The sequence below is a fragment of the Acartia tonsa genome, chromosome 1, assembly GCF_053477335.1.
Source record: "Acartia tonsa isolate MP-2025a chromosome 1, ASM5347733v1, whole genome shotgun sequence".
NCBI lineage: Eukaryota > Metazoa > Arthropoda > Copepoda > Calanoida > Acartiidae > Acartia > Acartia tonsa.
In genome coordinates this window covers 45,822,604-45,950,502 of record NC_137260.1, presented here as the reverse complement: position 1 = coordinate 45,950,502, position 127,899 = coordinate 45,822,604, and the positions used below count along the sequence as shown (strand labels likewise).

The following is a 127,899-nucleotide window of genomic DNA, read 5'->3' as shown; positions in this document are numbered from 1 at the left end:
AGAGTTGTGAGAGTTGCCTTTTCCTTTTGCAACTATTAACTTCATATCAAATGTATAACATATCACATTTTTGCTGGAGCTTTTAAGAAAATGCCAAAATATAATAACTGCAACAATTTTAAAAAAGTAAGAATTTAGAAGGTAAAAATTTTTCTAAAAGGAAAGAGTTAAAATTTAAAAAGCATTAACAGGAAAAACAGGGCTCGGAAGACACAGTACTCAGCCGCGCAGCTTTAAAATGCCCAACAGTCAGCTACTCGCTTCGTAAACCACCAAATAACCCTAATTTTCATCCGCGCGTCTGCTAGAGCCACCAAACGCCTCACTGTCAGCTTATTCAACCACCGAATTTTCAAACCGCTGCTGCTTTTACCTTGTATTCTTTATTTTCTGTAATCAGTTTTGTTATTAAAATTGTAATAGATCATAAGAAACATGCATATTATGCATTTTTGTTTTCCCCATCCCCCGTCAATTTTTCTATCTTTTAAAAATCCCAAATGAAAAATAACCTTTAAAAATCCCAAATGAAAAAAAAACCTTTTAAACATTAAGGTTTTTATTAAAAAAGGTAACAAACTCATTTGTAATTTACTTGCATTATATTTGGATAATTCTTTATGTAACAAAACTTTTTTAGACTAGATTAAAATAAAACCTTTTTTAACTTTTGAAAATATGAAATAAAATTTATATATTTTATTTTTAATTTCATCTCAATTTTGAAATGTTAGGTTAATATATTTCCTGATATGTGATATAAACAATGCAATGAGAGCTCCCCCCATGAATTAAGTGAGAATTTTTGTATTTGAAAATTGCAGATTCCTGTTTGCAAAATGATTCAGATTGGTTGCTGGTGCATTTATGGTGTCAGGGAAATGTAATTGGACGTAAAATCATTTGATAATGATGATAGTTTGACAAAAAATTAATCTTTCCCAATAGCAATCCTCTATTGATAAATTTAATCTAATTTCTAGAAAGTTTGGAAATATTGTTTTAAGTTAAACCTTTCTATCCAACAAATTCAGGCGACTAATAACAGAACGAGTTTAGAGAAAAAATATTTGAATATTAAACTACTATTATAATAAAAAAAAAATTTTGCTTATACGTATTACGTAAACATAACTGTCTAATTAAATTGAAACATGGTGTAAATATAAGTATGTAAATATTTCAGACAATTTAACTATCTCAGACAACTAAAATGCTAAAAATGTATTACTATACATGTAAATGTCTTTATCCCTGGAGATTGAACATGCAAATTATACTTTTCATATCTAGCACTAACTTCTGCCCTTATTTCTGGTGTTTATTTACAACCGTGAAAACATATGACTAAAAACTAAGAAATTTAACAGTCTTTTCTCGTATTCATTCGAAACCGATTAATATCTGGTGGATTAGAACCGGTTTTCATCCATACGAGAAATTATGTCTTGCATCGTATTAAATCCAGTTTTTTTTACGAATATAAAACTTTAAAAAACTAGTTATTTAGCCCCGAAATGCCGAAGGCGAAAAGGCTTTTATTATACAATGCGAGAAATAACTTAACCTTAAGTATTTTAGCAATATATTTCTTCTTCCAAAGAGTATTTTTTGCATCATTTAATTGTCAAAAGTGCTTTCAAATGATCTGCAATTTCTCTCCTGCCGAATATGGACTACAGACGCACTTTTTGGGGTGGTAAATCATAAGAGTAGATTATTTTTTGCAAAGAATACTATTTAATTCGTTCATAGGTTGGGACATTGATTTAATGATCTGAAAAAAGAGGTCCTTTTGCGGAACAAAACAATACCGGCCATGTATTACAACCCAATGTTGTCTTAAACTTTGCTTATAGAGGAAGGTTTACATCTAGAATGTCACTTATCACCCAACCCCTAGCCCCCACCAGTTTTTATTTATTTTCAGCACCATTATAGTTTGTGTAAAATCTGTAGTCAATTTTCTGTAACAAAAGTGATAAAAAAAAGAGCTTTATAAGAATGTTTTATTTGTATTTTAAACAATTAAAGCTATAAATTCCACAAAATCATAAGCCAAATAGATTTAATTCTCAAGATTTTATGTATTTTATCACAACTGAAACAATTATATTTCGTAATTAATTGATTTAATTAAAATTGTGATTTATTGATTTCTAGTTAAATCAATATAATTGAAAAGTCATTAGTTTTAAATTGTGCTTTGATTTAAACAAATCATTTCATTTATTTTGTTTTTTTAGATATAATATTTTTAAATGTAATAACAAAAAAGTAATTTAGTATTTAGTTATTAATTTTTAAATTTTAGGATTTTTTAGAAAAAAAATACTTTAAAAAATGTAATGGCAAATTTTTAAAACAATATTTGAGAAAAAGTGTTATTGTTACAGAAGTGAAGCTTATTCATAGTTTTATGTTAGGGTAGGTCGTATATCTGTTATTCTGAACCTTTTCTCCAGTGAGCATTTGCTACACATAAACATACTCACTCAAATAAAGAGTTATTATCCAAGACACAATTTGAGGACAATAATAGTTATTTCTCGTATCGTATTATAAACGGCTTTCCGCGGATATAGAATGTACAATTATAAGATTAGAACTAGTTTTTTTAGCCCCGTGGTGCCGAAGGCACCGGCTAAAAAAACTAGTTTTAATCTTATGATTGTACATTTCTATATTCGTAGAAAACTGGATATAATACGATGCTAGACATAGTTTTTTCGTATTTATGAGAACCGGTTCCTATCCACCGGATTCAAATGAATACGAGAAAATTTATTACTGTTTAAGATTTACTTAAGATGAACTTTCTTTCCAATAGTGTAGTCAGATTGTTCCTTCAATGTGTTTCTATTGGCTTTATTTAAAGATTGTCCATTTAGACTTTGTAAAAAGGTCTTGTTTTTTATATGGCTGTAATGAAAATAACCTAACCCACAGAGTGTACGTATTGATGAATTATAAATGCAGCTAATGTGCACCAATTTGGTCGGATACATTTAGTTTCGTCATCTGTACAGCATGTATAATACAACTTCTACAATTATATTCTTCTTTAATCATTTTTAGGGGGAGCGAATTTGTTTTCCAAATCCCTGAATCAATTACCTTATAAATTACCTAATACAGGCGAGGCTGGTGCCCATGACACTCTATCGTCAGGTACTTCAGGTAAAACAGCCCAGGATCCCCTAAGACCAGAAGATGCGCTACATGTTGAGCCACAGCAGGATGGTCTGGCTGTTAGCCCTAGCTGGTAAACACTGATGAACCTTGTAAAAATTTGTGTCATTCTGTTGACATTCAATTACAATGGTTTATTTTGGCTATCTTAGTCAACATGGCATTAAAAAAATATGATTACTTTAGGACTTTTTGAAAGGTAAAGAATCTTTTAAGCTAATTAGAAAGTTTCATACAGGTCTTGCATCCTAATTTATAAATATGCATTCCAGAACAATGGTGCAATTAATTTGATACTTATTGTTCAGCATATTCTCATTTAACCTTTATGTAGCACAAACAAAGTTAATTATGGAGTAGCTTCGCTACAAACAGGTATCATAAATCTTTAGTTTTGATGGTCAAAATACAATAACTTTGAAACTAATTTGATTCTGAAGTCTTGGAAAGGATTTCGCACATTCAAGCTGTATACAAATCTGATAAATATTTCTAAGTTGTCATAGCTTTATAAATGCAGGTATCTAAAGGGATAAGACAATGGCCATGATATATTGATGGACATTCCAAATGATGATGCATAAACGTACCCCTTCACAATTAGTAATTGAAACGTTTGGACATTCAACTTATTTAACCAACCAATCAAATTTAATAAAAGTTTTTAAGCCAACCTATAAGAAAACGTTATTATAAAATTTTGGGTACTAGTGAAATAAACAGCTCCTTGTCCCCTCCCTCCCTGTTTGAAATGTATACAGCTAAGCTCACAGAGAAAAATTTTGTGAATCCAGGGCGTTACCCATGCACTGCAAGGAAAAAATTTTAATTGGATCCGCTTCAAAGATTTCATAATGAATTGCCTTTTTTCTTATTATTAACTGCACAGTTTCGCTATTATACCATTATAAAGATATGCATTTTATTATGTTATGTTCTTAAATAATTTTAATTAGATAATACATTAACTTCTTAAGAGCGAACTTACAAAAAATGTGGGGCGTTGGTATGTAGCTATATTTTAATGTTTTATAAGCGACGATTTTCTATTATTAGGGTCGGTTCGTCCGTCCGAGACGGTTTGCTTTTTTCATTAACTTAAACATGTTAGAATTGTCCTATCAATTTCAAACTTTAGAAAGCGTAACAACTCTATAATCATTACCAGAATGTCCGTACGTCCATTTTAAATATGTTGATTTTTTTGCTTTTTTTAACAAATTTTTGTGTGATCTTATTATTCGATTGATCAGATTTTTGGTATACTGATTCCTGGGACAACAAAATACAATAGTATAAGAGAAGCAACTCTATAATAGAGTCCTAAAAATGTAAGTGTGTCCATATGTAAGTATGTCCTGTATCAAGTAGTTTTCCAACAAATTTACTTACAATTGTTTCAACTCCTATACATTTATATTCTGATTATTCAGTTTTGACACTATACAAGTGTTAATTTCCGTTTGTCCTACCGTTTCAATGCTTCGCTTTTATGGATGTTGTCATCCTTGTTAGGTTTTAAATTCATGATTCATGAAAAGTAAATTAAGATTAGAAAATGTTTTATGAGAATATATTTTCAAATGACAATAATAGTTTCGAATTGATAGATGATTGTTTTGAAATATTTAACATGATGTGATAAATGGATTTTTGATCCCTTTCATAAATTTATCTTCTTTACAACCCACTCTAAATTGTTAAAGCAATCTCCATCTCTCTTTTCATTTGAATTGTTATGAAGAGAGGGGTAAGTTTCTGGTAAAATCCGTAAAGGTTATGTGTTATGAGTAAAAAACAGTAGTAGAACGATAAAAATTTATGTTAACTTTTTTTATAAAAAAATTTGTCTATAGTTCTTTTCAATAAGAAAAACACATATTTAGTGAATATTATCGTTCTACTACTATTTTTAAGCCTTAAAACACACACCTTTACGGATTCTACCAGAAACCTACCCCTCTCTTTTTACTTATTTCTATTTTTTGTTTTTTTAGGTTTTTTGTTCTTTTATTATTTCTATGTCTATTTTTTTTCAATTTCTTATCTACTTACTCTCCATACCAGCGGCAACGCTCTCTAGGAGCACTTGAGGGAATAGGGGAGGGTTGATCATCCATTTTAAACTTAAGTTTTAAGAATAGAAGTGAGGAAAACAATTTTCTGGGATGATTGCTCCTTGGAGAGTAGAGGTACGCTCCTTTAAAATAGTCATAAACCTTCCAGGATCTAAGAGCAGCTTTACTGTAAATAAGAACCATATTGAGGATGGTACAGATAGACAGACACACTGACATCTTGATACTTTTATGCAAGGATAAACTTTATTTTCATTCTTGCCAACTTTCTCCCTTCAACTCCTTTCTTCTTCCCATGTTTATGACAAAGTTTGAAGCAAATGATCTGTGTGTGCCACCCCCTTCCTTTATTAATGTCCTTTATCTTGTCAATTATTATAATTTTCAATATCCTTGCAGATTTGAAAGGTACCCATTTGATTGCAATTATTTTGTGAATTGGTTCCTTTTATTTCCGCATTGCATTACTAAATGTCGAAATGTCTGTCTATCCGTCTGAGATGTGATTTTCTCTGCTCCTATTCAAGATAGAAAACTTAAATATCATATCTGGTGTTCAAAGTTGAAAGAATATTGATGATTTATCCTTTTTTAAGTCCTGTTTTATTTTATAAAAGACAAATCTAGTTCAAAGTTGTAAATTCATGGTGAAAACTAATAAATTTCTTAAATATTTTAAACTATTTCAAAGCCGGGTGGCTGTAATAAACCCTGTATAGATATTATCCAACTTTCTAACTGTGTTATCAAAATATATCCTTAGGGCCAACAGTCTGTCTGTTGATGATTAGTAACAGTATGTAGACAGGGAGAATTACTTACAGATTTTGATTAAGAGGAATCACGTTATACAGTTAGGGAGTTGAATCCATTTGTATAGAAGCAGAAATATAATCTATGATTATGGTTTGGACCCTCTAAAACTGTAATCTACCTTTCCACTTTCCCATCTCTTGGTGAAGATATCTTCAACGCCGATACGATTTTTGAAATGTAAGATTCTACTTTCCCTTCTCTTGGTAAAGATATCTTCAACGCCGATACGATTTTTGAAATGTAAGATTCCACTTTCCCCTCTCTTGGTAAAGATATCTTCAACGCCGATACGATTTTTGAAATTTAAGATTCCACTTTTGCCTCTCTTGGTGAAGATATCTTCAACAAGAGAGACAAAAGTGGAATCTTATATTTCAAAAATCGTATCGGCGTTGAAGATATCTTCACCAAGAGAGGGGAAAGTGGAAGGGTAGATTACAGTTTTAGAGGGTCCAAACCATAATCATAGATTATATTTCTGCTTCTATAAAAATGGATTCAACTCCCTAACTGTTATAATAACAAATTTATTCTTTACTTATTTTGAAAAAAATACATGATGTGATTTATCCTGTATCTTGATTTTTTGAATATCTATACCCAGGACGACATGGTACAATTTTAAAAATGCAATATAATATAATCAAGTATCCTGTAATTGAGCAATATTACACCATTTATATAAAAAAGATTTTGTTATGAGTTCTTGACTATATTATTATATGGTTTTTGTCTGTATGTCCGACTGTCTGAATTATTGAGCATTTCTTTTGTAGATGTTGTTATACTTGTTTGAGGATTAGTTCCTTATTAGTTTTAATCATTGAGGCAAACTTTTTGCGAGATTTTAACTTACAGACAATTATCATTTATGATTATTCTCAATTAAATATGACTTTCATCAGAATCAAATAATTTTCTCTTTCTACTTCCCTCCTCTCTCTCTCTCAATCTTCTTTCCTTTCTTTTTTTTTATCTCTCACTCTCCATTTATCTATCTATCTATCTTACTTTCTTTCTTTTTCGCTCTCTATCTTACTTCCTTTCTTTTTCTCTCTCTCCCTCCCCCCCCTCTCTCTCTCTCTTACTTCCTTTTTTTTCTCTCTCTTTCTCTATCTCACTCACTTCCTTTCTTTTTCTCTCCCCCCCCCCCCCATATCTCTCATTCTCTCGCATTAACTATGTGAAATTATTCTTGAATTGTTTGTATTTGGTCATTTGTGTCCTTTGTGCTATTTTAATTAATGTAATTAACTTTATTGACTTTTATGTCTTCTTTCATTTGTTAAAGAGAAAATTTCTCCTTCCTTTATTGTTTGTTCTTATTAAGCAATTATGCAGTTGGGAGGTTGAAATAATTCTAAACTATTATAATAGATATAGAAGATCTAGATGCAAACTCTCAGAATCTATCAATTAGTTATAGAGAAAGTTTCTTCTTCCTTTATTGTTAGTTCTTATTAAGCAATTGTGCAGTTGGGAGGTTGAAATAATTCTAAACTATTATAATAGATATAGAAGATCTAGATGCAAAATCTCAGAATCTATCAATTAGTTATAGAGTAAATGTCTTCTTCCTTTAATGTTTGTTCTCATAAAGCAATTATGAAGTTAGGTGGTTGAAATAATTCTAAACTATTATAATAGATATAGAAGATCTAGATGCAAACTCTCAGAATCTATCAATTAGTTATAGAGAAAATGTCTTCTTCCTTTAATGTTTGTTCTCATAAAGCAATTATGAAGTTAGGTGGTTGAAAATAATTCTAAACTCTTGACAATAGGTATAAAAGATCTAGATACATTCTCTCTAGATAAGGCGACAGAAAATGAAAATAGCGAAGAAAAAATTAAACTTTGTTATTTATAATACAGAGTAGTTTGATGTCTGTCCGTCCGTCTGAAGCTTGAGGGTGGTTGGGGTTGTCCCAAAACAAAAATTCCACCTCTATTTTTTTATAATTGTTTTCGCATATGCTGGGTAGGTAATAGAAGATTAAGATGTAATGACTTATACTCACATCATTTTTTTAGGAACGTACATAATTTTTTTATTACCTCTTGGGGCAGAGTCCCTAGAGGCTAGGGGTGAAGCCGCTAGTTGGTTAATGGGTGTACAGATGCTAGAAATCATTTTAATAGAAGAAAAATACTATCAATCTCCCAAAAGTTATTCTTTCATAAACTGTACACAATATAACTGTTTTTGTGAACATCCAACAATAGGTAGGACAAATACAGAAAGGAAAGCATAATATTCTAAATACTTATCCTAATATTTAGTTTTCTATTACAACTTTAATGGCAGAATTTTACAAAATTGAAATAGGGTTTTTTATCGTTAACAGCCCATAATCTAGCGATTGATTTAAAACTTGATTAAAGCGTCAAGGGGCAGGGTTTGAATCTGGGCTTTAAATGTTTCATATCTCAAGAAATCCAGGGAGGGAGGGGACATTTGACTGTAAATAATAATGGTACCCAGAGGTGTATAAATACGCTTAATTGGGTACATTTTTAAATTCTTGATTGATGGGTTGAAAATACAGTGTCAAAACTTTTCAATTAATATTTTTAATCTACAGATGGTGTAATTTTATTTAGTAATTTTAAAAAATGTATAACAATTTATCCTCCACTAGCGGCTACGCCCCTAGAGGCCTCTAGTAGCACTTTAAATGTTTGGAGTTTAAAAAAATAATACGATACTTTGCAATGTTGCGAAGGAGTCTATATTAAATGTCTACGATACTTTACAATGTCACGTAGGAGTCTCTATTCGAGAAGAAAACATTTCGATTTATTGTGATTTCTCTTTGGAGGGTGGTGGTATCCTCCCCCAAAATAGTTATAAACCTTCCTGGACCTATGAGAAGGTACCCTGTTAAGGAGAACCCGATCGGTTCAGCGGTTAGCGAGATCCTTCGGTACAAACATACAGACAAACACACAGACACACACACAGACAAACATCCTGTTACTTTATTATAAGAATTGTCATATCCCTTAATATTCCTGAAAGAATCATATGCATACTTTTTCAACGTTAGATTTTTCCAATTTTTCAAATTTTATTACTATTTGAGTAACTAGCGGCTCTGCCCCTATCATCTAAGGGCTCTATATTCGAATTTATATGGAAGTGTTTGAAAATAGCCTAAAACTATACCCATACTTATTTATCACAATAAAATAGCCTAAAACCATCTCAGGACATATAGGAAGCTTTACTGAAAGGAGAACCATATCAGTTCATCGGTTAGCATGATCCTTCGTTACAGACAAAAAAAACTTACATAGGATTTGAAGAAAAAGTTCTAAAACGAAGTGAATATTAAGTTTATTTTCAATAATTCTTAATAACTAATGAACATACTTTATAAGGATCTTTGATTAGAATTAGGCTCTTTTAGTCTGGATTCTTTTATAAATACGAATTTACAGTTCTGATGAAAATCAATAAGTTTTGTAATGAGTAAAGTTCAAACTAACGTATTCACAGGGATAAAAGGATTAATACCATCAAGAAAATAACAATATATTTTAGTGGAATAGATAACAACCTAAATAATAACCCTACCGAGGGCATTATACATACAAAATACAACCTAACCCATTTAACAAATAGGCGCTTTCCAACAAAGTAGCGATTGGATAACCTCCTTTTTTAAAAATTTAATATATGACGGGAAGTATTTTTTTCTGTGTATTAACCATGTGTGGCTCTCTAGTACCAAACGTATCCTGATCTACCCTGACCATAAAAATTTAACCCCACTTCTTTATTTTCAATTTATCCTAAAAAATAAAGGGAGAAGGCTTTAAACTTTATTAAATGGCAAGACAGATAGCCTTTCCCCTGTCCTTGCGCATACGAACTTTATATTGTGAACATTTGGAATGAGATTGTAGTTTTACAAATTACTTGTTTTTTGTGTTTTGTGGGATCATCTTAACCTTGTTTTACTTTAGACCTTAATTAGGTCCAGGGATTAGAGATGTGAGATCCAAGCATGATGGAAACTACTCTAATTATTCCTATCGCCTTACCATATTCAGTCCGCATATATTTATCCCAAAATTACGTAAATACAAGATGCTCATTATATAATTACTGTTAAGCCTTGATTATAGAGAAGCTTTGCTTATAACTTTATACTTAATGGTTGTAGGAATCATTATTGAAAATTTAAGTGAATAATAGGATTTGATTTATATTTTGAAAAGGCCAAAAATCATAGTGTTAACATGGACATACGGACCATCTAGTAATAATTAGATTGTTACTATGCATTTTAATTTATAATTAACTGTTACAGGAACCATAATGCCACGTTGAAATCAAAAGAACAATTTCTAACATTCCTAAATTAACTAAATGGTCGAACCAAAAAATATAGTACAACTTCGCTTTTTAGAAAGTTAATAAATGAACTTATTGAATGATAATATATGAATGCCACACTTTATTAATAAACTGATAAAGATAAGATAGTTTAACAAGACAACTATAAATAAATATAAACTTTAGGAGTAGCTTTGTTACTAGATAAACTTGAATTTTGGTTTTAAGAAAATAAAACATTTGTTAGAAGGATTCCAAGTCATTTTATTAGAGAAACAATTCAAATTTCTTAATGAGTTTATGTTATATTTATGCGACACAATGTGATGCATGCACAGATATTGAAAGATAGTATGTTCAGGCAGGGATCTAATGGGATAAGACAATGGCCGATGAAAACCCAATGTTAATACACACAATTACCCTTTCTGTAGATTACAATTGGTGGCTGAAACGTTTGGATACTCAACTTAATAAGCTAACCAATCAAAATCCTTCAAAAGTCCCCAAAGTTGTTAAGCCAACGAATAAGAAAACTTTATGGACTAGTGTAATAAACAGAACATTGTCCTCTATCTCTCTCTCTCTGATGTTCAGGCCTATTATATCAGCCATGAGTACCATTTATTACAGCCTTATTGTAGATGTATAAATATAAGGGGGGGGGGGTTTTAATGCAACCATCTCGTAATCAATGTATAAATGGCACTTAAAATTCGAATTTTGATCTGAAATTGTGCATGAGTAATCCTTGGTAGGTCTATTTTCCCTAAATTGAAAAAAAAAGTTGAAAAAGTAACGGCTAACGGCTCAGCCGTTTAGCCGTTTTTTGGCTATTTTTAGGGCAAATCTTCATAAATTACGTAGAAATCAACTTTTTGAAACATATTTTTGCTTTAAATGATGTAAAATGATACAAAAAAAACATTTTTTAGATTTCTAGTACCAGCAATTTCCGGCTAGAACCGTTTGAAAACGTTTTGGATCGGAAAAGAGCATTATGTGGAGAGAGGTTTCGTGATGGATTTCGCTTGAAAATACCCAACAAATGTCTAAACGGATGAGCCGCCAGCCGTTAGCCGCTACTTTTCCAACTTTTTGTTCGATTTAGGGAAAATAGAATTACCAAGGATTACTCATGCAAAATTTCAGATCCAAATTCGAATTCTAAGTGCCATTTATACATTGATTACGAGATGGTTGCATTAAACCCCCCCCCCCCCTTTAACAGTTGAATGTCGATATTATTTCAGCTTTGAACACTTTATATTAAAAGTATTAAATAGTTGATAAAAACAATTTAAATTTCATACGATAAAACGACATAGGTTTGAAATGGGACACAAAGACACTGTGGATAGTGAGCTTTGCTAACAATGACATTAGATATAATGAAAGTGTTCTCAATATTCAAATCATTAATAATAAATAATTATAACCTACAATAATATATTAGTGCCTTCAGCATTTTATAAATGATCCTTTAGCGTTTATTTTTCAATAATATTAAACATATATTGAATATGTCGTTATTTGATTTTTCCATAACGGTACTTTTTATTAATATTTGATTGTTTTATAATATTAAGATTGAATAATAGATATTTTTTATTTTTAGAATTTTAATCAGTGAATCACGCAACCTAACAACATTACAGAGGGTTAAAAATACACATGATACCATATTTGATAGATTTATGGGGTCAAAAAGATGGTATGTATATTATTAATATTTTTAAATTCTTGAGGATACTTACTAGCGAATAGCCACACAGATTAGGTTTGCAAATAAGTAGAAACTGCAAATCTAGCCAAAGTTTATTATTAATAGCCAAGACCAAATAATGCCAAAAAAAACTCATGCAAACTTGCAAAAAGATCCTGTTTAAGGGTATTTTCTTTAGCTATGTTTTTATTCTTATATCTTGGCTGTTCCAGAATTTTTAGCTAGGTTTTGGTTGTTCTATTGAATTAGGATAAGCTGTCAGCTATTTGAAAGTAAACAGCGTTCATATACATCTCTCCGTATCCATACTTATGATCCAGGTTATCTGACGTTCAAATCCAAGTTGATGAAAAGCTTCACTTTTAACTTATCTTTGTGTAATTTGTTAATTATTTTAATAAAATCATCATATATTGATTTAAAATATGCAAATTTAATGGGTTACAGAATTTGGTGCATTGCCTTAATTTGCCTGTACAACCCAAACCCATATCTTTTAAATTTAACTTGGGGGGGGGGGGAGGGGGTAGTTTTATCTATATCTAAAGTAACCATCCTTTGAAGAGTGCACTCACCCTTTGGAGTTCTTAAAACGGTACCCGATATAACCTAACCTAACCCAATGTAATAAACAAGCAAACGAAAATTACTATCATATTATTTTTTTTAAAGTAGGAGGTGCTTTATGTGCTCCACTGGGCACTTTGAGGGATATTGTCGAGATTTTTTAATTGAATAATTTTGCAATTTGAAATTCAAAGGACATTAAATAATTCAAAATTAGGATCATGGAAAGAAAACGAAGTTTCCGGTTTCGTCGTTTTTTCACAGTAGCCTTTCTCCTATTTCTAGCCCCTGCGGGGGGCTCTAGCCCTGCGGGGCAATCATTAACATTTACTTAACCTAACCTAACCTAAAGTAACCCTTCAAAAGCTACTGTGAAAATACGATGAAACCGGCAACTTCGTTTTCTTTCCATGATCCCAAAATTAAATTTTTAGATTAGTTACAGATAGTATTGTACGTTTGTATGTTAGAAAAATTTGCACTAAAAAATGCAAAAAAAAGTATTAGTAAAAGGTATCAAAAGCTTGTGTATTTTCTTTTGATAATAAATATTAGTCATATTTTTTATTAAGTTAATATAGGTTTTACTAAATGTTAATGTTAATGCTTGACTTATCATCAAAGCAAAATCAATAGTGCTTTCATCAAAACTTAACTTTTTAAAAATCCATTCAAAGCGCAAAGAATGCAAATTTTATTGGTATCAGGGCTCATCAGCCGCAGCCTCAGTCACAGAACCAACAGGAAAAATATCTGTTGCCCTCAATCATTGGAAGATTCATCCCCTAAAAGCCGTAGCCGCATAAGCTAACGGTTTTTTTAGATGCTCTACCCGCTGTAATTTTCATTAAAACAGCTTAGACAAAATTTAAATACCATCATTTGGGAAATCTGGGTAGCTTGGAGGAAGAATCAGCTGCACTCAGACACAGCCTCAGCCATCAAATTTAACACAGCTACCACCTACCGCAGCCATCAGCTGCAGTCACACAAAGACAAACATAGCGGCTGCTGACCCTTAATGATGATCATGCAGCTAACCTCAACTGCAGCCAGCCATAGTCACCATCAGCTGTAGCCACACAAATCCAAACACAGAGACTGCTGACCCTTAATGATTATCAAACAGCTACCCTCAACCGCTTCCAGCCACAGTCATCTTCAGCTGTAGCCACACAAAGCCAAAAACACAGCGGCTGCTAACCCTATATGATAATCATCCTATTGGTTAATTACGCATTTTTTGTTGAAATATAAATTTGACTTTTACATGAAACATTGATATGCTTACTGAGTTTTATGGTTCAAATAAATATACACTAAATACGAATTTTCAGACGAAAATGGTATTGATAATTAAAATAATAAATACTGAAGGAAAACATTTTAGGGGGAGGGAGTTATTAAAATAAAATTTATTTAGACCCCCATATTACAAATTTTCACTTTTTACCTAAAAGTGTTCAATAAGGTTTGTCTATAGAAATATCTTCTTTTACAGTGCAGTGTAGAAGAACACTTATGCTGCAGCTTCGTCGCAATACCTTATTATGATAGAAAGACCTAACTTGTAGATTAATTTCAGTAATAAAAAAACAGAATTTAATTGTGTAATAAGATATAATTAATTTTTGATAATAATACAAAATAAAAAGGGCAGTGCTCTATTACAAATAAAAATTAACAACAATAATAAATTAATAAATATCTATAATAGCGTTTTCAACTATGAAATATCAACGGGGTTGCCACCTCCAAAGTTCTAAAAAGCTCCACTGTTCTTTAAATTCTTGGACTGCAGTTCCGTTCATTAAACCTCTCTTTTCCAATTGCTCGTATGTTTTAACCATTAACTGCAATCTAAAAAAAACATTCCTAATTTTCTATAATTCAAATTTTATTGCTTTTAGTAATTAAAGATAAGCAACTTGATTGTTTTACCTTTGTATAATTGTTCCAGCATTTCTGAACATTATACTTTCAAATCCAGGGTTTTGACCTAAAACAAAACAAAAAAATTTCCTTTAGACTTACATTGTACTTAATTATTTTTTACCAAAGGATCCATCAAACTATCTATATGTACTATGTAAATATATTTCTAGTTTATATGTACTATGTAATATATTTCTTTTTAGGATGTTTCTAGTTTGGGGGTTATCCTCTTAGAATTTTATTTTAATTTTGAAAATTTTAGTACGCTATCCCCCCCCCCAAAAAAAAAAAAAGAATATGAAACCTGGCCGCTTTTGGCGCTTTTTTAGGTTAAAGGCTAGAGGGACGAGCGCCCGCGGCAAGGCAGGCTATAGGCCGAGCGCTGTTACAACTTACCTAGAGTATCGAAAATAAAAACTATTTGCTGGCAGCCCTGTATCCATTTCTGAACCTTGATTTCACTGACAGAGATACCTGATACATAGTGTACACTAAACAAGGAGCATTATAAGCGCAGCATTAAAAAGGAATTTTTAAAATATAGCAAAGACTTTTTAGAGATATGTTATAATGACAGTCATTTAATTATACCGCTTTGAAGAATACGATTTGTATTTTTTTTAAATGTTATAAGATCTCTAACAATAATAGAGCCATGAACTTTTTTAGTGTAAATTACAAATTAATTTTAATGTTTAAAAGTACAAATAAATCATGTTAAGTGTAACTTTCCTCTTGACATGGTGAGGAAAATATCAGTCTCTAAATTCTCGTAAAGTGCTTTGGCTCTACTCTGAAATTTTTTTATTGTTAGACATCTTTTTTAATATTAGTGCCAAATAATATGATAATAGTTGGATAATTATAAAATTTTATTATATCTACAAAATCAATATCTTTACTATTTTTCTTTGTCTTTTTATATATATTCTGTTTATTTAGATCTGACAATTTGCAAGTGTTAATGTTCGCTTGTCGTACTGTTTCAGACCTTAACTTTATATATGTTTTCATCCTTGTTTGCTAAATACTATTTTATTTATTCCTCCTAATATGCTTATAAAAATTAGTTTACCTTGCTAATACCAGGATCTATGACATCCAATACTTCTCTATAGATTTGGCTCAGCCTTAGCTTCTTTTCCATGAGGCTGACCGGATACTCCTCGCTTTGTTTGTCAGCTGCCCGACACAGAATGGGTAACAGCCACTTACAAATCTGAAGGAAAAACAAGATTAGTTTTCATGAAAACTTACGCCAAATCATCTTATCTAAAATAAGTTTTTTTGATAAAGATAGAAGCAAATAATTGAATAGGTTGATTGGCCAGTAATTTTGTAGAGGACATATTTATTTGAAGCTTCTCTACAATTAAAATGAGTATCGTCCGTTTGTCGTGTTCCGCAGCTAGCGCTTATCACGCTAGAATTCCATGTTTGTAATACAAACTTTAGAATTTCCATTACTATGTCTATGTCTCTTGATTATGAAAAACAATGCTTACTCATTTATAAAAATCTAACATTTTTCATTTCCTTAAATTCTAGTATTATGGCACTTGAAACTTGAAAATTTAAAGTGAATTACATGACAAAATGTGTATCATCAATCAAGATACACTTTATAAGATTAAATTTTTATATGCAATTCATTTTTCATAATACACACATAAAAATACAGTAATATACAGTATAATAGGGTAGTAGTAAGATCTCTTAAACGGCTGCAACAATAAATCCACAATTTTTAGACTTAGTCCTGGGTAATTATTTAGCACTTGAATGGAAGCACTTCAACCCTTTTATAAGTACTAGCGGATACGCCCCTAGAAGCCTCTAGTGGCACTTTAAATGTTTATTTTTTTGGTTCAAGTCTCTACGATACCTATCTTTTTTGCAATCAAGTCTCTACGATACATCTTTATGTTGCGTAGAAGTCTTCAGGCGTAAAAAAAATTTCCCATTTTTTGTGATTTCTCTCGGGAGGGTGGTGGTATCCTCCCCCCCAAACAGTTATAAACATTCCCAGGACCTATGAGAAGCTACCCTGTTAAGGAGAACCCGATCGGTTTAGCGGTTAGCGAGATCCTTCGGTACAAAAAAAAAACAGACAGACAGATATCGTTGTATAAAAAAAATCCTGCCCAAATTGTATTCGTGGGGTGACGCTCTAGAGGCAAGCGGATAAAAAACGAAATAAATTTTTAAAAACCTAACAGTATAATAAAATATATACATATATGTTACACCAACAATCATCTTTAATTCATTTGAAGAAAACAACAAAGATCAAAATCGGATGGAAATATCAAAATTGTAGAAAAGTTTCGTACTTCGTACCTCAATAATAGCAGCATGGTGACTATGAACAATCTTCTCTGTTTCTTCCAAAATATTCAACCATGACTCCATGCTATACCTGAAGATTTATTTTTCATTTGGGCCGCAAAGGTTTCGTGATTTTTATGTGCAAAATTATTCCAAACGTTGCTTTTCCAGAATTAAGTTTGGTCCTTCCATCCATTTGAAACAAAAAAGCTAATAGAATTTGTTACAGATAGCGTAGCAATATTGTAATTCTATATTTTTAAAGTCTGTATGTCCTTTTCAAAAATTTAAATTTTTTGATCTAGTTAACCTTTTAATGGCTATTCTAAGAACGATTAGACACATTATCAATACAACATAATTGTATACTAATAATTATGATACAAAAAAATATATTATTAAGTTATAGCATAAATTTTACATAATGGTAAAGTTACATCACAAAACATTTATTTAACATAATACTTCTGAAGAAATTTTATAAAGTTTTATTTGCCTTTGGCTAAATTTCAGTTTGCACAATAAGTTAAGATAAACATTTTAGTATTTAACCATTATGTTTATTCTAAATGTTTTTTTTCACATTTGAGATTCATATTCATAGGGTAAAGTCTTTTTCTTTTTAAATAGTGGGAAACAAACGAGGACGACCAAGCTTTTTAAAAGGGGTACTATATCTTATATGACGGGTAGGGGGCAAATAACCTTGAATAGGGGGACTCTCATTAATATTATGGCATACGAAATGTCAAAAATTTACATGAATGGTAAAACAGTTTTCATATGTTGTGAAAATATAGGAAAGCAACACTTCAACCCCAACCCTCCCCAAACCCCAGACAAAAAATACTCTTTAGGTGGTGAAATTATTCACAACACGTTTCGAAGATGCCACTGGCACTTCAATTTTAAGGTAAACGGTAAAGGAAGCTTTTTTTAGTGCCTATAAAAAAGTTATTTAATTTGTCCCCATTTTTATTGGCACTATAAACACGTAACCCAATTTGCATGGAAATAATTCTTAATAAACTTCATGCACCCCCAGGTAAAATGTGCAGTGCACACGTCTGGTAAAATGTAAAACAAATGTAATTCTAAAACTTAAGATCGGTTGTTGTCTATAACCAAAATAATACATTAATCTTCTTTTGTCTTGGCTTGAAAAAAGTAAGTACTTCTTGTCTGTAGAATTTAAAATGTTTAAAATGTTCACCTGTCTTTAAGTGAGATTTGTTTAATTTTGTTGAAAAGGCCAGAAATTCTTTCTCGAACACTTTCATAACTCTCACTGGATAATCAATTTAATAATTAGATTGTTGGTTATCCTTATTAAAATATTACAAAATAGCGACTGCGGCCATAGCAACTAGGGGCCTTGTATTAAAAGGAAAGGGCGGAAAAGTAACCTGAAAACATCCCAAAACTTAAATGTGAAAAAGCTTAAAACCATCCCGGGACCAATTTGAAGCTTCTCGAATGTGAATGGAGAACTCAATCGGTTCAGTAGTTATTAAAATCTTAAGCTACAGGCAAAAAAAACTTGCTACTTTTTATAGTAGAATAAGAAGGATATCCAACAATATGTGATATTATTAGGTAGAGGGAGTAGGGTCTTTGGACGTAAATTTAAAATCTGTACAGTTTAACATAAACTCTCCCGGGAATGGAGGCCACCTTGATTTCAGTTAAAAGGGGAAGGGGGGTTAAAAAAATGATTCAAAGTGCTTTGTACTCCAATGTGTATATTCCATTTCATATGATAGTCATTATTCTTTTTACTATACTTTACAATAATAATACAAGGAAATCAACAAATTTTTAGCTTTTTACCTTTTATTACAAGCTGAGCAACTCCAATCAGATTGTGTATTATTAGTGTCCGCCATTCGGAGCTCAGGTTTTGTACACTGTGTACATCGGATAGTGTTAAATTCTGTTCCCAGTTCATCTGCACTCTTACATCTAGAAAATTTAAAATAATCCTTTTAAATCTTTTAAAATTTAAGGATGCCAAAGGTTTCCGGCAGTGCTTCCTCTTGTAATTACAGTCAAAGCTGTATTTTAGCCACCGTTGAGGCCAGTCACCATAAAGTAACAACTTTTGAGCTTTGAATTTGAGGTTGAATACATTATAAAAACAAAAGTAGCAAAATAAATCAATCTGTAGTCCCCCCTCCCTATTTTAAAAAAAAGATGTTAATTTAAAACACAATCACAGCTCAAAAGCAAGTAGGTGGCTCACGAGCTTAAAAGTACTTTATCTTTCACTTGCGGCTGCAGCCCTAGCCTTATAGAGGTCGTATTTTTGGTAAATGTGTGCTTGGTCATTTTTCAAAAAACCATCCCATGACATATACTAATCCTGCCTAAAAAACACAACCTAACCTAGTTTCAGAGATCCTTTGCTTCAGACAAAAACATTACCACATTATAGAAAAGTTACATTGTTTTACCTTTCACAAAGACAGGTAAAGTACCAACCATCCTCAAACTTCTTACGCCTAAAACAAAAACAATCGAAATAAGAAAAAATAACACATTCTTTTATTACTAGGTATACAATAGACGTACATACCAACGTAAAATACAGACAGACAAACCACCACACCAGATTTGTAGAGTATATATATTTTGTTATAATAAAAAGACTAAATATTGCATCAACAAACATGGTGGTCTCATTTAGTTTCATTGCAAGCACAGATTCCAGTAGAATTGCACAAACAATGAATTTAAAATTCAAATAGATAATTCACTAGGCTTATTAATTGATATGAATGCTATAGGGCTTGCCAAGCTTAACTAACTAAGATTATAAACCTTATTTATTCTTTTATAAAAGTAATAGGATCTCTTTCTGTCTACCTTTCTGTAGCGAAGGATCTCGCTAACCGCTGAACCTATATCGTTCTCATTTAAAGTGTAGCTTCTCATAGTCCAGGTTTATAACTTTTAGTGGGAGGGTTCCACCCCTTCCCAAAAGAAATCGCAAAAAAAACATGTTCTACAACCGCCCCCTAGCGGTCATTTAGATTTTTTTTGTTAACAGCTGATCTAAACATTGATTTAACATTTAACGTTCCGCTAGCAGCATCTAGGGTGTAACCGCTAGTAAAGCAATAAACTATGTTAATTGGTCCAAAGCCATCACTAGGATGTGCAGTTACGTGGCTGCCATGCTGTTTGGGGGTAATTCCAAGCACACAGTAAACAACATATTGTGAGCTCAATTTGTCTTTCATGTTACAAATACTTTCCAGTTTATATCAGGCATAACATCCTTATGCCATTCCTGTAGCAGTTAGGTAAAACTTAGAAAGCATGTAGCAATTCTGTAGTTCATACTTTGTTCCTTTTAATATGTTGTCTTTTTTTAAAACAATTTTTCGCTTTTTGATATAATTAGCTTTTTTCCTACCTTTATTAAATATTAAACGAAGCATCTCTATAATCAAGTATTCAAATGTAAGTATGCCCATATTACTACTGTGCGTTTTAAAATTCTTTTTTAAAATAAACAGAAAGAAACAATAGCTTTTATCCTATTTCTAGCCACTGCAAAGGGGCTCTAGCCCTGCGGGGCAACCATTAACATTTATCTAACCTTTCCTAAAATAACCTTCCAAAAGCTACTGTGAAAATACGACAAAATCCCACTACTTTGTTTTCTTTCTATGATTCAGAAATCATTATATTTGTTAAAACCGCATTAATTGAACATATTAATTTTTACCTAACCAACCATATAGTAGCAGAGAATAGGTACAATACAATAGTAGAGGATACTAAATCAAAGATAAGTTTCTTGTGTTTTTCAGCAATAAATCTTGGGATGCAATTTTTCTGATATTTGGACAAGCTGTGGAAATATTTCTGCTCAGAGAAATACTTTTTTATTAACTTATTTCAACTTTAGCTTGTGCTATTCTTCTGTTAAAGTAGAAAATGTGCATTTTATGGTAAATAAAAGGTTTTTTACACTGATTTTTAAAATTTAACATAAACGATATAAACAACTAAAACTACAGTTTGGCGTTATTTGCTGGGAGGTAAGGGACATTGGGCTGTTTATTACACTAGTTCCCCAAGTCTTATAATTACGTTTTCTTATTCGTTTACCTAACAACCTTGGGGACTTTTATTGAAGTTTGATTGGTTCGTTCATTTTGTTGGGTATCCTAACTAGTAATTGTAATCTACAGAAAGGGCAATTTTTGTGTATCATCATTTGGATGTGCATTTTTTATCATTTTTTGAAATGAAGAAGATAATTTTCTCACCGCCTGATAAAAAAAACAAGGCTTCTAGAGAATATTTACAGCAAAATAGTTAAAGACTTATATTCTTTTTTTTATATAAAATAAAACTTTTTTACAACTGAGTGAACACTTTTGAAGAAATGCAATGAAAAAGGTGAAGAATGGTTTTTCTAATACTTTTATTCTTCCACTCCATTAATTTTGGGTAATACAAAGAATCATCCAAAATGCACTTCTGCAAGTAAAGGTTTCACAATGCTCAAATAATCTTTCAAATTTGTGATATCCCTTCTACTCCTTCTGTAGATTACATTTAGTGGTTGCAATGTTTGAACACTCAAAATTCAACAAAAGTCCATAAAGTTGTTTATGAAAACGTTATTATTAAACTTTTGGGGACTAAAAACAGCCCAATGTCATCTTCCTATCTTGTTTGTCAAGTTTTATTAACCTATAAAAATGTAAATATATTTCAATTTATAATAAAACATTTTTCATTGACCTATTCATGTATGCTATGCTTATCTGTATAAGTCGTTTCTCCCAAGTATAAGTATATAAATATCTACATAAAAGGGGAAATTGATTTATTTGCCTGCAGCCAGTTTAATACAGCCATAGAATATAAAATTACAGGGTGTCTGTTTCAATTAAGAACATATTTTTTCAGTAAAATGTATTTGTTTTATATTTTCAAAAAAAACACTTAATCATATATCTGTAAAATTTCAATTCCATTTATGGCAGCTGCGCCCCTAGATTTTATGTTTTTTGAACTACGTCTATTCTTCTCTTCCAAAAGAATTTTTAAAATTTTCATTTTGTAATATTTTGTAATTTTGTCATAATTCTACTTCTTGCTTCAAATGCGAAATTTTTTTGAGAAAATTTGTTAGCTTCATACTAGCGGCTACGCCCCAAAATGACTCTAGGGGTCATTCATCTTGGGAAAGTGATGTAACCCTCCTCCAAAATAGTTGTAAACCTTCCCAGAACCTATGAGAAGCTACCATGTAAAGGAAAACCTTATCAGATCAGCGGTACACAGACAGACACACAGAGATCCTGTTATTTCGTTATAAAGATAAAGAAAAAAGTTAAAAATAGAAAAGAAATAAGTCTTGGTTAAATTTATGTCTAGGCTAGCTTTAAAAATTTACACAATACATATTCATTAAATAAATTCGAGGTGTATGGACGGTTTCCCGTAAACTGCCTATTCGAGCAATAAATCCTCCCCCCCCCCCCCTTTATTTTAAACATATTGAAAAAAAACAAAGTGCAAAATTTTAAATAAAGTTTTAACGCAAATTCTTTAGTAATAAAATAGATTCCAAATAATAAGGTCCAAAACTATTTTTGGCATAATTAAAAATACGGCTACATTCAATACAGAAATGCCACAATTTTAGATAATTTATTGATTTGGACTGAACAACCAAAATTTGGAAAAGAAATCGATCATTTTTTTAACAACCTATGACTATTCTTTAAGAGGTCTCAAATTATGCCATAATGACTTTAAAGGAACATTGAAATTGTAAAATAGGATATAAATCTTCATTTTAAGCTTTGCCTTTCTCTTTATATCTCTTTGTTCTTATATAAGATGGAAATATATTAAATGAGGCAAGCGTACACTTTGTAGAGTACATAAAATTTTCATTTATACAGGAATCTAAAGGTATAAGACAATGGCCGATAAATTGATGAACATCCCCAATGATGGTAAACTTATTATCCCTTCTGTATATTACAATTTGTAGTTGAAAAGTTTAGACAATCAAAGTAATAAACCAACAAATCAAAATTCAATAAAAGTCCGCAAGGTTATTAATATTCAGGCAACAATTAGCAAAAAGCCATTCTAAAACTTTGGGGACTAGTGTAATAAACATCCCAAAGTCCCCTACCTCCCTCCCTAATATGCATGGCTTTATTACAAGCCAAAATACTATATAATCGTGGTATGGGGTGGTACGTCCAAATGAGGATCAGAACATAATCTGAAAAATATTCTTTTCTTATAATTATATCATTCTAGTAATTTTTAATTATTATAATGATTTTCAGTATGGCTAAGAACGGTTGTAATCCGGCGGATTTTACTGGGTTACGAAGCCAAGAGTTTGAAATAGATTTGGACATTAAAGTAATATATATAGAGTGATAAATAGCTATAAAACCATTTTCTTTTTTTAAAGACCCCTGACGCTGCAGAAGGTTGTTTATCGATAGAAATTTTGCTTTCTCACTTAGCTGCTAGAAAGCTCATAAGCTGTCATTGGAATAAGATTTGAAGGAACTTCACTAATTAATCAAAACCACCGTATATTTTGGTATAAGGATTTGGGGGACCTTTATTATTAATTAAAGTCATGTGACCTAATGTACAAGAGTTAAAACAATTAAATCAAAAGATTTTAGTGTAAAACTATTTGTAAATAAGAGTATAAGAATAAGATATTGTTATCAACGACAAAATATAAATGTTTTGCCTAATTTTTGTAAAAATTTGGAGCATATTTATCATTTAAAATCAATGCTATCTTTTCAAAAGTGTTTTGATTGTGTTTTGTAAGCAAAACCTGTTTTTTATTATTTGTACTGTGTAATTTTATTTGAATATTTAATTCAAAGATAGCAATTTAAAAAAAAAATAACCTAAGATGAATGTCGGAATTTTCTTATTAAACATAATAATGTATATATAATTAGAATAGTAAGACCTTGAAAATAAGCAAAAAATTATTATATGATAATTATCAGTAAATCTAACAGAAATTAGGCGTAATTATTGAAAAGCTAGCTTCAAAAAATAATAATACATTTTTTATTCAAATACTATAGTACATTCTAACAAGGATGATGATATCAAGTTTAGCAACATTTAACAAATATGTCTTTCAAAAAACAGTTGATTTATTGCATGAAATATTGAAAATGTATATAGCAATTTACAGATTTTTATGATTTTCAGGAATTTAAAATAATTACATTCATTTGGTAACTGTAAAAGCAGAGTATAGCATGTATAGTGTCATAAATGAGCTACAATTTGAAATAATTTACATATATTTATTAGGATATAATATCCTTTTATAAAAAAACAAATACAATTGATTTTAATTACAAGTTCATTGAATAAAAATTCGGACTTTCTGATGGATAGACAAAGTGAATTATAGAGTAGCTTCGCTACTAAATATGACATATACACAGACATGCGCTCTGGTTCAGTTCACATTGCTATGGACAGTTAAACTATTTAGGAAAGTTGTAAGGAAGAAAGTTATCTATCTAGTACTAAGATAAAGATTTAAAAGCCTCCTAAAAAAGAAATATATTTTTAAAAACAAATTAAATCTATAGTGCTGTTAACTTGAACTTTAATATTGTTATTATAAAAAATGGAAATAATGTATACTTTCCGAAATAATTGTACTCAAGACAGCTTGTAATGAAATTACTATCCAGATGTTTACGATTTTATAATTTTTTGACAACGCCAAAATTGTTTTTTTTTTACTTTATTAATTTTAAGATATATGCATTATCTATAAAGGACAAACACAAATACATAATAAATTTTATAGTTAGGGTATTGTTTCTAAAAATGAAAAACCCTGTATAAAACTCGCCATTTTAGAGTCTAAGCTGTCAAATTTCTTGAGCAATGGGATTGTGTTGGTAGGTCTTTGCGATAGTTCTATATAGTCATGTACCCTTGCTCCCTCTATTTTCTAACTTTATTATTTGGACTACGATGTCCTTGAATTTTTCCTTTATAAGATTTTATCTTTATGGTATAAGACAGCAAAATTATACTCTAAAAATACAAATTGTGTATTATGTTTGCAAAGTATAAATAAACATCTTTTTATACTGTTTTCTAAGTTTGAACATGTTTTGCTTTTACTTTACTAAATAAGCTTACTATAACTTTACTCTTTTTTTAATTTAATTTGAAATCAAACTAGCAACAAAGCCCCTAGCCTCTTTGGACTCCATGCTTTTTATCTAATTTCAGATTTAAAAATTTTGGAGGGAAGGGGTAACTTTTTTGGGGGCCAATTTTAATTTTAAGTTAAGATCCAGAATTTTAAAAATACGCAAAAACAGTTACTCTTTAAGGTCATAGAGAGATCCCTTTTTCTAATTTTCTTCTAGGATAATTTTTGTATTACCTTGCTCACAATCCAGAATACTTGACCCCAAGCAAAGTTAGTGGAAATGGATTTTATTAATCTATTCACTATTTCCTGTCGCAAGGAAAACAACTTTGCTCAAGTTGTAGATTGTATTTTACATACTTATGTTTATCTTTTCTATCTTTTTTTAATGACTGTAAGTGGAAATGGATAGACCCAATGAGATTGATGATTTATACGATTAGCATAAAAGGTAAACAAAAATTTTAAAAAAAAATACATAAAAAAGGTAAAACTAAATTTTGATGATATTAAATATTATAAAATTAATCATCTTCGATATGACCCTCTGTTATAGATTTGGATCTAATGAAATTTTCAAATTTTACCTAAACAAGGAGCATTCTGTTGGGGCAGCGTAGCTGGTAATCACTTCGGTTCCCGCCTCTATGTCAACAGTAGCTGTACAAATAAATTATGACTAGCAACTTTGAACTACAACTCTGATTATTACCTATAGAAACGTTTCAAACAAACCATTGCCTGGTAGTCCTAACTACCAATTGTAATGAGTTCTCTTCTACTCTTACTCCAAATGTTGTTAATCTGACATAGGAGCAGTTGTTATAATTTTAAGATTCTTTAATTATGATACGGTTAGGGCCCAGATTCGAACACATACATCCCCTGATGAGCGGATGCTCTACTTCATACAGTTTGACTTTACCGGTCCATTGGAAAATAAATGTTTTCTTAAAATAATATCTTGGAGGAAGGAAAGCTGTATTATTTAAGTTTTATTGAATTATTATACAGCTTGACTTAAACATAGCATAAAATAATAATGTAACGTTTTTGGCATTAGATTTATTGAAGGAAAGAAATTTTTTATAATATAGGTTTTTTTACCTATACCAATAAATGTAATAGTTTAGATATATAATCCATACAACTACCTGGATCTAATGTTTAAGAACTTTTTTCGTCGTCTAGCAAATTGCTTTTTGCTCTTTGGAAGCTACTTTTTTTGTGTTAATATTTAACATTTAAAGAACCCATAGAAAGTTGGCACTGGGTCCAAGGGGTGAGGACATACAGTTATTAAACCCCTTCCTCCTCTATTGTGTTACTTTAATTATTTACCTATGCATGTGTTTGTATATGGTGGCTCAGTGTTCCAAATATGCCTGAAATAATAATAATTTTAAATTTGATTTTTGGTAGTATATGCTGGTTATAATAAAAATTGAACGGTCAATTTAAGCCACAAACGAGATTTAATCGGCTGTTAATAAAGATACAAATCTAAAGTTTGCTAATTATTGCTAATTAAATTGGTTATGAAATGGTGATTCCTAAAACGAGTTCGCAGATTTTAATAAGCGAAGCATCGGTATAATAGTATATTAGTACGTTTGTAAGTCCATATTAATTAATCTGTTTTTAATAAATTTTGACTTCTAAGTAATACGTTTCATAAATATTGAATATGATGTAATTCTGCGTTTCTTAATATTCGCTTGTCTTAATTTAATTTCTTTGAAACAAAAGTCACTTTACCTTGAGTTAGCTACACAACCATGAGAGAGTAAGCTAGCTGTTGGATAACAACCTCTGTAACCACAACTAGTAATATAATTATAGTTAGCTACACAACCATGGGAGTGTAAGCTAGTAGTTTGATAACAACCTCTGTAACCACAACTAGTAATATAATTATAGTTAGCTACACAACCATGGGAGAGTATACTAGTAGTTGGATAACAACCTCTGTAACCACAACTAGTAATATAATTATAGTTAGCTATACAAATATAGGAGAGTATACTAGTAGTTGGATAACAACCTCTGTAACCACAACTAGTAATATAATTATAGTTGGCTACACAACCATGGGAGAATATACTAGTAGTTGGATAACAACCTCTGTAACCACAACTAGTAATATAATTATAGTTAGCTACACAACCATGGGAGAATATACTAGTAGTTGGATAACACCCTCTGTAACCACAACTAGTAATATAATTATAGTTAGCTACACAACCAAGGGAGAGTATACTAGTAGTTGGATAACAACCTCTGTAACCACAACTAGTAATATAATTATAGTTAGCTACACAACCATGGGAGAGTATACTAGTAGTTGGATAACAACCTCTGTAACCACAACTAGTAATATAATTATAGTTAGCTATACAACCATGGGAGAGTAAGCTAGCTGTTGGATAACAACCTCTGTAACCACAACTAGTAATATAATTATAGTTAGCTACACAACCATGGGAGAGTATACTAGTAGTTGGATAACAACCTCTGTAACCACAACTAGTAATATAATTATAGTTAGCTACACAACCATGGGAGAGTATACTAAAAGTTGGATAACAACCTCTGTAACCACAACTAGTAATATAATTATAGTTAGCTATACAAATATAGGAGAGTATACTAGTAGTTGGATAACAACCTCTGTAACCACAGCTAGTAATAGAATTATAGTTAGCTACACAACCATGGGAGAGTAAGCTAGAAGTTGGATGACAACCTCTGTAACCACAACTAGTAATATAATTATAGTTAGATAGATGCTAGTAGTTTGTTAAAACGATAAAAACAAAGATGCTGGTTTACTGGAAGGAAATATTTTTTAACAATTTTTATTGAAATGCAAAATTTATATTTAGTTTATCAAAAACTTCGATAATCATTTTATTTCATGTATACAAACCAATATTCTATTTGAAAAAAAAGTCATTGAAATTCCATATGAAACCCGTTGCTATAATGTATATGAAATGCAAATCAGATTTTTCGGATCAAGTCAATATAGAAGAAAAACATTTTCAATAATGTTCTTGGCCAAACGGCTGTCAACGCAGCTTAAGATTGCACATATCTAGAATTGATTCAAAGGATTTTGGCGAAAAATCACATTTTAGCGTCTTTTTTTCTTTTCTTTTTTTTGTAGAATCGGCTCAAGTGAAGTACGATCTTATGCTGCGAGGCCAACCGTTTGACCATAAGCAACTATTGAGTATTTTAAGTGTTTCAGACTTGGTACAACTTTTCTATCCAGTTTTAAATCAAATATTTTCATTTCCTTAAAGTTCATTCAACTCCGCAATCAAACGTGTAAGAAACAAGATTTTCTTGGTGTTGTAATTTCTTTAGGCAAGGTTATTTTTTTCCAAAGGAAGAGCAGCAATGACAACAAGACATGAAAGTTTTAGTTGAAATAAAAAAGTGAATGTAATAAAATTGAAAATAAAAGTGGCGGATAAAGCATTCCATGAACAGTCCAACCGCCAACTTTACTTTTACTAGATAAAACCAAAATTTCTGACGACTATCTAAAATTTAAGAAGTTCTTGTTTGTATGTGTTGTTAGAATGCAAATTCTGATATGAGTATTGAGTATCTGGCAATTCTTCGATATATAATCTAAAGGCGTGCATTTACCTGACAAAACTGTGTACTTCGTAGCTGTTTACTTCTAACACACCAATTGCCCGTCTCAACTAAAATATGAAAATAAAAAGTTAGAGATTAAGAATTTTGTTCATAACCAATAAGTAATGAAATAATATATGATAATGAATTATGTTTTGATTCAAAATTGGACTGATTAATTATGAATTGAGAAGGCAATCGAATCAAACCAGTGTCGTGGAGACAGACGTACTTTAAAGTCTAATTATAGAGTAGGAACGCTACACAAACCAATAATAAACCCAATGTTTATAAGATGGTTAATATTATGTATTGTAATTAATCAAACAGTTATCAATGAATAATTATATATTAAGTAGATTATAACCAATATAATCTAAACCCCAAGTAAGTAGACTAATGAGCCCTATCCAAAGGCTACTGACGAGGATTTACCTACAAGTCAGCAGCAATAACCCCTCTGCGAACACCTAGTTCAAGCTAAGGTAGGAGACCTTACCAGTATTCAAGATCAAACAAAGACTGACTCGCTAAAACAGCTTAAATTGATAGGTGTGCCCTCTAGAAGCTGTGGCTAGCTGTAGCCAGCATTATAAATCTAAACATAAATGCTGACTACTGTATTTAATAGATTATAGCTCCTCTTTAACTCATATGTTACACCAGGGAGGAAGGGAATAATGTACAAAGTTGAGTTTCTAAACGTCCCAACCAACAGATTTAATCTACATAAGAGGTAATTTTGTCTATCATCATTAGGGTTGAACATCAATTTATCATCCATTGTCTTATCCCTTATAATCCCTGCTACAATCACTCTCAAACAATAAAAAATACAAGCAAAAAAAGCCGACAACTTTATTCATTCAACAAACATTTATTTAACTATACAGCAACTCTGCTAATAAAACTTAAAATCCCGGATTTTATCAAGATATTAAACAATGGTCTCAAAATTAAAATATAATTTTTTTGTTATGTCTGCTGTATTATTTATAGTTTTAAAGATTAATATTTGTTTATAAAAATAAAAATATTTTTTGTTGAGCTGAAATCTAAATAAAGATTATATAAAAATACACTTATTTCAAAGGAATATAGAAAAACAAATCCTATAATTAAGAATGAAAGAAATAGCTTTATCCGGTTCACCTATTTATAAAGTTTACAAATAAAAATTGGCATCCTTGAAATCTAATATGGAAATTAAAGCTAACCTCTTGCTCAGTAAACTTTTCTATATCTCTGGCCTTGCAGTTATCCAGTATATGCTGTACTACAGTTCTTTCTGTTGTCTTCCAGTCTTCTCCTGAAATATATGTTTATAATTATCAAGTATATGCTGTACTACAGTTCTTTCTGTTGTCTTCCAGTCTTCTCCTGAAATATATGTTTATAATTATCAAGTATATTCTGTACTACAGTTCTTTCTGTAGTCTTCCAGTCTTCTCCTGAAATATATGTTTATAGTTATCAAGTATATGTTGTACTACAGTTCTTTCTGTTGTCTTCCAGTCTTCTCCTGAAATATATGTTTATAATTAACAAGTATATTTTGTACTACAGTTCTTTCTGTAGTCTTCCAGTCTTCTCCTGAAATATATGTTTATAGTTATCAAGTATATGTTGTACAGTTCTTTCTGTTGTGTTCCAGTCTTCTCCTGAAATATATGTTTATAATTATCAAGTATATTCTGTACTACAGTTCTTTCTGTAGTCTTCCGGTCTTCTCCTAAAATATATGTTTATAATTATCCAGTATATGTTGTACTACAGTTCTTTCTGTTGTCTTCCAGTCTTCTCCTGAAATATATGTTTATAATTATCAAGTATATTATGTACTACAGTTCTTTTTGTAGTCTTCCAGTCTTCTCCTGAAATATATGTTTATAATTATCATGTATATTCTGTACTACAGTTCTTTCTGTTGTCTTCCAGTCTTCTCCTGAAATATATGTTTATAATTATCAAGTATATTCTGTACTACAGTTCTTTCTGTAGTCTTCCAGTCTTCTACTGAAATATATGTTTATAATTATCAAGTATATTATGTACTACAGTTCTTTCTGTTGTCTTCCAGTCTTCTTCTGAAATATATGTTTATAATTATCAAGTATATGTTGTACTACAGTTTTTTCTGTTGTCTTCCAGTCTTCTCCTGAAATATATGTTTATAATTATCAAGTATATGCGGCACCACAGTTCTTTCTGTTGTCTTCTAGTCTTCTCCTGAAATATATGTTTATAATTTTCAAGTATATGTTGTACTACAGTTCTTTCTGTTGTCTTCTAGTCTTCTCCTGAAATATATGTTTATAATTATCAAGTATATGTTGTACTACAGTTCTTTCTGTTGTCTTCCAGTCTTCTCCTGAAATATATGTTTATAATTATCAAGTATATGCTGTACTACAGTTCTTTCTGTAGTCTTCCAGTCTTCTTCTGAAATATATGTTTATAATTATCAAGTATATGCTGTACTACAGTTCTTTCTGTAGTCTTCCAGTCTTCTCCTGAAATATATGTTTATAATTATCAAGTATATTCTGTACTACAGTTCTTTCTGTAGTCTTCCAGTCTTCTCCTGAAATATATGTTTATAATTATCAAGTATATGCTGCACTACTGTTCTTTCTGTAGTCTTCCAGTCTTCTCCTGAAATATATGTTTATAATTATCAAGTATATGCTGCACTACTGTTCTTTCTGTAGTCTTCCAGTCTTCTCCTGAAATATATGTTTATAATTATCAAGTATATGCGGCACCACAGTTCTTTCTGTAGTCTTCTAGTCTCCTTCTGAAATATATGTTTATAATTATCAAGTATATGCTGTACTACAGTTCTTTCTGTTGTCTTCCAGTCTTCTCCTGAAATATATGTTTATAATTATCAAGTATATTCTGTACTACAGTTCTTTCTGTAGTCTTCCAGTCTTCTCCTGAAATATATGTTTATAATTATCAAGTATATGCTGCACTACTGTTCTTTCTGTAGTCTTCCAGTCTTCTCCTGAAATATATGTTTATAATTATCAAGTATATGCTGCACTACTGTTCTTTCTGTAGTCTTCCAGTGTTCTCCTGAAATATATGTTTATAATTATCAAGTATATGCTGCACTACTGTTCTTTCTGTAGTCTTCCAGTCTTCTCCTGAAATATATGTTTATAATTATCAAGTATATGCGGCACCACAGTTCTTTCTGTAGTCTTCTAGTCTCCTTCTGAAACATATGTTTATAATTATCAAGTATATGTTGTACTACAGTTCTTTCTGTAGTCTTCCAGTCTTCTCCTGAAATATATGTTTATAATTATCCAGTATATGTTGTACTACAGTTCTTTCTGTAGTCTTCCAGTCTTCTCCTGAAATATAACCCCCTATAGTCTTTCAGCTTTCAGAATCAGTAGCTTGATATATTTGTCATATAACTCCAAAATATAGTTTACGTTTAAATGAAATTGTAATAAATTTAATTGTAAATCTAACAAAATCTAACCAAAAAAATCAATTCTTAAATATAGTATACATTATAAAATTTAACTTTTATCGCGTCGTAATAAATTTAGTTAACAAAGGCCAAGTAATAAGGAAAATAAAATATTTCTATCTCAGATAAAAGTAATAAAAAGAAAATTGAAAAAGAAATAGTTAGAATGAATACAAAAACTGTTCCTCTAGTTGAAATAGTTATAAGAATTAGATATTTCTATTATGAATTTTAAAATCATGATAAGATACATCCGCAGTATCAGTCAGTCGCTTTCAGAAAAGAGAGGCGTTGTAGCTGCCAATTTTGCGGCTAAACGTGAATCTGCCGAGCAATCTGTTTGCATATAAGTAAAGATAAAAATTAATGATTATACACCACAACCCTACAGTTTTCCAGGATCTAGAGGGATAAGCTAAACTGATGTATTTCCCCGATGCTGATACACAAAGTTAACCCTTAAATAACAAATGACACTAAACTTAATTAACCAACAAATCAAAATTCATTAAAAGTTGCCAACGAATCAGAAAACGTAATTATAAAACTTTGGGGACTGGTGTAATATAGATCACCATGACCCCTCTCTCCCTGGGTTTCCCTGAAACGGCGGTAGGAGAACTTACAACCGTACCCCACATAACCAACGTGCAGCTAAAACTCTCAAAGCTTACTCAACCTAACCTAACCTAACATAATTTTGTTTCAATTAACGTTACTTGCCAAGTCTTTCCTTTAACCTTTTTTGTCTACTTGTTCAATCTTTTTTTAATTTTATAAATTACTTTTATGTCTTTTATTTGATTAAATATTTTCTGATTTGTCTAATATGTTTTGAAATTAAAAGAAATATACCTTTACATCTCTCCTCCTCATGGTCCATGAGGGCTCTGACAAGGTCATATTTTTCTGGATCTGACCGGCTTAGCAGTACAAGCCTAAAAATAATAAGATCAAACTAAAGTTTGGAATATCTATCTATTAAGATAAGGTTGTGTTAAACCTTTTTACTTAAGTGGAGAAATAATTCTCGCTTGCTATGTTTTGAGTTCATCTTACAATGTAATGGTATTTGGAAATAAATTTTAGCAATTGAAACAAGTTCTTTTTATTATTAAGATTATTGAATGTATTAAAATATGAAAATACTATACCTGAGGGGTAATATGCAGTGGTAAGCTTCTGTTGGCTCGTCTTCCTAAAAACATAAAAAAAAAATATCGGACATATTAACTTATTTACTAAGTATATTTGCGATAACTTTTATTTAATAGATTCTTCCAATTTTTAACATTTACAAAAGGGCCTGATTTATTGCTTCAAGATCCATGACATGATCTATATAGGAAATAAATGTCTATAAATGAGCTCAAATTTTCCAAGGATAATCGTTTAAAGCTCATAGTGCTCCCATAATCCATAATAAACTCTCATTGCCCAGAACGATAAGACCCATTATTTACTTTATTAAAAATAAATTCATTTTTTTCATTTCATGTTGCTATTTACATTATATTGATGTATTTAATTTCTAATCATAAAAAAGAAAAACAAAATTTATAATATAGTAAATTTAAGAAAACTTTGTTTTAAAAGAATTCGATTGTGGCGACACTTCCTATGTGTTCAAATATTGAAACTAAAATTTTAATCATATTAACCCTTTGGTGATGGTAATGTGAAAAAAAAAAATTGAAAAAATCTTTTTAAAATCATTTAAATTATTAAATATTTACTTCTTTCTTTTAGATAGTAATGGCGGGGGCGGAAAATTAATTTATTGAGAAATAGATATATACTTATAGAACACTAGCCAATAGCGAGATATAGACGAGCCAACTCTAGTTCTTTATAGAAATGAATATTTAATAAATGAAACCATTAAACTTTTCTCAGTCTAAATTCTACAAAAATGTTTCTGCTGGTTTTATCAACGTAAATCAGGTAATGTTAGTGTGATATTATTTTTTATATTTTTTACCTTAAAAACTGGAGGACTTCCTCTAGCCAATATTCTACACTCATCCTTGTGAATAGTGTTTAGTTCACAATCTAATTTAATCATTTAAACATTAATTGTTAATTTTTAGTAGCGATGCAATTAAACATCGGGATATGATGAGCCAAGAAGTACAGTTACAAAAGTTAGTATTTCTTGTCCCTACATGGCCATGCGCCAAGTTTCTTCCTCTATCTATGTTTGGTCGTATATAAACTTTTTTTTAGATATTATATATACTTAGAATTTAAATAAAAAGTTCAATATCATAATTTAATTTAAATTGCTTTAATTGTATTATATTGTTTTTATATTTCATTAACATATTTCTTATTTTTTTTAGATATAATTGAAAAACCATGCTTTCCTTTTATGAAAGAGTTTTATAGGACTGAAAATGTAACATTTGTTAAAGTGTTATAACTTAGCTAGCGGCTTCGCCCCTAGCCTCTTGGGGCTTTGCCCCAAGAGGTGATCAAAATAAAATTAGGCGAAATTCGTAAAAGGACCAAGGAAATCTTCTGCATAAAAAAAGGACCAAGGAAATATTTTGCATAAAAAAAATGACCAAGGAAATCTTCTGCAAAAAAAAGAACCAAGGAAATCTTCTGGAAAAAAAAATTGGGGGGGGGGGGGGAATTTTCATTTTTGGGGGGGTTGGGGGTGTCCCAAACCCCACAAAGAAAATAGCTTAAAACCACCACAGGACTGATAGGTATATACCCTGAAGAGTAGAATCCAATCGGTTCAGTGGTTACCGAGATCTTAAGCTTCAGACGGACGGACAGACGGACGTACAGACAGACAGACAGACATCAAGCTACTTTGTATTATAGATAAGCAGAATATCAAACTGTAGTAAAGTCTAAACAAAATTTTGAATAAATGTATTGCAATATTGCGTAATGTTTAAGGGTATACCTTTTTTAAAAATACATTATCATAGATATGCTTGCTTAAAAAAATTAACCTTGATGTACTAGGAATCATTGTTCCAAAATTCAGATAAATAAGATAGTTATATTTTGCTGCCAAATAGTGAGAAATTAACATATTGACTTTCTGGTAATAATTTTAAATTGTACCCAATTGTTGTAGGAAGCATGATAAAAAATTCTAAATCGATAGGACAATTCGAACATGCCTAAATGAACGATAATAAGGATAAATAAATTTGTTTAAAAATAATTTCCTGGTCCACAGAGGGGATAGGAACATCTGGAGCACAGATAATCTGCAGGTTGGGGCAGGGAACTGTAACAGGACAGACAGATTGCACTGCCTGTTTGGTTGGGACCTGATAATATAGAAATAACATCAATATTATATTATTTTATTTACGATACATTTACTAGCAAAATAAATAAGAGAAATTCAACAATGGGAGGTTTCGTGATTTTTTAAGATATTAAAATAGTTATGAAACTAATGTCAAGATAAATATCTTTCGCTGGATACAACAAATGATCCTAGCTGAAAATACTTGTATCGTATCATTTGATGGAAATTGTTTAAAAAACGGATATTTTTTAACTTTTTCCTTGGACATTGCAATGTAATTGTGGTTTTCAAAAAAAATTATTGAAAAAAAATTTAGTTGTGATTCATATATCTTCCATGCTAAAACCATTTAATAAAATTTTACCTACAACTACAGGTTCTTCCATAAATAAGGTTTCTCCAGCTTTCACTCTCCTGCGACACAAAATGTAAGATTGGAGTATTTAATTAGATTCAAATTTGTACAGATATTTCTGTATTTTGTTAAAAACTAATCTACACAATAGCAAATTATAATTAGGGCAAGCCAAAATAAAAAGTAAAACGATGCCTGTCTGTCCGTCTGTCCATCTTAATTAAGCTTAAGTACTAAATTTTGTACCTGGATGTTACCATACAGCGACCAACATCAGGCTGTTCAATGACCAGCCAGGGAAAACATGGACCTGAGCCTCTCTTGTGTAGGTATAGATGACCTAACAATTATATATTTACAATGTACATATTATTGTTCAATGTAAAGCCAGGAAAAACATGGACCTGAGCCTCTTTTGTGTAGGTATAGATGACCTAATAATCATATATTTACAATTTACATAATATTGTTCAATGTAAAGTCAGGGAAAATATGGAACTGGCCCTCTCTTGTGTAGGTATAGATGACCTAATGATTATATATTATACATACTATTGTCTAATGAACAGCCAGGGAAAACATGAACCTGAGCCTCTCTTGTGTAGGTATAGATGACCTAATAATTATATATATACAATGTACATATTATTGTTCAATGTAAAGCCAGGGAAAACATGGACCTGAGCCTCTCTTGTGTAGGTATAGATGTCTTAATAATTATACATATTATGGTTCAATGACCAGCCAGGGAAAACATGGACCTGAGCCTCTCTTGTGTAGATATAGATGTCCTAATAATTAAATATTATTGTTCAATGACCAGACAGGGAAAACATAGACCTGAGCCTCTCTTGTGTAGGTATAGATGTCCTAATAATTATATATTGTACATATTATTGTCTAATGAACAGCCAGGGAAAACATGGACCTAATCCTCTCTTGTGTAGGTATAGATGTCCCAATAATTATGCATATTATGGTTCAATGAACAGCCAGGGAAAACATGGACCTGAGCCTCTTTCGTGTAGGTATAGATGTCCTAATAATTAAATATTATTATTCAATGAACAGCCAGGAAAACATGGACCTGACCCTCTCTTGTGTAGGTATAAATATCCTACAAGATGTAGTATACCTGGCGAACAAGCAACAACTTTTCCATTGCAACCCTCACACTCCAACAAACCAGCATCTCCACAAAAGAAACAACTGAAAATAATAGTCTTTTCAGAATAAATTTTAAATATGAACCAAAGTTAAATGATATCTTTGGTACAAAAAAACAGACAAGTAGACATTATGTTGTATTGGTGTTCTTTAATACAAACTTTGAATGACTCACAAAAGATAAGTTTGTTATTATTCTAAAGACAAAGAAACTAAAAATGAATTAAATTTGACATAATAATTTTTAAAACTTACCAAATTGAAGGACAACAAGATTAAATGATGAGAATGATATAATTTGATTAAATCTTTTGTTCGGAATCTTTTATTGGCCAACCTTCAAACTTTTATTTAACAATTTGATTCAATTAAAATCTGCTGCTTTTCAGTTTCATAAAGGATAGAGAATATATGATGTAAAAGTTTAAAATGAAATTTAATAAATAACCTCTTTTCCACCATCACTCTTAACTTAAATCACCGCAAAGGATAAGAAAATAACTGCTTTGAAATTGGCGAACATCGTGAACTTTTACATAGGCATATATATGTGTGGGTGTGTGCATGTGTGTGTGTGTGTGTGTGTGTGTGTGTGTGTGTGCAAGTGTGCTTGTGTATGTGTGTGTGTGTGTGTGTTCGTGCATAATAAGATGCATTGTTGAGTAAGCCCAATTCAACTACCCGAAATAAAAATTACTTTTCTCTTTTTTGATGAAGTAGATAAATTGAAAATAAAGGGATTGAGTTTTCGTTTTTTATAACTTTAGGTTAGGTTATATTGGGTACCCGCAATGTTAGACCAAGATAAGTATTGGCCCTGAAGGCCCCCCCCCTCCCCCTCCCTCAGGAATAAGGAAAAATTGGGAGTGGGTTATTTTTTCGATGGGCGTTTTCGTTTGGGGGTGGAGATGTCCTCCCCTAAAATAGTGTAATCCTTCCATGTACCTGTACAGAATTCATATTGGTTCAGCGTTTATTGAAATCCTTCGCTACAGACAAAAAAAGCTTACTACTTTGTATAAAAGGAAAAAGAATATTATTTTTCGGTAAAAAGTCATAAATTTGCTATAGACTAAAACGAATATTAATTGTAAATTTTTATAAATAATAAAATTAAAATTCCTATTTTGTTAGGGCTCCGTAGTACTCTATTCTAAAGCGGTCAGCCTGTTAAATAATTTTTTTTCACTTAATTCAAATAATCGCAAATATAAAATTTTAGATAATTATTTTTATAAAATACTTAAAATGAAAAAATGAAAAAAATAATTATAAGTAAAATATAAGATTACAATTAAAGCTAGCTTCCGGGAAATTAAGAGATTTGAAAAAATCCCCTAAACGTTTGTTTCTATTAGACAACGGACTACAGAAGGAAAGCTTTGAAATGTTAAAGAAAGTCAAATATAATAGTGTTGCTTAATAAGCATAGGGAGGGAGGGAACATTGAACTGTAAATTATACTGGTACCCAAACTTTTATAAACATGTCCAAATCTTTTGATTTAAAAACTTTGAGTACTTTTATTAAATCTATTAAGTAGTAGCGAAGCTTTTTAAGATTCTAAGCAAAACATATGGGCACACAATTAGAAGTGGGAGAGGGGACAATGGGCTGCTTTATTATACTAGTTCAAAAATTTTTATAATAACGTTTTCTTATTCGTTGGCTTAAAAACATTTGGGACATTAGTGAATTTTGATTGGTGGATTCATTAAGTGTTCAAACGTGTAAACCACTAATTTTAATCTACAGAAGGAAGGGGTAATTTTGTGTAATATCATTGGGGATGTAAATCAATTTATCGGCTATTGTCTTATCCCTTTAGATCCATACTAAATGAGACAGCTGAAGAAGTATGACATAGAAAACAAAAATTTTAAAAGGGAAAGAAAATAAAGAGAAAAAAGAAAGAGGAAAAAAATTAATGCTTTCACTTAGACCAATAAAAAAACCATTGAATCCCCTTATGATTTTCTTGCCACTGTGGAGGCTATAATATCGCGGAACCCTATTCATACGGGTTAACATCCCTGGAGGGCTCCTAATACCCTTACTTACCTAACCTAATTCAAAAAATTTATTTTGAAACTGGTTTATTTTGTGGTACATATGAAATATGAGGGAAACCGCCAAACAATTCATTATTATTTTACAAACAATTATGTTGTGTTTTTGTTCCAATTTAATAATATTTAGGGCAAGCATGCACCTTACTTCAATGAATAACAAATGATAGACCTTATATTCATTTGGCCTACTATAATTTCAGTGTTTTTCCATATTGCTGGCACAATCACATTAGTTTTGATAACATTTTGCAAACAACAATGAAAACATTGAATATTTTGATTGGATGGAACTTTATCTTATAACAAGCAGATATACTCCTGAAGCCCTCTATGTACACCTGACGGGGTGAAGGCTAAGTTGACCCATTACTTTTTAAGGGAGGGTATTTTCTTTCTGTTTATAGGGTTGGCGAGATTCTTCGCTACAGACAGACAGATACATTACATAATAGACAACCTGTTACTTTTATGTCTAAATAATAAGCCATTTTTATGACGTCACATGGCTGATTTTTCTGACACTTTGTAAAGTTACTTATTTATTGATTTTAACAAAATCACAAAGAATCCTAAGAAAAAACTTTTTATAAGTCCACTTAATAGACATACCGATTACCTTCTTGGTTATAATTATAATTACTACATGAAATTTTGCCTACCTTTTGGAAAATAAGTACATTAATATAGAAATTTCGGGTATAGTCCCTTCCGTAACATCGCACCTTATGAAGCGACTCTTCGTATTTTTCACAGTAGCTTTTCTCCTATTTCTAGCCCCTGCGGGGCCAATTACCTAATCCTTTGGGGCAATCATCTAACCCAATATAACCTAACCTAAAATAACCTATAAAAAGCCATTTTAAAAAAAACGACAAATCGCCCCTTATGGGGCGATGTTACGAAAGGGACTATTCCCGAAATTTCTTTATATTTTCATGTTATTATATCTGATGTTATCACTCCGACCAACTTGGTCTTTTTGTGTTTAGTCAATATATGGGAATATTTGGAGGAATTCAATAATAACCTACTTTTTATTCCCTATGTAATAAGAAAATGGTACCAAATAACTTCCAAAGTAAGCTATATAATCATTTATTAAAATCAACCCTTTTAATCCTTAAAATTTTCATTTTAATATCCGCTGCAAGCGGTCTATAATACAATGCTATAAATGACCTTACTGAATTTATTTGGTTTATCACATACTAACGGTTTCACCCCTAGGGGTTTTGCCCTAAGAGGTGATCAAAAAAAAAAAATTTGGCAAAATTCGTAAAAGGACCAAGGAAATCTTCAGCAAAAAATGTTTTTTTGTTTTTGGAGGGATTGGAGGTGTCCCACCCCCCCCCCCCCCCTAAAGAAAATAGCCTAAAACCACCACAGGACCAGTAGATATACTCCCCGAAGAGTAGAATCCGATTGGTTCAGTGGTTACCGAGTGGTTACAGACAGACGGACGGACAGACATCATTCTACTTTGTATTTTAGATAATGTAAATAGATGAAAAATAGCATCATATGTTAATAATATAATATTTCTCGATGAAAGATTTATATCCTTTAAATTTTTTTAACTAAAAACTATTTAAAATTTCGTATAGCTTTTTAGAATCTAATGACTAAGGGGAAGAAAACGAAAAGGGAAAGTAAACAAGGGTAGAAATTGTTTATTGTGCAAGGGAAGTTTTTATTCAATGGGGAAAAGGTAAAGAAAAAGAAAAGTATTAAGAAACAAAAGGGGAAGGCATTACAAAGTATGAAGAAGGGATTATAAATATCTTCAGTCTGTGATTTAGTTCTGTGTATATTGTGGCTTTCAAATAATTTTAGAATTAACTTGTTGTGAATGTGGTTGTTCTTGTTTAGATAAACTATGGTGAGTTCATAATACATTCTAGTGAATTAGAGTAATATTAAAAAGTGCTCTGGTTTTTAATTATTAGCGGCTTCGACACTATACCGGTCTGTAGTGGCATTTTAAGGGGGCGGGGAATTTACCCTCTTTCAAATTGATTTTTAAAATAGTAATAATAGTAATAATTTTTAAAAATCGTGACGGGCATAATTTTTCAAGGGCTGATTTCTCATGGAAGGGTAAAGGTACCCTCCTCCCAAATAGTTTTAAACCTTTCTTAGACCTATAAGAAGCTTCAATGTAAAGGAGAACCATTTCAGTGAAGCAGTATATGATATCTTAACGTGTACACATATAGACAGAATAGCGGCCTTGCCTGTTAGATTTTGGGATTCTCCTCTATCCCAAAGGGTATAAAGGAACATAAAAAGCCTAAAACCATTCCTAAAATTCTAATTTCATAAAAATGAGGGATGAGAACAGGAGGAGTGGAAAGAAAACACCTTTAAAAAAAAGAGATTGGTTAATCCCTTTTACATGCTGATTTTTTAAGCGACTTTCTTTACGTGCTGTGAAGCATCCATGAAAAAGAGAATTCAGCCAATTCCGTGATCATAATGAAAGACAAAAAACGTACAACTTTATATAAAGAATTGCGGAATTAAGAATAGCATTAAACTTTATTAATATTCTTTTCTAGCCAACGTGTTCAACAGCGAAGCTTCCCTCAAAGTATCAGTGTACCAGATCTTTCTTTTATAGAAGAAATAGACCACAATCTTGCAAATATGATACGTACAGGTTAATTATTTATTTAGGGGTTTCCATTCAGCCAAAAGTGCACTTCAAAACAAACTTTGGGAATGGTGTATATTTTCATAGGCTATGGTATATCTCTCCACAGTACCTAAAACTATCTTTTAGTAGCGAAGCTACTCTATAATTCACTTTGTCCGGCAGTCCGTCCCTCCGTAACGCTATGGGGGAAACGTGATTTTCTCGGCTCCTATACAAGATAGACAGCTGGAATTTTTAGTAAAGATTCCTATGAAAATATGCCCATCTAATCTATACATTGTTTTGTCCATCTGTCTGTTACTTGGGGTGTAGATCGATTCCTAGAATTTCAAGTTTTCGTGATTTTTTCAAATCCTTTGAAAGATAGAGGGCTGAAAATTTCAGAGATTAATTGATTTTAGATTTTACTTATTTTCACGAAGTTCGATAAGATTTGTCTATTAATTGGGGTGCTAGATCGATTCTTAGTTTTTTAGGTTTTTCTTGATTTTATCGATTCCTATACAGGATTGACGGCTGAAATTATCAGGGATTGAATATGCTCCTGTTTTACACATTTTCATCAAGTTTCATTAAGATTTGTCTATTAATTGGGGTGCTAGATCGATTCCTATATTTTTAAGTTTTCGTGTTTTCAAAGGTTTCCTGTTTTACCTATTTTACCATGTTAAATGTTTATTGTATGACACTGCTCTAAAGTAAACTTTTTCTCAATATATTTTCGTAATTTTTGAGCTTCGCTACTTATGGATGTTGTCATCCTTGTTATTTCATTAAGGGGGGAGGAAAGGGGGTCACTCAGTCGTTTCAAGGAATGATTATTTAATATTTGAAATTTTAAACATTTTCACTTTTTATAATAATACAAAAAATATCAATAATAATTGGCGTCTAATAATTTATTTTGGTTTGACTTTAAAATGGTGTTTAATTTTACAACATTTATTTATATTTATTATATTAAAAGCGAAGCTTTTCTTTAATTATTGTCTCTTAATTGGTCAGTAAAGGTTACTTCAATTACAATATCAAGCATGAAATAATCATCTAATCGCTATAAAACTTATATTTTTGTAGGTTGCGAGCTCGTACCAGTATTGTTGATGAAACCTTATTTGGAGATCCACTCAGTAAACGGCTTATCGAAAGGAACTACAATGTTTTGGATCAGTGGCGTGCACAGAGTTTTGTCTAAGGCGTGCGAGGAGTGTGTGTGGAGGGGGGGGGAATAGCTTTAGTGGGGGGTTATTTTATCGTGAAAACAAAATAATCTATATGCTTAAGAAAGTTGGAGGTATTAGTGGATAGAAACCCATGTCACGTGGGATGTATTCACCCTTCTTAATTTTTCCAGTGGAGTGTAAAAACCCCTTATAAACTCCAACTATAAATCATTGTCCAATTGAAGATAATCGAGATGAATTTATTCTTGACAAATCTTTAAAAATGTTGTTGTAAACTACTAGGAGTCGAAGTATGGAAACCATCACTACCAATATGGCACAAAACAAGTAAGTAAAGTTTTTTTTTTTTTTTAAACTCGTTGATTGGTTGTCCGTAAAGACTTGTCAAAGGCCAAATAATGTACTATTTTTTAATTGAAAACCTTTTATACCATAATATTTTTTTTAGTAGGTCAAATGGACAGTTGGATCAGCCGCATGGATTCAATCCTGCCACCTCTAAACAATACACCAACAATTCAAGGTAAACTTCCAATTGCACAACAGAGAAGCAGTTTATCAATAATACCTAATAAAAATGACCAGGCCAGTATACATGGTAATTGACCAATAGTAAAATGTATATTGGCCTATCATTGGTCATTTGTATTGTATGACGTCATTTTTATTAGGCACTATATGCTGCTTCACAAAAAAATTAACCCACGCAACAGAAACCTTTTGATAATATTACAGACTTTGTCAGTATGGTTTCATTTTGTTAAAGATAATCTTTATTTGATCCAGTTTATTTTCTTATGTAACATCCATAACCCCCGGTACAAGCCCCGCCACATGCAAAATTAACTCTGATGAATTGAGCCATACTGATGAGCCCTAAAAGGTCGAAACACTGTGTCTATGGATAAATTATATATCTTGTATTTTATACATATTGTCATCCTCTTCAACAATTATAGCTTGATAATGTTAAGGCCAAGAACAGCCCTGGCCACCATGCGAGTAGCCAGAGATGCAGAGTTTCTAACTCCACGTGGAGCCGCAGGTGTCGCTAGTGAGGAGAGGTACCAGCAGACTGTCCGGGGGCCACCAGCTGACCTGGCAGGCTCGCTAGTCATTTCCTCGTTTGAATTTAGGTAAACATATCCTTTTTTCTTATATGCGGCTGAGCACTAAGACGTCTCTAAGGGCAAAGGTAGAGAGGTTAGGGGAGGGGAGAAAAATTGTCAACCAAACAACATCTTGTTATGATTAATCACCAAAATAAGTATAGAAATATTAATGTTATCCTAAACCTTAACTCACAAAAAATAAGAAAACAAATATGTTGTTTTTTATAAACTAAACAACAATGTTAATTTTTATTATAGATACATATAACAAATTCTTAGATCAATAAAATACGTCTTTTGTTTACTTTTAGTGTATTTGTATGTCAAATAGTTTCAAAACAATTTTCATTTCGGGGGATTTTCTGAAGCCGAGATTTTGGCTTATATTTGATCGATAAATCAAACTTGTTGTGTTGTATATTTACAATATTTACGTGTTGTTCGGAGCTTTCACTCAAAAAAATTTTGAGCCACCGTAACCCCCTCCCCCCTCCTTAATTCTGATTTTTATCAATACTAATCCTAGGAGGACCTATTTCCACCGGGCACAATCTCCGCGAGGCTTTTTTAACCTTTACCTAACCTAGCCTAGCATACGTTTTTTTCTCATAGGTTCTTTTGTGATCCATATGCGTTTTGAGGAAAATTTTCTTTTTAAAATTAAATCAATAATTCCAAATTTTATAAAAAAAAATATATATATATTTTTAACCAGGACGAACGTATTCGAATAAACAAAAAATGAATATATATACTACAGCGATCTCATTGTTCATAACTTTCCTTTGTCAATCTTTTTTTTTACTAATCTTCCAAAATTTAAGAATAAAACAAATTTCATACAAAAAATAAAATCTCTTATTTCAGAAAAATCAGAGATGCTGCAAAGGAAATGACAAAGGTAAGTTTATTCAAATAATTCAAACAAAGGCTTTTTTCCTGACAGATCGTAACAACTGCCTCAAAATTGAATCATACATACTTTTTGCAAATGTTTTACATCCTTACAAATACTGGCAACTGCTTTCTAAATTAAAATATAGATTTATTAAACATTACAAAATCTTATTTAAACAAGGATGACAACTTCCATAAAAAACGAAGCGCTGAAACGGTAGGACAAACGGACATTAACACTTGTATAGTGTCAGAACTGAATAATCAGAATATAAATGTATAAGAGTCGATGCAAAATTGTAAGTAAATTTGTTTAAAAACTACTTCATACAGAATAATGTCTATGGACATGCTTACGTTTTTAGGAGTTAATTATAGAGTTGCTTTGCTTATAATATTGTACTTTGTTGTCCCAGGAATCAATATACCAAAAATTAGATCAATCGGATAATTAGATCATATAAAAATTTGTTGTTAAAAAAGTAAAAAAATCAACATGTTTAAAATGAACGTACGGACATTTTGGTAATGATTATAGAGTTGCTACGCTTTCTAAATCGTACCTAACCACTGCAGGAAGCACCATACAAAGTTTGAAATCGATAGGGCAATTCTAACATGCCTAAATTAACGAAGAAAGCTATTTGTTACGGACGGACGGACGGACCCTAATTATAGAAAAGCCTCGTTTTTAAAAAATATACTGAGCAAATGGAACTTAAAGTGGTCATAAATCTAAAACTATGGGAAATATAAAATCACGACAGAAAGAGTAACTGACCAAGTGGTCATAAATCTAAAACTATGGGAAATATAAAATCACGACAGAAAGAGTAACTGACCAAGTGGTCATAAATCTAAAACTATGGGAAATATAAAATCACGACAGAAAGAGTAACTGACCAAGTGGTCATAAATCTAAAACTATGGGAAATATAAAATCACGACAGAAAGAGTAACTGACCAAGTGGTCATAAATCTAAAACTATGGGAAATATAAAATCACGACAGAAAGAGTAACTGACCAAGTGGTCATAAATCTAAAACTATGGGAAATATAAAATCACGACAGAAAGAGTAACTGACCAAGTGGTCATAAATCTAAAACTATGGGAAATATAAAATCACGACAGAAAGAGTAACTGACCAAGTGGTCATAAATCTAAAACTATGGGAAATATAAAATCACGACAGAAAGAGTAACTGACCGAGTGGTCATAAATCTAAAACTATAGGAAATATAAAATCACGACAGAAAGAGTAACTGACCAAGTGGTCATAAATCTAAAACTATGGGAAATATAAAATCACGACAGAAAGAGTAACTGACCAAGTGGTCATAAATCTAAAACTATGGGAAATATAAAATCACGACAGAAAGAGTAACTGACCAAGTGGTCATAAATCTAAAACTATGGGAAATATAAAATCACGACAGAAAGAGTAACTGACCGAGTGGTCATAAATCTAAAACTATAGGAAATATAAAATCACGAAAGACAGAGTAACTGACCAAGTAAATTATATGCTGGATGCTCACTAGTATTGGGAATCTTCATGCTAAAATATCTTGACTAGCAGCCGAGAAAGTTACTTTTTCGCTAAACGTAGCTCACTAACGGACAGATGGATATTACAAATCAAATAGTAGCAGCGTAGCAAAAAAATATTGGATAATTAATAAGTTAATGATTGAATGCAGGAAGAGCGGGACCTTTTATTGGGTGTAGCTGGTGATTCAACCAAAAGAAATCCATCTCCCTGGGCCACTAGAAGGCAAATAGAATTACCAGATAGAATACAAACCCCTCCTCAGGTAATTATTTGGATAAAAGTATTAAGTTTAGTTGTATAACCCAGACTACTACCTGGCCCCTTTCATGGAGACCTTTTTCGTCTGCTAGAAAACTGATTTCTGCTCTTTTGAAACGACTTGGCTGTGTTAATGTTTACAAACACTTATTTATTTCCCTTGTTGGCTATACATTATTCCTGAAAATATGTTACTTTGAAACTAAAAGATTAATATTTTATTCAAATACATTTTGTTTCAGTAATATTTCTTATGTAAACTTTTCTTTCTGGAAATACATATTTAAACATATTTGAAACTTAAAGTAAGAAAAAGTAAAGTAAAAAAATTCAAAAGATAATTTTTTAAGATCATATTTTATGATTTTATCTTATTTAGCATTTATGTTATCAGGATCGGACCCCATCGCCCAAAGATGGAGCTGCCCTTGAACGTGCTGCTAGACTCAGGTTTGAAAATAATTTTTAACTTGTAGCCAAAGAAGTCTAAGCTTTTTTGGAGAGCGGGTAGGGCGAATTTTTTTTACCTTAAGAGATTAAATTAAATTAACATGAGGGTGGTAATTTCCTAATTTATTTGGTTGAAAAATCCAAAAATTACCTGTTTTGAAGTGCATAAAATTTGTGAGTAGTATAAAAAGTTTAGGGGTATGGGGTACAAAATCTCCCCCCCCCCAAAAAAAAAAAGATAAAAAAAAATTTTCAATGTTAGAAGATAATGGGCAAAATTCTATAAAATTTCCTAGGCTTGCCTAGGAGTTTCCTATACCGTACTAATTCCTTTATAATTATGTCAGGTTAAGGAAATCCTTTGGTTTTTTCTTTTGAGTAGCTTTTGGTATTTACAACATCCCACCCCTCCCCCTCCCCAAAGAAATATATTAAAAAATAATTAAAAGCTTGCTTTTAATTATGGCCGCTAAATTAAAAATGTAAGGTTTGTAAAGTTATACAATAGATTATAAAACTTTCAACGCTTTTCATTGACTTTTTACTTTGATTATAGTACAGTAAAACTTTTTGTTAGTAATTCAATTTGTTTATATATCTACACTGTTAAAATTGTATTCAAGATATTACAACTTTATTACATTAAAGAGTTTTATTTTAAAGTCTGTCTATTTATTAAATTTGATATCATAGATAGTTGTTTGAATTAGTAGCGCCACAATAACAAAGTAAAGTGCCATACGACAAGAATTGTGAAAGCTTTAAAATGTAATGTAAGGGAAATAACGTTGGCTTGAAAATAATAGTAAAAAATTCTTTTAAATTTTTTCCTGTGGCGTCCACAGTAATTCACCAGGGGGGATGAAACTGTTAAGGGATGGAAAAGGGGCTAGTTAGGTAGGCTAGCCAAATTTTAAAGAAGGTTTGACTCCCCCATACACCTGGCTTTAATATTTTATAGTGTATTCAGTTTGTAATTGTGTAACTAGGTTAAATCAACAACTATCTGACCATTCACAAACTTAAATATACGCACAATGTAACAAAATAAAAACATTTAGAAAATAGCAAATTCCTACGAACAGGCGCCTTAAAAAACATGCAATTAAATATTTAGTTATCTCTATTGCATAATTCATTCTTAGGGTGCAAAAGTTAGATATCGCTATACTCTAAAGTTAATGTATTATATTTTGTTCTATTGTAACGTTTTTTTAAACGGCTGTACTCATTAAGCTATATTTTAAAGAACCATACACAGTCCAATGTCCCCTCTAACAAATAAAAATTGATTTGAAAGTTATACTGGTCCCCATAGTTTTTATTTCACGTTCTCTCATTCTTTGACTTGAAAACTGTGGTGGTTTTTAATTAATCTTAAATGAGATATATAAACTGACAAACCCCAAACTGTCCCAGTTTTGAGCAAGACGATTCCTGTGACGTCATATAAAAAGGGAAGGGGGGAAGAAAATCTCTTCCCTTTTCTCCCATCTCTTTTGAAGAGATTTTCTTCCCCCCTTCCCTTTTTCTTTCCCGAAACGTATATGACGTAACTGGAATCGTCTTGCTCAAAACTGGGACAGTTTGGGGTTTGTCATATAAACTAGCAGTGTCACAACATTTTATTCTAGAGCAAACATTCTTCATGATATTAGGGGGAGTACATTATGTTCATAGACGTCCAAGGGGGGGGGGGGGGTTAAAGGGGTGAGTACCCCCCCCCCAAAAAAAAAAATTTGGATTTTCAATTTTTACCCCCCCCAAAAAAATTTTTAATTTTACAATATTTTACCCCCCCCCCCCAAATAAAAAAGCTTGGACGCCACTGATTATGTTATCTTCCCTAGAAGTAGCCTTCTAATCCAAATATAAATTTAAAAAGTAACAGGATCTGTGTGTGTTTGTCTTTGAATGTACCGAAGGATCTAAACCGATATGGTAGCTTATATTAGGGCTTGGGAGGGTTTATTACTATTTTTGAGGAGGGAACCAGCACCCTCCTAACAGAAATCATTCCTGAAAAAAAAAAATCCCCCCCCCAAAAAAAAAAAAAAAAAAAAATTACTTTTTCCTTTTAAAACAACAATTGAATGTTGGGGGTTTGCCTCCCCTCCCCCCCCCCCCCCACACACACACCTTAAGAGTCACTAGAAGCTTCTAGGGGCGTATCCGCTAGTACAGATACAAAAATCTGATAAAATTTTATTTACACTGTAAAAATACTTTTATTCTTCTAGAACTAAGCAAGGGAATTATACATACATAACTCCCCATCCCCTCCCCCAATCTAAGTAATATCTATGTCAAAGGGAAGTATGTTGATAAATAATTGATAAATATAATGAAAACAAAAAGACATTGTTTATTAAAAATTATGAATTGCTTAAAGTTTAAGACTATACAATAAACTTTACTCAGGTATTATTCTAAATGTTCTAATTAATATCTTTTTGATTTAAATAAAGCATTTGATAGCATACTTAGGTTTTTACTTATTACAAAATATACAGGAATATAAAAGAGTATTACGCTAAAAAGCCTTTGCAAAAAGTACACAAACAAAAAGTTTTTTATTTGATCAACTTTTTCTATCTCAATCTTATTAGTATGGACATTACACTTCATACAATTGATCTTATTTTTTTATTTTTTATCGTTTTAATTTATTAAATAAAATCATTGAATATTATCAAAAGGTTTTCTGGTGGTTTATTCTTAGATTAGGAAATCAGATTAAAATACTCTACAATTTAAAAAAAGATTAAATATAGTCTTTTATTGTTTATATAGAATTATTTGTTTAAGTAAAAAGGTTTAGGTTTAAGCAGAGTAAGGTTGGAGTATATCTTGTTTTTTTTCAAGTAACTGAAAAGGGGTGGGTAAGAAGGGGGGAATGGGGAAGGGGGTTGTGGGAAATTTTTCTTTAGAATTGTTTGTGAGAATCACATTCCCTTCTCCCTGGGTTGAAGCAAAGGAAAACAAGCTGAAAACTCTTTTCCTTGATACATCCGAACGTCCAAAAATTGCAGTGATTTTTTAAAATAAATGATGCTATTCTACTTTAAAATTGCAACCAAAATGGTCAGTATTCTTGCGATAATTTTTAATTGTCTTGACGAGTCTTGTACACCAAGAGTAATACAAGATAATTAAAAATAGTATCTAATGTATAGCAAATGACACCAACGGTTAGAGTAAGGAGGATGCCTTTTCCCATAATCAGGCGTATGTAACTTCCATGCAGCCATGGTTGTGGCTTTGAAAAAAAAATCTTGTGACCAATAGTTAGTTGTCTGTTAGGAAGATAATTAAAGTCCCTCAACAGATTATGACGTCATACGATAAAATAGCCAATTAGAGGCCAGTATACACTGTAGTTGACCAATGGTAAAATTTATGCTGGCCTCTTATTGGTTATTTTATCGTATGACGTCATAATATGTTGATGGACTTTAATCATCTTCGTCTGTTAGTTGTTTAATCGTCTAATTACAAATTGGTGTTAAAGTGCTGGGTAGCTTTTAAAAATCTTTCTGTAGGTCTTTGGGGGACAGTAGCTGCCAACAAACAATGTCCCTCACCTTTCTAAAGTATTGCTAAGCAATTCTATTTAGGGAAGAGAACATTGCGGAGGTGAGAAAGCTGAATGAGTTGATTATGGCCGCCAAAGTCAATGCCATCTTGGACAGCCAGGTAGATACAGTCCTCTCCAAAAATTATATCTTTTTTAAGTAAAAAAGGTCGACTTCATGTCATGAAATGAAAATGGCTTGACATTACCGCTGGTCCATTTAAATATTTATCCAAGTTTACTTAACAGCTAAATTTTCAAAACTTTTAGTAAAAATTTTACTAGAAATAATAAAACAACTTAAAATATTTTTTGAATAGATAACAGAGAAGGAGAAACGGATTCAGGAGATGGCTGAAGCTGATAGACACAGGTTTCATATTTCTTTCACGCAAATATTTCCCGGGGAAATCTAGGAGTCTTGTAGGATAAAATAATGAATAATAAATTTATAGTAAAACAACGTTTTTTACTTCAATTTTATTTATCTTTAACTTCAAGTTTCATGCTTTCGCAATCTTCAGAAAGATACTAATGATTTTTATAACATAATTGGATGATTTTTTCAATAAATTTTAGGAGATTTTTCAACACATTTAATTTTACATAAAAAAATACTAATTTTGAACAGCTACATTCTTTAGTTTCTTAAGAAGGTGATATTTTCTGTGGATACACTTAGAGAAGATTTCATGCCGTTTATTGAGAATAGATTCTTTGTCTGAATATAAGATTGCAACTTTTTCCATAAGACAAAGTTGACATTTATTAGAACCAGGATCAAAGGGTGGCTGCATAGAAAGGATACTCCACTTGATGTTATATTGTAACTCGTCATTTTTTAATTGCCAAATATAACCAGATAGTTTTGTAGAATTTTGAAGGTGAAGATTATTGAAGGTTGAGTTGTGGTTGTTGTATCTTAATTTGAATGTTGTTGAGGCCATTCCAATATACTTTTTGGTAGATTGGTCTGTTTGAACATCAGCTTGGTAGACTAAAGAATCCGTTAAGCATTTTCCGTCAAGTGGACAAGTTGTGCCTCTCCTACAGTTACAACCAGCTTCAGTTGTATGCTTTGTCTGTCCAAGAACTTTCTTATTATGGCTTGTGATTATGCTGGCCATATTAGGCATACAACTGTAGGAGATTTTGATGGTGTTTCGGTTGAAATACTTTTTAAAGACTCTGTTGTTTGAAAAGTGTTTGTCTACCAGGCGTAAGAACTCCTTTCCAATATTTGTGGACACAGCTGTATTGTAAGGAATATTACACCATATAACTTTTCTTGTTCTGGTGCGGTTTTGTTGACTATTTTGTTGCCTATCATTATGAAAAATTAACTTGTGTTTATAACCTGATGTTTCTAGGGCTTCTTGGTAGATATGTTTTTCAGAATCGAACAGATGGTTGTTACTTGACAGGTTACTAAGTCTCTTCTCTACCATACAGGGAAGATCTCGTTTAATGTTAGGTGGATGGCACGATCTAATGTTGATATAATTTGGTTTGTTGTTGTCTTTTCTGAAAGGTTTGTATTCTTCAGTTTCTAGGTTTAAGTTAACGTCTAAAAAGTTTGTAGTTTTGATGTTCATACTAACTGTTATTTTCAAGCTTTCATTTGAAAAGATTTTTATTACTTCTTTTCTTATTCTATCCATTTGTGGTCCAGAAGCTGATAAAACCGCCAATCCATCATCTCTGTACAGTCCAACATGGTTCTGAGGAATGATTGTTTCTAACTTATTTAGTAAATATAGGCCTACTAGATCAGATACTTCTGCAGAGTCATACCCGCCCATAGGAACATCAAAATTTTCTCCATTTTTCTTTATCCATGGATCTCCATCAAAGAATAGAAATGTTTTTCTTGAATGGAAGATAATGTGCTTGTCTTGTTCTGTAATGTTGACATATGTAGAAGCGAAATCAATTGATTTCCTTAGTAGAGTATCAGTAATACTTGGATAGAAACTTTCTATATCAAATTGAAAGAACTTTAGGGAGCTTTTGTTTTGCAGATTGTTGAACCATGATAGTGTGTCTTGAGTGCTTCTCCATTGGTTTGAATTTGTGCTTGCTCTTACAGTTTTATTTATGTTATCCAAAATGTTTTTAGATATTATACCAATTTTTGTTTTGGCTGGATTTATCAATCTGCATTCAACTCGACCAGGAAACGAATCTTTATGGTCCTTAACTGTTATATAACATGGAGGTTTAGCTAATACCTCAATCCTGTCAGCTACATTCAGCTCTGTCGCTATTTCCGCTGCTTCAACATTGACATTGTTAATATTATTAGTATTAGATTTCTTATAATCTTTGGTGACATTGTTTCTTAAAGTTTGGTTATAATTTGTGACAGGAATCTCGTACAAATTTGAAGTTTTGTCTGCATTGACTATGACATCTTTGCTATTTTTAATTATTTTACAATCATCTCTTAACTTTTTTTGAAAATTGTCAGTTACTGGTTTGAATGTTACATTTTCTACTAAACTTATTAAATCATCTTCAAATTTACGTACATCCGTAACGATTACCAACAAAACTACCCTTGTATAATGTATATTTATTGATTCGGACATTACTTGTTTGAAACCAACCAACTAAGATTTAATAAAATAAACTAAAATATTTGAGCCAATGAATAATATTACGTGGTTAAAAACATTAAGTACCAGTGTAATTTACAGTCCAATATCCTGACCTTTAATAGGTTGAGTGATATTCTCTCCAATTACTGTCCCGTTATCTCTCTCATTTTTATACTTATTGCCTGTTCTGTAACTGACTTTGTCCGTTTGTCGTACCATTATTCTTGTGCTCGGCTACTTCCAACTTGTGGATGTTGTCATTCTTGTTTATTTTTCAGAGAGGAAGAGTTGGAGGCAGAAAGAAAGAAGGCAGAAAATATGCTCTCCTCCAGAGATAAGAGTATCAACAAATTTTATGCAGGTATCTAGCCTTCCAGTACGGCTTCGGGTCCGATTAATATCCGCTGGATCAGAACCGGTTTTAAGCAATACTGAAAAATATGTTTTAATTGGTATTAATGAAATTTTTTTATAAGAAGAAAATGAAAATCATATAATAAATCCCTGTTTTGTGAGCCCAACTGTAATTGATCTGAATTTAATTTTACTATTTATGGAAAGCTGCCTATAATACGATGTGATAAATATCTATTCTAAAACATAATTCAATATCTTAACCTAAGCCACAGACAATGACATGCTTCAATTTTTGTATATTATTTAAAATTTATAAAAATAACATAAAAAAAGTAGGCCATGATACAAAATAAATAAAATTTTCAAACAATAGAAATTTGTATTTTATTATGATAACATACTTTCTTGGAAATGAAATACATAAAAACAAGGATGACAACATCCATAAAAGCGAACGGTAGGACAATCGGACATTAACACTTGTTTAATGTCAGAACTGAATAATCAGAATGTAAATGTAAAAGAGTCAAAGCAAAATTGTAAGTAAATTTGATGAAAAACTACTTGATACAGGATAATGTTTATGGACATACTTACATTTTTAGGACTTGATTATAGAGTTGCTTCGCTTATAATATTGTATTTTGTTGTCCCAGGAATCAGTATACCAAAAATCAGACCAATAGGATAATTAGGTCACATGCAAATTTGTTGTTAAAAATGTAAAAAAAATCAACATGTTTAAAATGGACGTACGGACATTCTGGTAATGATTATAGAGTTGCTACTCTTTCTAACTCGTACCTAACTTCTATAGAAATCACCATGCAAAGTTTGAAATCGATAGGACAATTCTAACATGCCTAAATTAACGAAAAAAGCTATCCGTTACGGACGGACGGACCGACCCTAATTATAGAAAAGCTTCGCTTTTAAAAACAGATTAAGAGGACTATGCACGAACAGGAGCATATGGATCTAAGGTCCTACCTGCTAAGGAAGATATCAGATTTAATGCGATTTTAGTCGAAATATCATCAAATGTTTTAATAAGTTCAAGGTATATAAAAAATATCATAAAATGTTATGAAAAAGCGAAAGTGTATTAATGGCACTGTTTATTTAATTAATAGCTAAATAATTACCACATATCACAAAAGTGTCCAAGCATTTGATTATTTACAATTTCAACTTATTTTAAACATTTAGATTTGTTTAAAAAACGATGGTACTACTTAAACATTTTCGACCATAATAGAAGACTAATATATATATTAACTAGAAAATATACTTGCCATCACTGGTGGATGTGCTTGGATGATTTGCTTACGTTCGTGCATAATCCCCTTAATAATAAGATCTTTATTCTATTGTAGAGAAAAGCAATAAGATTCCCATTGTCATATTACTTTGAATTCTTTTTATTTAAATCATTCTATATTCAAGAATCGAGCTAACTAGATCGAACCTTATTATTAGCGAAGATACTCTATAATTCTGTCTGAAAACAGTGTATAGTGTCCAATAAAAAATGACTTCATACAATTCAAATGACCAATGATAGGCCAGTTTACATTGTAGTTTACGGTAAATTGTTTACTGGCCTATCATTGGTCCTGTGTATGTATTGTATGACATCATTTTTTATTAGACACTATACGCTGTTTCATATGTCTGTCCGGTTTTTTTTTGTCTATTGATAATTCATGTTCTTTGCTACTAATGTATGTTGTAACCCTTGTTTTTATATGATCTCATCTGACACTTAAAAATATCTTTTTAATAACATTTTATGATTTTAGTAACATTTTTGATATTTTTACATGAGAAGAAAAATCAAATGAGAAATAAGGTTTATATTAGAATTTCTATGTTATCTAAGAGCATATTTTTGTGCCTTTTTGAAAAAAAGCCATCTAGTTTTCACTTCAAATTAAAAAAAAATCGTCATTTATATGGCCTTTGGGACATCTAAAACGATGGTCGCCTAAAAGTTTGAATGTCCGTTCGTTTGTCAGTTCGTTCGTTACGCTTAAGAAGGTTTCTTTTTTTCATTATTAAGGTTTCGTGATTTTTATTCCTTTCTTTCAGTTTTTAAACCATATAATTAAGCCTATTGAATCTGGGACACTACGGCGTCCACTTTCTGTCATTCGTCCGTCAGTCCATCTAAGTAAGTTAGAAAAAACTTTAACTTTGGCTATAATAAGGTTTGTGTGTCTATAGTCTATACACAAAGGTACAGTAATCTTTTTTCCGTTACAAAAAGGCATCAGTTTTGATTAAAACTATTCTTGTTCAGATTATAAGCAAGAGCTATTAAAACAGTTACAACAAGCAGAGGAAGATAGATATCTTCAGAAAGAAAGAAAGGTAAAATCCAGGGGGGGGGGAATGGATATGTTAATGTTTATTACACTAGTACCCATAGTCTTATTATAACGTTTTCTTATTCGTTGGCATAACAACCTTGGAGACTTTTATTAAATTTTTAATTGGTCGGTTTATTTAGTTGAGTGTCCAAACGTTTCAACCACTAATTGTAATCTACAGAAGGGGTAATTATGTGTATTATCATTGGGGCCATTGCCTTATCCCCTTAGTTCCCTGTAGTACAAACCCCTAAAAGACAAACATTTTTTTGCTCGACGTTGTTTACATGTATCTATAGACTTTACATACATTTTCTTTTCATATTGAACAATATCTTGGATTTAAATGCTTACTAAAGATAGTTAAAAACTCAAATTCAATCATTTTTTATTGTTATATAAGAATTATAAATTGTTTAGGACTATGAGACAAACTTAAGGCTGAAAGAAGATGTAGTCGCCAAAGAAGAGGATAGAATAGCAAAGTAAGTTATGTTTAGAGTAGTGGCGTGCACAGTCACTTATGTAAGGGGTGTTGCACCATTAGAGGGTGAAAAAGTAAAAGGCAGGCCTTCTAAATTCCAAGTTTAAGTGGGATGTGTGGATACCCCTCTACACCCCTTTACCGCACGCCACTGGACTTTAGTGCGCAACATAGTATTAGATGTATATATCCTATTTAGTATCGGTCATAAGGAAAAAAATTTTTCTCTATGGTATCGGTAGAGTTTTTTCTTGTCAAAAGATATAGTTCTCAGAAATGGATGGTCTGATAAGGATCTGCTTTTCAAAGAGGATTTCCGTTATAAAGTGGTTTTGAAAATTTCTTATGGCCGCCTTACATTTTACAACCCCAACCACCCTCAGATACAAAGACAGCCAGTAGAGGACAAACAAAATAAAACTAAAGGTTTCGTGATTTTATCTTTAAAATATTTATTTTTATGTCAATAAGTAAAGTATAGGTAAACTAGGAATTATATTACTTATTATTAAAATTAAGGTATGGCAATAAAAAAGAAACGACTATGTAATAAATATAATGTTTACGAGTTTTTAAGGCATTCTTGATTTTTCTCATAAAACTAGTAGATTAGTATAAAAAATTGTGCTCCCCCCTGCCCTCATAACCCTGCGGGACTACATAAATAGTTTCCAATGTAAAGTGAGGATACTAAGTCGCTCAAAAAAGACGTATTTGAAGTCATAAAAATGAGGTATTATCCATCACTTTTTATAGGGATTTTCTTTTCCATTCCTCCTCTCCTCATCCATCAATTTTATGACGCCAGAATTTTTTTTGAACGACTTTGTCCCCTCACAATATAAACAAACCAATCCAGACCTAGAGCAATAAACAAACAAGCGAAAAATTCAGTTCCCTCTCCCACCGCTTATTTTCTTTTCATTTCTAAAAAAGGGAGGGGGTTCTAAGATCGACTAGGAACTTTGGAGGGAGACCACCAAACAATAAATATGTTATGTAATTGTTGTCAGAGAGAAGAAGCATGCTAAGAAGCTAGAAATTCAGCGAGAGCTCAGGGCTGAACAAGAAGCAGTTCACAAAAGAAATCAACATAAGCTAGAACTTGAAAAAATACACAAACAACAGGTAAAAAATTACTTGTTTAAATTTGTGTTGTTTATATTAACAAGAATGAAAACATTCATAAAAACGAAGCTCTAAAATAATACGGTAAAACAAACGAAATGTATAGTGTCATAACTTAATAAGCAGAAATTTAATTTAGGTATTTCTAAACAAAAGTGTATGTAAATTTGTTGCACTTCCCTAAATACCTTCTGTTTAAAGACATACATTTTAGGGCGTAATAATAGAGATTATAGTATTGTAGCTTGTTGTTCTAAGAATCATTATACCAAAAATCAGATGAACAGAATGATTATATCATACATAAAAATGTTTTCAAAAAAGTTAAAATCAACAGCTTTCAAATAGATGTTCCCACTTTCTGTTAATGATTATAAAGTTTTTACGCTTTCTAAATTTTACTGTTACCGGAATCATAATAAAATCAGTAAGACAATTCTAACATGCCTAAACTAACGATAAATGCTATCATTTACGAACGAACAGATCCTAATTAAAGAATAGCTTCACTTTTAAAAATAGATTATTATTTTAGATGACAATAAGACAAAATATTCCGTCCTAATTCTTAATTATAATGGCTGACCTACAGTCTTAAGTTGATGTAATAAACTTAAATAAAGGGAGCTTTTGTTTTGAGGTAACAACTATGCTGTTTAAATGCTGAGGAATTCTCTTTATGTGTAATATCTAATACTAAAAAATTCCTTGCAAATGAACAGTAACTATTTATTAGCATTTCTCACTTAAAAAGTTAATTATTTTTTTCTTTTTTACATTAATTTAATACTAATAACATTACTAATATTGAATGTTATAATTAGACAAGGATGACAACATCCATAAGTAGCGAAGCCGAAAAAAATATGTATAAGAATTTAATGATTAGTTGTCAAAAGCATGTATATTAGGAAAAAAATCACGAAACCTTTTTAACATTTGTTTTTAATTTCTTGATATTTATATTTCAGTACTATGACTAATAGACTGTCAGTCAAAGTAAATGGATGCTCAAAACAACAGGAAATTTAATTTTGATATTTTTAACTAAAAAAATTTTAAAAATCGGACCATAAACACCAAAGATGTGAGGAAAAATGTGAAAAATATGAAAATAGCCAAAAACCTGCAAAAAGGCAGTCTGAGCGCCATTGATGTTTTCTTGAAACGACAGGAATTTAAATTTTGATATCTATAACTGAAAAACTTTGGAAATCGGACCATAAACACCAAAGGTATGGAGAAAAATATGAAGAAAAAAAACAAAAAAAGCCTAAAACCTGCTTAAAGGCAGTCTAACCGTCATAATTGTTTTATTGAAAAGACAGGAAACTTAATTTTGATACTATAACTGAAAAAAAATTTGGAAATCGGACCATAAACACCAAAGATATGGACAAAAATGTGAAAAATACAAAAATAGCCTAAACCTGCTAAAAAGCGGTCTAACCGCCATTGATGTTTTATAGTTAATTTTGCTCCTTAATAATGGGAATGTTGTCAAAAAATTTCAGCCTTTTATCTTTTATAGGAGCCGAGAAAATCACGTTTTCTCCAAACTAAGACATACGGACATACGGACATACAGACAGACGGACATTACAAGTTATAGAGTAACTTCGCTACTAAAAAAAATTTATCATATGCAATCATCATAATTATAATAGAAATAGAAGAATAGAAGCATATTCTGAACCCTTTTTTCGTCAAATCTAAGAAGGAACATTTCTAGCAGACAAAAGTATTGCTTACTTTCGACTCAAGCTGATGTGGATTCTTAAGAAATTATAGACTCGCTACTCGATAGTGAGGCAAAATTATTTTTGTGAAAAATCATCCAAAAGCACATTAATAATCTACAAAAATTAAACAAAATCATATGTTAATAACCCTTTTAAGATTTTATTTAATTTTTGTAAATTTTTTATTCGATTTTGGAGGATTTTTCACAAAAATAATTTTGCCTCACCAGCAAGTAGCCTAACTTTTTTTTTAAGAATCCACCTCGTTACTAAGCTTTCAAATTTAAACGAAATTTTTGGGCAATTAATTCTGATTCCGCAAAGCTTTCTACTAAGAAAATATACTGTTTATAGCTGACTTTTATCTAAGTGTGAAATGAAAAAAAACATGCATTCGTAACAAGATGTGTACAAAATTTCAACCAATGAAATTAAATGTATGTACCGATGCGATTCTCCTATTGGCTCAATCAGACATTCCCTCTCTTTCTTAGTACCTTTATTATAATTATATAGAAATTGATAATAGGTATTAAAGATTGATATTAATAACAAATTAAATAATATTATGCTTTCTTGCTAAATATTTATTGTTTAGTTAATAAGGAAAAAAATGAAAAATATGCATTTTTATGTTTTTTGTTAATAATAAATTGAGGATAAAACATATTTTACAAAGAAGGTTTAATTAGGATTCTTGAGAAATTATTATTAGCAAACCTTTTATAATAATTTTATAAGAAAGATGTAAATATGTTTATTATAAATTTTGCTGTATTTTTCTGTATTCAAGATTTCGATACTTCTTTTCCATTATATCATACCAGCGACCCTTGAGGCCTCTAGGGGGTCAAAAAAAGCCTCCACTTTCAATTAGAGTTTTAAAAAGAAAAATAATTTTTTTTTGGGAGGAGGGATCATTTTTTCTAGGGGTGATTTTTCTTTGGAGGATGTTGGTACCCTCATCAAAATAGTATAAACCTTCCCAGGACCGACCATCCTAAAAAGTAGAACCATATCAGTTTAGTGGTTACCTTACCTGTTGCCATTCTTCATTTTTTTCCCGCAGATACGTGAATTAGAAGACCAGAGGCGGGAGGCGGAGGAGGAGAGAGAGCGGGCGGAGAAAGAGGCGAGACTCAGGCGGGAACAAGAAATCATGAGACTATCGCTCACTCAAGATAAGGAGGTAAAGTTAAAAAAGATTAAAAGGAAGCTGTTAATAAATCGTGTAAAAAATGACGTCATACTGACCTTCTATTGGTCAGTTAAAATATGTGGGTTTTCATTGGTGATTTGTATTATATGACGTCATTTTTATATGAATTTTGAAGAGCTTCAATAAAAGATTTGAAGAACAGTAACAAAGAATAGGCAGACAGTCTTTTGTTAAAAAAGGCAAAATTAAATCACACCCTCCCCCACCTGCTTAAAAAAATAAATTTTTCATCATTATAGACAAATATACAGACAAGCACAAACACTTATAGAGTAGCTTCTCTACTAAAAAATGTTGGTGAAAACATTTGAGCTTTACAGAAAGTTACGGAGGGAGGGAGACATTGTACTGTAAATTACATTGGTGTCCAATGGTTTATTAACACGTTCTTTTGTAGTTGGCTTAAAACCTTGGCTACTTTTATTCAGTCTTTATTGGTTGGTGGAAAACTAGCTGTGCTCAAATTATTCCACCAATAATGTTAATATACAAAAGATTTAATTGGAAACGGGGTACACATCCATCATATCTTCCATTGTCTTGTCCCTAAAGATACCTGACTTTTGTAGAATACCCTGATGGAAAGATCTATGGAGCTGCGGCTAGCACGGCAGAGAGAAGAGAAGGAGAGAGAATGGAGGGAAAAACAGCTGGAACAAGCCAAGAAAAACAAGGATAGAATTAAAATGGTAAGCGCAATTTCATCTATCTGCAGTACAAGTTAATATGATGTTTGTCTGCCTAACCGTCTGTCTGGTATCTGGACAAAGTGTCTCAAAAATCAACCATGTGACGTCATAAAAATAACGGTTATGAGAGGGAAAGTTGGAAAAAAACCTCTAAAAAAGATATGGATAATCCCTCATTTTTATGACGTCATTTGGCTGATTTTTGAGACACTTTGTCCAGTTACTCTGTCTGCCTAAAGCTACAGATCTTAGTAACCGCGAAACCTACTGGATTGTGCTTCTTAGGGTCCTGTGATGGTTTTAAGCTATTTTCTTGGGGGATGAGACTTTACCCCCAAAATTAAATAAAAACTTTCCAATTACAAAACAATCTTTTCAAAGTTTGAAAATAAAATAGAAAATAAAAGAAAATTTACGTTTTATATTCGAAAACAAAATAAGGAAAAGTTGTAGTATTAGTTATTTATCGCACTGTATTATAAACATCTTTCCGCGGATATAAAAATAAACAATTAAAAAATTAAACCCTGTTTTTTAGCCCCGAGATGCGATAATTTTAAGAAGTCCAAACTTTTTGCAAAGAAAGTATAGCCTTGAATTGTTTAGTTGGAAGATGGTCGGAAAGAGCAGCTAGAGATCCGGCGGCAGAGACAGCTGGCCATCAATGAACAAGAGAAGGCATTCTGGACTAAACAGCACGAGCGGTTACTAACCATTTATTTTAAAACTAGTGGCTACGCCCTTTTTTTCTCCTAAAATAGCCTTAAAACTTTACTGGACCAACAGAAAATTTGACTAGTGAAAATTGTGAAATGATCGGTCTAGTCGTTATGAATTTTTTTGATATCTAGAAGTCAGGTAAACATCATGTTACTTTGGTATATAGGATTTAGCTTTTCAGAAATTGAAAGAACAGATACAAAAATATGCTAAAACGGCGGTAAAAGTTTCATATATTTTTTATCAATGACGTAAGGTGCTAAAAAAGCCGCTGAAAAAGCAGCTCAGCGGTCGGAGTTTCATAAAAATGTTATTATAGATGGAAAGATGAGGTACAAACAGATGCTAAAAAGGAAGCAGCCAGGCTAGCTCAGCGGTCAGAATATCATAAATCGCTGATCCACCAAATGGAAGAGAAAAATGTTATCACTCAAAAGTAAGTTTCATTTCAAACCTTTCTCTTTTTTTGTTAATATAAAAATGAATTTATAACAGGATACAGCAAAAATGATATTTTGGAGAAAATAAAATATTATTTATTTTTGTTTTCATCAAAAGAAAAATAGGGAAAATCCTTTGTTTGATACACTTCATAAAAATCAGTTTAATTTAGATTCTACGGGTAAAAAGCTTTATTATTTAATAGTCAGGCTATCCTATAACTTGCATTGTTCATAATACTCTCTAATTTACCCAGCTGCTATTTAAGATAAAAGGCCAAATATAAATTACCTTGCTGTGCATTGATAAACCAACCTTTTCCCTACTTTTAAATATATTGAAAATAAGAGAGATGGTTTTAATTTATTTGTTTATTACTTTAAGCCAGGTTAGGTTAGGTTTTATTAGGGGTCACAGTTGTAGGCTCTGCATGGTTAGGAACCCTACAAGTGTTAGGTATAACGAGAAAAATATCTCCTATTATTTTCAATTGATTTTTTTGAGCGCTCTGTAAATATTTTTTTTTTATATTTTTATGACTCACTACTCATGAATATTGTCGTCCTTAATTTAGGATGAGAGATGAAGAGAGAAAGTATAAAGAGGAGGAGGAGAAGAAAAGAGTGGAGCATGCTGATCTCATTAGTAAAGTTAAACAAAGAAAGCTCAAAGAATTAGAGTAAGTACTTTATCTGGATTGGTTTTATTCTATTTTTCTTACCTCCCTCATACTCCACCACAACTAGGGACGAAGCAACTGTATATCTGTCTGTCTGTCCATTTGTCTCTCTGTCTGTCTGATCTGATTAGTAAAGTGACACAAAGAAAGCTCAAAGAATTAGAGTAAGTAATTTATCTGGATTGGTTTTAGGCTATTTTCTGTCCATCTGTCTTTATGTCTGTCTGTCTGTCCGACTGTTTGTCTGGAGCATGCTGATCTCATTAGTAAAGTTAAACAAAGATAACTGAAAGAATTAGAGTAAATACTTTATTTAGATTGGTTTTAGGCTATTTTTCTTACCTACCTCACCCTCCACTAGAAACTAGGGGCGAACCAACTGTATATATGTCTGTCTGTCTGTCCATTTGTCTCTCTGTCTGTTTGGAGCATGCTAATATCATTAGTAAAGTTAAACAAAGAAAACTGAAAGAATTAGAGTAAATACTTTATTTAGACTGGTTTTAGGCTATTTTTCTTACCTCCCTCATCCCCCACTAGAAACTAGGGGCAAAGCAACTAGTGTAATACAAAGAAATACGATATCTGTATATCTGTCCGTTTGTCCATATGTTTCTCTGTCTGTACGTCTGTCTCTCTGCCTGTCCGTCTTTCCTTTTGTCCATCTTTACATCTGTCAACCTGTCTGTCTGATCATCTTTCTTTGCATTTGTCCATCTGTCGGTCCATCTGTCGGTCCATCTGTCTATCTGTTTGTCTTTCTGTAGAATGCTGATCTCATTAGTAAAGTTAGACAAAGAAATCTGAAAGAATTAGAGCAAGTTCTTTAACTGATTGAAGTCGGGTTAGAGTCTAAAAACATAACAACCGGTTCAATTGCCATATACTCTTAGATTCTTACCTTTTAAAAATATTTTAATTTGAATTTAAAAAATTTCTTTTTTATTTTAAAAGGTTTTACTAAACTAATAAGAGCAAATCAAATTGCATATATTGGATTTAATTGAATAATCCTAGTAATTTAAAACCTGAAACAAAAATTTGTAATAATTTCAGAGAGTTGAATGTACCTGAGAAATACCGTAATGAGATAGAGAGACGTATTTCTGCCAGAGAAAATGCAAAATTCACACAAGCATACCATATGAGACGATAATTTGGGACACCTTATCGTCACAAGAAACATAATTAAAACAAACACAGGATGATTATATCCAGTAAAAGTAAAAATGGCTGCAATTTTTGATAGTGATTATTGAGTGGCTATACGCATATTCTAAAATGTATCTTATTGATGCATTATGAACCATACAATGTTTTAAATCGATAGGACAATTTCAAAATGTAGAAAAGTTTTGCTTTGAAAATGTGTATTACGGAATTATATGAGCTGATGCATAAAGTCTTTTAAAAAGCCAGTAGCATTTGTTCTATTACCAAAAGTCTAAGAGAGTCTAAAAAATGAATTTAAGATTCAAGACATAAACCTAATATACCTTAAACACAATGCTATATGTATACATACGTACTATTCATAGTTTAGTAAATGAATGAAAGCGAGAATTGACATGACTTAAAGTATTTCAACTATTTAACTTAAAATATTCCATGTAATCGCTTTTCAAAAATTCTTGTCATGGATCTTAAGAGATAAGACATTTGACAATATATGTGTGGCAGTACATCCCCAATTTTGATAAACTAAATTATCCTTATAAAGATTATAATTATTGGTGGAAAAGTTTGGGTTACTGCAGTTTGTACAAACATAATGAGAGAACGTGTTTATAAAATTTTCGGGGACATTAAATTTTACGGACCAAAGTTTTTTTCCATGTTTTTTTTATGAATTAAACTCTTTTATATAATGTAACTTTAAATTTTACGGTATATGGATGGTAACCTAAAGGTTTTATAAGAAATCTCATATTTTACTAAATAAAAAAATTAATTAATCCTATCAAGTAGTTATTAAAGTTAGGTGCATCTATTAAATAATAGGATTACCTAATTGTCATATGTAAACCTGGGAAATATTATTCTACATATCTATATATGATTCTATTTAACTTGCATTTCATATTCATTGTCTAATTTAAATTCAGCTGTTTTTATTACCTTTTCATTATTTGTACAAAATTTGTAGCAAATATTCTTTTTTGTGACAGGGAATAAATTTTATTTGGCACTGTTAAATGTCATTTATGTCAACAATAAATTTGAGTTTTGCAAATTACAAGGGAGAGCTCTAAAGAAAAAAAAACATTTGGATTTTTGCCTAAGAAAACATCATAAAATTTGTCTATATTGTTTTGCACGCTTTTTTGTTTTTGTTATTTTTTAAGCAGGGCTCGGCATCCGCGCGTAAGTATGAAAACCGCACATAAACAGAGTTCAAAAAACCGCATAAGCCATCAATTTATACTCTATTCAGAACGGTACAATACGCCTAGCTGTTTTTCAAACAATTTTACTTAAGCTAATCATTGCACAACTGCCGAGCCCTGAATTTACCGATGCCAAATGACTTGTGTTAATATTGTTATATATAGAATAATAAAGAAGTCATTTTAGTTTCAGCAAATGTGTGTATTTTTAACAACTAGTAATAATAATAGAAAAAATAGATTTTAACTCACATCAACAAAATTGTTTATTCATTGTATTAAAAATTATTTACTTAATTAAAGAAAAACAAGAGAACTTTGAGAAGTAAGAAATATAACAAGGAAAAATAAAAAGTTGGAATGTGAGCGGGCAGCCAACTGCTTAGAAGCACTTGCGGTGGACAATGGAGGGTCCGCACTCGTCATACTCCTGCTTGGAGATCCACATCTGCTGGAAGGTGGACAGAGAGGCCAGGATGGAGCCACCGATCCAGACAGAGTACTTCCTCTCAGGGGGAGCAATGATCTTGATCTTGATGGTGGAGGGAGCCAGGGCGGTGATCTCCTTCTGCATACGGTCAGCAATACCGGGGTACATGGTGGTGCCACCGGACATGACAGTGTTGGCGTACAGGTCCTTACGGATGTCAACATCGCACTTCATGATGGAGTTGTAGGTGGTCTCGTGGATGCCGCAAGCCTCCATACCGAGGAAGGAAGGCTGGAAGAGGGCCTCGGGGCAGCGGAATCTCTCGTTACCGATGGTGATGACCTGACCGTCGGGAAGCTCATATGACTTCTCGAGGGAGGTGGAGGCAGCAGCGGTGGACATCTCCTGCTCGAAGTCCAGGGCGACGTAGCACAGCTTCTCCTTGATGTCACGGACAATCTCGCGCTCAGCGGTGGTGGTGAAAGAGTAGCCACGCTCGGTCAGGATCTTCATCAGGTAGTTGGTGAGCTCACGGCCAGCCAGGTCAAGACGGAGGATGGCGTGGGGAAGGGCATAACCTTCATAGATGGGGACGGTGTGGGAGACACCATCGCCGGAGTCCATAACGATACCAGTGGTACGACCGGAAGCGTACAGGGACAGGACAGCCTGGATGGCAACATACATGGCGGGCATGTTGAAGGTCTCGAACATGATCTGGGTCATCTTCTCTCTGTTGGCCTTGGGGTTGAGGGGAGCCTCAGTGAGCAGGACGGGCTGCTCCTCGGGGGCAACACGGAGCTCGTTGTAGAAGGTGTGATGCCAGATCTTCTCCATGTCGTCCCAGTTGGTGATGATACCGTGCTCAACGGGGTACTTCAGGGTGAGGATACCTCTCTTGGACTGGGCCTCGTCGCCGACATAGGCGTCCTTCTGACCCATACCGACCATGACACCCTGGTGGCGGGGACGGCCAACGATGGAGGGGAAGACAGCTCTGGGAGCGTCATCACCGGCGAAACCGGCCTTGCACATGCCGGAGCCATTGTCAACAACAAGAGCGGCAACGTCCTCGTCACACATGGTGCTGGATTAGTAATTCCTAAACAAGGATAACAATGTAATAGACAGTGTGAATTAATATCTTTTATATATGTACAAGTTGCGAGTTCCCTACATAAATAATTTTAGTCAAGATATAAGGGAAAAGAAATAAATTGAGAGGGGTGTAATTTTTCACGGAGCCGTTACCTTTTGGGTTTGCCTAATTATAATACCTTTAAATTCTCTAAAACCTGACCTGGACCAATAGAAACTTATCTAAAGATGTCAAGCATTTTACGTAATCTTATTGGACATACATACATACATCCAGATACTTTAGTAGACAGGATAATTCAAGAGAAGGGTAATAATATTGACGTCAATTAGAAGGTTTCAAAAAGGTTAAAAGGACTTCTATGCGGAGGGGGGGGGGGGGAGAATTAAATTTTACCAAACCCTAAAGTTGAAAGCGCCAAAAAACTTAGATTTACGTATAGGCAATTAAATAAAAAATTTAAAATAAAAAAGTAAATAATAAAAATTTCAATGGAAAGATAAAAAGTATTAAACTTATTTGACAAAAAAAAAATTGAATTGTTTTCTTTTGACAAATAAAAAATAAATAATTAAATTATTTGCAAAAAAACCGCTCAACTTAATCTTATTATAGTAAACTTACTTTGTCTTTTTTATTATTAAAAAAGTTCTCGGAATTGTTTACTTTTAAATTGAATTAAAAATAAGTTTTGTGGATTTGTTAAATAATAAATGTGTTTCTTCTAAATTATGCACTTATTTTGACAAATCTAATAGAAAATAATATTTAAAAAGAAAGAAAAAAGTGAAAAGTGGTTTGAACCAGTAATCATAAGATTTAAAAGTTGGTATTAATCAAATTTTATATATGTTTTTAAATAAACTTTGGTAAGGAATTGAGAAGTTTTTTAAGACAATTTTCCGCCGCTACGTAAATGAAAAGTATATAATTAAACAAAAAATTTTCTTCATAGAATAGAAAATGTGAAGGGGCAGTCAAAGAAATTATAATATTTATAGTTGGCTATGCAAACAACAAAAGAACAAAAGAAAAATAACTCTTTTACAACAAAAATATAGTAATGACACAAAATGTAAGCACCGAATATTAAACAAGCCCAAGTGGAACAAAAATCCTCAGGCTTTTAAATTTCTCCCCATGTTTGATGGGCCACAGTAGAACATACCTACGAGTCTGGACTTATTATCTCGGACTAAAGAGTCGGACAGGTCCACCCGCCTTTTTATACCTGCTTATGTCAGCACACTTTACGCACACACACACGCACGCCTCAGCCGCGCTCTGGGTTGACCCACACGGCTGGATCTGATAGCTGATGGGTCAGCACTTTTTTAAAACTCATCCTCGCCCCGTTTTCCCTATCTTACATCTTATCATGGGAGTTCTAACAAAACAAACAAACTTTAAACATTTTATTATCAAAATCATGAAAATATTTTATTTTTTAGCAACAGCTACTGTATAGTATTTGTTCGCCTGACTTTCCCTCTGTCTGTCTTTCTGTAATGCTGATCTCTATTCGGTTCTATCTAGTAAACTTGTCTGAATGGATTATTTTAGATCAGTAATATAGTGTTTTCAAGGTCTAAAACTATGAACTTTTAATCATGGCGTGACGCACATTATTTTTTTTAATGAGGTTCTTGGGGGATATGCAGCACATTTTTTTCCGGTGGTAAGTCGGGCTAAATTGTTATGATGGGAGTGGGTAGAATTTAATGAAATATTATTTTCAAACAAAAATTTTTAGTAACCCCCTTTTATTTGGACGTCCTTGTGTTTTTCTGAAATATAAATATTAATAGCTGTAGGGTACGCACTTATTTGCTGTGCTCTCATTGATTTCTATCCAATCTGTAAGTCTGTAAGGATGGTGTTATATGCGTGTGTGTGTGTGTGTCAGACTTTACTTCAGCATCTCCTTATTTGGTAATTTTGATTCAATGATCACACACACACAAATACACACTAACACACACACAACATACACACAAACCCAGGAATAGGGTTAGATATTAAGAAGTTTGGGTCATTAAAATAAAACGAAGTAGCGGGTTTCGTCCTATTTTCACATTGGCTTATGATAGGTTATTCAGGTTAGGTAAGGTAAAGGTTAATGATTTCCCTGAAGGGTTAGGAAATTGGCCTTGCAGGGTTAGAGTCCCCCGCAGGGGCTAGAAATAGGAGAAAAGCTACTGTGAAAATACGATGAAATCTGCTACTTCGTTTTATTTTCATGATCTAGAAGTTTATTATGTTTGTTTTAATCGCCCTAACTATTTCACAATCTCAGGGTAAGAAAAAACCTGTTGTCTGTATTTTGTGCAAACTAACTTCTTATAATTAGAGCAGGTTGCTTCTTTAGATTAACTCTTCTAAATCTAGCCTAAAACCTACTATGGGTGAAAATTTTACACAAAAATATAGAAAGTAGGTTACAAAAAGAAGATTTGTGTAAAAAAATAAAACTTCAAATTTAACACAAATTCAAATAATTGGAATATGTAAACTAATGTCCATCTCCACAACGACCAAGCAAATATTGCAAAATAATAGAAAATGATTGATAAAATATATATCTTCATGTCTTACAAATAGGATAGCGTATTTTTTTAATAGGTTGAAAAACATTATAACTTTAAAATATGTCCCTTTCCAAACACTTTATTATACAAGTACTTAGTACATGCTTGCCTGACCTATACATATCTTTAGAAGTAAAATCAAGTAGCTATTTTTTTTAAATGTACGGCTAGGTTTCAATTATAGCATCTTGAGGAGTGTTGCCTTATAAACATTTGCTACAATAAGGTTCAGGGTAAAATAAAGTAAAATTTAATAGTTTTAAACATTAAACTTTAAGAGATTTTTAATAAACCTAATTATTACACTCATGATGTTGTATGTATACAATTCTACATCATTGAATCAATGATTTTCTTATTCAGTTCCTATTAATGTTCTACATTATTCTTTGGCCTGACCTTAAAGAGGTTTCTAAATACTCATTTTTAAAAAGGAAAGAAATGGGGGAAAGGATGATGACAGGGGGAGGCAGGGAGGTGATAGGGTTGACCGGACTTAGAACTTAGATAGCTTTATAGGGGGTAAAATAGATAGATAGATAAATTTATCAAATAGATAGAAAGAGAAACACAAAAATAAAAAAAATGAGTTAGAATCTATTAAATGAATAAAATAAAGATGTAAAACCATATGCGAATGGTTATAAAATTTATGGAAGTAAAATGGAAAAAGTTTTATCCTAATGATCGTTAAAATTAATTAAAAATCAATGTAAGTAAGTGTAAAAGTAAAAAGTTGAAAGTAAATTAAAGAGTGCAACAAAATAAAAGAGACATCGGAAAAACAATAGATTTTCCAGTATATGGCTTCGAAACCAATTAATATCCGGTGGATTAAAACCGGTTCTCAGCCATACCTAAAAATCATGTATAGCATCGCATTACAGATAATTTTCCATAAATGTTAGAATAGAAATCATAAGATTAATAACAGCCTGAGGCTTCGGACTTATCTTATGATTTTTTTATTTTAATATCCTCGAAAGCTGTCTATAATACGATGTGATAAATAACCATTACAATTATATTTTTCAGAGTTAGAGAACCTTTATGAGAGAGAAGGTTAAAATAATAAAATAAAAAAGTAGATAAATAGAAAAGAAAAAAGAAAAAAAGAGTGAGACTTATGGCGAAAGAAAAATGATACTTTAAAAAGAAAATCTTTCTTAGAAAAAAGTTTCTGTGTTTTTTTTGTTGTTGTTTGTTCATTTTTGCTCATTACTCCTTTCCCACTTTGGACAAAAGAACATAAAAAATGGACTAAAATAAATTTCAACATTACACGTGATTTTGCTTAATAAGCCTTGTTGAGCAGAGAAATCCCCCCCCCCACATTTTTAAAATAACTTCTAAAAGAAGGGGGATTTGTTTCAAACTAGGGGAGGGGAGGGGGGCGTTTGAATGCTCGACAGACACTTAGACATTTCATACTTTAAAAAGTAACTGGATAAAGTGTCTCAAAAATCAGCCATGAGACGTCATAAAAATTTGTGATTATCCATCTTTTTGGGGATTTTTTCTTTCTACTTCTCATCTCCTTCATTTTTATGACGTGACATGGCTGATTTTTGAGACACTTTGTGCAGTCACCTTTAGAAAATTTTCAATTGGACTAAAATCTAAAAAGCAACCCAAGTTTTTGGGGAAACAAGGATGACAACATCCATAAAAGCGAAGCACTGAAACGGTAGGACAAACGGACATTAACACTTGTATAGTGTCGGAACTGAATAATCAGAATATAAATGTATAAGAGTCGAAGCAAAATTATAAGTAAATTTGTTGAAAAGCTGCTAGATACAGGATAATGTTTATGGACATAATTACATTTTTAGGACTTGAGATACTTCGCTTATAATATTGAACTTTGTTGTCTTAGAAATCAGTATTCAAAAAATCAGATTAATCGGATAATTTTATCTGATACAAATTTTGTTGTTAAAAAAGTTGAAAATCAACATGTTTAAAATGGACGTACGGACATACTAGTAACGATTATAGAGGTGCTATGCTTTATAAATCGTACCTAACTACTACAGGAATCACCATGCAAAGTTTGAAATCGAAAGGACAATTCTAACATGCCTAAATTAACGAAAAAAAGCTATCCATTACAGACGTACGGACGGACTTACGGACCGACCCTAATTATAGAAAAGCTTCGCTTTTAAAAATTAATACTATTACATATTTTATAATAAGACCTAGAAACATAATTTTAAAAAAAGTAAACTAAACAATTTGTTACAAAAAATACAGCAAAGCAAATTTTGTCCCATTATAAAAACTATTAGAGTAAATTGTCCAGATGTGACTTTTGTCTCCTTGGGTAAAGATTAATTACTTTCTAACTTAGTGAAGATATGGGTGGGTAATAATAGTTATATAATAGACAAATAATTCTTTAAGTTGTTGAATATATTAGAGTTTTGGAAACATCAATAGCAGATTTTGACATTCTACATTACATTTTGGTTTCTTTTCTGGAATTAAAAGCTTACCTATTTTTAAGTAATCCGAAGCTGCAGCTATAAATAATGGAGACTTGATGTCGGAAATTAAGCAAGGCAACCGCAATCGCATATATTTTAATTTATATTTGTACTAGCGGCTGCGCCCCTATCATCTAGGGTCTCTATATTCGAAGGGCTAAATAAGGGCAAAAAATAGCTTAAAACCATGCACAGACTTATTTATAAAAATAAAATAGCCTAAAACCATCTCAGGACCTATACAAAGCTTCGCTCTAAAAGAGAACCATATCAGTTCAGTGGTTAGCGAGATCCTTCGCTACAAACAAAAAAGCTTATTACTTATTGCTATCCTCGAATAATTTAAACAATTTGCAGCTAGCCGTCTTTTATGATAAGTTCATGTAAGCACCCTTCTTACTCCTGAGAAAGTGGCGGCTGCTGACCTCTTACAAAAATTAAAAGTATGTATGTATAATTATAAAATAAAATACTATAAATAAATAATTGATAATTTAAACGATATATAAAATATAATTTAATATCATTGCTTTCTAAATTAAAAACTTTTAAAATTATAAGATTTTTTGATGTGTTTGAACTAAAATCCAACTCTTTACAGTGTTAGGGGGAAAGTAGAACAGGGGATAAATAGCAAGGACTGCATTTATTTTAAGGACAGTCAGCAAATTTTACATTTTCAGTCAATTAAATTAAATAATTATCTTTCAAAATTCTTCATAGATATTTGATAATTCAAAAACTTTTATTTATAATTTGAAAATATACACTAAACGGTTCTCTTCCATACGAAAAAACTTTGTCTAGCATCGTATTATATCCAGTTTTCTACGAATATAAAATGTACGATCATAAGATTAAAACCAGTTCTTTTAGGGGCTAAAAACTGGTTTTAATCTTATAATTGTACATTCTATATCCGCGCAAAGCTGTTTACAATACGATGCGAGAAATAACTATTAAATTTATTCATTTTAAAGCGTTAACCCTTTGAAAACGCCAGGGATAAAGGGAACATGTGAACGCGCCCAAAGTATTAAGAGCATGCTATCTCATTCGTTGGCTAAAAGAACTTTGGTCTCTTTTTTAAAAATCTGGTTTGGTTTGTTCAAATTAGCACTAACTTTTAAACCGATAATTTTTATCTACATAGGAGAATATTTTGTTCATCATTGATGGGGAAGTGGATGTACATTAGGGTGGGCCGATTTTGGACATTTTTTTCTGAGGCCAAAGCGGGGATCTGCAAATGATTTGTATGAATATAATACACCTCTGGATGATTTAAAATTTATCCTAAGTCTTAAAACCGCTGACGACCAGACATTCAATTGTATAGCTATTTGTAAATGGGAGTCAATTTTTTTTGAATCAGAACTATGGCTTTATGGTGCTCCCAGGAAAGGCATTGAGGAGTAGAATCAGGAACTTTTGACCGTTTCAAAAAATCTCGTTCCTAGCCGGAGAAAATCTAAAAAACCTCTACAAATTAGACAATTCTCAATAAACCTTAAAAAATTGTGGTTTCTTAATGATTTCTAAGGTTAGGAACGAGATATTTTGAAACGGACAACAGTTCCTGATTCAGCTCCTCAAGGCCTTTCCAGGGAGCACCATGAAGCCATAGTTCTGATTCAAAAAAAAATTTTAATGTCGTCTTTGCATATTAATAAGTAATGAAATATATTTTTTAGTGGTCGCGTTCTAAAACTCAATTTTTTTAAATTCTTTTTCGGTCAGAAATGTTCTTAAGGTTAATTTTATCTGTTGCATATTTCCTCTTTGTCTAATTCCGATATGAACCCGCCCTAATGTACATCAATCTATCGTCCAGTGTCTCATCCCTTAAGAACCCCGGAAAACATAGATTCAATGATTAATGTGAAAGAAAGCATTCATTTTGAGTTGAATAGCTTTATTCAGTTAACTTTGTCCGTGTATCAAGAATGTTTTTTTTATTGGTGTTTTTTTATTATTTTAGTTAAGCAGCAAAAAAAATACAGATTTTATAACTTGTAACCTAATTGTCTTTTGTTAATACACTACTTATCCATAGGCGTGCAGAAGGGGGTGTATGAACCTTACTACACCTCTAACAAAACCCTGTGCACACCACTGCACTGTAATTATCCATGATTTATTTTTGCACTTTAAATCTTAAAAATAAATCAAAAAATTGCAATAAACTAAAACTGGTTATTTAACATGCCGCGCTATTAAGAACCCATACGTGCTTGTCTATTTATCCAAGCATTTTAACTGTTGATGTCTGTAAAAGTGACAGAATGATGGATGGACATATAGACAGATATATAATACGTGGTGAGAAGACAATTTTAGACTTATGACCCAAATATTAGTTATGTTTACTTATTAGGGGGAGGATGGGTTTTGTATGATTTTTAAATGGAGTTAACTCATCCCTTCCTAATAGAAAGTTATCATTCCTGAGTTCTAGAAATGAGAAATATTAGTAGTGATGTCCTTCATAGATTTTTATCAACAATTTTGCAAAAATTTCATATGCAATGGGGGAATCCATGTTGTTTGTTATATTTATATAAAATTAACAATATCTGTATGTAGCAAATGATCTCGCTCACCTATGAACCGACATGGTTATTTTTTTTCTGTGACGCGTCTTTTAGGGAATGTTTGTATATGTTTTTTGTTACAGTACCTCCCAGAAAAAAAAATCTCCCTGGGAAGAAATTTTTAAATCAGATTAAAAATTACTTTAGTTTTAATTTGTCATTAATTTGTTTGACATAATTTCACCAAAAACAAGGATGACAACATCCATAAAATCGAAGCTATTAAACGGTAGGACAAACAATCATTAACAATTGTAGAGTGTCAGAACTGAATAATCAGAATATTAATTAATAAAAGTCGAAACAAAATTTAAGTAAATTTGTTGAAAAACTGATTAAATAAAATGTTTATGGACATACTGACATTTTTAGGACTGTATTATAGAGATGCTTTGATTAAATTATTGTTCTTTGTTGTCCTAGGAATCAGAATTAAAAAAATGAGATTAATCGGAATATTATATTGTTAAAAATTTTAAATTCAAACTCAAGTTTGAAATCGTTAGGATAGTTCTAACATGCCCAAATTAACGAAAAACCGACCCTAACTATAGAAAAGCTTCGCTTTTAAAAATAAAAATTAGAGCTTGTAGATCATTTTGATTTAATAAAAATTGAATATGTATAATGCATTCTAATCTTATGTTTTTAAATTCATTCTAAAATACTTTGCAATTAATATGATTCTAATATAAACAAGGATGACAACATCCATAAAAACGAAGCCTTGAAACGGTAGGACATACAAAAAAATTGTCACTAAAAAAGTAAAAATCAGCATGTAATATATGGACGTACGGACATTCTGGTAACGATTATAGAGTTGATACGCTTTATGAAACGTACCTCATTGTTATAGGAATTATCATACAAAGTTTGAAATCGATAGAGCAATTCTAACCTGTTTAGATTAACGAAAAGAGCTAACTGTCCCGGACGGACGGAAATACGGACCGTCCGACCCTAATTATAGAAAAGCTTTGCTTTTAACAAGGACAATTGATAAAGATAGATAGATATATAGATAGATTAAGTGACAAAAATCACACGGACAAATATTCTAAAACACGAAGAAAAATATTTTTTTAGCTAAATTCCTGGGAAGCTTTAAAAATCAACTGTTAAGGCCTGACTCTTATTAGCTTCAAAGTTTTTAAAATAATGTCGTCAAAATGCAAATTATGCTTAAAATTAAAGATACAAGATGGTTCTATTGACATTTTGAACTGAATTGAAATTCAAAAGGGCAAGAGACTCATTTTAAGTTTCATGATATAAAAAAAAAGCCGCTAGTATAGTGAATTAAAGGTATAATTAATACTTGTTTATATCCACTTTGAGAAAGGCTTTACAATTATTTGTTCTTTACAGTTAAAGTATCCAAATTAACGTAATTTAAATTTATTTAATTCTTGGATTAATTTTTATAAGAGGTGCAGCTCTTCTATAAAAAAAACACTCCCCTATCATTTAGTTTTATTAACTTTATAATAGCAGAATCTTTCAAACCTTCTAAAGTTTTTAAACGGCATTACAACAAAATGAAACAGGATATAGCTATATTAGGTTAATATGGGCCATAAATAGTTTATTTGATTGGTTGCAATAAGTAGATGTAACCTGTGGTAAACCATTTTTATTAAATATTTTAGCTAAAACGGCAAAGACTGCAATAATTTATCTTTCTAAAAATATATATACTAGCGGCTACTCCTCTAGGTGGGAGAGTCGACCAACCCCCCACTCCATTTTTAATTTTAGTTCTATAAGAAAAAAATAAATTATTTTTTACAGGGGGGGGGGATTTTTAAAGGGGCTATTTCTCTTCAAAGGGTGGTTGTATCCACCCCAAAAATAGTTATGAACCTTCCCAGGACCTATGAAACGATGCTACCCTGTAAAGTGGAAACATATCTGATCAGCGGTAAAGACAGACAGACAGACATAGATCCTTTTACTTTTATATAAGGATATTATGCTGCGCTACCAGGGTCTGTTCTTATCCTTGTAAAATGTCCTAAACTATACAACATACAAAGAGTTACTGAAAAATTTACTTAAAACTAGATTTTACAAGTTAAATTATTAGAAAGCTAAGGGGTAAGATTAAGGTTATATGTATTCACTTACACCTAAAATGTGTTAGGGAGATAAATTATTTGACCTGACTAATTTTAGAAACAATTACTTATACTTACAATACATTTTGTACAAAATTGAATGAAGCATTAACTCTCAAAAGTCGGACCTTTCCACACCTTAATCAGTCGATGGGAGGAGGGGGCAAGGCGTTCAACGCCCCCCCCCCCCCCCCCATTATCTCATCTCCTATTAGATCTAGATGGCTAAAAAAATTAACTTGTCCCCTGTTTGATAAAAAATTTACGACTATAATAAAGTCAAAGTCACATTTCACCCTTTTATTTAACAACATTTGTTTTTAGGTCCGTTTTTTTCTTTAAAAATTTAAATGGCTGTAATTTTCTTATTTTTGAAGCTTGAAGATTATTTTTCAGAAAATATTATTTTTATATAAGTTTTTTGATAGAAATCTCAAAACAATAAATTTCGGCGGCGGCAATTCAAAATTTGAAGTCTCTTAGTCAAAAATTGCGGTCACTGGAGCATTTTAAAGATTTCTAGAGACCTAAACCTGCAGGATCATACCTGGAACCTGACATTGACTTGAACATCTTTATTTCATATTGAGATGTACTACGAATGGATATTTTGGGACTTTGGTAACACAAAATGCTTTGTTTAAGTTTAAAAATATTTTTGCTTTTTATCTGGATGACCCATCAAGGTTTGCTCATTCAAATGGTGAAGGGGGTTTAAGTATACTCATAACCACGTCGAAACACCCCGTTTCCATTAAAAAATACTTCCAGGGGAAATATTTCCGACCCCTTTATCTTTTAATATCTATGGTCTGTCCCACCTACAAATAAAAAAAATTCGTGTGACATTATCACCAAAAAAAAAGGCTTCCATGGAAGGAGGGGGTGGTGTAAATCACTCCACTTTCCCTTAGAAGTTCACACGACCCCTCCCCCGAAAACGACAATCTATATTGAATTACCACACTTCTATTTCCACAACGGGGAGGGGGGTATAGAAACCCCAGAGTGTTAATAAACTCTTTTGATCAATTTTACTCCTCGTCCCACCAAGGAAAATTATGTGCACTCCAGTTTCTTAGGATTTCAATGTATAAGGTTTTGTGATTTTTTTGTTAATTGAACGACAATATTTATATCATAGAATTAACCTGAGAAATCTAACCTATTTTATATTTGTTTCTTAAGATCTCTAAAACAACTAGGATGATTCAGGAGTGATTTTCAATGAAGATTTCTGGTACAATAAGTAATCTATTGTGTTAAATAAAATATAGAGAACCTTACATGCCTTTCTTTCGTAGCTACTCAAAGCTATCGGCATGATCAGTATGAAAGAATTGTAAAGTTAAAATATAAGTGTGAATGGTTGTAATTTTATGACAATATTAATAGTCGCGGGCGTGATAAGGGGTATTTCAAACACCTTCCCTGTTCATATAACAGGGTAAGTGGAAGCATTTTATATTGCCCATAAAATAACGTCATAGTAATTAGTAATTTAGTATGTGTATTTGCCTATCATATTGGTGATTTTTATCGTATGACGTCATTTTTTATAGGCACTATAAACAGCATCGAGAAAGTGCAATATTAAGCCATTTTTTACAAAGGGGAAATATTTAGAAACATTAAGACGTGTTTAATCTGCATGAATGAAAAAAGACATAATTCAGTGCTAGTTGTTCTTTTGTTATGGTTACTTTATATGGCAGCAGTCGGTATTCGTATGCAAATTACACTTTCAAATTTTTAGATGCGTAATTGCTTTATAATTTAGGAATTTGGTACATTACTCAAATATATTATGGTAGCACAAAAGTTCTATATGTTGATTTGGCTGAAATTTTATAGCAATAAGGACATTCTAGGGGTAATTTGGACAACCCTCCCAAAAACAAAAGTTATTAAATACATTATATTTTATTCCCACTACCTTCATGATTCCATAGGCAACGCTAATTTTTTTTTGAGGGGGGGGGGGGATGGTTAATTTAAATTTTAACCATCTTCGCGCATAATCCTCCCCCCTCCTAGAATCAAATTACTCTGCCACTTTTCTGGTATCAACATAATTATTTCCTTTATTTTAATCAGTTTAAGCTTTCCATTTATGTATGTGTTTATCCTTGATTAATGCAAATAGTGTCAAGTGCCATAATAATAAACCACGTGGATATAAATGCAAATAAAGATGAAAAAAGAAAAAAATAATGCAACAAAATGTTTGGGTTGCTACCTTAAATCGATCGTCTACTATCTTCTTCAAACAAGGATTTCAGAAAGCAACCGTCGTCGGGGAGGTGATAGGTTCGAATTTCAGTTTAATACCGCGTCATAAATAAAGACGTTAAAAATAGTATCAACTGCTACAATGTCAAGTGGGCGACATAAATAGTTAGTGTAGGGGTAATGCCTTGGCCCAATACAGGAGCAACTAATTACCAATTCAGTTGTTAGAACTTTCAGACAAAGGTTAGTTGTCACAAGGGTGTTTAACCACATAATCATTCAAATTTAATGATGCATCAAAACCAGAAATCGTGGTGTATCCCGTCCTCCGAAGGTTTTTTTGTTACAATAATATGTAAGATTTATCAAGCATAAATTTACAAAAAAAAAAAGACACTTTAATCATCTAGAGAAGGTTTGCTATATTGCTGCATGTTTATTACGCTACACACATATTTTAAACATTTATCAATGCTAAAGAATTGCATCCTTGATTATATTTGTCACATCGCTTTAACCAACAAGTAAGGATTTATTGCATTCTGTACAATGAACTTTAGGGGGGGGGGGGGATAAAGATCAAAAAGCCTTTGCAACTCTTTTAATAACTGAAACATTACCACCCGGCGCATATACTATAGTACAATACCATATAGTTAGTCCATCCAAGTCTATGATAAGATTTCATAGCCTATCATATTATGCACAGATTTGAACCATTCCCATTTAGCTTGTATAAAACTAACGCATTCGCCCCTAGCATCTAATTTATAGAGGACAGTTTAATAGCCTGAAATCATCAAAGTAAGTATACAAGTTTCCCTCAATCGTTTTATTAGTATTATTCAAATACTACAAAATACACAATTACACTTTCTAATTTCTTTATGTATCTCACGTAAAATCTTCAAACAGTTAAAACTTTTAAAAGACGAAGCTTTTCAAAAATCATTGTCGTTCCGTCCGTATGTCCGTAATGCATTGTTTTTATCGTTTTTTAGGCATGTTAGAATTGTCTAATCAATTTCAGACTTTATATAATGATTATTATTACAGTTAGGTACAATTTAAAAAGCGTAGCACCTCTAAAATCATTATCAGAAAGTCTGTAAGATATTTTTTTTAAATGACAAACGATTAAGTACAATGTTGAAATTGAAGCATTTCATCAATTAAGTCCTTAAAAATTAAAGTATTACCTTAAACATGATCCAGTATTTAGGCAATTTTGAAACAATTTTACATACAATTTTGTTTTGACTTGATAAATTGATATTCTGCTTATAAAGTGCTAACATTCTACAAGTGTTAAACTTCGTTTTCTTGCCTTTTGGTTTTATAGCATCGCATTTATGGATGTTATCATCCTTGTCTTATTTAAGTATAATGGGATTTACCCACAATTAAACAAAAAAAGGAGAATGATACGGCCTAATCCATTGAAATTTAAATATTTAGCGTTTTAAATCTTCTTAAGTTTGTCATAATTGTTGTTATGTATGGGATTAAAAAACCTTATGTGTAATAATAGTTATTTCTCGCATCGTACTATAAACGGCTTTCCGCGGATATAAAATGTACAATTATAAGATTGAAACCAGTTTTTTAGACCCGAGATGCCGAAGGCACGGGCTAAAAAACTGGTTTTAATCTTATGATTGTACATTTTCATATTCGTAGAAAGCTGGATATAATACGATGCTAGACATAGTTTTTTTGTATTGATGAAAACCGGTTCCTATCCACCGGATTCGAATGAATACGAGAAAAGCCATTACTACTCTTTGTTGCATATTCCTAATTTTAAAAAAAATCGAATTATAATGCTATTACGACCCAAAAAAATATTTAGCATTTTTTTCTTGTTCTAAATTTAAGAATTTGGTTGTCCTTGTTATTTTTTGCAACTTGTGTCAATATATTATGTGTACGGAATTATTGAATATGGATTGCAAAAATCAAGTATAAACAAACATATTTTTTTTAGTAGCTGAGCTAATATAATTGTTTTGTCTGTCTCTCCTTCTGTAGACTTGGCCAAGGATACAGGGATGGGACAATGTATCCAAAGTTTAATCTTTTGGTTTTCTTCGACTATTAACTAATACAACTTTTTCTTACTTTTTTTCTTTTCTTTCCTTCTTTTTCCCCCTTGTTGTCTTAATTCTTCCTTTTTCTTTCTCTTCTTTGAGTCTTTCTTTTTCTTTCTTTTTCTTTTTTTTCATTCATTTTTCTCTCTTTTTATTTCTCTTCATGTATGTCCATCCGAGAGTTTAGTTAATAATTCTAAACAGTTTGTTACTATTGGACATAAACGTACATATTTTTTCTTCTATTTTTCTTATTCTTTTATTCCTGGTTTATATTCATAAACGCTCATAAAAATGAAAGGATGAAGAGGTCATTGGCCTTATTAAAGTGAGGGGCTAAAAATTATTAAAAGGGATTTTTTTCTTTAAAGTTTAGGGTTTCTCTTGAGAACAAGAACAATTATATTCATTTAAATCTATTTAGCATGCTATAACCACAATCGTCTAGAAGTCCTAACCGGGTATGGTGATGGGTTGCGTTTGTTTTGGTCCAAGGCATATCATATACTATAACTATTAATGTCGCGTAGCTGACATGTATACAAGAGGCAGTTTAAACGTCTTTAGTTATGACGTGGAGTTAGGGTGAAATTTGAACCAGTTACCTTCAACAAAACTAAATTATGTTCTGCGCGTCGTCAAGCTACAGTCGAAAACAAATGCTATGAAGTATTTTATGCCAGTCTTTTATAAAGAAGCCTTGCTACTAAAAAGTTTGCTTCAAAGCATGGAGATTAAAACCGTCCATGCTGTGAAGGAGTGTGACATGCAAACCTTATTGCAAGGATTGGAATTTATATTTGGCTTTATATCCAGGGATCTAAAGGGATAAGACAATGGCCGATAAATTGATGTACAACCCCCAATGACGATACAGAAGATTACCCCTTCTGTAGATTAAAATTAGTGGTTAATACATCTGAACACTCAACTTAATGAGCCAACCAATAAAAATTCTATGAAACCCAGAAGTAAAACATATATGATCTTAAAACATCCATAAATAGGAGATCACTATCGGTTCAGTGGTTAGCAAGATCTCAACGGACATACATAAAAAAAATTATTTCCCATTCACACAGACAAAAGCTTATCCAACTAAAATAAGATTATTTACTAGAATAATTATCTATTTGGTAGTAATCCAATTATAGTACATATATTCATAAATTGTGTGTGTATTTGCAAGTTTGCATGAAGAATTTTGCGTACATTAGACAAAGTTGTTTTTTTATATAATTTGCAAATATTAGTGTAGCCAACTTACTTTTATACTTGTAGTCAGAGATCTTAATGGATAAGACAATGAACGATATATTAATATACGTCTCCAATGATCATTAACAAGATTATCCCTAATATAGATTAAATCATTGTTTGAAACGTTTAGACATCAATAGTTTTGAACTTACCTATCAAAATTCAGAAAGAGTACCTAAGTTTCTGACCCAGCTAGAAAGATAAATTGTTATAAAACTTTGGGTACCAGTATAATTAACAGACCAATGTCATCTTCCTCCCTGAATTGTAGTAGATTTTCCAATGCAAAAGTAAAACCTTTGCAGTATTTTTGTAGCTCAATAACTTTTTTAATGAAATGAATTATTTCATAGGGCTTGGTTTTTATGGATGCTTTCATTATTGTTGTCTAAAATCATATATAGTAAGATCATGGGCGGTTACCCTTAGATTGCAATTGGACAACAAACAAACTTTTTGAAAGAACATGATTTATAATTTTGATTTTCTCTCAGGATTAGATAGGAGCTTGCAGGTTTCCCTGTCAATACTATTGACATTCCATCGATATGCAATTTCAAGGTTTTGCAAATGGATTGAACAAAAAGTGGTCATAGCTGTCATAATATCGACATATCAATCTTCAAATTTCATAAAAAAAAATTTCTTACAAATTTTTTAAAGGGTAAGTTCAGTAAGAATTTCTAAAAACACTAAACGTAATGGAGGGGTTGGTGGTAAAGCCTGCATAGGTTTGCGTAAAACACCAAATTTTGTTAGACGTATGGATTGTTTATGCGCTTGTAAAACCCAAACTATCTGGGTACAAAATGTATGCCCTATTACACTTGCTTGGTGCGCGTGCATTTCCCTACAGGGATGTCCAAGGGGAGGGGTAAAGTGAATGTTTATTTTCAATTTTTAACCCCCTTCCCCCAAAATACAAAAAAGCTTGGACGTAATTGCTTCCCTGTCCTTGCTTTCGGCAGGTATTTTATCGACATAAGGCGTCATAATCAGGAGGAAGGGACATTAGACTGTTAATTTCACAAGTACCCAAAGTTTTATAATACTGTTCAGTGTCCAAATGTTTTAATTTATTTTAATCTACAGAAGGGGCAAACATGTGTATCATTATTGGGTATGTATATCAATTTATCGGACAATATCTTATCCCTTTAGACCCCTGAGAATAATGTCATTTCGATAGTATGTTAATCATGTCCAGTTTTCTGTAACTTCATATAGTGGACAGTTATTATGAAGTTAGAGGAACGGCAATTCAATGTCAACAGTTTGACTTCTTTATTTGATGTTATACAGTCGACATAACCCATAAAAATTGTAAGTCAGCACAATATCTAAAGATTTTACTAGCCCTTTGAAACGTTACTCAAAGACGATTCATAAACTGCGAACCAAAAAAATAGGCAAGTCTGAATTTACAGAATATCAGCTTTATTATTCATTTAGGATGATTTTACTGTAAATATGAAATGTAGATGCATCTTTAGGTTACAAGTTTCCACTGTTATTTTTTTATTAATCAGCACCAATGAAGCACAAGATCTCAAAAACAGCATTTGGGGGAAATACTGGTGAACCAAAAAGATATGCAAATAAGTTACATACTTTTACTTACTCTTCTCTCTTCAATACCAACATACCAACAGATAGGTAACTGGACAAAGTGTCTTAAATATCAGCCATGTGACGTTATAAAAATGAGGTAGATTAGAGGAGAAATGGGAAAGAAACCCCCTAAAAAAAGAGATGGATAATCCCTCATTTTATTGAGACACACAAATAGGTCGACCAATAATTTAGTTTATAAAGAATATTTGCTTCAAGAATAAACAATTACTTTAATAGTTGATTAAACATAGGAGTAAAACCTCTATAAATTATACAATAGAATATTAAACAGCGGGGTTTTCAATTTCACCTTTTAAATTTTGCAGCTTTACTACTCTTAAAAATTAGTTTGCTCGTCTGTTTCTTAACCGTCGCAGTAAATAATAAATGTCTAAAAGAAAACACGTTAAGATCAGAAAAAAAATTTTCATTTTTGATATCTACACAACACTTCAGCACAATTGTAACTTTAGTTTTAAAAAAGAAAAACTATATTTTTTGGTGTGGGGTCTGCATTCTTGGGATGGTGTGGGCACCCTCCCCCAAATAGTTAGAAACCTTCCCTGGGCCTATTAGAAGCTTCTCTGTGATCAGAACTTTTCACGATCTTTTACTACACACAGACGGACAGATTCCAGTTGTGATTGGTTGGAGGTACCTTCCTCAAAAATAGTTTTGAACCTTCCCTGTTCTTAAAAGAAGCCTCACTTAAAGTCCAGCGGTTAGTGATGTCTTATGGATGTCTTAGGTGAGAGGCACCCAGACAGACAGACATCCTATTATTTCATATTAGGATGAGGCATGTACAAAATATATAAAAATAGGTCATATTCATGGGTGTACTATCTTCAACTCGGTAAGCGTTATTCCCCATTACACCCGTGTAAAAATACAAATCCAACCAAATAAAAGAGGTTTCACACAGGGATAGAGGGCACATTGGACTGAAGATTATACTTGTATCCAAAGTACGTTGTCTTATTTGTTGAATTACAACTGTGGCTACTTTTATTAAACCTTGATTGAAAATGTCCAAATTTTTTAATCAATAATTTTGTCTACATAATGGTTAACTTTATTCAAAAAGGAAGGAAATGTACTTCAATTTATCGTCCAATGTCTTATCCCTTTATATCCCTAATTTTGCATAACCTAAAAAAGATGCGCATCCATTCAGTTGGGTAAAACCACTGGACTGAAACAGTGTGAATATGCGCGCGTGTATCGTGCACGAACACTAGATGAGAACAATTGCAGTGGTCAAAGTGTTTCTAGGAGCGAAAAGTTTTTATATTTAGGATGTGTATTGTGTACACTGTTATCAATACTGTATTGAGTATTACTTAGTGTTCTATGGAGTAAAGTGTATTACTAAATTAAGAATGTGCCATTTATCCTTATACTAAAGTAACAGGATGTTTGTCTGTGTGTCTGTACCGAAGGATCTAGCTAACCGCTAGTTTAGTTTTACTAGTACTACATAGTGTAATATATTCTATATGTTAATACAGCACACTTACGGGCCCAAGGCCAATACAACCCCAGAGTATCAATTGATACTAAATGAAAAAATTATTCTTAACAGTATACATTAATAACGATTCATTCTAATTAATATTACTCTAGATTTAGTTTAAGGAAAATCCTAGGAAAATTAAGCTTAATGACATATACCAAGCAGCCATATAATCTTGTATTTAAATGACATTACGCCTGTCAAAGTTTCCTGGTGGCCTAGAGGATCAGGATCATACGTAATTAAAATTTTCTCTGTTTTTTTATGACCTATCACGTTTTCGCCAGAATAGTGATAATCAATTACTTTTTAATGGGGGTAATTATCCCCCCAACAGTTTATGGGGGGAAATACCCCCCCCCCCCTTCAAAAAATGTTACTCCCCTGATTTGATGATTTGTTAAAATCAAGAATATAGAGACGTTATTAGAGACATTAGCTTGAATAGCATATGAGGAAAGCGCAGATCGCAATCGGAGATTTAAGAGTAGCTTCGTTACTAAAAAGTCGCTCTACGGTGTTAAAGCAATTCCGATAATAGTTATTTCTCGCATCGAATTATAAAATCTAATGAAAACGAGAAAATATTTTACAGAGGACTCTCTTATTATATTACAAAATTGTTGGTCACGTTGTTTGTCTGTCTTTTGTAAAAACAAAATTAAGGACACATTTACTCATACAGGACCAAGGACGGCCAGGGGGGAAGGAGTAAAGGCAACCCAAAATTTTTGGAAGTACATTAGACTACCCCAATCCCCAATAATCCCTTAAAGACTTAAAGATCCTAATTTTATCCCCTATCCCCTGATATAAACCCAAATACAAAGACTTGTAGGATAAAAAAATATTTCAAAGTGAATGAATCTCCTATCTTAAAATTTGCAATGCACTTTGTTTGTCTAGTTGTAAATTTTTCACAGTATTGGTCAAGACAATTTATTTTATTATTCTGTGTGGCTACCTGTGGCTTTAACAATCAATAAACATTTTATGCTATACCTGTATTTTGTCATATAATAGATTCTTCGCCCTAGATGATCAATCAGACCCAATAATCCTTAGCGCCTAAAAAGATTGTAATCTTTACTTTAAGAACTCCATTATACTATTTAGCTGCTTGTTAGCCTATGAAAATTGCAAATTTGGTTGCTTCGGTTGAAATATTGTAATATCATAGCGCAAAGTTTATAAAGGCTAAATATCAGACAGACATGCACTGCACATAAAAAAATGGTCATAACACCCAAATATGCAATAAACTTACAAAAGATAGATTGAGGAAAATTTTTATGTTGTTGATGAAGCTCCGTGAAGAGACCACTTGGAAGGTGTATTCACCTCTTTCTTTTACTAGGGGCTGGATACACTCCCTTTGGTACGCCTCTTTGTGATGCACAGGCTTTTTTCTTAGAAAATATAACATTGTTTTTATTTTGATAAGATATTTTATATTTTATAGATTTAATGTAAAATGACAAAGATAAGCACGATTGTATGTCTGATCACAATAACTCTGTCTTGTGTATTAACTCAAGAGTAAGTAATAATTAGCTATTTTAGAATTTTTGGTCTGACCATCAGTCTGTAACGTTATTGGGGAAAAAGGGAATTGCGTCTTCCCAGTTACTTTAAAGCCAAACGGCTGAGTTTTTGAAGATTCTGCCAAGTAATGCACATACAGCATATGCATTACAGGCTATATTTGTTAATTATTTAAGAACTTCGCCACTTATGGATGTTGCGTTCCTTCTTGGTATGTCTACTTATGTCTTAACCTTCTCTTTATCTCAACCAAGCACTGCTGCTGATAATAAGTAATTTGAATTCAGTTTGAGTAGTAAAAGTTAAAAAAGAGACAAAGCAGTAATGTTTGTACCATGGTATTTATGTTCATGCATTGAAACATCTACATGTTTTTTCTCTCTTGCTTTGCAGTCTGGAACTTAAATTTAAGAATACAGAATTCAGTTTCAAAACTCTTTAGTTTATAAATTTATATGTTTTCATCTTATATATTTTATATTTAGGTTTACTCCTAACTCATTTATCCAACAAATCTCAAACAAATTATTCCTAGAACTTTATTTTTAAAAGTGAAAGTTTTCTAAATTAGGGTCTGTCCATCTGTCCGGTCGTAAGTCCGTAACGGTTAGCTTTTTCGTTAATTTAGCCATGTTAGAATTGTCCTATGAATTTTTAACTTTGCTTGATGATTCCTATAACAGTTAGGTACAAATTAGGAAGCATAGCAACTCTATAATCGTTACCAGAAAGTCCTTACGTCCATTCAAAAAATGCTGATTTTTAACTTTTTTTGACTTTATTTTTTGTATTATATAATTATTCAAATAAACATGTTAGAATTATCTTATCGATTTCAAACTTTGCATACTGATTCCCATGTCAGTTAGGGAAAATTTGTGATCCTTGTTTTTGTTTAGAGAAGAGTTTGAAGAGGATGAGGAGTCAACAAAAATAGCCAGGAATAAATTAAATACCGGTTTTTATTTAAATTCTCCCATTAGTTGGCTTAAAATCTGAGATGTCTAGGTTTATTTATGATTGGTCTATACAAAGTAACACTGTCCAAACTGTTCCACCAATACATCATACCATATTTGGTTTCTACACACCTTAATTTAGCAACCTTTATTTTTAGGTCCTTAGAACTTTTTTTGCCATTTAAAACATAAAATTTTAGTTGCAGTGGTGTTCCCATACATATCTTTCATAATTCAACCATGCCATAAATCAAATACACCTTCTGTAAAATTGTCGATTGTTGTCTAGTAGTTGGGTATATTTAAAGGTGGGAGAAAACAGTCAATTTACAAGGAGGAACATAGTTTTCGAGCAGCAAATAGGGCCTAATAAAAAATGACGTCATACATACAAATGGCCAATGATAGACCAGTATATATTTTACTATTTCTCAATGTATACTGGCCTATCATTAGTCATTTGTATTGTAAGGCGTTAATTTTTATTAGGCACTATTTGCTGCTTCTTAGTTTTCCCCCAAATTTTTAAATCGGCAATATAATATTTGATTTGTTTTGCAGTATAATTGCATATGGTTCCTGTGCTCTTGTCCTCAGTTTAGTTGTGGTTTGTTTTTATTTTTTAACGAATACGTTACTATTTACATTTGGGATAGGTTAGTACATTTGTAAAAAATTATGTTTAGTTTGTGCAAGTGCATGTTTAGACTACATTATCGATTCCAAACTTTCTATAATAAGTAGTTATGAACAATTTAGAAAGCATAGCAACTCTGAATAATTCTACATTGTATGTGCTTTATAAAAAAAAAATTTCATAATTTTCTGTTTTTTTTTCAGAACTGTTTTGTAGTAATATTGGGCAAATTGATACGTCCAAGATTGCAAGATTTTCCACAATGTGGTGAAAGAGAACAGGGAATGTAAGTTTAGAGTTTACGAAGTTTTTTCTTTACTATTCCCTTCTTGGTAAGGACAGAATAAATTTACTATGTTGTAATTTTCATAACCCATTTTTTCATTTTATCCCATTTTTTCCCAAGAGGGACATGAATATAAATCGCCATTTAAGTGATATAATATCTTATGGGGGACTGCCATTTACACATCCAGCAAATTTACAGTTGATGTGTTTATGCCAGTACAATGGATGTATTTATGACAAACTGAATTTTTACTGTATAAATGACAGTAAAATCGATTCTCATGCCATAAATACATCCAACACTGGCAAAAATACATCCAACATTTTTATACATATGTCAAAAATACATCTGACACTGGCATTTACACATCCATAATTTTTCAATTATTTGTCATATACTATATACATAATACAATATTATGATATTATTATATAGTTGTAAAGTAGCGAGCATATATGTACTGTTTCGTTAAACACTTTTTTAGTAGCGAAGCTACTCTATAATTTGGAATATCCGTTTTTAAAAATAAATATTATGATATTATTATATAGTTGTTAAGTAGCGAGCATATATGTACTGTTAAGTTAAACACTTTTTTAGTAGGGACACCGCAACCCCCCCAAAATAAAAAATCCCCACTTTTTCGCTTAAAGTACAAATGATGACATTGTTTTATATACTACGCTGATAATGACACACAAAACAACAATAAGGGGAGATGATTGGACTTTCATACGTGTCTTGGGATGAAGCCCCTAGATGCTAGTGTCTAAGCCGCTAGTATATTCTATGGCAATAATTTGACCACATGCGTAAATGTATCGATGATGTTTTGTTGGGAGCATCTTGAGAAAAAGAGAAGTAAATAGGGGGAGAGTAACTAAAATAGGGTAAAAAGTTTAAAACCTATAGGTACATATGTCTTAACCTCTTTTCGAGGAAGCTTTGTGTTTATCAAGTTCGAAATTAAATTCCTTATCATTAAACCAAAATCAAAGCGCAAATGTCGTCTTTTAGGGCTTTCCTTTCAAAATGTGGCGCGGCATAGAGTGTTTGTTTATTTTTGATGCGCACGTTGGGACTTTTGAATGAGATATGAGAGTGTGAAGATTGCGGAGAACAAAATTGGGCCTATCATTGGTCTCATTGAGTGTGAACTACCCTAGTATATCAGGGATTGAAACCATAAGAGCTTCAGGTAGAATTTGTTAATTTGATTAAGAAGTATGGTGTATAGGACGATTATATGTAGTTTTAAAAAAAAGGCTTTAGCCAGCTAAGCATGAAACTTAATTATGATTAATATATGTTTTAATAATTTTTATGTGCCTTATTGTTGCATTTAACAATGATTTATTAAACCAAATAATTTTCCTTTAAAAGCCAAAGTTTCCAAAGATTCTTTAACCATAAGAAAAGAAAAAGATTTTTTTAGTGCTCAAAGTTTTAAGATAACGAATAATATTTTATTCTGTTTATTAATTGATCTTGTAATTTCAGGTCTTTTGAAATAATTTCATCAATAAATCTATATTCAAACCTGCTGTTGAATCTTGATGGTTCCTGGTATTGGGGGTTTTGTCTGTTCACCAACTGATCTCGTGAACTTCCCGCTAATTCGGAAGTCCAAGCTCAACCAAAGTGTCATGGTTGAGACAATTTCAAAATATCTGATGAATAGGCGTTAGCATTCATCAAGAGATCAATAGCATCTAGTGAATTATTGATGCAATAAACTGTGACAATTTTTCTGTGAAATAAGTACCTAGTGAATCAATATGCCACTAACCAAAAAGCAGAAAATTGAGCGAGCAATCGCTATTGGCAGTGAAAGGCTAGAAGTTTTTGATGAACAGTTAAAATTGTTTTATGACAATCTAAAAGCCTGCCAAAGTTTTAGTTCATGTGAAAATGTGAATGTAAAATCAATTCGTGACATTTTTAGTGAGGTCAAGGACCAATCTGACCTAATAAAAAGTCTAAAACCTGCCGTGGAGACTAGTGAGCTGCGCGAGTTTAAGCGTGATTTGGATGAAGCTAGTGAGCAAAAAACTGTTGCAGATAAAGTTTATGCGTCGTTGGAGCAGTGTACAAAAATTCTGTACTGGCTTGACAATGATTCAGATGACGCGAGGTCAAGCACTGTCGCCAGGAACCTCGACGTCATTGAGAAGGTGAAGATGGACATGGGAGTGCTTAAAATTTCCGTGGAGTTGCGCCAAGAAGTACGTGATATGTACCGAAGGCTTAGAGAGATGGAACGTCGTTCATCTAACCTGGATGAGAGTGGGACACCTGCCATGCTCTCCAGAAGTATGTCTGCCGTGGATATTCGGAGTTCCAACCCGCAGTATGGGCGCTGGGACAACAGTTTATTGCCGTCGTTCGACGGTACTGACACGGATTACCCAAACTTTAAACAGGTCTTTAAGGATCTATGCTCTGGTTATGGATTTGCTGACCAGAGGTTAAGCCTGATGTTGTGTATGGAGAAGGTGATAACCAACCCGGAACTACGCAAGCAAGTGTCAGCGATTAGAGATCACAATGAACAATGGGCGTTTCTTGACCAGATGTTTTTATCAAACACTCGCCGGTTCATGAGGATTTTAACTAAGTTGAACAAGATGAAACCTGTGGATAAACCTGTGGACGTGGTTAGCGCAATTGCTACCTTCAAGAGCATGATGCAGGAGGTAGAAGCCATCGTTGGTTCTGCAGCTAAGGATTACAACCACCTAACTCTCATTCATATTTTTAAAGACAAGTGCCCTGAAAATTTGAGGGATAAAATTATGATGGAGCTTGGTAGCATGAACCAACCAAACATCCCGAAGATTGTTGAACTGCTGGAGAGGACCAGAGGTGCCATGTTGGCCGGTGATATGTCCTATGATAGTGGCGCCGGCAAGAGAAATCGTGATAGAGCTGCCGCCGCGCAAGTATCTGGCCGCAGCGACGATAAGAATGGAAAGGCTGGAAAGGGCAAGGCTTCCAAGTGGAACAGTGCATGTCCTGTGGAGAGCTGCAAGGAGAAACACCCGATTTTCCGTTGCCTCACGTTTAAGAAGATGGATGTGGTTGACCGAAAGAAAATTGTCCAGCAGAAGAAGTTATGTGAACTCTGCTTGTGCGACGGCCATACTGCTGACAAGTGTAATAAATCTGAGAAGCTTGGTGTTTGTGGTACTAATAATTGCGACAGATACCATTCCAGGTTACTCCATGAGGCTAGTGCTGGTGTGAATACAGTCTACAAGTCAAGTTCTGCACCCAGCCCCTGTACCTTCTTACTTCAGTTAGTTCCTGTTGTAGCACCTGGCGGCGGCACCTGCCACGCCACGGTAATGTTTGACTCCGGGGCAAATTTGCCACTTGTGTCTGAGAAGTTATCCAACAAGTTGAAGCTGAAATCTACTGGCAGATATACAACTATTTCTGTAGCTGATGGCAGTGAGTCTTCCTGCCGCAATGTTGTGTTTTATCTGAAGGATAGGGACGGCAATTTGAGGGAGTTTGAGGCAGCTGTCATGCCTACCCTCGGCGGGGCCAACGAGATGCGCTCGGTCCACCCCGAAACTGCCGCCGAGATATTTAAAATGCCGCCAGAAAGGTTTACATATGTTAGTGGAGGCTTAGATATCATCATTGGAAATACACATCCTGACGTGTTTCCTTCAACCTACCAGAAAGTGGGCCAGTCTATGTTGTGGCGAACCATTTTTGGTAGTGGTTTTATCTGTACGAGTGCTGATGGTGGAGCTGGAGATCAAAAGTCGGCTTATAAGGCTGTCAGTGTCAGTGGAGGCACTTTGCCAGACTTTCTGACGTCTGAATCGTTTGGCATACAGCCGCAGGCACTTTGTCCAGGATGTACTGCTTGTCAAGAGTGCAAGGCTATGGCCGACGGCACTACCTGGGACCAGCGTGAGAGGCAGAGGATAATTGAGGCAGGTTTAACCCTAGACTTGCAGTCCAACAAGTGGACAGGTCAGTATGCTTATATTGAAGATCCTCACACTTTACCCTACAATGAAAGTTTAGCCCGCAAAATTGCTGAAAAGGATCGTGCCAGGATGGTCAAGGAAGGTACCTATGGAATGTATGTGGAGGTATTCAACGACGCCATAAGAAGAGGCGTTTTCCAAAAAGCCACGCCTGAAGAGTTGCAGTATGAAGGACCTAAGTCTTGTTCATCAATAGTGGTTGCTTTCAAGGAGGATTCAAGTTCCACACCCATGCGATTGTGTGCAAATAGTTCTCTGACGTTCAAGGGTACCAGTTTTAATAACATAATGCTGGGAGGCCCGCCGCCAATGCAGAAGATATTTTATCATTTGATGCTTTTCCGCGGTTACAAGGTTGGTATAACCGCGGATATCTCCAAGTTTTATAACTCCATCCTGGCCACAGAGTTCGACAGCCAGATGAAGAGAGTTTTATTTTCCCCGACGCCAGATGGTCCACTTGAAATTTACCTGACCAAAGTTGTAAATTTCGGCGAGTTAGCTGCGGGAAATTTGGCAGTTACAGCCCTGAAGTTGACGTCCCGCCTGTTCGGCGGAAAGAGTGAAGCAGAGGTCAAGGAGATGTATGGAGAGGGACAAATAAACGGTAGTGAAATTGTTGCCAAACCGGAATTATGGAAGGAACCACAAATACCTACCTACCCTGATGAGGAATTCAAGTTACCTCAGATTCCAGTTGCAGTCAAGCTTGAGAAGCACAGCTTCATAGATGACGTTATTTCGGGAGCAGGATCGAAGCCAGAAGCCAAGGAGATGATGAAAGAGGCCGACAGGATTATCGGTAAAGGTAGTTTTTCCTTCAAACAAGTCATTTATTCTGGAGATGATTGCCAGCATACCAAGGTTCTCGGGCTGATATGGAAGCCAGCCACCGATGTGTTGTCCATCGCCACAAGAGTCAATCAAGATGGTAAAGTCAAGGGAAGGAAGGTGAAAGAGGATGCTGATTTGTACAACCTCCAGGACGCCTTGGACGAGAATCTGACAAAGAAGATGGTCCATAGGTTCGCCGCCCAAACCTTCGACCCGATCGGGCTTTGCAGCCCTATTCTGTTGAGAATTAAACTTGTCCTGCGGAAAACCTGTTTGCTGAATTTGGGCTGGCAAGATTTCATTCCAAAAAGTCTACGGGATGAACTTGTTCAGTCGCTGGAGGACAGAGCTGAGGTCGCTAAATTGGAGTTTGACCGTTGTGTGGTTCCGGATGAACCAACTGGCCTTCCATCCTTGATGATGTTTTCGGATGGGTCATCAGAGGCTTATGCATCTAATGCATATTTGAGGTGGCCAACTAGACAAGGTTTTGAAACGTTTCTGCTAGCCACCAAGTCAAGAGTTGCGCCGGTCAAGTGTGAGTCAATTCCACGCCTTGAGTTGATGGGGTGCCAGATGTCCACAAGGTTGGCAAAGTCCGTCAGAGATGCCCTGCCCTTTGATATTATCAGAGTGATGTATTTTACTGATTCATCGTGTGTTTTATCACAAATAGTTTCCAACAGTGCTATGTTGAACACATTTAATTCTCATCGTATTGGAGAAATTCAATCTGCGACCAACAAGGATGACTGGAGGTGGGTCCCGGGGACGCAAAACGTTGCAGATTTGGGCACCAGAAGCACCTGCAAAGTATCAGATTTGGGACCAGGTTCCAGGTACAGATTGGGCCCAGAATGGTTGCGCCAGGATGAAAGTGCGTGGCCGGTGAAAACTGCCGAAGAAGTCAAGCAGGTTTTACCCCCTGAGGAGTTGAATACCAAAATGGTTAAGTTATGTTCAATGAAAGTTGCCGGAGAAGCCGCTGAAGATGTCTTTAGGTTTAAGCACAGGAGGTCATTTGGACAGGCCAAACGTATTATGGCAGCTGTCCTGCAAGTTGCGAACACCTGGTTGAAGAAGCTAAAGAGCAGACAAGAAGGTAAGGCTACAGCCGCTGGTAGTCATGTAGCAGCCGCAGATGCTGTGTACAAGCCGTCTTTGTACAATTTTATGGCGGCGGCGGAACTTTTCATTGTGTCACGAAGCCAAGAGGATGAGTGGATAAATGATGCTAAAGGCAATTATGCGTCATTAAATCCATTAGTGCATGAAGTATCATTGACCTGGCCTGTCATTGGTCCCGGTGGAAAGTATGTGACCAGGGAGATGAGGATTCTTAAGATGGTTGGTCGTGGACAGCCAGTCATTGACGCCATTACTGGCGGCCGTAAAATGATATTTGAAGACATGCCAGGTTTAATAATTTTGGAGCCTGGTAATTGGTTAGCTGCTGTTTTTATGAGAGAAGCGCATGTTGAGCTTCACTCTGGTGTCCGTGGAACTTTAGCTGAGAGCCGCCGTTGGTGCTGGATTGTGAAGGCAAGGAGGTTGGCCATCATGGAAGTGAAGAAGTGTTGGCCCTGCAGTGTTGAGAGGGCTAAGGAATGTCGTGCTACCATGAAGGAGGTGTTACCTGACAAGTTGGTCCCGAGCAGGCCTTTTGAAGCTGTACAAGTCGACCTGATGGGTCCGCTGGTTACGAGGAGAGCTGCCGCCAAAACGAGGAGTCAGACAGCAACGAAGAAAGTGTGGGTGTTCGTGGTGGTCTGCAGATTCTCAGGGGCGTTGTGGTTAGATGCCTTGGAAAAGTATGATACCAGCAGTATCCTGTTGTCCCTGCGCAAGTTGGAAGCTGTTCATTGTCTGCCGAAGATCATAGTAAGCGACATGGGCACACAATTATCCGGTGCTCGCAAGGTTTTAGAGCAGAAGTTGGGCAGCCAGGTAGAGTTTTCTTGGTCTCAGATCCCGGCCCGAGCCCACCATTATATTGGGCAGGCTGAGAAAATGGTGGGATTAACCAAGAGATTGCTGTCCAAGAAGTTGGTGAATAGTTCTGTTAATTTCAACGAGCTCCTGGTGCTGTTGGCGGAGGTCAGTAAAATTATGAATAGCAGACCACTGACGATTGAAGCTGCGAATGACGTGGAGAATTGGCGGCTAATTACCCCTGGCCAGCTGCTGGGAAATGTTGACCGCCAGCCGTTGTGCAATGTGGCGATGAAACCGGAGGACCAAATTTCCTCCAGGTTGAAGTTGTTGGAAGATTTATCTGCCCAGTTTTGGACTGCCTACCGCCAGGAGATCCTACCGAAGATATTACGGATGTCCAAGTGGAAGGATGAGATGGCAGAGCCACTAGCTGATGGAGATGTAGTTCTGGTTACGAGTACCAATCCGCTGATGAGATGTTTGAGGATGGGCCGAGTGACGAGAATTGAGGATGGAAGAAAGACGGCAAGAGTCTTGTTCAGACTGACGGATAAATCTCCCCTAGAAGAACATGCTGTATCAGTCAGGCAGTTGTTAAAAATTATGATTAATAATTGATTCTTATTTTATGGAAATTGAGATTTTTTTTTAGTAAAAAGCCACATTTTTCATATGCCTATTTTTATGCCTAAAATAAGAATCAAATGAAATGCGATTAAATATTCTTCTATTTCATATGCTCAAATTTAATTTTATTGAGTTTAATTTCTTTTCAAAAGTACAATTCATTTTAAAACTTACCTGAAAAGTTTAACAAAAAGGAATAAATGTGTCGAGGTTGCGTGATTCGATATTTATTCTAAGAAAAAAAATCAAGTATTTTTTAGCAGATTTTTTTTAAAATTATATATGAATTTCAATCAAGTAAAACATTTTTATTCAGATCAAGGAATGATTGAAAATTCATATTTAAAGTTTTTTTTTACAAAGAAAAATTGGTATTTTTTTCATAATTTCAATGGAAATTCTAACGAAGATATTATTTTGCTATTCTTTAAGTATTAAAAAAGTTTTATTGTTGATTAAGATATTACAGTTCTTATTCATTAGGTTTGAAAAACTTTCTGCCCAAGGATTTTGAAAAATTTTTTCTTACTACTCTTTTTGATGCTTAACAAATTTAGTTTTAAGTACCTATAAATCTTAATTTTCTTGTCTAAGATTTATTTCGTTTTATTTTTACATTATTTGTTTACATTTACATTTCAACCTGATTTCGTAGGTACTTATTGATTTATTAATAATGATTTATTACCTATTGATTATGAAATGATTATTATTTAGTATAGTTGTTATATTTACAACATCATGATTAATAGGATTATCTATTTTAGGATTGTGTATGTGATCTTGTGGTTGTCATGTGCATGGAATGTTGTATGGTACAAACCAATCCCCATCCTTCTATCCTAAAATGTGAGGTATTATGAGTCCTAGTGAGGAGTATAATATTGTGTATGCATTTCACGGGGTTTCATTTAGTTAGGAGCAAAATTGTCACGTTTTCGGGATGTGGCCATTCTCATGTGATTATGGTGAGTTGAGTTTAGTGAGAAATGTTGCTAGTGCTCAGCGCGAAAAAAACCTTGAATCTCGTTAAGGAAGTTAATTTGACTTTCAAACGGGGGGTGTGTCTTAACCTCTTTTCGAGGAAGCTTTGTGTTTATCAAGTTCGAAATTAAATTCCTTATCATTAAACCAAAATCAAAGCGCAAATGTCGTCTTTTAGGGCTTTCCTTTCAAAATGTGGCGCGGCATAGAGTGTTTGTTTATTTTTGATGCGCACGTTGGGACTTTTGAATGAGATATGAGAGTGTGAAGATTGCGGAGAACAAAATTGGGCCTATCATTGGTCTCATTGAGTGTGAACTACCCTAGTATATCAGGGATTGAAACCATAAGAGCTTCAGGTAGAATTTGTTAATTTGATTAAGAAGTATGGTGTATAGGACGATTATATGTAGTTTTAAAAAAAAGGCTTTAGCCAGCTAAGCATGAAACTTAATTATGATTAATATATGTTTTAATAATTTTTATGTGCCTTATTGTTGCATTTAACAATGATTTATTAAACCAAATAATTTTCCTTTAAAAGCCAAAGTTTCCAAAGATTCTTTAACCATAAGAAAAGAAAAAGATTTTTTTAGTGCTCAAAGTTTTAAGATAACGAATAATATTTTATTCTGTTTATTAATTGATCTTGTAATTTCAGGTCTTTTGAAATAATTTCATCAATAAATCTATATTCAAACCTGCTGTTGAATCTTGATGGTTCCTGGTATTGGGGGTTTTGTCTGTTCACCAACTGATCTCGTGAACTTCCCGCTAATTCGGAAGTCCAAGCTCAACCAAAGTGTCATGGTTGAGACAACATACTGTACAAAATCTAATTAATTGTAAACAAACATTCATATAAATTAATCTAGATGTGTATTTGCCAGTGTTGGATGTATTTATGACATATAATTGAAAAAGTATGGATGTGTAAATGCCAGTGTCAGATGTATTTATGGCATGAGAAAAAGGAAGAAAACATTTTGCCAAAAATACATCCACTGTAAATTTGCTGGATGTGTAAGTGCTATAGCCCCTATCTTATTATTCATTGTTTTATCCATGCAACCAAATCAATTTCTCCCCTTAACTAACAAAGTCATAGTTGAGATGATAATTGATTTCTACGTTATCGTCCTATCAAGGTAAAGTGATTTGGGTTATTTTAGATCTTTTAATCCTATAATATAATTTTCAAAAAGGCAACGGTAAATATACTTTAGTCGCATTCATAGTCGACCCTACTTTCAATTTTAGTTTTATCTAGGAAAGTAAAAAAATATTTTGGAAGGGAGAATTTGTTCTAGGGGTGATATTTTATGGGAGGGCGAAGGTTCCAACCCCCAAAATACATAACCATTTTGTAAAACAAATAGTTGAGGTTACCCCCCCACCCTTCTTTTATAATGTATGATATTATAACTCATTAATTATTATATTTGTCTTGTTTAATCGTATTACGTCCTGTAATTTTAATATCTAGTGTTGATGGCCCTGAACTATGTTTATTTGGTTGTGAATGGATTGAACCACGAGTTTCAATGATGTAAGTTTTACATTTTGATTTATATTGCCAAATTAATTCATTTCAACTGGTTTTTTTTAGTAGCGAAGCTACTCTATAATTCGAAATGTCCGTCCGTCCTTCTGTCCGTCCGTCTGTCCGTCTGAGACAGAAAAGGGATTTTCTCGGCTCCTATAAAAGATAGAATTCTGAAATTGTCAAGGATTAATTATGATAACAGCCTTCATATTTTCACCAAGTTTTATTAAGATTCGTCAGTTGTTTGGGGTGCTAGATCGATTCCTACATTTTAAAGTTTTCATGGTTTTCTCAACTCCTATTCAACATAGACTGCTGAAATTTTCAGGGATTGAATACTTTCATATTAGGCATACTTTTATGAAGTTTTATTGAGATTTGCTTATTGGTTGGGGTGCTAGTTCGATTCCTAGATTTTTAGGTTTTTATGATTTTCTTTTCTCCTATTTGAGATAGAAGGCTGATATTTTTAGGGATTAAATAATTTCACAATTTACATATCCCCACAAAGTTTCATTAAGATTTGCTAATTTGCTGAGGTGCTAGATCGATTCCTGGATTTTTACGTTATAAATCTTACAAGGTGATTACGTGAGCAAGTCTTCGGCTGTAAACTACATTTGTCCTTATAATATTTATTTAGAGAAGAACGCTTAGCATATGTGGTACAGGATCAAGAAGTATTATATATGAATGTTACAATAAGTCCAGCAAGGTATATTCATAATAAACATTCTAACATTTTTTTCCAATAATGGTAATAAACACCAGGCGCTTTATTAGTTTTTATTCCATATTATACCCACTATTAAATGTGTTCTACTAAAAATAAAAATGTGATTCTAAGTAGAAGTAAAGATCCCTGAGGCACCACAAATTTTTAAAAAATAGTTTCACACGGATGACAAACTTTGTGACGACCATCGTTTTGGATGTCCCAAGGGCCATAAATATGACGCATTAAAAAATAAAGTCTAATAAATGGAAGAAGATATACTGTAAGCCTTTTTTAATTATGTTTTATGCATTATAGATATTAAAAGTAAGATATATTGCAATTTATGCCAATTCATGAATAATCAAAAAGGTTGTATTTCCTATGTATTGCATTCTTTGTGTGTTATAATCGTATTCGGTCTTGTTTTTTTTTTTTTGTTGTTGTAAAAATGTATCTAAATGTATGGACCTTTTATTTACAACAATTTGAATTGATAATATAGTATCACTTGCTAATTTCAACATTTGAATCCAGGGTACCTAGAGATATTAGATGCATGGACAATTGTAAACCACCAACACCCGGTAAGATTTTTCATTATTTAATACATATTTTTTTGGACTCGTAAAGCCAACTTAAAAGGATATAAACATAAAGCCCAAATCCACTTCAATATTATATTTTTTACATCCCTTTTTCTTTTTGGCATGTGTAATTTTTTTAACTTGTCACCTCCTTAGCTATGTGACGGAAGTGTAACAAGACTACAAAGGAGGTTTTATTCACCCCCTTTATTTTCGTCATCAAGAATGTGGAGGCTTCAAATTCTGGGTATTGGGTCTAGTTGTAGCAGTCTTTCAGCAGTTAAAGCGGTGTATTTCTTTCAGGCTTCCTTTAATAATATCTATAATACAAAGTAGAACGATGTCTGTCCGTCTGTCTGTCCGTCTGTCCGTCTGTCCGTCTGAAGCTTAAGATCTCAGTAACCACTGAACCGATTGGGCTCTACTCTTCAGAGAATATACCTACTGGTCCTGTGATGGTTTTAGGCTATTTTCTTGGGGGGTGGGACACCCCCAACCCCCCCAAAAAATGAAAAATACCCCCCCCCCCCCCAAAAAAAAAAAAATTTGTTTTATACTTTTTCTTTTTAAATCTAAAATACGAAAAATTAGGTTGATCAAACCTCTTGGGGTAAAGCCCCTAGAGGCTAGGGGCGAAGCCGCTAGTTTATATATATATTAGCAAACTTTATAATGTGATGTGATTTAATGGTAAAAAGTGGTATATCTATTTTAGAACCTAGTAATAGTGTCTAACTTTATATCTTTGTGACGTAACAAAAATCCATCTCTTTTTTAAGAGTTTCCTCCTCCCCTCTCATTCTTCGATTTTTGTTACGTCACAAAGATAAAAAGTTAGGCACTATTACTAGGTTCTATATTTTAGATAAAGAACAACGTTGTTGTGAATTAAGTAACACGTAAGATTTTTTAGTAGCGAAGCTACTCGATTATTCACTTTGTCTGTCAGTGTCACTTATGCCAATAACTGATTACATTTTTAGAATAAAAACACCCTTTTCATAGTCATAATCTCTTTTTTTAAACTCAGTTTAATTTCTGTGAACAATAAGAGTACCAAAGTGTGAGAATTCCAACTTTTAGTATTTCCAGCCAATCAGAAGGCTGGATCTGCTAAGCAGCAACAAATTACAGCTGTGCCTCTGTAGAAATGTGTTTTATTTTCCTTTTTTCCGCCAGGATTTTACGTTAACGCATAGAAGGTCATCAGATTTTTTGAGAGATTTTGGCTATGAAAAAGGGTGTTTTTATTGTAAAAATATATTCAGTTACTGGCATCCTAACAATATCAAAATTTTCATCTTCCTAAAATGTCATTTTAAATGTCTAAAACTCCCAGGTTTTATATTAGACAACGGGTAAATGAAATTTGAGAGCAAAAGTCGTAGAACATTCAAATTTGACTGATTTCCTAATTTTTAAATTAGAATTGGTTCAAAAATGTCTTAGCCATTTTTTGAATTTTTTCTTGTCGAATTTGACTATCATTTTTTTCAAAATTGATTTACAAAAATGATGAATTTAATGTGTTTTCATAAATCAATTTCATAAAAAAAATTAATTTTATAATCTTACAATTAATATTTCTTGATAAATGTTTTCCTTTAATAAAAATTTTTTAGTACTTTGAAAATTATTTTAACCATGTAATATTATAATATTTTTGGGTTCAAATTCTACTGTTCTTTTTTATTAGGACAAGTGTCGAAATTTGGGACTTTGAAAAAAATCTTAAACATGTAGAATTCAAATATTTTTGGGTTAAAATTCTAATTCTTCTTTTGATAAAATCATTTGTTCTTGTATAAACTTATTATATTCAAGCAATAAATTAGCAAGGAAAATCTTGGAGAATGTGTAAACGCACAAAACTTGTATTTGATATAGTTCATAATTTTTTTTTAAATAAAGGTGGATTAAAACTAAATCATATAATACCTTGACTCAAATTTTGTATTTTTTTGATCATTTAAGTCAAATTTTACCAAATGTTTTGTTGAGTTCAAACTGCTGTGACACAAAAGTAAACTTTTTTCAATGAAAAATGTTAATTTACCAAAATTGATGGTAACTTGTAATATTGTAAACAGTGTTATTAGTGTACTTTCGTAATTTACAGTATTTAGTTATGTTTTGGCCTGTTATTGTATTTAAACCTTTAAACTCAATAAAGCATTTGATGATATTTTATCAAAAAATGCTTAACATCTACTCATAGAAAACCATGGTGAAACTTAATTTTTTAGTTGGTTTAACTATATCAAACATAACCCTAGTAAATTCACACAAAAAAATATTTAGTATCACTGTTGGAAGATGCTTATAATCCCTTGCTCTCGTTCGTGCATGGGTTATTGGGTCTACTTGTGGCAGTCTTTTAGCAGTTGTACTGTTGTATTTATTATAGGCTTCCATTAAGGAAATTATTTTTGCTTCATATAATTTTTTTCTTTGAAATTATTGTTTTCTTTTTTCTTTCTATAACTATCTCATTGTTTGACTGAATAATCAATATGCTTCACACTAAAACATTAAAATTAATAATGTACGAATCCGTTTTATATGTTAAACATTATATTACTAATTACTCCTATTGTTTAGAAAGTTTCGATGTTACATGCACTCGCATGCAATACAAGATGAAAGAATAACTAATTCTACTTTCTCGGTAAGTAATAAAGTAATGATGGCTAATTTTATTAGTAGCGAAGCTACTCTATAATTTGAAATGTCCGTTCGTCAGTCCTTCCGTCCGTCCGTTCGTCTGTCCGTTCGTCCGTCCGTCTGTCTGTCCGTCCGTCTGTCCGTCCGTCCGTCCGTATGAGACAGAAAGGGGGAAACGTGATTTTCTCGGCTCCTATAAAAGATAGAGAGCTGAAATTTTTAGGGATTTAATTTGTTACCATTCTTCATATTTTCACCCAGTTTCATTAAGATTCGTCAATTGGTTGAGGTGCTAGATCGAATCCTACATTTTTAAGTTTTCATGATTTTCCCAACTCCTATTCAAGATAGACGGCTGAAATTTTCAGGGATTAAATACTTTCATATTCTGCATGCTTTTATTAAGTTTGATTATGATTTGCTTATTGGTTGGGGTGCTAGTTCGATTCCTAGATTTTTAAGTTTTCATGATTTTCTTTAATCCTAATCAAGACAGACGGCTGTTATTTATAGAAATTATATAAGTTAACAATTTACATATCCCCACAGTTTCATTAAGATTTGCTTATTGATTGAGGTGCTAGATCGATTCTTAGATTTTCAAGATATAAATACTAGGTTTCGTGATTTTTTAGTTTAATGTTTTTTTATGAAACTGCAACATAGTTTATTTTCGCCATTTTAGTTTTATGTTTTGAAGAGGAAAATATTACCCCTTATGAAGATTAAAGTTTCTGGTGAAAATTTGTTTCTACAAACCAATGAATCTTAATTTAACATGAATTGTAGAGCGAGTTTATTGACTAAAAGGGTATAACCCTGCCAAATCCCATATTTTACTAGCCAATGTCTCACTTCTTTAATAAGATATTTATAAGAACTCCTTATATTTTTAGTATTTTTATCCACAAGGCCAAGAAGGAGACATGTTTAGTTTTTGTGTTCATGAACAATTAGCAAGTGGTAAGTTTCATAACTTATTTAGATTTGGTCCAAAGGATATATCATGCATATAAAAATAGAGTATAAACTTTTACGTTACTAAAGTAACAGTGTATTTATCTCTATGGCTGTTTAAATTGTTTTAAAATTTCCAGAGAATTTTTATGATCATGAAAACTCCTCCCAAAAAAGTTAATAACAATGACTAACTTCAAAGGGAGGGACGCGGTGGGAAGTTTCTGTAAACTTTGACGAAATTGACCTGATATGTGTAAATGTTTAGGAAAATCATGGGGCGAATTGTTCGATGATGACTTTGCAGAAACAAGATCTCCAATATGTACAGAATTAAGTAAGATGACATTAATAACAAAATAATTTAGAATAATTCAAGACATTATGAAATAGTAAAATCATTTTGCTTAGGATAACATAAACACCTGAATTACAAATTACTAATAAGTTACAAATTTAATACGGATAACATTATACATAAGTAGCAAAGCAAAAAATGAAATATTTATAGAAAACAAACAGAAAAATAAAGTAGGTAACATTAATGTGTTTTTCTATTTCTATGAATTTTTACCAAGAAATTACCAGTGTACGTCTACTTTATTAATTACTAGCCTCTAGGGACTTTGCCCCAAGAGGTTTGATCAACCTAATTTTTCGTATTTTAGATTAAAATGAAAAATAAAACAAATTTATTTTGGAGGGGATTTTTTTTTGGGGGGGGGGTGGTTTAGTCGCCCCAACTATTTTAATTTTAGTTTTTAAAAGAAATTTCTTATTTTTTTGGGGAGGGGAGTGGGTGGGTATTTTTTAGGGCTGTCTCAACCCCCAAGAAAATAGTTATAAACCTTCCCAGGACCTATGAGAAGCTACCCTGTAAAGGAGAACCTGATCGGTTCAGCGGTTAGCGAGATCCTTCGGTACAAACAAACAAAAAGAAAGACAGACATCGTTCTACTTTGCATTATAGATTTGGTTTGTCGGTATTTCTGTACTTGTCTGAATAGCGTCCAATTTTAAGAAACACACTTTCTCAGCTGTTAAACTGATGGAATTTTGTGTACAGATTAATACGACAATTGAGCATCTACACTACCAGTACTTGAGTGCGTCTGTTTTTAAGTTATGCAGTGTTTGTGATTGATATTTTGAAATGAGAATATGAGCTCTTTTAGTTGCTTTTTATTCATAATTCGATACTTTCCAAGGCGTATGGGAAATCTCAAAAAAAAATATCTTGTAAAATTTGCTCAGTAGTTTATAATAAAGAACATACTTAGTCGGAGCAACCCTATCAGCCAACGTACCTCAATTGCGATGCACTAATTGTGGAAATGCAATCCAAAGAAGTTCAAAATTAGACAACAGGTAAAAATAAATTTGAACCAAAAAAGCACTGTTTTACTATGTATGTACTAGCGGCTACGCCCCTAGAGGCCTCTAGTGGCACTTTAAATGTTTTTGTTTTTTAAAGTCTATACGACAATTCTTTATGTTACGATACCTCTTTATGTTACGTTGAAGTCTCCCGAATATTTTTTAAAAAATTTGGTTCAGCGTTTAGCAAGATCCTTCGGTACAGACACACAGACATCCTGTTACTTTAGTATAAGGATAATGTTTTTATTGGATATTATAATATATTTTTAAAATGACTTGAACTTTCTATTCAGAAAATCAAAAGAGGAAAGAATAGAAAATTTTTTCCTTGGCGAAGAAAAACCACGGAAAAGAAAAGGAAAAACGTTAGAAACTGATTCTTCTGATTTTTCCTTGGCATATGAAAATTCTAAGTATGCTTTAATTTTTAAAACAATTTTTTAAAAAGGCAAACTGATTAATTGTATAAGCAAAGTTTTCCTATAATTAGGCATATTAAATTTGTCCGACTGTTATAAAAACTTATTGATTCCTGTAAACATTAGGTATAATTGTTGCCAGTCCGTAAGTCAATTTAATTTTAAAACATGCTTTTTAAAAACTTTTTTTACAACAACTTTTTGTATGCTATAAAAATCCTATTAATATGATTTGGGAACAATGGTTCCTAGGAAAACAAGGTACAACATTAAAGGTGTTGTCATCCTTGTTCTACTTTTCTTTGGTCATTGCCATAAATGATTCTAGAACTCCATGGCTCTGTTCTCTGAAATACAGTGGATTTAGAGGTAGACATAGGTGTGGGGTTGTTTTACTGTCAGGTGAAATAGGATTTAAAATTATAATTTTAAAAAATATAAATAATAATTAGTATGGATTCCAAACAGATTAATTTTAGAAGTTAAAATTAAAATTCATGTATCGTATCGTACTAAAACCTGTTTTCTGCGAATATTAAATGAAAATCATAACATTGAAACAAGTTTTGTTGGCCCGCGCCTTCTGCCCCTAACAAAACTGGTTTCAATATTATAACTTTTCATTCTAACAAAATTTTGTGGTTTTTTTAGCATACCCAAAAGAAACTATACTTGTATCTGCTGCTCACTGCAACAATATTTGTAAGGTAATTCTTTTATTCAATGAAAATTATACACAAAGTATCTTTGTTAGGAACAAATTTATTATATAATTTACTTTGAATATCTGTCCTTTAGTCTGTAAGTATGTAACGCTTATGGGGAAATTGGATTTAGTCATCTGCTATGAAAACCAGATCTTTTATTTTTCCTCTCAACATTCCCATTGTTATATGTAAACACCACTGGCAGCCCGACTACTTTAATAGCCGTTTAGGTCTTTTTATTTTTACCGATTTCCATATTTCTTTTCTTTTTGATCAGATTTTCTCATATTTAGGTTTCGTGATTTTCTATTTTACTTACATATTCTATTCTTATGAATTTTTCCCCTATATTTAACTTTGTCAATCCATGTTATTTTTGCTTTGATACTAATGAATGTTGTCATCTTTGATTCTTTTGAATCCAAAATAAAACTGTTTACATAAAATCTTCTTTATTGGTTTTAAAACTAATTTAGGACAGAGTAACTGGACAAACTTTAGAACCATGTTGTTGTAGAAAAATAGATGATAAAGCCTCCTGTAGAGATGTAAGACAAAAACGGTTCTAGTTCTTTTTGATGTTGTAAAATTTCTCTAATATATATAAAAGTTACAGGATGTCTAATTGTGTAGAGCTTAGGATCTCACTAACCACTGAGCCAATATTGTTCTCTAGTAAAACTTCTTATAGATTCAGACTAGGTATATAAGTATTTTTGGGAAGGGAACAACTATCATCCCAAGAGAAATTGCGCCTTAAAACAGACCACATGCAGAAAAAAAAATCTGTTACTTTTCTTGTAAATAAAAATTAAAAGTGAAGGTTTGGCGAGAACGTGGACAAGAACAAAACAAACCATACTAAAACCATGCAAACCCGCGACCGTGGCTCAACACGTAGCGCATCCGCTAAAGGGAAGGTGATAGGTTCGAATCTCGGTCCGACACCGCGTCATAACTAAAGACGTTAAAAATGGTTTCCACTGCTACTATGTCAGATGCGCGACGTAAATAGTCAGAGTGGGGGGAATGCCTTGGCCCAAAACAGGCGCAACTCGTTACCATGCACAGTTGGTTCTTCTCAGACAAAGGTCGTGCATGTCAGGGAGTTGGTTTTCTGATGGGGGAATGGACGCTTTACACCACAATCATACGCGGAGTATGTTTTAAGGTGCGTGGAGAGAGGTCTAGTTACCTAGTACCCGAAGCGACACCAAGCCCCCTAGAGTCTTAACATCAAAACCATGCATATTCATATTATAATTAATTATCGTAGTTTTACAACACATTGAAATTCAGCTCTTTGTTTTATTTCACTTAATCTGAAACAATTGTTACCTGCTCTGATAATTCAATTATCGTTGGTACTAGGATACAAATATTTTTTCAATTGTAGAAAACACCCTACTGTGGATCAAATCCAATTGTTGATATGGCTAGGCCATCCGATTTTCAGATAGGTAAAAAATTAATATGTAAAATTAAATTAATTTATTTAGAAATTCTCAGTTAGGTAATTTGAAAAAGGGTGTATAAAAATTTAACTTTCTTCTTTTTGGTTTTTGAAACAAATTCCTATAAAGTCTGATTTAGAAGCAAAACTATCTGTAATTTGAAATGTACGTAAGTCCATATATTCGTCTTGTCTTTAGGAATTGCAGGGATAAGGGATGGGAAACGTAGCAAAATACTATTTCAGGCCTATATCATTACTAGCCCTAAAAACCAGTTATAGGTAGGTGCAGTCGTCAGTTTTGAAAATTATCAACTATGATAATATAGCTGATTAAATGCAAAGAAAAATAAAATTATTGAAATAGAATAGAATTAAGGTAGAAGATTCCTCGTAGGTAGCCTAAAAAAAGTTAGATTTTTTTTATAGAACCAATATGTCAATGGCTTTTATTTCAATTACATTATTATCTCCTCAAAAAATTCTTATTGTTTAATAAATAAATAAATCACGTATAAGTGAATAAGTACATCTGTACCATTCTATCAACTAACTGTTACATGGCATAATTAAATTTTTTCTTCAAAAACTTAATTTTATGTTTAAAATAAACAGAAATACTCAAATAAATATGTAATGAATTATAGCAAAATTAATAAAAATAATACAAAAAAAATATTCAGTACATTTTTATTTACATATAGAACTAGTTTTGTTTTCGTGTTTATTTTCGCATAAAATTTTAAAATTTTTAATGAACCAAATACAACAGTTTCTTTGTAAACTACCAAATTAAAATTCTTAGCTATTTACATTCCAACAAAACTAATTCCTCCATTTTTTGGTTTTTTTCTTTAGGTTCCTTTTCTGATTGTGAATCAGATTTGAAAATAAGTTGATGTGATTTATTGTTATTATTTTAGAAGCAGAAATTTGTTTGTATTTGAATTTTTTCTATGATGGGCACTTTGCCCCGTTTTTTATATTGGCTGCCTCCAATTGCCTTTTTGATGGTACAAAACAAGCCAAAATTACCGAACACTATTGGTTTAGAGCGGTGGCCAATGCCGTCATTTAATTAGGAAAGGATAAATGTTGCATTATCCCTTTCGAAGCCAGGCAGGGACCTAATTTATGGCCAGGTTTCCTATCCCTTATCCCTGGGAAATTGTAAATTTAAACTGTCGCTATCATAAAAGATAAAATCAAAACTGGTCCTGATAAAAAGTGTTGTTATCTAACATATACTCACTAATAAACTCTAATAGGTTTGACTCTAAGAGCACTCTAATAGCGATATACATAATATTTTGGTCAGTGAGGGAAGCTACTATATAGATGCTTCAAATCTTAAAATACGGAATATTTCGACTTATTTGAATTTCAATTATTTGCCAGTATGTGGAGAATTCACTACAGAACCAATACCAGAAACTTTTACCCCAGAACATGAAATAGTACTCTATGTTAATAAGGTACATATTTTTTCTGAACAAGACCAAACTTTTGAATTTATTTATAAATAGAATGATGTATTTTCAAGAGAATTGTGAAGAAAATAATTGCCATCTTTAATCTAAATATGTATTGGTTTTTATAATGAAAGCCAGTTATAAATTTAATGATTTTCTTTTTTGAAAATTAGATAACCCAACACCCAAATTTTCGTATTGGAGATCCCAGTTCAGGCGGAGACATTGCTGTTTATCATGTTTCTAATTCACAGGTTAATACCATACCAAACGTACTTAAATTCATAGATTTGACCACAATAAAAAAACATAACTTAATCAGGACTTTATTACTTCTAGGCTCTGATTCCTTACTTAGAAAACAAGACAATCAGCCCTGCTTGTTTACCCACTGATCCTACAAGTTATGATAGTAATCCAGTAAGTTTTTACAAATCTAAACTCAGATCTAGTGCAGGTTCATGGTAAAATGTTCCTGGTAACAATTATCTCCAATCGGCTGAATGTATGTGTCATGCCCATGCACTGTTTTAAGCGGCATAAGAAGGCCTAAAAATAGTCTAGAATAACCAAGATACAATGATGCACAAGAAAAGCTTCGCAAGAGAAAAAAAGGCGAGAATAAAGTCTTATTATTCATGCACTTATGATTGCAGAGAGATAACTGAGATAAGACTATACCAGATTATTTGTATTTAGTCCTACCTTGTCGGTTAAAATTTTGTGCGAGCATAGTCTATACGTTCCACCGTTTGGCCGTTAGCCTTTAAAGTTCATAGATTTTTGGAGATAATCATAATCAGGAACATTTCACCATGAACTAAAAACTCTTTTAAGGTGATTTTTTAAAATTTAAACAAATAGAATACATAAGAATAAGATAAAATCTAACCGAATACTTCCTGATGTTAGGGTAGACTTGTTTCGTGGATGGACCCGGAGCCAGCCTATAGAGCTCCACAACGATTCCTGGATAATTTTATCTACACAAACTTTATACCCAAAACCGCCCCAATGAGTCCTATGGTAATTTTTATTCACATTTATAAAATATATTAACAGAAATCCTTATAATAAAGTATCAGAAAATCTGTGTGTGTATCTAAGGATCTCGGTCACCACTGAAAAGATCTGATTCTTCTTTACAAGGTAGCCTCTCATAGGTCCTGGGAAGGTTTATAACTATTTTTGACGAAGGCTCTGCCCCCCTCGCAAGATAAATCACCCCTAAATAATTATACCTACCCCCCAAAAAATATTTTTAAACTACAATTGAAAATGGAGAAGGAGGCTCAACCGCCCCCCCCCCTCAAGTGCTCCTTGAGGCCTATAGGAGTGTAGCCGCTAGTCAATTAATACTGTTACACACCCTCTCCTGAACAAAACTTTATTAGAGTAATTTTCTTACATTTATAAACAAAAAAAATTTTGTTCTAACTTGGGTTCTTTCTCTGTGTTTTAATTCGTATTTTAGGGGCGAGGGGTGAAAATGCCAACATCATGCAATTCATATTCTAAATTTTAATTTTGATGAGGTAAAAATAATATACATGTTAAGCTTAATTTTACCCAAGTTTATGTTTTAGGCTACTTGTGCAGATCCAACATGGATGGGTTCTAATACATATTATCCAAGAGGAACAGTATGCTACAAAGACGATTCTGCAAGAGGGTAAACATATTTTAAAGCCTTTAGATTAGAATGAGTTGAAAAATGTAGTATTTATAATCCTAAGAAGATAGATTCTACACTCCAAAACCTCCACCTATTTTCAATATACTAGTTCAAAGTTGAGATAAATAATAAGAAAAGAAGGAAGACGACATACATAAGTAACTAAGCTCAAAAAATTGTGGATAGGCCAACTTACAAAGTGAGATATAGAGCAGATTCATAGTCATAATATTTACCTGTAAAGTAAAAAAAATCACGAAACCATTCTGCATGAATTATGCATTGGTCTTTTGTAGCATGACCGACAGAACAAGTTAGTCACATACTGGAAGCTCTTTAGCAAAGGAAATCTTCACAAAAAATCACATTCTTACACACTTACGGACGAACATCTCGAAATATAGATAGCTATGCTACTAAAAAAATTTAAACTTATTCAATAATCTTTATTAATTATATTAATTTATTTATTAAATCAATTAGTCTGCCTAAGAATTGGAGATATGTGATTTTAGGTGCATAACTTTTGGAAATTCTGGTTCACCATTGGTCAGAACAAAGGATACCAATGGCAAGCAGATATTTCATTGGGTTGGATCTTTGTCCATTTCTAAAGGTAATAAATGTACCTAATATTGAATCAAGTTTTCAAGGCACTTGAAACTTATTTCTTCCCGAAAACCTTGGTAAAAAAATAGTCTGATACAAATTAGGTAAAAGATTTATTCAGTAGCTGGACAAAGTGTCTCTAAAAATCAGCCTTGTGACGTCATAAAAATGTGGGATTATCCATCTCTTAGTAGGTTTTCTTTTCCACTTCTTCTCTATTCTCCTTCATTTTTACAGCGATATATGGCTGATTTATGAGACACTTTGTCCAGCTACTTTATTCAGATACCATTTTTCCCGTTTTTTATGGCAAAAAAAAATTAGTCGGTGCAGTTTTTGTAAAAGATAAAAAATAGCCGGATAATATTAAGTCAAAAAAAAATGTATCTAATTAACGTACGTTATATAACCAAAAAGTATCCGACTATCACAATGTAGTAAGCCATGATCCGATTGGATACATGCTATGTATCCGACTTTTTTTAAAATGGTCTCCGAAATTATACATGGGTAACTTATGTACAAACTATAGTATACATATGCATAGAAAATACTAACCTCAAATAAGGCCTTATTTGATTATATATTAGGATGTGATAGGACTAGAATCAAAGATGTTTTTCAAAATCGATTTAAGGTAAAATTATGTTAATATTATGTAAAAATATTGCAGCAATACTGCTTACATGGAAAATTTACTATTACAAAATATACATAAATTCTAATTATTATTAGAACACTATCCCAGTTTTTGATGTGAGAGCTGAGAATCCAGCTGTGTTTACAGGTTTATTTATGTTATTAAATTTTTGTAATTAACATTAACAACTGCCTAGCAATTATTACAAAATAAACGTAAAGTCTATTTAAATAGTTATTTGTTATCTAGTTTCCTTTGTAGCTTTTATTCAAGGATGATTTTTAATCTTGCATTTTCTCATTTTTATTTAACAAAGGGTTCATTTTTCGAGTAAAGTTATGTGTTACCGTTGGGTCAAATGCGCTTATCAAGTCAAACTATTCTTAATTTTGACCAAATGTATATATATGACATGCCTATAATTAAAAACAGTTTTACTTAATAACCCTTTGACTAGATGGAAGGTGTTACTTGGACTGGATAGCAGAGCAGTATGGCATGAATGTAAGACTTCAATATTTTAACTGGCCTAAAATAGCAGAAAATTTAATGAAATATTATTGGATTATGGAAAGAAAATTAATTTGTGACGATCGGGGTAATCAAATTAGTTACAAATTAGCGTGTTTCGTCGTATTTTTATAGTAGCTTTTGATAGGTTATTTTAGGTTAGGTAAATGTTAAACCCGCAGGGTTAGAGCCCCACGCGGGGGCCAGAAATAGTAAAAACCCGCTACTTCTTAGTAATCCTTAGTATTTTAGCATTAAAAATGTCAACTTCACTTTATAGAATTCAGACAATGAAATCATATCATTAAATTGATTGTCTTAAATTTCATTATTGTAGTTATCATAGCGTTAATAAAATTCTGGCATTACATATATATAGATATCAAACGAATACAATAACATTGAACTAACAATGACGGAAAAAAATAAATATTTTATTTCAGCCACCCTTGGGATATGTTAAACCAAGTCATTGTTTCACAGGCGGGGTAAGATTAGTTATTTATTGCATCCTATTATAATCAACTTTCCGCGGAATAAATGTACAATGTCGAAGGCACGGGCTAAAAAAAAACTTTTATCTTATGATTGTACATTTTTATATAAGTAGAAATCTGGATATAATACTATGCTAGACATAATTTTTCAGTATGACTGAAAACCTGTTCTAATCCAGAGGATATATTACGGGTTTGAAGCCATGCTGCATATCATTTAATTTTTTACATAAGATTTTTGTAATTTACTAATTAATAATTATACTCATTTTTTATATATTAATTTAGGTTGGTGATCGTACAGATTTTGGAAAAGCCAACTGTATGTCTAGCACTGGAAAGGCATGCAGATTTGATAAAGATTGGGACAGATGTCTCCTTGTAGCTTATGAAGGTTACTCTTACAATATATTCATGGTGAGTAAAATATTAAATACTAGCGACTACGCCCCTAGTGGCCTTTAGCGGCACGTTAAATGTTTACCAGAATATATTTAAATGGCCACTAGTTATATTTTCTTGCGGTTTCTCTTAAGAGGGTGGTACCCACCTCTAAAATGATAATAAACCTGCCCAGGAACTATGATAAGCTACACTGTGAAGGAGAACCGTATCGGTTCATCGGTACACACACACACACACACACTCACACACAGTCAGAGATCGTTTTACTTTATTTTAAGGTTTTATATCTTAGTATCAAAGCTACTTTATTGCTGTAGGTGATGTTAGAGTTGTCTGAATTAACAATTGTGTGGGAGTTAGGAAGCTTAGCAACTCTATAATATAAAAAGTCCTAAAAATCTAGGTATGTCCGAAAACAGTATCATGTCTTTAAGAAGTTTTGCAACAAATTACCTTATAATTTTTTTAGACTTATACATTTATATTTTTATTCAGTTCTGACACTCTACATACATTTACAAGTATTAATGTTCTTTTATCCTACCGTTTCAGAGCTTCGCTTTTATGGTTATTGTCATCCTTGTTATTAAAATGTTTAAAAATTCTAGTGTAAAGATACAGTTGGAAATATTGGAGCCTGTGCTAATAACTGCAAGGTAAATTCCTACTTGTATGAGAATTTCTTGTTTTTATTGTGTAAAAATAACCTCAGGGATCTAAAGGGATAAGACAATGACCGATAAATTGATGTACGTACATTGCATCCCCAATGATGACACAGAATAATCCTTTCTGTAGATAAAAAATTGTGCTTGAAACGTTTGAACACTCAACTTTATAAAAAAAAACAATCAAATTCAGTAAGTCTCCAAAGCCAACGAATAATAAAACGAATAAGAAAACGTTATTGTAAAACTTTGGGGACTAGTGTAATAAACAGCCCATTGTCCCCTCTCTCTTTCTGCAAAAACTACTCTATGATGTATTCTTATATAGGGTGTGGATCCAAATTACATTGTGATAGGAGGAGCAGCTATAGGCGTAGCAGCTGCATTAGCAGGCTCATCTTTTGTAGGTAAATTGTTTTTTTTTTTTATATACATAGCACTAATAAATCTGTTTGAAATCTTGTTTACCACATTGAAACAGGGTGAGTCAGAAAACCTGCGTTTTCTATTTTACGATACAATCATACCATTAGAGTTATAGAAAAAAATAAAGTCATGGTTCCCTGTTTAAGTATACATAAAGGTATTATGAGATGTATTACAAGAAAAACATTTCTGTTATTTACACTATAGGTATTATCTTAGAAAATCAGAAAAAGGAGGTTTATAACTCGGGACCTATGAGAAGCTATCCTGTAAAGGAGAACCCGATCGGTTCAGCGAGATCCTTCCTTACAAACAGACAAACATCCTGTAACTTTATTATAAGGATTTCTCATTGGTTCTAACCTTCAGAATAGATCTCTAAAACCCATCAAGTTCTCCCTTATTTTTAAAAATTCCATAGCCTAGTAGTCCTAAGAATGTGGCTGCCAAGCCCTGATAAATCATTAAATATTATGTTAAAATCAACTTGTGTTTTATTTTAGCCCCAGCAGTAGGAGGAACCGGAGTTATAGCTGCTCTGGGAGGTGTCTTTGCTGTCAACGGAGGATGTCCTCCAGGACAGTGTATGGTAAGGAAATTTAGTTTCCAGTATGGCTTCGAAACCGATTAATGTCCGCTGGATTAGAACCGGCTCTCACTATACTGAAAAATCATGTATAGCATTGTAGAACAGACAATTTTCCACGAAAATTTAAATCTTTTAATTATTACCAGTTTTGATAGCCCGCGCCTTCGTGGTTTAATTTTTTAAATTTTTACTCATAATTTCTAAAACTAAATCTATTCCAAGATTTTAACAATAAAATAGCTTAAAACCATGTGAAGCCTCATCAAAATTAATGGGGCTATTCAATTCACACGTATAAACACATATGTTCATTAGTCTTTATATTTTCATATCATTTGTCTTTTTAGCCCCGAAATTCACGGAAATGTTGTTCTATGGTATTCGTTCGAAGAAGGTTAAGATGTCCAAGATCATGTTAGAAATGATTCATCAAAATACAGAATACGAGTTATGCTAATCGTAACATTTTTGTACATAAATCTCTACCTTTATAAGATTTTTTATGTGTTTAAAAATCATGTACCTATACTCATTATGAATAATTAAAGAATCTCAATTATATTTTAATCATTGTATCTACCTCTATTTTAATGTCTGTATATAAAAATAAACATTGAGATGAATATTACTTTTTGTAGCGCCTTTGCTCAGCCCAACACCACGTCATGACTAACCATCATGAAAATGACTATAGCGTCTATGTCGAATACGCAATAAAAAAATGTAGGATTAATGCCTTGGCCCAAAATAGGCACAACTCTTCGCCATGCTATGTTAAAAAACCCGTGAATATAGGAAAAATAAACCAACCAAGGATCACCAAGATAATTGCCTCCCCCCCCCCCCTAAACACATGGTCTCAACACCAGTATAAAAATTAATATAAATAAAAACAAACAATTTAGTTAATACCTATATTTCATGTCATAATTGCAATGAAACTCAAAAAATATTTTATATTTATAATAATAAGTGAAGAAAACTAAACCATGCTTTGCTTACACAACATTTGAAAAGCGTCTATTTAATGAAAAATAAACTTTGTATTTTCATTTAATTTCTATTAGTTTCATTTGTAGTAAAGTTTCAAATTTAGTTAGAAAAAAATTAACTTCTCAGAGACTCTACCTAGGTATTGGAAAAGAAATTGCTTTAAATATTCCCATGTATTTCTTTATTAAACAAAGCAGAATTAAAAGCATTTTAAAACATGCTGCATATATACTACCTATTACAATGAAAACTCAACTACAAAAAAAACATCAACCAAAAAGTAATCATTCCAAAAATCGAAACAAATAACAGAAGAAAAGGATATAAAACGTAGAAAAAGGATATTTTATATCAACAACGATTCTCAGCACGGCTTTGGTTTCTCAATAAAAATCAGGGGCAAATATTTCACATAAACTTTTGAAAAAATAAGATAAAAAGTTATTTTTGGGTAAAGTGATAATGATTTGAGCTAGAAAAATTCTTAGGATATTAATAAAAAGAGTATTATGTAAAATATTTTCCCCTGTATATACACTTGTATGTATAGACTAGACCACAAATAATCTGCATGAATCACAAGTTTATTGACGCATTTTAGACAAACACAATTCAATTTTTTATTACGCAAGTTCATTCCTTTATATCACAATCAGTCATGGAGGCTCTTTATATCAAATTTCAACTGATTTCTTCACGTCGACATTATACAACTCACTAGATAAAGGCTGATTGTTAGGATTTAGTGAAAAATTATCTTTCTAGAAAATGTAAAAAATTGAGCAAATGACATGTGGTTCATAGCTGCCATGTAAAAAGTATAAAAACAAAACATTTAGGGTAAAGCGGGGTGAACTCGGTCTTTTTTTCGGTTTTTTGAACCTGCAAATCGTAAAAATTATTTTTTTTAAATGGGACCAAGACCAGTAGAAAGATCTCGGAAAAGTCGATCAGGTCCTAAAGGGACGTAAACCTAGGACATTGGAAAGTTTGTCAAAATTGATCTCTAAAACGGCACCGACTTCGCCCCGCCTTGAGGCGAAGTCGGTAGGGCATTTTCAAGCTTCAAAAAATCGATGACGTATTGATTTTTTTACAGCATGCCCAAAAGGTAAAAGTTGCTAAATGTAATAAAGAGTATGCACAAAAAATTTTATTAAGATAGGTCAATTTTTTCTACCAAAAAAAATAATTTTTCCGAAGTACGCGAAATTTGACTTTTTTTTTCGAAAATTTTTTTGATAAAAAACTTAAAAATACTACTAGAAAAAATAACTTTTTATGACTTTAAAGGCCTGATCCTTAAAATTCAGGCAATTTTGAATAGATTTGGCCAAAAAAAAATTAGTTCTATTAGCAAAATTTCCTAAAAAAATCAAGTTGAAAAAAAGAGAAAAGTTTGGCAAAATCTGTGGTCGATTTTCCAGCTTCAAAAAACCTATGACATAGTGATTTAATTACAGCATGCCCTAAAGGTTAAAGTTGCTAAATGTAACAAAGAGCATTCACAAAAAAAATTATGAAGATCGGACAATTTTTTCTACAAAAAAAAATAAATTTTTTCTAAGTACGAGAAATTTGACTTTTTTTCTCGAAAATTTCACTTTTTTATATAAAATTGAAAAAGTTAGTATAAAAAGTGAAAAAACCGAATTCGCCCCGCTTTACTTTTAGTCGATTTAAGAAAAAACTATACAAGCTTTATTAAAGTTTTAAACGGAAATGGATAGCCTATTAGATTCTTAATAAGTCCCCTGAAGACGTCTAAGCCATAGCTCTTACCAGTTTTTGTCCAACTTACCGTTTTTCCGACCGAAGCAAAAAAATCGAAAATAAAATTTTTTGTCGTCCGACTTGAAGACCCAATAAGTACCCTAAAAATTCATCTCACAAAAATTTCATTTTATACTTTTTTGTAGGCAATTTAATAAGGAACAAATTTGATTTTATGTTTTTTTCTGTCAGTCGATTAAAACATGGAGAAAAATGTCATTTAATGAAGGTGGTCAAAAAAAATACCGACTTCACCTCAAAACCGAGATCGCCCCGCTTTACCCTATGATTGGAATATTGATAACAAATATTTTGCCAAAATGACCGACTCAATCAAATAGCATTAAATGATAGGAATACGTGCAAATTACTAAAAAACTTTTCAAATAATCCCAACAATCGCATTAATTAAATGTTACTAAAAATCTCACAGCGCTCAGGATAACACCACATAGTTGTACTGGTTTTAATTAAGCTTATTCAGTACTTCTTAAGAACATACAATAACACAAACCATTAAGATTCAAATCATTACAGGTGGCTATAACAATGTATAAGGGAAAGGAAGACATGTTTGCCCATCTCTAAGGAAAGAATCTTAATGGTTAACACGAATTAGACGGTTTTTGGCTGTAGTCAAAATTTAAATTGAGTTAAGTACGTTTTTCATCATTCCTTTTCTACCTTCATGGTTTTTAATACTATATTAATGTTTGTATATTTTTCAGTCACGCATCTTTTTCATTATAATTTTGTCTACAGCCAAAATGTCTAAAATCAATACACGCTTGGCACATAAAATTACCTACTAATACGCGGCCACAGTATACATATTACATATGATGTAAATATCACAAATAGGTAACAACAACAAAAGTAGGTATCCATAAAAAATGATACCTACAAACTATAGAGCAACAAAAATTTTGCCTATTTATCGCACAGAATTTTTTTTTATGTTTTTTTATCTCACAGTATTATTGTTCTCTCACTGACCAAAATGGGGGGTTTCACTCACTTAAAACATTGACACATTATAAAGTTATCGAGTATCTTACTTTCTTGCATATAAACAGAGTTTATATCTTCTTCGTAAATCAGATCGGTCTACTTTGTTAGGTTGGGATTTGTAATTCATGGGCTGCTGGCAAACTTGAAATGTCGGCTTCGTGTAAATCAGAGGTTGCGTGATGGAATCAGGAAGGTGTGGAATTTTTTGCACAGCTCAGAATTTTGTTTGGTTAGAGGATAAATGAGGAAAAGATGAAAGGAGGCGCTGATTCTTGTTGAATCAGTGTAAATTTATTCAAATACATCCTACACACTTCAACCTGAAATAATAAAATGTTAGGTATTATAAATATTTTATACAAAATGTTTAGGTAAATTACATTGAAATTAATTCTAATAAAGTAAAAAGATTTATTTTTTCCTTGTAAATGGTGTCATTTATCACTGAATTTTGAAATGTTAAGTCTTTTAAGAATGCAAGGGAGTTTCGCGTGAACGGTTTTTAGTTTAAGACGGAACATAATCCTTAAGACAATAAATAAAAACAATGAAGAATGAAGATATTCATAATACAGGGGTGTATATTTTTAAGTTTAATTTCATTCCCTCTCCCAATTAAACAAAAAAATTAGTCTATGATACCCTAGAATATAACTAATTATGAAAAATATACACCACTGATTGGTTGACAGTACCTGTGCACTAGAACTGGAATCCCCCTTGTTGGCCGACAGCAGCCTGCGCGTTTTCAGATGTAGGAAAGGAAAACTGGTTCGTGTTTGCATCCACGCTTGGGGCAACCTGGATTTAAATAAAAAATTCATGATAATTTTAAAGTTTCTTACATCAAAATAAATGTTTAATGGGTGTTAATTTCACATAAGGTACCCTTTTTAGCACTGATATCCTCAACCCTACCCCTATTTTAAAATAAATTGAAAGTGGGGAGTTTTTTAATTGTTTATGAGGTTAGAAGTATTGAGTAGCCCCACAGGGGAAAGGACAAGGAAATCCCAATCCTTACTTTCAATTTATATCAATACTAGCGGCTACGCCCCTAGAGGCCTCTAGTGGCACTTTAAATGTTGTTGTTTGTTAAAGTTAATTTTTTATGTACGATACCACCTTATTTGACGTTGAAGTCTCCCCTAAATTAAATTTTTTTTTGTCATTTCTCTTGGGAGGGTGGTGGTACCCTCCCCCAAAATAGTTATAAACCTTCCCGGGACTTATGAGAAGCTACCCTGTTAAGGAGAACCCGATCGGTTCAGCGGTTAGCGAGATCCTTCGGTACAGACAAACACACAAACATCCTGTTACTTTATTATAAGGATAAAGGAAGGTTTACCAGTGCTCAACCGGCAACTTGTGGCAGAGCATTTAAAATTCTATTAGTATTTTGTTTCCTTTTTTAAAAACCAACTTGTGTTTACATAAAGAGAGTGGAGATTATGAAAACTTACTAAATATTAGCAAATACATGTCAATGTCATTTGTTTACTTTATCATCTTTAAATAAACAATATGGCATAGGCAGTGTTGCAATGTATTTAGCAATAATCGAAGTTTTAATTTTTACATTTACTTATTAAAATGTAGACAATGTATCTTATTTAAGGACAGGGGTAGAGAAAAGAAAAAATTAAGGAGTACTGCTAACTATTTTCTATTTTTCCTCCTTGTGCAGAATAATTATACAATATACATCCCTGTGAAAGGACAATAATATCCAAATCTAGCGCTGCTATTAAAAGTTAATAATACTAGGAATTAATATAAGTTAAGTCGCGCACGAATATAAAGATTATGTAGTATTTTATTTGATGAAATTTGTCAAATAATGAATGTTACACGGACGGATATACGCTATATATAGAGTAGCTGCGCAATTAAAAGTCAACACTTACATCTTTATCTTCTTCTTCGGTTCCAAAATAGCGTTCAATAATGTCGAATGCCTTCTTGTAAATATCAATATTCTCGTGGGACTGCAGGAACTCGATCTTGTCCAGCCCAAACACCTCCTCAATGATGACGGCGTAGGGGTTGGCGCCGCCCGTCGTCTTCGCCTCCTGCTCTCCGAGACGTAGGATGTTTTCTAAACCGTTCAGGGCGACCTGCAATGATTAATTCGAATTAAAATCAATGCATCTTTTTTTAAATTTTAGTCATTTCAAAGCACATAAATTAACTAAACTAGACAAACTTAAAATATAATCCAGGGATAAGACAATGGACAATATATTAATATCTGTCCCCAATGATATTAAACAAAACTGTTCCTATATATTATAATTATTAGTTGAACACTAACAGTTTAAAAACTAAGTTTTAACCAACCAATCAGGGTGCCAAAGTAATTAACATGTCAATGTTCCCTCCCTCCCCGAGATAACCAAATTTGAATGCGAGTAGGATATATATCAATATTTTATTTCTAAAACTAATTACCTGTACAATTTTGCTATCCATAACAGTTAGTAAATCACATAGAGGAGGTATACATCCTTGTTCAACTAAATATCTAAATAACAAAATTCATAGTCACCAAAAATGTTGAAATTTTTCTTCTCATTTTAATTAATTATAATTTCTTCATAGGAAAACTCTGTTTGAAATTACAGTTATATAAAATATAAAATAATGTATACAGCAATAAATATCTACATGATATTATATATTAAATATCTTTTGATATCGACAGTATCACATTAGTGCATTACGAAAAAAAAAATGGTTTACACAATTAAAGCATATAATCAAACTCATCTACATCTGACTTTTTAGCAAACATATTGCTAAGAATACAGCATTTTTAGACTTAACTTTGTAACAATCTTCCAACAGCTCCCGTCAGTCTATTCATCTCTTTACCTGATTTGTTCAGCAGTACCACCACTGGATGCATTGGTGATGGCCCAGGCGGCCTCTTTCCTAGTCTTGAACTCAGCCTTCGACTGGATGTCGATAAGAACTGGGAAAATGTTGGCGTCGATCACGGACTGAAAAAAGTAAAATTAACATATCAGCAAAGTTTAAGTTATGAAATAATGAAATCTGATAACTGAACACAAGAAAAAGAAGAAATAACTAGTGTTTGTAAAATATTGGAAAATAATTGGCCCAGAAAAAGTCATTTGTTGATTAAAAGTCTCGATAGTTGATGTACAGGGTGGGGCACATAAATCCGGACTTTTTAAAAACGGCCATAGCTTTAAAACTACTTGACCAATCAGGACGTTTGACCCCACTATAAAAAGCTTAGGTAATGACCTTTCAGCACAAAAAAATATTTTGACGATTGGGGACGTGTACTCCGAGCTGGCCGCGAATATGTTCAACAAGGCAGGTTCGAAATGCGCTGGTGGTTTAATCTTGATTTTCGACTAGGTCCCACTAAATCTGACCTCAGCCCATCTGTAGGTGAGGTAGGGTTATAAAACTTGCTGGAGATACTCTTAGATACATAAGTAAGACACTAGAAAAGTCTAGAGCTCTCTATCTGAAATGGCTTTGCCGTAGTACTCCAGCAAAGTGAAACGTGGCAGATTTAGAGATGTCAAAAACGTCAAAAATCGTAAAAAATTGTGAAAATTTCTCGGTTCTCGATTTGAGCGACCCATATGGAACTTTCAACCTCATTTAAGACTATGGATTGCGCTGACAACCGTAGCTTAATTGTCATGCCATTTCCAAAAAGGTAAAGAACGTCGTTCTAGCTCAACTGTGGTCCAAATAAGAGCTTCCGTTTCTAAGGGTAACTTAAAAGTTGGGTTAATTTGGATCCTGCGGTTACTCACGTTCCTAAGGAAATGTGGCCTCCCAGCTGCCTGATCTTAATTCAATGGACTTTTTGGCCTAAAGCTACTTTGAAGCATGCACCAATAGACGTGCCCATATCACAAAGACCTCCCTCATAGCCACTATCAAGGAGAACTTCGACAGCTTGGAAAGGTACATTTTGACCTGGGCCTGCAGGCGGTTGAGGAGGCGGGTTGAGGCGGTGAATGAGACTGGCGGCCTTTTTTTTGAATAATCTAATAGTCATATACCTATTCTGCCTCTCAGTTTTTAAAATTCAATAAAATCTTTAAAATTGACGATTTTATGTCCATTTGTTTAAAAATTTTAAAAAGTCCGGATTTATGTGCCCCACCCTGTATTTACTAATGTTTCATCCAAAAACCTATTCTTGTTAAAAAAAAACTAAGTTTTTTGTAACTAATGGAAGAAGTGAAACTATGACTTTTTTTCAATAGGCATAAAAAGAACATGCCACTATCTATTAGAGAACACAACTGACCTGAATTTGTTGTCTATTTCCTGCAGTAATATTAGAAATAGTCCAGCAGGCCTCCTTCTTTATCGACTCCTTCGGAGAGGACAAGAGTTGGAGAAGGCAGGGGAGGGCACCACAATTTATTATCACCTAAATATAGTTATATTATTATTAGATGGCTATATGTGCTTACACAATTAAGGGATCTAAAGGGATAAGACAATGGCCGATGAATTGATGTGCATCCCCAACGCTGATACAATTTTACCCCTTTTGTAGATTAAAATTATTGATGGAAGAAACGTTCGAACACTTAACTTATTTTACCAACCAATCAAAATTTACTGCAGTCCCCAAAGTTGTTTAGCCAAGAAATAAGAAAATGTTATTCTAAAAATTTGGGGACTAGTGCATTAATCAGCCCATTGTCTCCTCGCTCTTTCTCTCTCTGTATTTAACCCCCCATTTTTAAAGTTACAGAAAAATAGCTACCACCAGAATTCACCGCCATACAGGAAGGAAACTAATAACCAGAAGAAAAGTCACCTGTGTCTGAATATCATCTCCAGTGACAATATTGCCAACAGCTCTGAGGGCAGCAGACACAACTGTCTGCTGGTTGTTCATCAACAGCTCAACAATCCGCCGACACACGCCGGAGTCAATGACAGCCTGGATTTTATCGTTGGGTCCGTCCTAAACATTAGAAAAAAAATATACATTTTATAATAAATAGGGTCAATTTACTTTTAATTTACCAATAAACATAACAACCGAAGAAAAAATAATAGAATTTCTCTGTTTATTTACAGGTAGGTTAACAACGTTCACATACCATGGAACATTTGTGTATATTTAATAAGCCGGCAAGAAAATACAAACATTTTTTCTACATGGTATTTTCCCGTTCTATGTATTTTTTTAAGATATTCTCAAAATATACTTTTTTTCTAAATCTTTTAATTCAGCTCTCCAAAAATTTTTTTGAAATTGATGAAAAATAATATATTTTTCTAGAAGGTTGCGTAATTTTTAAATTTTTTTTTTACATTTTCATTTTTTTAACCTTAAATTCGCTTTTTTGATATTATTTTTATATTCAAATATAAAAATAATTAAAGCAAGAAATATATATCCCTTAATTACAGCGCAAATGCCCCAATTTTCTTATTTAGTATTGCACATATGTGCTGAAGAAAATGCAAATATAATTTCTAGAAGGTTGCGTGATTTTAAAAATAACTCATAATATCAGAAACTTAAATCTTTGCCTCCACATTGACGGGAAACAGGTCACTTACTTGGATGAAGATGCCAACATAACAGTAACCAGAGAGAGAATTGCCGTCCCTATAACTTCACCTGACCTGGCTGAGACTGATGATATTTTGCTTGGCGTTGTTGTTTGTGATAGTTCCAAGGGTGAAGATCAAGCAGCCGCTGTTCATGAATTATTGTTGTTTTATGATATCACATCCAACCAAATTTTTGCAATCTGTGATGATACTACCGCTTCAAACACTGGGAGGTTTGTAGGAGCCAATGTTATTGTGTCCGAGTTTCTCCAGAAACCTGTAGCTTGGTTTATGTGTCGTAGACACATACTTTAAGTACACATATCCCACTTCATGGAAGCCCTTACTGGAGTCAAGACTAAGGCACCACGGAGGGAAATTTATGTTAGGCTGAAAAATGCATGGCCTGTATTGAAACCAAAGCTTGAAGCTAACATGAAAGAACACGGTAACAAAGATCTTGTCAAATTCAACTGGAAATCATTGACTGTTGGATCAGATATCTATAGGATGGCAGAGGAAGCTCGTACCTTTGGCACAAAAGCCTTAAAAACTTGTCTGTTTGAAAGAGGAGATTATAGAAAAATGGTAGAGCTTGTTGTATTCTACCTTACTCCAGAAGAAGTACATTGGAATTTCTCATTTCACCAGCCAGGTGCCTGCCATGAAGCAAGGTATAATCTTTTAATTAAACTAAACAAACAATTTACAGGATTAACTTTACAGTTTTTAATTTCACTTTTGGTTTATTGCTCAAATAAATAATATCTTTCTAACTTTAAAATTGCTATCGATTTAATATAAATTTAATTTTTTAGATTCATGGCAGATGCGCTGTATACAATGATGTTGAGGATAACTGGTGATGTTTCAAAACTGATAAGCAGTGAGGAGAGTAAGATGATTGAAACAGCTGCTCTGTTTATCTCCATATTCTACTCAGTGTGGTTTCTTAAATCTTACATTGTCAGTCAAGCACCAAGTAACGATCTTATGTGTTTTCAGCAGGTCATGACAATCAAGAAACATTATCCTGTTCTAGGAGGTGAGCTATTGATCAGTTTGCAGCGTCATACTTGGTATCTTACACAGGAGTGTAGTGTATTAGCTCTAGCAGATGCTGATCTTGACAAAGATATTAGGCAAGAAATGCTTGCAAAACTCTTGAATAATCCAGCGCCAGAAACTTATGATCTTCAGAAACCAGTTTTACTAACTATTTCATCCAGCACAAAATTTCCAGATCTAATTGGCCTTAAGAGCTGGTTCCTGCTGGAGGTTACTGGAGTAACAAGGGCAGATATTTTGGCATGGGGTACAAATGGAGTGGTTGATGCATCTTTTGTTACGTGGGTCAAGCAGCTGACAGCTGTTAATGATGCAGCTGAACGTAATATCAGACTTGTGCAGGATTTCTGTAACAGCTATAAATCAGAGGCTCAGAGACAAAATAACTTCCACGTTGTTAAAAACAATAGAAAGAAGCTCAAATCAGACTTCAACCTCTCTGATATAGAAGCCCTGGCTAAAGATTAAGAATATAAATTAGTTTAAACAGCAAATATAAATTAATTTATGTATATAATGTGATCAAATCGTTATTTTTTTACTCAATAATACTAAAAAACTCACGCAACCTTTATATTTTTTTTTTGCATTTTTTGAAAAAAATTATGGAGAGCTGAAATATTAAAAATAAAAAATATTTTATATCAAAAAACCTCTTTTTATATATATTAGCACGGGAAATGCCATGTAGAAAATAATTTTATACAAAACATGTATTTTCTTGCCGGCTTAATATTTAAGATGGGATCCCGGCTAAAGGAAGGTTGGTAAAAAATTAGAATTTATGTGGGAGGGAGGGAGGGAAAATGAAAAATTAAAAAGTGCTTAAATTTTCTCCCCCTTCTTCGGTAAAACAATAGACAAATGAGTGGGAGGGGTAACAAAAAATGAGTAAAATAAAGAGCTCTGAGAATATTTTTCATTCTCCCCCCCCCCCTCCTTTGCGGAATATAGGTACACCACTGCGATGGAAAAAATAAGATGAGATCAACTCTATATAATTATGAGTATAATATGATGCTTACCGACAAGTATGAAAGTGCCCAGCAAGTGTCAGCCAGAACATCAGGATCATTGTGAAATAACAGTCGGGAAAGCACACCAAGAGCTGGTGATACCTAAACATAATTAATTCTCATAAATAATATGAAATTTTATTGAATAATCTTTTAGATAAAGAAGTCTGATTACGAGACAATGTAGGACAGATGGGGAATGAACATATGCGAAGTAATTGAAGCCCAATCCAGCAGTGATATCAAGCGACTATTTTGATGAATATTCCAGTTTTCTGTACCACTTGTTTAATGGAAAAAAATGTAAAAATTAAGATTATTTTTACGATCTTAACGAACTGACAATCTGATCGTTAGACGGACGTTCAAATCAAACAATATATAATAGCTGCGCTTCTAGGAATATTTAAACATGAAATATTTTCAACTTATAAAATTATTCCAACAAGTTACCTTTGCAAAATCAGGTGGAGGCGATTTTCCTCTGCATAGGTTGGAAAGTGCCCACACAGCATTTCTTGTCATCGACAGTCGGGTGGACTTTGTTAACAGGGTTAAAATTGGTTCCAGAATTCCCTGAAAAAAATTTGTTTTCTTCAATAATTCAAAGAATATTTTAAGACCGTTTTAAACTAGAGTTTTAATTTATATTTGAGTATTCTTAAGAGGTATCGCTTTATTTTCGAGGTATCTAGACGCGCTTGAGGTAAGGGAGAACGTAAAGTAAACTACTTTCCACTTTCAATGTAAAGTTAAAAATTTTGCCTGGACCTACAAGGAGCTTTACTGTAAAGGAGAACGGTCCATAGGCGTCCAAGGGGGGGGGGTAATGGGCCATTTGGCACCCCCAAAATTTTTTGAACAATACCCCCCCCAAAAAAAAATTACCCCTACCTTGGGGGTGCCATAGGCACCCCTAACGATTTTGGGGGGGGTATTTACCCCCCCCGAACCATTTTGGGGGGGGGTAATTACC

General features: G+C 32.5%; 5 protein-coding genes and 1 long non-coding RNA gene across 18 annotated transcripts in view; 3 read left to right on the top strand and 3 right to left on the bottom strand.

Annotated features, from left to right (window-relative positions):
• Positions 1 to 14,325: 14,325 nt before the first annotated feature.
• LOC145321900 (SET domain-containing protein SmydA-8-like) lies at positions 14,326 to 37,705 on the bottom strand. Of its 2 annotated transcripts, XM_080163562.1 has the most exons (23): positions 37,591 to 37,705; positions 37,111 to 37,184; positions 36,380 to 36,409; positions 36,222 to 36,285; positions 35,985 to 36,034; positions 35,534 to 35,636; positions 34,322 to 34,394; positions 33,495 to 33,538; positions 33,196 to 33,278; positions 30,068 to 30,159; positions 28,860 to 28,918; positions 26,958 to 27,023; positions 26,541 to 26,584; positions 25,787 to 25,859; positions 19,441 to 19,488; positions 18,818 to 18,949; positions 18,201 to 18,275; positions 17,000 to 17,078; positions 15,735 to 15,878; positions 15,394 to 15,452; positions 15,056 to 15,135; positions 14,666 to 14,723; positions 14,326 to 14,584 (listed from the first exon to the last, which is right to left on the bottom strand). In XM_080163562.1, the coding sequence occupies exons 1-23, from the start codon at positions 37,602 to 37,604 to the stop codon at positions 14,461 to 14,463; spliced, it is 1,668 nt and encodes a 555-aa protein (XP_080019688.1). In that variant the 5' UTR covers positions 37,605 to 37,705; the 3' UTR covers positions 14,326 to 14,460. The 2 variants fall into 2 exon arrangements, with proteins under 2 accessions (XP_080019688.1, XP_080019678.1); XM_080163552.1 differs by lacking the exon at positions 36,380 to 36,409 and having other exon boundaries at positions 36,222 to 36,315.
• Positions 37,706 to 41,008: 3,303 nt separating this feature from the next.
• On the top strand, positions 41,009 to 43,021 carry LOC145331926 (uncharacterized). Its single transcript, XR_013884078.1, has 3 exons — positions 41,009 to 41,093; positions 41,773 to 41,873; positions 42,948 to 43,021. It is a non-coding gene; the product is annotated as an uncharacterized LOC145331926 (long non-coding RNA).
• A 319-nt stretch (positions 43,022 to 43,340) lies between these two features.
• Positions 43,341 to 65,837, top strand: LOC145321877 (uncharacterized). The gene is made up of 18 exons (XM_080163524.1): positions 43,341 to 43,381; positions 43,503 to 43,577; positions 44,029 to 44,190; positions 45,034 to 45,067; positions 46,766 to 46,879; positions 47,270 to 47,325; positions 50,943 to 51,021; positions 51,220 to 51,272; positions 53,778 to 53,860; positions 56,159 to 56,229; positions 56,649 to 56,713; positions 57,726 to 57,840; positions 60,652 to 60,771; positions 61,371 to 61,490; positions 62,097 to 62,194; positions 62,530 to 62,646; positions 63,226 to 63,330; positions 64,387 to 65,837. The coding sequence occupies exons 1-18, from the start codon at positions 43,347 to 43,349 to the stop codon at positions 64,484 to 64,486; spliced, it is 1,602 nt and encodes a 533-aa protein (XP_080019650.1). The 5' UTR covers positions 43,341 to 43,346; the 3' UTR covers positions 64,487 to 65,837.
• Positions 65,838 to 65,898: 61 nt separating this feature from the next.
• On the bottom strand, positions 65,899 to 68,589 carry LOC145321888 (actin-5C-like). 2 transcript variants are annotated; one of them, XM_080163541.1, is made up of 2 exons: positions 68,478 to 68,589; positions 65,899 to 67,249 (listed from the first exon to the last, which is right to left on the bottom strand). In XM_080163541.1, exon 2 carries the CDS (start codon positions 67,228 to 67,230, stop codon positions 66,100 to 66,102), a length of 1,131 nt encoding a protein of 376 aa, XP_080019667.1. In that variant the 5' UTR covers positions 67,231 to 67,249; positions 68,478 to 68,589; the 3' UTR covers positions 65,899 to 66,099. The 2 variants fall into 2 exon arrangements, with proteins under 2 accessions (XP_080019667.1, XP_080019661.1); XM_080163535.1 differs by having other exon boundaries at positions 68,415 to 68,533.
• Positions 68,590 to 88,820: 20,231 nt separating this feature from the next.
• On the top strand, positions 88,821 to 116,231 carry LOC145321867 (uncharacterized). Its single transcript, XM_080163513.1, has 30 exons — positions 88,821 to 88,863; positions 89,097 to 89,179; positions 99,056 to 99,118; positions 99,759 to 99,830; positions 100,368 to 100,417; positions 101,283 to 101,316; positions 103,019 to 103,085; positions 103,978 to 104,044; positions 104,307 to 104,375; positions 105,319 to 105,406; positions 105,712 to 105,831; positions 106,166 to 106,239; positions 106,489 to 106,544; positions 107,021 to 107,092; positions 107,941 to 108,004; positions 109,396 to 109,472; positions 109,643 to 109,723; positions 109,809 to 109,889; positions 110,382 to 110,495; positions 111,056 to 111,141; positions 111,660 to 111,760; positions 112,344 to 112,390; positions 112,489 to 112,540; positions 112,851 to 112,897; positions 113,347 to 113,391; positions 113,689 to 113,817; positions 114,414 to 114,461; positions 114,802 to 114,880; positions 115,403 to 115,488; positions 115,836 to 116,231. The coding sequence occupies exons 3-30, from the start codon at positions 99,114 to 99,116 to the stop codon at positions 115,905 to 115,907; spliced, it is 1,983 nt and encodes a 660-aa protein (XP_080019639.1). The 5' UTR covers positions 88,821 to 88,863; positions 89,097 to 89,179; positions 99,056 to 99,113; the 3' UTR covers positions 115,908 to 116,231.
• A 157-nt stretch (positions 116,232 to 116,388) lies between these two features.
• Positions 116,389 to 127,899, bottom strand: part of Kap-alpha1 (karyopherin alpha1) — a 21,015-nt gene continuing 9,504 nt past the window's right edge. The window contains exons 6-16 of one of the 11 annotated variants that reach the window (XR_013880408.1): positions 127,377 to 127,499; positions 126,933 to 127,025; positions 124,091 to 124,240; positions 123,569 to 123,694; positions 122,140 to 122,267; positions 121,717 to 121,789; positions 121,173 to 121,382; positions 119,961 to 120,066; positions 119,060 to 119,585; positions 118,652 to 118,743; positions 116,389 to 117,198 (exon numbers count right to left, since the gene is read on the bottom strand). Coding sequence is in view for 1 of the 11 variants with exons in the window: in XM_080163379.1 (XP_080019505.1) it covers positions 119,968 to 120,066; positions 121,173 to 121,382; positions 121,717 to 121,789; positions 122,140 to 122,267; positions 123,569 to 123,694; positions 124,091 to 124,240; positions 126,933 to 127,025; positions 127,377 to 127,499 (1,002 nt within the window). In the remaining 10 variants the exon portion in view is untranslated. Of the gene's footprint in view, positions 117,210 to 118,651; positions 118,744 to 118,930; positions 119,586 to 119,960; positions 120,067 to 121,172; positions 121,383 to 121,716; positions 121,790 to 122,139; positions 122,268 to 123,568; positions 123,695 to 124,090; positions 124,241 to 126,932; positions 127,026 to 127,376; positions 127,500 to 127,899 lie in introns of those variants that run through there. The other 10 variants (XR_013880410.1, XR_013880414.1, XR_013880407.1 and 7 more) reach the window with 10 other exon arrangements.

Excerpts from the sequence above, each read along its gene's own strand:
- LOC145321888 (XM_080163541.1), bottom strand. The coding sequence starts at position 67,230 with ATGTGTGACGAGGACGTTGCCGCTCTTGTTGTTGACAATGGCTCCGGC.
- LOC145321877 (XM_080163524.1), top strand. The coding sequence starts at position 43,347 with ATGGAAACCATCACTACCAATATGGCACAAAACAA. Across the intron at positions 56,230-56,648 it reads ATCTTCAGAAAGAAAGAAAG|GACTATGAGACAAACTTAAG; the intron begins GTAAAATCCAGG and ends TAAATTGTTTAG. Across the intron at positions 61,491-62,096 it reads ACAAGGATAGAATTAAAATG|TTGGAAGATGGTCGGAAAGA; the intron begins GTAAGCGCAATT and ends TGAATTGTTTAG.
- LOC145321867 (XM_080163513.1), top strand. Across the intron at positions 104,376-105,318 it reads TCCAATATGTACAGAATTAA|TCGGAGCAACCCTATCAGCC; the intron begins GTAAGATGACAT and ends GAACATACTTAG. Across the intron at positions 105,407-105,711 it reads AGTTCAAAATTAGACAACAG|AAAATCAAAAGAGGAAAGAA; the intron begins GTAAAAATAAAT and ends CTTTCTATTCAG.
- LOC145321900 (XM_080163562.1), bottom strand. Across the intron at positions 35,637-35,984 it reads GGAAGAACCTGTAGTTGTAG|GTCCCAACCAAACAGGCAGT; the intron begins GTAAAATTTTAT and ends CTATATTATCAG. Across the intron at positions 25,860-26,540 it reads ATATACAAACACATGCATAG|CTACTGTTGACATAGAGGCG; the intron begins GTAAATAATTAA and ends TTATTTGTACAG.